The sequence below is a fragment of the Vitis vinifera genome, chromosome 1 (assembly GCF_030704535.1).
Source record: "Vitis vinifera cultivar Pinot Noir 40024 chromosome 1, ASM3070453v1".
NCBI lineage: Eukaryota > Viridiplantae > Streptophyta > Magnoliopsida > Vitales > Vitaceae > Vitis > Vitis vinifera.
Window position 1 is genome coordinate 12,659,442 of NC_081805.1, and position 122,279 is coordinate 12,781,720.

The window sequence follows — 122,279 nt, forward strand, 5'->3', positions numbered from 1 at the left end:
CTAAATATTCTGAATTAATATCATGTCTTCTTGTTGCTAAAAAAAATAATGAGCTTTTGATGAGAAATCACCAATCTCGTCCAACTAGATCTAAACCATTCCCTTAAACTCATGGACGTGGATGAGAACAAGGACATGGTCATGGTTGTGGAAGAAATCCCCAATATCATAGTTCTTATAATAATAATTCATCAAATTCTCATAAAATGAAAGCCTTATTGCACCATAAAAAATGCAATAATACTAAGGGCAAAAACAAGAAAATAGGAAGTTTTTACAAGATAAACCTCATAAGAACCATGAAAATAATTGTTATAGATGTGGTATGAAGAGGCATTGATCGTGTACTTGTCGTACACCCAAACATTTGGTCGACCTTTACCAAGCATCAATAAAAGCAAAAAGAAAAGAGATAGAGATGAACTTTATCGGTGGTGATGGATTGGACCTAACTTAATTGATTTCTTTGGAGGTCCTAGTGAAAAAACAAACCATTTAATAAATGATGAGAAAATTAACATTGATTGATGTTACTTTATATATCAAATAATATATTATTATGTCTTATATTTACATCTGATTTTTCTTTTGTTATTTACATCATGCCTTGTTCTTTTAGTTATATATGAAATCCATGTGTTATTTGGTCTCAAGATGAATGAGGATGATGTATGTCTCGTAGACTATGCAACCACACACACAATTCTTCGAGATAAAATATATTTACTCAAATTGACATAAATGATGAGAAAATTAACATTGATTGATGTTACTTTATATATCAAATAATATATTATTATGTCTTATATTTACATTTGATTTTTCTTTTGTTATTTACATCATGCCTTGTTCTTTTAGTTATATATGAAATCCATGTGTTATTTGGTCTCAAGATGAATGAGGATGATGTATGTCTCGTAGACTATGCAGCCACACACACAATTCTTCGAGATAAAATATATTTACTCAAATTGACATTAATAAAAGCTAATATAAGTACCATATCTATTACTACAAACTTAGTTTAAGGCTCTAAAAGAGTAAACATAACACTACCAAATGGAACTAGATTCCATATAAATGACGCTTTATATTCTAGAAAATCCAGAAGAAATTTGCTCAGTTTTAAATATATCCACATAAATGGATATCATATTGAAACTATGAATGAAAATAATGTAGAATATCTTTATATTACTTCCATTATATCTGGCCAAAAGCTTATAATGGAAAAACTCCTGACTTTCTCATTTGGGTTGTATCATACAACTATGAAGCCTATTGAATCATATGTTGTCGTGAACTAGAAGTTCAAGAACCTAAAAGTTTTTGTCTTTTGGCATGACAGGCTAGGTCATCCAAGGTCTTCAATGATGCATCGAATAATCAAACACTCACATAGGCATCCACTAAAGAACCAGAAACTTCTTTCGCCCAATGAATACTCTTGTGCTACCTGCTCACAAGGTAAATTGATAGTCAAACTAACTTTTACTAAAGTCATATCTGAGTCACTAGTCTTTTTAGAAAGAATACATGGGGACATATGTGGGTCTATCCATTCACCATGTGGACCATTCCGTTATTTTATGATCTTAATAGACGTTTCTACTAGGTGGTCACATGTTTGTCTCTTTTCTACACGTAACATTACCTTTGCTAGACTCCTTACACAAATAATCAGATTACGAGCACAATTTCCAGATTATCCAATTAAGACAATACGTTTTGATAATGCTGACGAATTTACTTCTCAAACATTCATTGACTATTGCATATCAGTAGGGATAAATATTGAGCATCCTATTGCTTATACTCATACCCAAAATGGTTTAGCAGAATCCTTCATCAAACGTCTCCAATTAATAGCTCAACCATTACTAATGAAAACCAAATTACCTACTTCTGCCTGGAGACATGCTATTATGCATGCTGCAGCTTTAATCCGTATTCGACCTACAAGTTACCATGAATACTCCCCTTCACAACTTGTGCTTGGAAAACAACCAAATATTTCTCACTTACAAATTTTTGGTTGTGCAGTATATGTACCAATTGTACCTACACAACGCACTAAAATGGGTCCCCAATGAAGACTTGGGATCTATATATGTTTTGATTCTCCATCTATCATAAAATATCTCCTCCTTTTCTCCTCCTTTGACAAGTGATGTTTTTACAGCCCGCTTTGCGAATTTTCATTTTAATGAGAGTGTTTTCCCATCATTAGGAGGAGAAAAGTCGATTCCTAAAGAATGACGAGAAATTAGTTGGAAGGCATCTATTAGGACCCATCTTGATAATCGTACAAATTAATGTGAACTAGAAGTTCAAAGGTTCATTCATTTGCAAAATCTTGCAAATCAATTACCAGATGCATTCATTGATACAAAAAAAGTGACAAAGTCATATATCTCGGCCGCAAATACTCCAGCACGGATTAATGTCCCTGTAGGACAGTTAACAAATAAATCTAAGATATGCCTGAAACGTGGTAGACCTATCGGCTCGAATGATGTAACTCCCCAAAAGAGGAGAACCCAAAAAAAACTTGGCACTCTAGAAGTGGCCATCAAAATGACTTATTAATTTAAATTTGATAAATCTATAACCCTAGAAGAGGCAGAAATAATACAGAAAGCCCCTAAAGAAGTACATATTGAACAAGAAGCCCTTGAAGAGGCACATATTGAACGAGAAGCCCCTAAAGAGGCACAAGTGCCTAAAAATTGTGAGATCTCAATAAGTTATGTACACACGAGAAAAAAATGGGATCGAAATAATATTTTTATTAACAATATTTTCATTTTCCAAGTGGCCTTCAATATCATAAGAAATGATGAAAATTCTGAACCATGAAATGTGGAAGAATACCGACATAGAAATGATTGACCAAAATGGAAAGAAGTTATACAGGTAGAGTTAAACTCATTAACAAAATGAGAAGTTTTTGGACTTGTAGTCCAAACACCTGAAGATGTAAAGTCTGTTGGATACAAATGGGTATTTGTACGAAAGCACAACGAGAATAATGAGATCATAAGGTATAAAGTGTGATTAATAGCACAACGTTTCTCGTAGAGACTTGGTATTGACTACGAGGAAACATACTCTCCCGTCATAGATACAATCACATTTCATTTCTTAATTAGTTTGGCAGTCTCGAAAGGACTAGATATGTGTCTCGTGGATGTTATCACAAAATATTTATACGAATCCATGGATAATGATATATACATGAAAATCCCTGAATGATTTAAATTATCTTAAGCAAATAGTACAAAGCCTCGTACCATGTACTCAATCAAGTTACAACGATCCTTGTATGGATTAAAGCAATCTGGACGCATGTGGTACAATCGCCTTAGCGAATACTTGCTAAAAGAAGGGTATGTGAATAACCCTATATGCTCATACATCTTCATTAAGAAATCAGAAATTGGATTTGCAATTATTGCAGTGTATGTTGATGACTTAAATCTTGTTGGAACTCTTGAAGAGCTCACAAGAACAACAAATTACTTGAAAAAGGAATTTAAGATGAAAGATCTTGGAAAAACAAAATTGTCTCATCCTACGGATCGAACATTTTCCAAATGGAGTTTTAGTACATCAATCAACATACATTAAGAAAGTTTTGAAGCGTCTTTATATGGATAACACGCATCCTTTAAGTTCTCCAATGGTTGTTCGATCACTTGATGTAAAAAATGACCCATTTTGTCTTTGCAAAAAAAAAAAAAAAGAATTACTTAGTCCTGAAGTACCATATCTTAGTGTTATTGGTGCACTTATGTATCTTGTCAATTGTACACACCTAGACATTGCTTTTTCTGTCAATTTATTAGCAAGATACAGTTCCGCTCCAACTCGAAGACATTGGAATGGTATCAAACATATATTGCGTTATCTTTGCGGAACTACTAATATGGGTCTATTTTACTCAAGGGAATCAAAGCAACAATTGTTTGAACATGCAGATGCAGGATATATTTCAAATCCACATAAAGGTAGGTCACAAACAAGGTATGTCTTTAATTGCAATGGTACTGCTATTTCATGGAAATTTGTCAAACAAACAATGGTGGTCACATCATCAAATCATTAAGAAATACTAACAATTCATGAAGCAAGTCGTGAATGCATATGGCTATGATCTATGATCTAGCATATTCGGGAATCATGTGGACTCTTTTCTATCAAAGGTGACTCGACAGTATTATTTGAAAATAACGTTGCATGCATTGCACAAATAACAGGGGGTTATATTAAAAGGGATAGAACTAAACACATTTCACAAAAAAAAATTTATACACATGAACTTCAGAAGAGTGGTGAAATTGATGTGCAACAAATACACTCAAGTGATAATCTAGCAGATTTATTCACAAAATCATTGTCAACCTTAACATTCAAGAAGTTAATACACAGGATTGGAATGCGTCAACTCAAGGATATCGACATGAGGAGGAGTATGCTTGTAAAAGGGTGTTAGTGTATTGTACTTTTTTTTTCCGTCTAGGTTTTGTCTTACTGGGTTTTACTGGCAAGGTTTTTAATGAGGCAGTTCTAACATACCAAGAGCAACTTAAAGAATTATAAGAATATTGTACTATTTTTCCTTCGCTAGGTTTTTCCCATAGGGTTTTTTACTAGCAAGGTTTTAATAAGGCATATTCTTCAATGTGATGGACATCCAAGGGGGAGTGTTATAACTGAAGTAATGAATGTCACCATTAATTATAATAAATGTTAATTAAGTATTATTTATGACTTCCATTAATACTCATTAATGGAAACCATTAATGTTATTTATGAGTTCCATTAATATTCATTAATATGAATATTAATGGAAACCAATTGGAAAACCTATAAAAGGGCTTCCTATCCCCTACAATATGCATCCCCTAAGCAAGAAATAAATTTTTTTCTCTCATTCTCTCTGTCTTTCATTCTTTCAACTTTCTCAACTCTCTTCTTTGATTCTTTCTTCCCATTATATATATTGTTAAAGTAAGATATATTTTATCTCTACTACTTTATTTGTGTTCCATTTATCCTTATTTTACAACACAGATAAGTATTTTCTTTATTAGACTTAGGCATCTCATTAAGTGTAGGCTTTAATGTGTAGAGACTACTTGTTTTTTATTTTATTTGTATGATGGGTCAAAAATAATATATATATATATATAATGAGGTCCCATTCTATATAGATTTAGAGAATTTACTCATATATCATCATTGAGTGAAATAGGGTTTTTCTATTGGGAAAGGAAAAGTTTAAACATGGAAGGCTAAAACTCCATTCCACTACATCGTAATGCATCCATGTACGCTTCTCATTTATTTTTCTTGATGATTTAACTTGATCTTGATTTTGGATTATAACATAATCTTATTGTTTTTGGACTATTAATATGAGATCTGATGTTTGGGTATTCCTACAATACAATCCATAATTCTCTATGAAATTAACTAATATTAATACAAGGAAGCTAATTATTTATAATAATGTTGCGATTAATGCTTAAATGAAGTTTTATTTTATTGATTAATTATAATGTATTGGTATCTTAGATGTATAGTAATTTTGTATGGGTGAAGCATTTTAGTCCTATACTTTAAAATGATTTTCGTAACGTGCTCGTAATAGTGGGTGGATTATTGGTTATTTTATTTAGAAGTTTGTTTAGGTTTGGTTGCTATTATCCACCTTTAGTTTACTTTTTGCCTTTTATCTTACATATTTTTTAAGTACTCTTTCATTATTACTATTATTATTATTAATTCTCCTTTCTTAGCTATTCTTATCAAATAAATTATAAATATAAGGATAATTTTATTATATTTGTATTTATAAATAATAATCCAAAATAAATATCATCATGTTCATATATCTTATTTATCAAATAAAATTAATTAATTTTACAATATATAATAAAATAATATTCTTCTATTTTTTTTTTAATTTTTAATTTTGGATTTTAATATCTACAAGTCTTTTTTTTTTGTTGGCAAAATCATAATTTACAACTAATAGTATTTAAAAAAATATATATCAGATAAATTCAAATAAATAAAACACTATTCTATTTTTTACTTTTATTTTTGGATTTTAACAGTTTATTAATCATATCTTTTTACAAAAAAAAACAATTTACAACTAATATTATTTTAAATAAATTAAAAAAAATAGAATAACCTTCTATTTTATTTTTGGATTTTAATACTTACAAGAGCAGGGAGGGTGTGGAGAGAAGGACGCTGATAAAAGCTACCATGGGTACGAAGGAGGAGACAAGAGTGGAGAGAAGTTGTGGGTAAAGAGATATGTTAAAAGAGTGTGCCAATAACAAACTAAACTAAATGGAAACCCAAGGTTCAAGACATTTCAAACTCCAAGGATGGAAAGTCTTAATACATTGATCATAGGGTGCTGGTATTCTATTGTTAGTAAGATACAATGCTTTTAGGTTGGCATCCATGGCAAGCTCTAAAGTAGTTGAAGTAGGGTCAACATCATCCGTAAAATCAACCTCAGCCCTTGAAGTAAGGTCATATCCCAAATTGTTCATTTAGGGGACAACATTCCTCACAACCAGAAGTCATCAATATTTGTCAAAACACCCATCAAGACTGTTTGTAGATACTCAGTGGAATTCTCAAAATGGGCCCCAAATCAACACATACTGTTGGGCTGACCTCTATTTTTAAGCCCAGTCAAGATCTGCAATCCATGTTAAAAGTAACTCAACCACTACAATTACACTGGCATATAACCTTGCTTTCCTTTCCTTTTGGTGTTACTGTGATAGCCTATCCAACCTCAATTTACTTCCAGTGTTACTTACAAGCTATCCCATACACATGAGGGCTTGCAACAAAGGCATTACGCAACGAAGTTGAGCTAATGTTGACACCTGAAAACCCAGCTTCAAATATATGCTTGCCGGTTTCCCTGGTCAAGTGACACCCGTCAGAAACTGTCTGTTGCAATGGATCAAGAACATTCTGTAGGAATCTGAGGACTGTTCCATCTGCACCACAATATTCATAGACAAAACACATCCACTAAGCTCCACAAGAGCTACAATAAACATTATTCCTATTCAACAATGAATTAGACAATCTATTGATACCTCTTGCAGCAACATGCTCCACAAATAAGTAAAGCCCACCTGGTTTTAGCACCCGCTTCACCTCTGAATAACAATGGGTAAAGTTACACATTAGCAGCTTGGAAGTTGAAGATTCTATATTCCTAATGAAAATGATGTAAATTAAAAAGTGGTTAGACATCTCAATAAAAGAAGGGAAAGATGGCTTATAAAAATCAACTAAATTCACAAACCAATTTGGTTTGGGTAGTCCTAAGTTTGAACTGTTCAAGTTGTAAGCAACCACAATTAAGGGCATATGGAAGCTCTTTTCATTTGTGTCCATTTTATATATCACATAAGATTTTAAACAAGTTAACTTTATATTATTATCTATAAGATGTGTACTAGGAATTATTAAATAAATTCCTTTCAATTATTCAATTATTCACCATCCATGGTGATGGCTCTGTTTGCTATGCTCACCAGCATACAAAGTAGATTTCTACATTCAAATTCTACACACTAAATGGGACGGTTCCATCTACATGAGCAGTCAAGAGACAAATCACAAACAGCTTTTGTTTGTGTTTGTTCCTTGTATCTTTTCTTTCTTATGATTTTGGCCAACTTACTTTTCAGGAGCCATATACATTAAATTTTGGACAGTACGTAAATTGTTTCTTTGAATTACAGCTCATACATTATCTATCATTGTTGGTGTTTGCCTTCTGAAATCTAAACAGTCACTGAACTCCTAAAAGTTTGACTCATCCATAAAAGGGCACAAGTTGAGACGGACTTAATTATATAAAAGTCTAATACAATTCAATGAGCATATAATGATCAATTGAGTGACAGAAAGCTGATCCATTGCTTCACAACTAAAAACAAAAAAAAAAAATCATAGTTTACACCAAGTAGCTTGAAACTCAAAAAACTGAAGTAATGAGCCATGCTGATTTTCAACTGAATGGTTTCCATTAAATATGGTGTTTCTAGATTAAATTATAGTTGAACTGACGAAATTTAGAAGAAACTAGAACCCTATAAATACCTTTCAGTGCCGTATCAACATCTTTGACAGAGCATAGTACAAGTGTTCCAACAACTGCATCAACAGCAGCATCACTTAATGGCAAAGCCTCCCCAACCTGGAAAAAAATCAAAACCTTCAATTATCAAAGTTCTGAGTGTAACATAAAAGCTTCCTCATCAACAAGTATATATTACTAAGGAAACACAGTAAGTCCAAAATTTCAACAGACTAGAAAATATTACTAGACTCAACCTGAATCCTGAAATGGAACAGAACTGAAGACATTAATATCAATTAGCACTTTCATAATTCAATTTTCAAAGTGATAAAATACAAAGAATGGAGATGATCTCAATCTTGAAGCCTAAGTATAGGTTACCATGTTGCTAAATTAAATAGTGATTGAGGAACCTTCCCCAATCTGTGCCCAAAAGATCTAAATCTTAAAAACACAAATGAAATCACACCCACCAAGAATGTTTGCCAGTCATTCAGCTACTTTTCTCATACTGGAAGTATGGCAACAGTTTGCCAAGGGGACTAGTTAATGTGTTACTGAGTGTTCAAGTAAATTAAGGTAGTGAAGCTTGTCTATCTTCTCCTGATACAATAATTTCATGATTTTCATTTCATGGAGAAAAACCATTTTTTTTTTCTTCCTCACTGCATAATACAAACTGGAAATGTCAAAATCTCCTAATTTTGATTCATCTTACCAATAACATCTATGCACTAGAAACATCAATTTTAATTTCCACAAACTAAAATGTTATCATGTCATCCTAGACTCTCACCATTTTCAATTACTCTACCCCTACGGAGCAGCTGGTTGTGATATACTACTGCTGAATTTGAAGAGTGGAAGAAGCAACAGTGAGAAAACTATCGTCCAAGAGTATATAAGAATATAGAAGAAAGCATAATTACAGGACCATTCAATATAACAAGTCAAACAGATATAAACAGGAAATTAAATGGATAGCTCCAAAAAAGGGAAAATAACGCAACCTCCTCACACCCTGTGCCAGACCACTCCACTTCCAAAGCAAATACTCATTACAATGGACATTCTGACCCCTACCATATAAAAGCAAATTTATGGCTCCAGACATTGCTGAAACCATCATCCTGACACCTCAAATCTAAGAGCAGCCCAAGTGTGACTTCTTAATCTTTCAGATATTTAATCTGAACAAGAAAAAATAATAATAATTCAAAGACAACCAACACTTAAGATTATACATGGCATGACCGATAACATTACACTAGCAAACAGGAACTTGATCACTACCTAGTATGGACACACTTGATTCCTTGATTGCTATAGAAGCAGAAATATGTAAAAGGCAGAAACATTATCATATGCATGTATATAATTTCTTACAACCATTTCCTGACTACTAAATTCTGCTACAAAATATCACAGCATGTGTATAGGTGTGTTCATTTCATCAGCAAATAATGTTGTTTCTGGCTACAAAATTACTAGGTGGAGAATGCATCTTTGAAAGTTTGATTAACTGAGTACTTCCTTTTGTGTAGGTTACATACTGCATGTATAAATTTAAAATTTGTTGGAGGTAGTCCAGATGCAACTGCCGCTGCCTTGGCGTACTTCTCCATCTTCATGTTCGGATCTATGCCGAAAACCTCGATATCAGTACCATTGGCATAATATTTGAGATTAGGACCAGTCCCAATGCCAATCTCCAACACTTTCTTGGCTTTCCCCCTCAAATTAGAAAACAACTGTGATTTGTAGCCTGCAATCTTCTCACATAACAGACTTAGCATACAATAGAAGTCAAGAAATGCACACACTTAAAATGCTACTAACCTCTGCCTCATAAGCTTCCATGCCTTTGTCTAAGACCGCTGCATACAATTCCTCATACCAATCTGGCCTTGGAGGGTGAACCCTGTTCAACATTGCCTACATATAGAATGTGTCACTTCCAGAATCATGTCATTGCTAAAATGGAACATTTCCGAGCCTGCAATTCTTCTGAAGTAGCATCATAGGCAAATGCTACTCTTCTTGAAAATTATTTACAATGAAGAGGCTCATGGATTTAAAGAAGGCCCACTGGATAGCTCCCACCAATTTTCATATGATTCCACATTATGAATTTCCCCATTTATGCTCTCAGAATTGCAAATGGTGAATTTAACGTCACAATTAAAGACCACAATGGCAGACGGCCTTGCGAATGAAATGCAACAGAACCTGATGGAACTCTAAGCTAATAATACCCTTCTCATAACACTGTGAGGCAAGATTGATCTTCACATAGAATCCTATTTTAAAAAAAAAAAATCTGATTGAACTGATTTTCGGGAATCTGGCATTCATAATGGAATCCATAAAAAATTAGATATGAATACCAAAAATTTTGGCCAAGGATGCTGTTTTCATAGGTATGTTACCCCATTAAGAATCAAGTGAGCCAAAAAGGAATTTTTATTTTAGAGAAAATTTTGGCACTACAACCGACTTTGTGTAGTGGGTTATTAGTTCAGTTGTATAGAAAGAATCTTCCGAAGAAGATGATGCCGACCAATTCGATGGAGTTCATCAGTTCTCCAACTGTTGAGCGCAGCAATTCAAATAGAATACAGAGTGCTGAGTGTATTTAAATTCAATAAGTCTCAACAAATTAAACTTGCTGTTATTGAAATCAAAGACTTGGTGATTTGATTGGGAGAAAGTAAGGGAGTTAGAGATAATAAAAAAGAAAAGAAAAGAAAATAGCAGTTGTGGAGGAGTACCGTGGAATCAGAGAGTAAAGGAGTAGCGTGGGAAGGGGAAATTGGAAGCAGAGCAGTCGCACATGCTTGAATCAAGTGTCTTCTTCCACAAGAGCATAATAAGGAGGGAGTGAGGCTCTGGTATGGCACCGCCACCGGGGAGCTGGGGCGGGAGGGGGAGGAGTCGGACCTCACCACTGCAATGCTAAGGGATGTGATTTTAGCGGCAGAGGTGAGGGACAGCAGCGATGAATGGAGAATCATCGTAGCCATGTCAGATTCAAGCTCCTTTGGATATCTAACTTTGTTAATGGTTTCGCCTTCGTCTTCGGAGTAGCAGTGACACCTTTTTTTGCGGCAACAGCCCTCGCCTTTTTTTCTTAAGAAAAATAAATAAATAAATATATATATATATATATATATATATATATATATATATATATATATATATATATATATATATATATATATATATATATATATATATTAATTATGTACACATAAATATAAATATTCCCGAATTTTAAGAAATGTAGCCTCTATGGGTGGGTATTTGAAAAAAAAAATCTTATTTTCAATATGATAGTTAAAAAAATATTTTAAAAATTTATAATTTTTTAAGCATTAATAAGAAATTACTTTTTGAAAAGATGACATTAATTTTCAAATTGTTTTAAAGAAGGAACTTTACATTTGAAAATTGAAAATACAACTTCAATATAATATGATATACTATACTAAAAATGTCTTTAAAAACTAATTTCTTCATAAATTTTAAAGTTTAAAGTTATATCTTTAAAAGATAACTTCAATATTTTGTATGCAAACTTATTTAACTCATTTTAACTATAGTAAATTTGGAATATTTTTTAAAATGTCATATTTAAAAAATTAATTTTAAATTTTTTAAATCTCTCAAGTGCAACTTTAAATAGACCAAAATACCATTTATGTTATTTTATAAAATGATTTTTTGACATGAAATAGGTATAAAAAATTTGATAGAGTATTTTTTTTTTTTTTTCAAAAAGTCATTTTTCTTGTTCCAATAAAGTGGAAATCATTTTGGTCACATTTTAACCCTTTTAATTAAATATTGTTATAAAATAAGCGTACAAATTAAGAAAGAAGAAAATAAGAAAATAAGATGAGAGAAAAATATAGTTGTTTGGTCTCTTTATTAACTTATAAACCCTTAGTTAGAGGATAAGGGTAATATCAACATGATAAAGGTATAAACATGGTAATAGTATTATCATTCATAAACTACCATAAATAATATTTATAACACTAACTTTTGATGATGACCATTATTTAAATATGTCTTGTTAAAACTTTACTAAGAAAAAACCTATGGAAAAACCCTGGTAAAAGGGGAAAAAAGATATAATCTTCTTTTGAAATATTATGCCTCATTAAAAACATTGCTAATAAAATCCAGTAGGACAAAACTTTGCTAATAAAACCTAATAGGACAAAACCTAGACGAAAGGAAAAAGAGTATAATGTAGTGACATCTTTATCAACTTGTTCCTCATCATATTGACATTGTTATACTTTATCTAGTGACTCTACATAAAGATCTTTGAGTTGGTGCATTCCAACATTATAGATGAGTGTCTTAATTATTGTAATTGCTTTTATGATTAAGTTTGTTAACTTGTCACTTGATCTTTTCTATTAAATATTAATTTCATCACTCTTTTAGAACTCAAGGTATAAAAGAATTTGGGCCACAAATGTTTTGTTCCATCGCCCTTAAATTATCCTCCTTTTAATCTATGCAATGTATAAAACATTATCTTCATGCAGCATTGTCAAATTGTCTTTAATTGAAGATAGTCTATATGATTCTTGAATATATTATATTATAGATCTCAACCACACACATTTCTAACTTGTTTCTTGCTTCATGAATTGAAGAAGTAGTTACCATTGTTTATTTTAATAGAACTGATTTAGCAAGGCGACAACTTAGTAAACGAGCTAAAAGTAAATACTTACTCTTTTTCCTTAGAATCCAACATCTACAAGTTGGTGCAAAACTATATCTTTCTAGAAATTAATAGAAAATGATATATTGAATCTTGTACAGCTTTTCAAATACGTCAATGCACCAATTGCAATGAGATATGGTACTTCTAAATCAAATAGTTTTTCATTATCTTCTTTAGGACAAAACAAATCCTTGTTTCCTTCAATTAAATGAGCAATCATGGGGAACTTACTAAATGTGATTTATCCATATGAAAGTATTTCAAGACTTTTTTTTTGTATATGTTGACTGATAAACTAACACTTCATTTGAAAAAGTACTCGATCTATAAGCTAAGACAAAATTTTGTTTTTTCAAGATTTTTCATTTCAAAATCTCCTTTTCAAATAGTTAACTATTCTTATGAGCTATTCAAGTGTTCCAACAAGATTCAAATCGTTCACATATATTATAACAATTGCAAATCCAATAGTTGATTTCTTAATGAATATGCATAGACAAATAAGATAATACATATATCCTTCCATCAATAAATATTCATTGAGGTGATATGCATTTGGATTGCTTAATTCATATAAGGATCTTTGTAACTTATTGAATACATGCTAAGAGGTTTCAAATTATGTGCTTTAGGCATCTTATATCCTTTAAAAATTTATTTGCTTCAATATTTTAAATCCTTCAAGGACTTGGTTGTTTTATATTTGAAATCTTGCAATGATTTTATCATGTTTATGGATCCATATTATATAGTACATATTAAATCTTTCAAGGACAACTAATTTTGATAGTTAAGAATGTGATTGAGTCATTACAAAAGTTGATACACTATTTTTACAGGAAACCTTATGCATTATCTCAAATATACTTTTGTATAATAACTCAATGGTATACAATAATTTTAATGTCTTCAAATGTTAAACTTTAGATCTATATATATTCCACAAACATGATTTATTCTAACATCTAGACCACAGGTCCAAATACTTTTTATCTCATTAACAAGTCTAACTTGCCTATATTGCATATTCCATTTTGGCCATTTATTTTTATATTGGCATTCTTTCATGATTTGGAATCTATCATACCTCATTATGTTAACAACTATTTGAAAATAAGATAGATGCATTGTTAATGACAAAACATTATTTTGATATCATTTTTCTCATGTCAGATATATAACTAATAGTGATATCTTTAGGTATTTATGTCTCTTTGAAATCTATTCCTTCACTTTGTGTCTCTTTAGGGTATACTCATCCAATATATGCCTTTTGGAGGGCTACTTGTTCAATATATGTCATTTTAGGAACTACTTGTTTTAAGGAAATTTAGGTAACCATACATTAGAGGGCAAAAAATTTTCTTTTTGGGAATTTTACTTTTTGTCTTTCAAGTTCAGTGGAATTTAGGGAAAAAAATGTCTTTCCATACATTATAATAGTGATTTTAAGAGCCTTCCAAAAATGTCGTCAACACTTTAACAACACTTCCAATTGGATCAACCACTTGGAAAAGCCACATGAGCAAGCTCCTATTCAGTTGTCCACTTAAACTAAAGACATGGCTCATGTACATGTCACCATCCAACTAGACAATTCACATGGATAAGTTTTTTTTAAAAATAATTTCCAAAAAAGAACAAAACAAATATTGAGATTAACATTCAAATCCTTCTTTTCTATTTAGCCAAATCCTAACTCCAAAAACCCATTTTCTTTCTCCTTTGTTTGTAGCCATAACCCATCACAGCCCTAGACAATCCATAAAAAATCTATTAGCTCCTCAATTCGCTATAATCCATCAACCCCAAACAAACCTCCAAACATGATCCCTTATTTTCTTTCTCCTCATTCATCATAAGGAATACGATATCCTCATTCCTTCACCAAACATCAACCCTAAAACAACAATCCAAGTATCAACCCCAAATAAACCCTAATTGGACAAAGAACCTCTTTTTTTCTCCTTCTTTCACAATCAACAAAGTGATTTCTCTCATTCATTTACTTCCTCTTTTGTTTTTACCTTTAAAAATGAGAAAGAAAGCAACTAAGAAAAAGAGAGAACAAAACATATAAATATTGTAGTTGCATTTCACTTTTGAAGTAAGAGTTTTTCTAGGTGATATATGTATTTTATTAAATTTTGTAATAATTTTTTATTTTGATTTGTAATTTTTATTCTTTGAGATTTGAAAATTGTCATAGTTATATGATTTGTGTTTTTTTTATTATTTAAACTTGATTACATTGCATATCTCTATATGTTGAATGTTCATTAATATTGTATTTAATTTTATATTTTAATTTATTTAGGATTTATTTATAATGAAATATGGTTTAAAATTTGATAAATGACGGCAAAATGAGATGGTGGTAACCTTTATCGATTTTGTTTTATTTTTTGAATTGTCATATTTGTGATATATATGGTTGTTGCGGAGAATGACGAAAAAAGAAGAAAAATCTTACTATTGAATGAGCAGGAATACATTTTTTTTATGAAAGTTTGAACAATTTGTTTCGTTTAATGTTGTTTATATGGGATTCGAGATGTTTTGTTGTTTAGGTTTGTTAATTGGATGCATTTTGAAATTTATAGGAAATGAAAAATGTGGGAAAGTTCTGGAAATCAAGAACATTGGAAAATTAATGACAAAAGAAGATAATGGAAGGTAGTTTGTTTTTAGGATTTATCTATTTTTTATATCTGTGCATGTTGTTCTATCACAATTACTCTAGGTTGGTTTTTGGTTGAGTTAAGTGGGAACAAAGTGATGTTTGGGACCTATTAAATATGGTAAAGGCTCAAGGGTGGATGAAACAACTTAAATAAAGCTTGGGCTAAAAGGGAGTAGTTGGACTATGTAGGTTTTTATTTTGAGCAATGATTGTCTTCTAAATTGGAAAAAATGTGAAAAGTTGTGAAATAAAGCAATTTGACTAAGGATTTGAACAGACGGTTGAATGAAGCATCAATACCACATCCCCCTCACTAAAATGTAATATGGCATGGGCATTAAGGCATGTGAGATATCATAAATATATTAGGCTTATGTTGTCATTTGTCATAGACCTTTTGTTGGCCTCTTTACATCCATGAATAACATGTATTGCAATTTAACTAATAAACAATGTTTCCAACTCTAACTTGATTCAACTATTTAGTGTTGCCTGGATTTTGTGTTGATTTTCTACTATTTAAGTTGTATTTATATGTTTATTTAATGGGTTGATGTTAATCCAAATGAGTAGGTTGAGTAATTTTTATAGTTGTTAATTGGTTACTTTAATGCATGGGAAAGCAATTCATGTCTAGTCATGAGTAAATGACTATAAATTTTAAAAAAATATTATTGTTCTCTTGATTGGGAGTAAAGTTTGAATCATTTTCTTCATAAATGTTTTGAATTTGTAATGAATGAGAGTTGAATTGAAGAAGAAAATAAAACAATTATAGTAAAGCAGGCTTGAATTTATGCTGGAATTAGGCAAAATAGTAGTTGACCTTTAGGTATAATAATTGGCCCACAAACATGAATTTTGTTTTGTTTATATGTGGCTAGTGGTCATAATAAGGGTCTATCCTTAGATGAAAAGGCTGGCCGTAATTCAAGTAATTACATTTGGACAAAATAATCTATTTTTTTGTGGAAAGTTGCAATAGGTGACTTAGAGGCTAACCTATTTGTTTAAAGGTAGGCCTTTAGTTCTAAAAATTGTTGTGGTTTGATGTAAACTATAGGCAAAATAAAGAAACGCCCATTGTTTTAGTGGTTGACCTGCAGACGGATATTAGCACAATTTGGCTTGAACAATGACAAAAACAGTGGTCGAACCATGAATTGAGAGGTTCACTCCCCAACTTATGTAACATAGCAAGTTACTACCAAATAAAATAGCATAATTACATTGTTTAATGTTAAGTATACATTATATATGCCCATATTTATAACATTAATTTTAGACCATGAAGTGTTAATGAAGCTCGCGTGTAATGTTCCAAAGGTAAATGATGTATTAATAAATAATGATTATAGGCGTGAGCATCCAATTTATTATAAATAATTTGGTTTAGGCAATGTTATCGAGAAATTAGTTAATTGTTTCAACCTTACTAAAGGTTCGTGTATCTAAACAAGGGCTACATAAAATTTAGTACTATTTAAATGGATTCAAGTAATTCAATTTATTGTTATCTGCACATAGGAGATGAGCTAGTAAGGGGTAAACATTGTAATGTAGAATATAGGGGTAGGAGACGAGACGGTATAAGATTAGAATGATCAATGACATATAATGATTTTGTTTCAAGGGTTTGTAGGAAAATGAGCATCAATATAGTAGGACTAACATTTTCGTACACTCTTCTATTTGAGCTATATGCACTTCAACTAATGAAAAATTGTGAAGACTTGACAAACATGTTTCAATTTAGTGATCAATTCGCACATGTATATATATGCTTAGTAATAATAGTTGAAGGAGATAAAACAATTGAGAATGAAAAACAAGAGTAAGTTATATGAAAAGAATATGTAATTTTAAATGAGCGTTTATTAATTTTTTTTATATTTATGTTAATTCATTATATGATAAGTTGATAAATAAACATATTTATAATACAGATTAAATGAAACAATTGTTGGGTCTAACTCACTAGTCTCATATTCAACAAGGGATGATATTAGAATGCAATCATAAGGATTTTATCAAATATGTGTTGAATCACATGTTGGTCCACTAGAGTCAAGTCATTTGAGAGTGCAATATTAGGTAATGGGCATACTTTCTCTACTACAAATGAATTTTGGGATGTAATATATCTCATGTCAATAAGAGACTATCTTAGATATAAGTTCAAAAGGAATTGTACTAAACATATAACTGTAATATTTGTTATTGAAGAATGCCCTTGGAAACTAACTGCTCATGTTGTTGGGACAACAAAAATAGTTCAGGTGCATATATTTAGAAATCAACATAACCACTCTTTAGAAGATGTGTTAGTTTTTGAATCAATAGTTTGTTGTAACTGAGTCATACTTATGATTGATGATGTTATTCGTTCAAGTCCAAATTACTTACCCTGACAAATATGTAAAGACTTTCATCGACAATATGGAAAGTAATTTTCTTCGACATATGTGATAACATGGGGTCCCAATAGCATGAGGATTGGATGTACCAAATTTTATAAAGAATGTACCAAATTTTCTAAATGATGTACCAAATTTTGTTAAGGATGTATCAAGAGTTCCAAAGTCCATTCGAGGGTGGGAAACAACCTTCAATCACTTCTCAGTGGGTTCTTTAAGGAAATAATGAGACATCGAGAATAATATAAAAGTCTTGGTAGGCTAAGGATTAGATGTACCAAATTTTGTAAATGATGTATTAAATTTTGTAAAGGATGTGCCAAAGACTCAAAAGTTCGTTCAAGAGTGGGAAATATCCTCTTATCACTTCCCGGTGGCCCTCAAAGGAAATAATGGACCATAGGTGATAATGTGGAGAAAAAGTGTCCACGAGAAGGATTCCCTTCTTTTGCATTCATGTATCGGCATAACATGGAAATCACCTAAATAATGTCTTTTCATTTGTTAGAATGATGAATGCAAAATTGAGGGTTTTTTTTTCTTTATTTTATCATAAACCTTACCGAAATATCAATGAATCTTTCTCTGCTAAGCACTAAAGTTGTTCTCATGTCATGCCATAGCCACCATATGCACAAAGCACCTCGCTATTAATTACATTAAACACAAGCAATGAGAATTAAATTTTTTTTTGGGAAACAAATCCATAATTATCATATTGTAATAACAATGCTTGCTAAACTTTTGATTTCATACTCATCTAGGATCTCTCGACTCATCAAACACATAGTCAGCAACATGTATCTCTTCCTCATTCAACCTTTTGTATTTTGATACACAATATTGTACAAAATATGACTTGCACACATCTGCTTGTTGCCTATGACAACATGCTTTGATTTTAATTCTTCGTGGTCTTATTTCTTTTACGGCTTGTGGCTCTACATTTACATTATTGTACACCCACGATTGCATTGACACCAACATATTGTGTGTTCCAAGGTGAAAGTCATCTTTGATTGCAAAGAACACACATTCTTCTACAGAGGGTGTTTCTAACACTCCTTCATGAGTACATCAAATGTCACCTTCAACAGATGTTCTTTGACCACTAGAATGAACAGGTGATTGTTGTGTATTATTTGTATCAACTGGTGCATCACCTTTATTTACATCTTCGTGCCAACTTGACGGTTGTCCTTCATCAATATCATAGTATAAGGACATAAAATGAATCCTCAACACATTCATATCACGATGGTAGGATGCAATAAGTCTATTCACATGACTTTGTGCATCCTGTATCTAACATCGAGTCGTCTCCATGCAAGCAAAAACAACATAAGTCAAACATAATAAAGAGACATTAAATTACATATATTTGGACCTAGAACTTAGTTAACTACACATTAATATTTATAGTTATTAGGTATGAAGGATTGCATCAAAGTCTTCAATCTCAACTATGTCAATCAACTCACCAACTAGAAAACCCTCATTTTTTTCTATCTTATCTTGTTCCATTAATGTGTTAACCAACTATCATTGTAAAACATGTAAATTATCATCTCAATTAATCCAATTGCAATGCTCATTAACTATCTGAACATAGCCAACATCCAATTATACCTCAACTTTTCCAAATCCTCCAAGCATTTCTAACTCCAACTTTAATCGTTGTTTCACCAACAAATTGGTCCATGTAGTACAATATGGCGTGGTAAGTTCCACAAACATAGTTGAAAAATTAGATATTGAAACGTAAAATATTTGTTGCATTATATAAGACATAATTAGTGTTAACCTCACAACCAAATATTCTACTATCATTATTAAATGTCAAATACTTCATCATATACTTATAAATAAGACAAATAGTTACCTGTAGAAACACCAAACACCCTTTAACCCAAATAGTTTCCTTCTTCCTATGTTCATGTATAGATTAAATAAGAAATTGTAATACATATTCTCCATAATTTATGTTTCCAAGTAACTATTTTCAGGATGCATACCATAACGCGTGACTACCTTCCAAACTAGATGTGGGCACCAATAAGGTTGCACACGAAAATATCTATAAAAAAAATCGCTTAAATTCATCAATGGCTCTATATCCTTCAAACTCAACACTAGACTAAGTTTAACAATTCCATCTTCAACAATTAACTTCCTTATAGTATGTGGAACTCTCATCATGATCCCAACATTATGAGATGTCAAAGGGACCATCTTCCCCTTAGGTAACTCGAGTTGGGAATAAGCAATGTTCATGTTTCTCAACAACCAAGAACACAAATCTAAATTCAACTCTTTGCAACTTAATTGCAATAGCCCCTTAAACCAAGTTTTCTTATCACATCCTTCTTCACTTTAGAGAACAATTGTATTCCATAAAGGAATCTACTCCCAGAACAATGAGAACGTCTCATCATAATATCCCTGCATAAAACAACCATAATTCATTATTAAAAGAATTAAATGTTATAGACATGTGAATGTGAATATAATATTCTAATATGCAATCATCATAATTATTATACAAATAAAACATATATTAATAAAAAAAATGGGAAACATTTTGTCACATTCTTTAAATGAAAATCATTGAGATAGGTTAGCCCTAGCCTCTCAATTATATGGTTGTCATGGGGGTCAACTTGTTAAATATAAGTATCATCCACTATGATGCCCACTGCCCAAATAACAACACACAATATGCATTTCAGAGGGTCAACCTCTGAATCATACGGTACGCCTCAATTGTACGTGCTCACCAAACCAAATCAATGTAGTTTACATTGTTACAATTTAGAAATTATAAGATTTTTTTTATATATAATTTAACACAAATTAGACAAGATTCATTAATACTACACTTAATATAATACTTAAAAATATATCCCACCAAATTAATTTTGCCTAAAGTTTAATAAATTTTTAAATACATATGATAACTTTTATTTTCATAATTAATCTTTAGCATTAATTTGTACTATTATGTACAATAAAATAAAATCAAAATGTTTGAATAGCAGGTCACAGACCCGAGCACTTGGTGTTTCGTTGTTATTTTCATAGGATATTGGAGTTCAGTTGATTCTCTATAGTGGGATGTTGAATCAACTTTAGAATCAAATTCTAAAGGAACTAGTATTCCCATGGGTCCCAATGGTCCCCGCTCTGAGCTCATATACATTGTTGGCATGGGTTATGAGGGTCGGATTGGTTGTACTTTCACTTTTGTGCATAAAGGTGTTTTGGCAATTATGCAAGGTTGCATAGGGCAGTCCCTTGCTGGAAAAGAGAAAAGAAGGCTTCTTGAAGTTTCTTTCATGAGGTCCTATGGTGATTTAAGGGAAAAGAAAAATTTTTGGAAGTTCTTGATTTGAAATCCTTGGTAGCATAGTTTCGTCATTTTAAACTTAAAATAGGGATGACTTTCTTTGAGTTTCCTGGAGCAAAACACCTATGGCTTTGAATCTTAGGAATTCATGAATCCAAGGTTTCAAACGGATTGCAATTCAAAGTTAAAACGAGAGAGTTATAGCTGATTGAATCAAGATTGCGCAAAGAGCATTGCAACACAGTGATGTTGAATTCAACTCAAAATTGGGGCTATCTTCTGTAAGCTTTTTGGGGCAAACCTAATATGGTTTTGAATCTTAGGAAGTCAGGAATCCAATGCTTTAAACGGATTTCAATTCGGAGTTGAAACGAATGAGATATGGTTGATTGAAGCAAGGTTGCACAAAGGGCATGCAATTAGGATATTGAGTTTGGGCCAACTTGTTTTTCGTTGTTTAGGCTCAATTTTTGGGCCTCTTTTTGGGCTATTTTTGTGGCAATTGGGTCCATTGGTTTTTTTTTTTTTTTTTCACTAGCCCTATCTTTGGTTGTATGGTTATTTTGGTAATTTGGATTTTATCCAAATTTTAGTTACCAAATTTGCAACAAGATCCCTAAGGCCATGAGAATTATTTATTTAATTTCCTTTTATGTCTTTTATGTTTTTTTATTTTAGGCATATAATATATTTTGGTATTCTTAAGTTAATGAACTTTCATATTTTTTTTCCTTATTTTATATAATTTATTAAATTGGAATGTGCTGTGAATTAGGAAATTTTTATTTTAGGTAAAAACAAGTTGGAAAGAAATAAGGAACCTACTTCATTTTCAAAATTAAACTCTTACGAATTTTTTTTTTCAAAACTAATCTTTTTAGATTTTAGATCTCTAAAAATCTTTTTATTTTAAGGAATAAGTTTTATTTTTCCAAATCTTTATGAAATAAAAATTTTCCTATTTAGCACAAGATTCAAATTTAAAGAAATAAATTATTTTTGGAAAAATATATAATAGATAATTCATGGCTAAGATAGCTTACCAAGATATTTTTTCAAATAAAATGAATTAAAATGGTAATTTGGATTTTCTTAAAATAATAAATTTTCATGAGTTTTATTTCCATTATTATTTATTTAAGAAATTGGTTGTTGTCATTTGAAATTTCAAATTCTTTATGGGACTTTCCTTTATTTGGATTGGGTGGTTCTCCATCCTCTCCCCCCTCCTCCACACCCCCCCTTTGAGAGAATGAGGAAATCGTTTAGTTTGAAAAGGAAAGTTCAAGGATAAGGAATATGAAAGGTATTCCTATTTGGCACAAGAGTCCTAGTTCGAGTAATAAATAAAAGTTTTAGAAATTCTCATAATAGATAATTCATTTTAAGATAGTTATCAAAATTATCTTAAAGTCTCTTTTCCAAAATATTAAGTAGGAGCGGGCCATAGGCAAGCCCATAGCCTCCAAGATCGAGCCCATCTTGATTTTGGGCCCATCACCATACTAAAGATGGGATGGCCCAAGGAATCAAGGGATATGGACTATCTTTTATGGATAAGACTATATATGTCTGTAGTGGGAGTGACCAATCCTAAAGATGGAACTCGTCACTTGGTAACATTGATGTCAAAGATCTTGGTTACATACTTAACTTAGACATGAAGTGATAAAATCACCAAAAGTGGTCTCACTTTCAGTGGCTAAGGGCTAAACATAAAGGTATGTTGATTAATGCCTTAGGATAACATTTGGAGGTTTAAGACAAATTGATTAATTAGAGATGGTCTCTACCTAATAATAAGAGTCATGACCTGCCTAAAGTAGGCTTGATTCTTATGATACTAAGATACCTTGCATGGATATATGTAGTTTGAGAGCACTATATTTTTACTAAATTAATTACCAACTTGCCTTGAATGCTCAGTTTTTTTTTTTATTAATGCATGGAATTATTATATTTTTTTACAGATATCATGTCTTTAATTTGTCACCTATTATCTTTTGTTTAAATTGGACCTAATATAGTATTAATTGCATAGAAGCCGATTTTGGTAGAGTTTGTTATTTTCTTTGAATAATCCTATCATAAAGTAAGAGAAACATATCAAATGTGGCATAAGACGGATCAAAAGACTAAGTCTCTCAAGGATCTTTAGATAATGTGTTGCGAAAGCAACACATATCTTTTGCCATAGTCTATGATATTCTCTTTAAAGTTGCAAGGGTTATTTGGTGATAAAGGCAAGTCAACTAGGCAAGTTGCCCTTAAGACTATTATGAACACTAGGATTCAAGTTATCTTAAAGATCTTACCAAATTCTTTTGGGATGGGTAAGAAGATTCTCAAAAGATAAAATAGTGTACAAATGGAAGTCAAGGTTCTTTAGGTTTTTTTACCAAGAAAAAGAATAACAACACCAAATAAGGGAAGTTCAAGAAAATGAATGAGAGAAAAAAGTCACGGGCATTGATTCCTTTGTGACCTTTTAAGACATTGGAAAGGAATGCTCAGAGTGCCTAAGGATAGGCAAATACACATCATATTCTCATTGTTAAATAAATAATAGTGGATTTCATCAATTGTGGTTGATAGATTCCAACCCCACTATCTGTAGTTTTTTTTATAGGGTTTTCAACAAGTGAGAAGGTCACATGATGGGTTTATACTTACCTTAACTTCAGTTGCAAGGTTAGTTGTGCAAGCAAGTGGGAGGTATTACCTTTTTTATGTGAGACTCTATTATCATTTTTCTAAGTAATGAGAATAGGCATATCTCACTAAAAGAAAGAACCTAGCACTAATAAAACATTTGGCTTCTAATGCCTAGGTCATATTAATCTATATAGGATCCAAAGACTAATTAAGTTTGGACTTTTTTAATCCAAAAGATCTTTCAGTCTATGAATCCTATATAAATGGTAAAATGACTAAGAGGCTCCTTTATTTTTAAAAGACTTGGAACCAAGGAATGTTTGGAGTTAGTGCATACTCTCATATATGAACCTTTTTTTTTTGTTATATATAGAAAGTATGGGTATTTGATCATTTTATTAATAAATACTCTAGTTTTGGATATATAGATAGAAATCTGATATCTTTGATAAATTCATTGAATTTAAGGTGGAATCAAATAACATATTGGATAAACATATCAAGACACTTCAATTAGATTGACATAATGTGTCTAGTAGGTTTGATCCTTTCCATATGGAGCATGAGATGATATCCTATTTGTGTGCACCAAGGACTCCATTGCAAAATGGAATAATGGAATAATGGAAAAAAGATATTGAACTTTGATAGACATAGTGAGATTGGTGATTGGTTTCTCATTACTTCCCATATTCTTTGGGAATATATCTTAAAGGATGTATAATACCTTTTTTTTTTTCTAAAAAGGTGTATCACTTTATAAGATCTACAAGAGGATTTAGTTATATTGTCAGGATTATCAGAAGGTGTTTGTTGTTACAAATACCATATTTATGATGAAGACTATGTGATATGTAATAAGGTAAACAATGATATAAATTGGAGAATACTGGAAGATAGTCCCACTATACACAACATACTATGGATCTAGTACCAAACATTCTCATTTCTCGTACACCAATGCCTTGTCGTAATAGGAAAGTTGTTAAACAGCCAAACTAATTCATGTATTTGGGAAAGTCTTTTGAAGCCATTCTAAAGGAACATGAGATCGATCCCATAAATTACGATAAAACAATGAGCAATGTGGATGCACATCTTTAGCAAAAAGCTATGGAAATAGAGTTAGAATCCTTGTGACTCTAATGTAGTCTAGGTTCCTATAGAAGCACCTGAAAGAATAAAACCCATAGGTATAAGTTGTTCTACAAGAGGAACAAATGAGTAGATGGAAAAAGTTGAGATTTATGTGACTAGGTTGTAGATAAAGGTTATAGTTCAAAACATTGTTTCGAATATAGGAAACATTTTCACCAATAGTCATATTCAGATCCATCAGAGTACTCTTACCTATTTTGGTGTATCTTATTTATGAGATATTGCAATAAGATGTCAAGATAGTGTTCTTAAACGATTATCTTGATATTAACATCTATATGATGTAACCAAATATTTTCATAGCAAAGGGCCTTGTGTGTACAAAAAGATGTAGGGAAACATGGTGGTCTTTATAATCTTGTATGTTGATGACATTCTACTCATTGGTAATGATGTAGAGTTATTGTCATCAGTCAAGATCAGGTTGTCTGCTTAGTTCCAGATGAAGGATATGGGAAAAGTGTAGTATATTCTTGGGATTAAGCTCTTTAGGGACCGCAAAAATAAGAAACTAGCGTTATCTCAAACTACCTACATAAATAAGCTTTTAGTCAAGTATGTGATGCAGGATTCCAAGAAAGGTTTATTACCTTTTAGGCATGGAATTCCTCTTTCTCAAGATTAGTGTCCTAAAACACCTAAAGAGAAAGAACGCATGCAGTCAATACCTTATGCCTCTACAGTGGGTAGTCTTATGTATGTGATGCTATGTACTAAGCCAAATATTTGCTTTGAAGTGGGTATGGTGATTAGATATTAGTCCAATACAGGTCCAAAACATTGGACAACTATTAAGCATATACTCAAGTACCTTAAGAGAACGAAGGATTATGTATTTGTGTTCCAAAGTGTTGAGATAGTTTAGAGGGTGACATGATGGTTGACAAGATACCTTATGTGGAGAACTTGGCGAATCCTTTTACCAAGACATTGACAAGAAGTGTCTTTGTTGGTCACAAGGATAACATGGGTTTCAGATGAGTATCTGTCATGCTTTATAGGCATGATGCTTTGAGGGCTAATGGAAGAATGTTAGGATAGAACCCTTAAAATCATGACATGATGTAATAAATTTGGAATTCATTATTTATTTAATAATTTTCCAGTTTCACTTTTATCTATCCTTAGTCTATGTATTATACTTTATGAGCATTCTTGTTTGCATCTTTTGCATTGTACGTGACTTAGGTGCATTAGGAGTTGCACAAAAGATCCAAGTCATGGGTTCTTTTCAAATAAATGAATTGTTCACAATCAATTCATGGGTTTAGGCAACCCATTAGAGGTTGTAGTGCACTACCTCCTAAATGGAAGGATAACTAGTTTTAGCTATCGGGACAGGATAACCATGGTGAGTGCACTAGTGTGTATGGTTACATATTTGACAAGATCTACAATGAGTCATGACTTAAGGCTATCAAGTAGTCATGACCTCACTAAGCTGTTTCATTGTGTTGTCTCTCAACCTTGAAAGAATATTAATCTTGTGCTAAAGTTAGTCATGATTTTGACCTATGGGTGAAATCATAAGTTGTTCATATATTCCTTATGGATTGGGTCACTGTTGATGGAAATCGGTAGTAATAGGTATTCTCAATAAAGGCACCATGATATCTCTAGGGATTGAGACAGTGTATTCTCTTGGGTGATCCTAATGAGGTGTGTTCATGGAAATTATAGCCATAGTAGTTCCTTAAGTGGAACTTGACATAGGCTCTTTGAGACCTAAAACATGTTAATTGAACAAACGATATGAGGATCTGTAACTCAAGAATAGTAGAGGTAGTCTTGAAAAGTTGATAACTTTCACCTTATTAGACTACGAACACTAGTTCATGGGAAAATTGAACACAATGGATAACAAGTGACGGATCCGAACACTTGGTGTTTCATTGTTATTTACAAAGGATATTGGAGTTCAATTGATTCTCTATAGTGGGATGTTGAATCAAATTTAAAATTGGATTCTAAGGGAGCTAGTATTCCTATGGATCTCAATGGTCCCCGCTTTGAGCTCATATACTTTGTTGGCATGGGTTATGAAGGTCATATTGACTGTACGTTCACTTTTGTGTATGAAACCATTTTGGTAATTATGCAAGGTTGCATAGGGGTAAGCGAACAAAGTCTCTGGATTGGGCTAATTGATTAATTAGTAAACCCTATTGGGTTATTAATCAATTAGAACCCATTTTGGGTTAGATTAAGTGACCTAAACTCATGTGGGCTTAAGTCACTTAAGCCCAATTAGGAATCCTATAAATACCCCGTAGGGGTTAAGGTTTCCATAACTTTTGTCTTCCACCATCTAGAGAGATTGAGAGCCATAACCTCCACTTTCTTTTACTTTTCATCGAAAGTGTGCCAAGATCAAGGTTCGAGTCATCGGGCGGAAGACTTTGGGTTTACGAGGCTTCCACGATTTCGATCTTCATTTTTACCATGTAGATTTGATTCAGGAACATCCAAATCTAAGCTATGGTTTTCGTTAGCACTTTCTAAATTCTTTTAAAATATAAAAATGTTATTTTTCTATTGTGCATAGGATTTAGAAAAAGCCTTGGATAGTTATGCACGTTTCTAACCTGATCTGGACCTGGAAAATGGAGATATTCGGGTTTTTCCCTTCATATAAATGGGTCAAAGGCATGATGCATGCAACCAAATTAGTAAAAGGAGTTGGAGGAATAAATGAACTAGCAAGGCCTCTAAATGACTACTTCTATCCAGCACAAGTGAGGTAGTGGTGCTTATGAAACCAAGCAAACTCTTCATCCAAAAATATGTTTTTCAAAGCATTTTCTTTAACCAAATCTAGCCAAAACAAATCCAACCCACTCATATTTCACTCATACAACTAACTAATATATCATCGAGGTCATAAAAAAATATAGCTTTAAAAACATTTTCCCTTTCCAAACCATCGAAGAAAAAAAAATTAAAATAACCCAATTTCGTCTTTCTACTCATTCAAAAATACTTGTTTAAATAGTTGTGGAAATGAACACTTTCACATTGGAAATTCCAAAAAATAAAATAAGGATATTCAATTGAAATGAACACATTTTACTTGTGAAAATGACACCAAAAAACAAGAATAAAGACAGAAAATAAAATCACAAAAAAAAACAGACAAATCTTTCTCTATTCCACCGATCACCACCTTTCTATACACATTCAAGTCCGATAGTCGGAATCCAACTTTGAAATGCTAGTTGCTGGTAGTCTCCGGCTCTGAAACTACTTTGCTGTCGAAAATCTCCTCTTTCCTACCAATCACGGTTTCTCCCTTGTTAAGGTTTTGTTTGGGTTCATATTTGGTCACTTGTTTCAGGTTGATAGATTATGTCGAAATTAGGAAATTGCAAATTTTTTATGCTTTCTTTGGGGTTGTAAAGATTGATGGGTTGTGGCCTTGAACGAAGGAGAACGCAAAATGGGTTTTTAAAGTTAGGGTTTGGTTGAAGAGAAAAGAAGGATTTGAGGGTAAATCACAATATCTATTTTGTTATTTTTTGGAAAATATTTTTAAAAAAAACCAGTCCATGTGGATTGTCTAGTTGGATGGTGACATGTACATGTGTCATGTCATTAGTTTAAGTGAACAACTAACTAGAAACTTGCTCACGTGGCTTTTCCAAGTAGATAATCCAACTAGAAGTGTTGAGGGCATTTTTGGAAGGCTCTCAAAATAACTATTATAGTGTATGGAAAGACAATTTTTCCTCCCAAATTCCACTGATCTTGAAAAGTAAAAAGTAAAATTCCTAAGAGGGAATTTTTTGCCCCTGATGTATGGTTACATAAATTTCCCTTTGTTTTATTTATGCTTTCCTAAGGGTTACTTAGGTCTAAGAAGTCATTTTATGGTCTCTTCGAGAGTGTGAAGTTTTTAATTGTTTTCTTTATGTTTTCATCCTCTAGGGAATTATATCATTCAAGTCAACAAGTCTACCATACTTCAGGTTTATAATAGTTGCTTATCCTATGAGAATTTAAATTTACCATACTTTAAGTGTGATTTACATTTGTTTGTTGTAGTACTAATTAGTTAGCAACTAGTTACTTATCCTTTAGGGATATCAAATCATATTTGTTTATATCATAACAAAAAGAAAAAAATTTAAGAAATTTCAAGTCATTCTTCTAAAACCACCTTTTCTTCCCCTGATGATAAGAAAATTATCTCATCTGAATGATCATTTGTACAACATGTCATACTATCTTTCAAGTATATGGATAGACTAGTTACTAGGTAAAAACTACTTATTTTATAATATAAGTTCATATGACTTTATAATGAGCTAATGAATCATTGTTTGTCTCGAGGGATCAAGTTGCTCTTATAAGATTCTTCTAAATCTAGCATAACATAAAATTTCATTAGCATAGAATCAAATGCTACTAGTAACATAGTGTGAGCTTTTTTGGGGTATTTTATCATATTTTCATTACCTAATATAGTATTATCATCATTTGTTATCAATGTTGTGCAGTTGATGAAACAAAAGTTTCATCAAAATGACAACCCATAAAACATGTCATAAAAATCTTACCGTATAAGGTTGAAGAAATCTTATCATAGAAGAAAAGTTATAATATAAGTTGATGCATTATAATTTCATATGACTTTACAATGAATTGAAGCATCATTGTTTACCCTAGGGGATCAAATTGGTCTTGCAAGATTTTTCTAAATTTAGCATAATATAAAATGTCACTACATAGAATCAAATGCTATTAGCAATTTAACGTGAGTTTTTTAGGAGTCTTTAATAAGGTTTTCATTACCTGATATAATATTAACATTGTTTGTTATTAATGTTATATAATTGATGAGACAAGAGTATCATCAAAATTACAACCTATAAAACATGTCATAAAAATCTCACACTTATAGGGTTAAAAAAAATCTTATCATGGAGGAAAAATTAAAATCAATTAAAAAACACTAGTAATCAATGATGACTCAATAAGTTGTGTAATAACAATGACAATAAATATAACACAACAAAAAAATATGTAAGAGAGGATTTAAAGTTATATATCTCTCAAAACTTTCACATATTTGATTTCATAAGTGTGGAGTAATTACATGAAATAGTTAAAAATTATTCCATAATTGAACTATTTGTAAATATTGGCTTAATAATTTCTATTCAAATATTATTATGATCTAAATTAATGTGTAAAAAATAATTCAAAGATCAAAATTTAAAGGGAACAGGTCATGATCTTTACATCTTACAATTTGTCCATGCCCCAAAACATTTAATCGAAACACCACAAATCTTTCTAAAAATATATATGCAAAGATATAATAAAATATATTTAAAACAATAATTGAACCTAATGTGATATTAAAATTATTCTTAGATAATAAAATTAATGCATTAATAAGAATATTATACGTGGCAACATGTAATAATTTATATTATTTTATGTAACTCAAAGTTTTCCAAATATGAAAAAAATCCGCATTAGAAGCAAGTTAACGTATAAAATAAAATATGTTAATTATATGATCTCATATATTTCACATATATTCAAATAAAAAAATTATGTAATAAAAAATTTGAAAAATATTTTTAAAAAATTCAATCATAAATCAAATATTTATTTTATAAATGTTTATACTAGTTTCCATATATATAAAAACAAATTCTCTATTTTTTCATCAAATATAATATTAAAATATGCAAAATAGAATTATTATTTTTCTCATATTCATGTCATAAAATCAAAATAAAATTGTTCTATCAATCTCAAATTTCCAAAAGTTTTAAAATATGTAAACATAGATATTCATGTACAAAATCTTATGAAATGTCACATATATTCCCAAGATTTATAAACAATAATACATATTATCAATATTTCAATATTCAAGAAATCTTTCCATATCCCATTAAGTATTTGCAATATTCAACTAAGGAATAACAATTATGTTAATATGTATCTAAAAGGAGATTAGATTTTAAAATCTCTACATATAGATATAATATTTATATTCATTCTTGATAAGCAAGACCCATAAAAAAATAAAAATTAAAAATTAAAAATCAAAATAAATGATATGTTAGAAAAACTAATTTTATCATAGATTTTAAATTTTCAGCACATAAGCTAAACTCTTTTTACATTAGAAGAATCCTTACACATGCTTCTTAGAATATTTACAAATTGAAATTATATACAAACAAATAAAAAAATATTATCCAAAATTTCCATAATATGAATATACATGCTACCCAAATATCAATTTTTTATATAAATAAGAAGCATATTTTAGTCTTATATATCACTCTCAAATATTGGAAAACAAAGATTTTAACTAATCTCAATTGTTATATCATATGGGAAGACTCTCTTGTACATTAAAGATTTAGAATATAAAATATTCCTAAATATCACTTCTAACACAAGAATATTAAGTATAAAAATCATGTCTTCATGTAATCCAAAATTTCATTTCTATATGTAGATATTTCTACTAATTACTTTGTGTAACTTTAAATTATAAGAGTTAAAAAAATTATCAATCACTTGCCTATTTTGTATAACTTGATATGCATAGTATTATATTATAGCTTAGGACAATAAAATATTTTTATATAATTTTATCACAATAGAATGTAAAAATAGTGGTTGCATAACTTTTAGACTATAAAATATTTTTCTTATGACTTGTGATTACATAAATTTTATAAAGTTGTACAAAATTGTTAATTAACAATTTTGTTCTTTATAACTTATGGTTATAAGAAAATACATATTAACAATTTTGACATATCATTTAACTAGTACAAAGAATATTAATATTCTCATTTTATGAATAATAATAATTACATAACTTCTACCTATCTATCATTTAAGTTTATAATAAAATATTTTTTGTATAGTTTCTAGGTATATGAGGTTTAACATTTCTAAATTTACTAATTTTTTTTCTATATAACTTCATGCCATAAATAATTAAAATTTAAGTGATGTAAACATAAAATAATTAGTAAATTATAACAATTATAGAAAAATAAAAATCATATTATAATACACCTTCACCTTTTGGTTATATAACATAGTTCAAAACTATCTTTATAGTTTTTTATTATAAAGTTCTTACTTGATAATTTTGTTTTGTATAACTTTTGGCTATATAATAGAATCGAAAATTATGTCCATAGATTCTGGTAATGAAGTAATTATTAATAGAGATTGTGTCCACAAACTTCTGTTTATAAAAAATTCTCTATACATAGCTTTGGGTTATTAGAAAATTAAAATATTTATGATTATAAATTTTTAAGTTGATTATATAAAATATGACTTACATAACTTCTTAATAAGCAATAAAGTAAATAAAAATTATTATAATAAAAGTGAAATACAATGACATACTACCCTTTATATATTTTTCAAAATAAAAGTGTTTGAAGAAAATAAAATTACACATGTAGAATTTCGTAAAACTCTTGCAAAGTTAGTAAAACAATAGGAAGATAATGCAAACAAAATATTTATTAAAATTGAAATATTATGAGGTACAATCTTTTATTGTAAAGTCTCTTTTTCTAAAATTTTTTTTTTTTATCATTTTCTTGAAAGAAATCACTTCTATTTATAGGTGAAGATATATAATTTGAATTTCAAATTCCTAGATTTTTGTTGCTGATTTAGTTCATTTTTTGTCTATGAGGTTTTACCAACAAGATAATAATAATAATAATATTTTTCTTATTATTATTTATTTTATATTTAGAGATTAATTCTTTTTCAGTAAACTTATCTATAAGAGGACATTATTTTTATTTATTCACTTATCCATTTATTTATAAATTTTGAAAACCAAATTAATGGTAATTTAATCAGCTAAAATTTTTATATCTACAAGATACATATAAAATTTTTTATAGATAAATTCTTTTCTTTTTTCTAAATTAAGAGAGAAGAAAAAAAAAATGATACCCTTAGTTGTTAGGTTTGCTAAGGGTAATATCAACATGGTGGAAGTATAAATATAGTAACAACGGTGTGCAATTATAAATATTTATAACAAATTTACTTTTATTAAATTAAATATATAACAAAAAAATATTTTCAATTTAAAAACATGGGTGGATACACATTGCATATTTAGTTTTTATAATTAGTAATAAAGGGTAAGGAGAAAACAAATTTAGGAAGTGGCGGATTTTATAGCAGGGATATATTAGTAATTTAACGGCATTTGGATATTAGAGAATGAAACCCTAGAATCGAAGGCATAACCGTCTCAAGCAAAGATATATAGGGCCGCACCCCAAACTCAATTTTTGCTGAAGAGGCTTCCCACTACTCAACTCAACAATACAAGAGCTCCTAATAATCATCCCAGGTAAATCTACTCAGATCCATCTCCCACCACACCATCTCGCTTTCACAAATTTCTCAAAGTTTGTTGCTTTCCTCGCAATTTATGCGTAATGTTTAGCTACTTGTATGAGCGTCCATTAGGGGTTTTCTCTTTCCTGTATGCAAAATTTTGTGTCTTTTGCCCCCTTTTCTGACTTTGGGTGTTTTCTTGATGTGGGTTTTCTCGGAAGATTTGGGTGTTTCTAAATTTCAATGCTAATGCAATCAATTTTGTATTTATGGTTTTGGATTAATTTTATGGTGGTCTTCAATATGGATAAACTATGAGTGTACGGGGAATCTGTGATCTAGCAATCAGATACTATGAAGTACCCACTAATTTAATGCTAGAAAGGGTTTCATGAACAATGGTATATTTTCCAACCTCTAATATATTTTATTCTGTCTGAGGAATCATATGAGCATCATTGAATTTGATTTCAATCAAGTATTAATAATTCCTTTGGCTTCAGACTCTGTTTGGACTGCAGAATGCACCAGCGAAAGAGGAAAAAAAATAGAGCAGGAATGGAGCCAATGTCTTTTATTTGGTTTACCATGGAAAATATGACGAAGTCAAAGTCAATAAAAATCACTTTATTATGAATAAATTCTTCATTATTTGTGTCAGAGTGCAAAGAAGACAAATAAATTTGGAGAAGCATGTGAGAAAGTTTTAATAATTAATTAAATTTTTTGTATTCTCTTTGAATTTTCTTTCATCCTCTTTCTTCTTTATTTTCTTTACTTGATGAACCCTAAGTAGCAGATGGTAATAGTATGATACGCAACAGACCACCTCATTGTTTGACATCCTCACTTATTTCCAATATTTCATTGTTTGATGTCATAACTTATTTCCAATGGTGATTTTTAATGTCTAATGATAGTTTAGGATATTTTGAAGTTGCAATAGAATTTTCTGCTTTGCAGTAACTGCAATTGCTTATTACTTTGAGGTGCAGATACTCAACAAGGGAAAAGATATCCTTACTAATGGCGGGCCAGAGAAATGACTATGGCAAGAGATCCCATTCTCAGTCTGACTATGGTGGTAATGGCGGAAGTAAGAGAAGAAACCCTGGAGATGACAAGGAGCAGCATGGTATTGGGGTAGAAGATACTGTATACCGTTACCTGTGCCCTGTGAGAAAGATTGGAAGCATCATTGGTAGGGGTGGAGACATTGCAAAACAACTAAGATCTGAAACTAAATCAAACATTAGGATTGGGGAAACTATGCCAGGCTGTGAGGAACGTGTTGTCACCATCTATAGTTCAAGTGAGGAAACTAATCCATTTGGTGATACCGGTGAGCTTGTTTCACCTGCACAAGATGCTCTCTTCAGGGTGCATGATAGGATTGTTGCTGGTGAGCTGCCTGCTGATGAGGAACCTGAAGAGGCACAGCAAGTTACTGTTCGGATGCTTGTGCCTTCTGATCAGATTGGTTGTGTTATTGGGAAAGGTGGGCAAGTGATTCAGAATATACGCAGTGAAACTCGTGCTCAGATTCGCATTCTAAAAGATGAACATCTGCCACCTTGTGCCCTTAGTTCTGATGAGCTTCTGCAGGTAAGATACAACATTTTTTTATTTATTTCATTTGAACTTTTTTCTGTTCATATTTTAGTTCTGTATTTATTTATATATTTCTTTACATATGTTACTAAAGGATTAATATCTTTCACATATTAAAGCTTTTTCCGAAGAAAAATGTTGAATGTTTAGACTAGCCAAAAGGATTCTGTTGCTCTTTTTAGCATTTTTCTTTTTGGATTAAAAAAAAAGCAATCTGTTATGCAATAACCTTTGCTTATTACTACTTGTTATCAAGTGACAAATTTAAGGTGTCTTTTTTTTTTTTTTTTGCTTTTTAATTTACATTGATATTATATTTGCATACCTTGATGTAGTTGGAGCTTAACTGGCTTGCTTAGCTTCTAAGATTTTGGTGCTGTAATGGCCCTTTTGGCATAACTTTCCAGTGGTTTGGAAGTGCTTAATGACTGTCAAAGTGCTTTGCACTGTTTGATTGACCATTAAAACACTTTTAATCAAAATTTTGGGGCTTAAAATTTTTTTCCAGCAAATCTTTTGAGATGCTTTTGTAGAAGAAGTTAGATGGAGGTTCTTCTATATTACTGCTACTGCTATTACTATTACATATGGAATAAAAGCCTCTTCTCTGAATAATGATTTTTCTAGAAGCTATGGCTGTACCAAATGGCTGAGTCCGTCAAACAATATCAGTTTAATACTGAACCATCCATTTTTCTCGCATTATTTGGATTACAAGTACAGGTTTTGATATCTCATAATATATTAAAGAGTGTCTAGTTGTACATCAGTCAGTTGAGCATAATGAAGCGTTTAGAATATTTTTCATTTCTCAACTTGTGTTAGTTGAGTTCTGTCCTTCCACATTTATCTATCTTTCTTGAGAGTCCATCAACAGATTTTGAATTGCCTATATATATTAGAGGGCTTTTTTCATGTATATTTTTGCTGCTATGAAATGTCAATTGGTTCTAATAGGCCTTTGGAAATGTTTTTTGGGCTCTCACTTCTCAGATAATTGGGGACGCATCAGTTGTGAGAAAGGCTCTTCATCAACTAGCATCTCGCCTTCATGAGAATCCATCACGATCCCAGCACCTGCTGTTGTCTTCTTCCCCCAACATGTATCAATCTGGTGGTACGTTCATGACTCCAAATATTGATGCCCCACTTGTGGGTGTTGCTCCATTGATGGGTTCTTATGGGGGTTACAAAGGTGATACAGGAGATTGGTCGCACTCTTATTACTCTGCTCGGAGGGATGAATCTTCTGCAAAGGAATTCTCTCTTCGTTTGGTTTGTCCAACTGGAAATATTGGAGGTGTGATTGGCAAAGGTGGCGGTATTATCAAACAAATCAGACAGGAATCTGGGGCTTCCATTAAAGTTGATAGTTCAAGTGCTGAAGGAGATGATTGTATTATTTTTATATCAGCAAAGGAGGTGAGCATCTGTTCTTCTTCTTCTTCTTTGTCCCTTTTTTAAAATTGATTTTTGTATGTATAAAGCAATGCAGATGAAATGCTGTGATGCATATGAATTCCTAAACTAAAGTGCAATTTCAGTTCTTCGAAGATCCATCTCCAACCATTGATGCAGCACTGCGGTTGCAACCACGATGCAGTGAGAAAGCTGAAAGGGAATCTAGTGATTCTGTGGTCACTACCCGTCTACTCGTTCCAAGCTCACGGATTGGATGCCTTATTGGTAAAGGTGGGGCCATCATTTCTGAGATGAGGAGTGTTACAAGAGCAAACATCCGCATTCTATCAAAGGAAAATCTTCCCAAGGTTGCATCTGAAGATGATGAGATGGTGCAGGTAAGATTACAATCTTGGATTCTATATGTTAGCTCCAGGAATACATTTGTTTTCTTGTCTATTGCATCTTATTTTATAACTTTTATGTGTTTTCAAGTTGATCCAAACTATTCCTTGTACCTTTTGATGCTGACCAGATCACTGGAGAGCTAAATGTTGCTAGCAATGCCCTTTTACAAGTGACATTGCGGTTAAAAGCTAATTTATTTGAAAGGGAGGGTGCAATAGCTGCAATTCCACCAACCCTTCCCTACCTTCCCATGTCAGACATGTCAGATGGTTCAAAATATGGAAGCCGTGATAGTCAACCGCGTGAACGTGGGTTTTCTTCTTATTCAGGTGGATATGGTTCTAGTGATTTGGCCCCAAGTGACAGATATGGGAGCTATGGTGGTTCACAGGTGATCTTATACATATAGATTCAAATTTTCTCCTATTGCAATTGGAAGTGATGACTATTGTTCCAGTCATTTTTTCTCTTCTTGATGGATGTCATTTAACACATTTAGTGGTCCATGCAACTTGTGGAGGACTATCCAATGCTTATTTAATTAAATCAGCTACCATTTCACTTTGTTCCTTATTTTTTCTCCTTCTAAGTGAAGCTTCTGTCATTTTCATTTTGCAGAGTGGTGGTGGGAATGGTTATGGAGCATATAGTGGCTATTCTTCCAGTCGATCGGGTAGCACTGGGTAATATTCTCTTTTCTTGTTGGAGCTGGAAACTTTTCCTTCCAACTTTCTTTTTTTAATTTTTTAATTTTTTATTGTAGACATCTATCACATGATCTTTGTCTTGTTTTGTTTTGTTTTTCCCCTTCTCTTTTTTATTTTCGCATTTGTTAATCACATCCGGGTCCTGATTTTAGCTTCTGTCACCAGGTTATCTAGTCAGGGCCGTGTTTCCCATGGGAAACATCATGGTTATTAGAGTCACAGATCCTAGGGCCTGCAGGTAGATAATCATCTTAATTTTCATTCTTGTCCTTTTGATTTTAATAAAAAAGTTGCCTTGGATTATGTTAGTCATTATAAGGTTGCGATAATTTGCTGTAGGTATCTCAACCTAGGCAGCCATCCTATATAAGAATGCTAATGCACCTTTTTCCCTTTGTTGCCTTCCCCCTCCCATCAAAACAGCTGTGATCTACGAAGCCTGAAGCCAGCCTATTGCCCAGTGCCCTTTTTCGATGAAGCCTCCTGCCTAGACCAGAAGATCAGATGAACAGGGTTTGACAAATTTATGATCCACCTTGGCCCACCTTTGAAGCTTTGTTTAGGGTGACCAACATTATCTGGCAATGCAATTTTCAATTCAATGATATATGGCCTTTACACCAAGTATACCAAGTTCTATATTGTGTGCTCCCAATGCTTTTATGTAGCCAGCATTATTAATGTGTCATCATAATAATATTTCCTATTTGTAAAACTTGAGATATGTGTCCATGACTATTTCGGCCTTGCTTACTTTATGAGGATATTGAAGTGTCAGTTTTGTCTTTCCTTTTGTGAGCTGGTCAATCTCCTGGATTTTGTTCCATTGTATGTTCTGTTGCATGCTTGCTTGCAGTTATTGCAGCTTGTTAAGCTTTCATTCAATTGGGACTGCACAAGCTTTATCATGTTCCCCTTTAGACTTTGTATTGTGTTTGGATATGGCTAATATTGGTGTTTAGTTAGTAAATATGGACATGGGTTGCAATTAATAATGCAAAAAGTCCTAAAATTGCAAATTGCTTTAAAGGCAGGTATATTGGTCTTATGGTGTATGTTCAGGTTAGTTTTGGAGGCCATGCATTGAAGGCAAAATCATAGTTGGTGCCAGGAATTACCTAGTAGGAGGTTACCATGTGCAAATCATTTTCAAGGGTGATTCTTTGTGCTCAAGATCACTGTTGGATATCATTGAGAGATTATTGACATGGTAAAGAATCTGAAGATGCTATCAATTCAAGTGGTAGGTTTGACCTCAGTACCAAAACTTCATATTCCTGTTCATGTATTGCCTTGAGTGAATGCAATTTTCAGTCCTTTATGCAATGATGGCAGGTCTTTTGAATCCTTGCTTCCCTTGGCATTAGAAGCAGGTGAGTTTTTCTATGGCTGGTTATGTCTGAAGTTGAGTAAGGTTTCAAAACCTGAAATGGTCATTGACCAAGAAATGTGGATCTTTTTGGCAACTAAGAGAGAAGGCAACCAAAAGAAAAAAAAAGCATGAAAAAGGAAAAATGAGAAGAATATCTGGAGGTATGTCCCAAAAGGGAACTTGTAAGGAGAAATAAAACTCAGCACTGATGCAATATACCACCTGCAAGGTAAGATAAAAAGCAAAGGAGAAAAAGGAAGGAAAATTTAGAGGTGTGTCCAAAAATGAAACTTACATAGAGAAGGAAATTTGATGGTTTCAGACCCAATGAGTTAAAAACAACAAATTGCAGATGGTTAATTATTTTTTTCTTTTACCTAATTTTCTTAATATTGGTACAGAAACCGGGAAGAGTGACCATTTTTTTTTTCATGGAACAAACCAAAACAAAGAACTAAAATACAAACTAGCAAAATCAGTATAGCATTTGATGTTTGCTTGCATGAATGTGAACCTCAAATTAAGTGTTATAATAATCTCAAAACTGGGAAAAATAATGAGGAAAAATGTTTTTAAATGTGATCTCTTCGAATAATGTTTATATAAAAGTTGTTCTGATATTTCTGTATTTGTAACCTTGTAATAGTTTGTTATTTTTTCTTCTGAAACTTGGTTTTCTTGGCACCTGTTGGCCGTGCCAATTCATAGTTGAATGGACTTTCAAAAGTGACATTACAGTCTAGAAAAACAAGAATCTCTGGATCAAATGGTTCCTTAGTAGAGTTTCCCAGAAAAGGATGATGTATATGCAATTTTCAACTGGAAAAGAAAAAGAGAAAGGAAATAGTAGATTATGGGTAGTGCAATCCTTGGTTGTGAGGGGAGGGAAGACCTTACCTTTGAAGAGGGATTAAAACTCCATGGTGCATTATGGAGTTCAGATTTGGCAGTTAAAGTGTAAAATGTGTCAGCCAAATAACTGCATCTGCTTCGGTCGTTATTGTTGTCACGATCATCCTCATCATCCGGCAATGGAGCAGGACTGGTTGAAGTTCTGTATTTTGTGTGGTTTCAACCATCTGATTTCTTGGTTTGTCATTTGGCCTAGTGTTAATTGACCTATTGCATGGGTTTTGATCTGATCCATTGTAGAGAAGCGGCATTCGGCTGACTGGTTTAATCAGACACTGTTAATGATTCAAACATTGATGTAATTGGGATTGGGATGAACATGATCGACTATCTTATCTGCTAAGTATTTGTTCTTGGTGTTATTAATATTGTTTTCATTATTAATTTTTTTAATCAGACATTATTTATTTTCTCCTCTTTTCTTTATATGACTGTTCTTTTATTTGTTTATCTTATTTTTGGTTCTGTGTATGCACTCCTCTCTACTTTTCTCATATTTCCTCTGTTCCATTCCTGTTTGTGTTTTAGATAACAGTCCCCTCATGATATATATATTTTTTTGTTTTGGTAGTATATCTTTGTCTTTTTTCTCCCATTGCTTTTACCGTATGGCAGCTCATCTCCTTGAAATGCATTTTTTTTTTCCTGATATATTATGGTGATTTTGGGCTTAAAGAAACTGAGTGCTTCACAGCTTTAAGGGGGATCTATTGATTTTTGACCTTGGAGTGTAGGAACCATGAGACAATGTGTTTGACTGCTAGTTAAACCAGTTAATAGGAGTCCATTTGTGGTTGTATTCTTCAGTTTTTTGACTTTTTTGCTACAGTTAAATTTGGTTTGTCAGTGGGCATCATCCTTTTGCCTGTTTAATCAGCATCAGATGCTAGGTGGCCTGCACCAAATTTTAAATGTAATGGATAGTTGAATAAGTTTGAGTCCAACTTTTTGATATTTGGGAGATGCAATAAACTATTAGCTGCTGTTGTAAATTGTGCTCTGTCAAGAGTTCCTGTGGAAATAATGAGGTTCTAAAGGACTCCCTTGTTACATTCCCTTCTATCAGGATGGATTCCAACACTGTGACTAGCGGTACCTCCGTGGAATCTCATAACATGATTTATCTGCAGGGGAGCTGTTGTTTTGTCATCTAAGCCATGGAGAGGCTATTTACCAGTTGTTATCATTTGCTTTTTGTTGGCTTTTATGGTTTGGCATATTCCTTTTATTCAACAACCCCCTAATCCCCCTCCTAGCCTCAAATGGAAAAGCAACAGCTTTATTCCATGCTCTTTCCACCATGGAATGTAGCATCTTATGCATATTAGATGGGCTAGTGGGGGGGTGGTTGTGTGCGCAATCATCAGGAACCACTATTGTGTTTATTTGAGAACAATAGCGGTTTAAGGATGAAGACCGACTCTGCTGTCCTAACCATCCATTTTATAAAGGATGTCAAAGCATATATTGACAACACTGTTTGAAAAGTTGTAAATTTTCACTTGCCTCCCTCAGGTTTAAGCTAAGTAAGCTTACTCACAATGAATTTGAAATTTCTTCCAATGTTTTCTTATTTTAAATTAAATAAGGAGTGAGTGAAAATAGCAAATAAGACGAGAAAATGAGGTGTTTGATAAAATTTTAAATTTATGATAGTGAGGTGTATTTAGTTGGCATGTTGAGGAAAGAGAATGAAATTAATCATAAATTAATATTGAAACTTAAAATTTAAAATAACTTAAATAATAAATCAAAATAAATAAACTTTTCTAAATCCCCCTTAATATCCCTTTCCTCCATTGTTTTGTTTTGTTTTTATTTTTATTGAATGGTGGATAAATATATTAACTTAAGCATAATTTAGCTGAAAATCATCTTAAATTATAAACATTATATTTTACATACCACCACATTTGATAAAACTTGATATAGAAAACCTTAAATTAAGTCATGCTTAAGTTACGAGTCTTACGACTTAAAATTAGTTGTTTAATACTTGCTTTAAAAAACAAGTGACAACCACGGTGGATGAGTGACATGGAAATGAGGATACCTACCTGAAAAAGTTGTGCTCCGTCACCACCAAGCACGAAAAATGCCATTTGATCATCATATAAGGAAGAATAAAAAACACTTATTTGCAATCTAAGTTAGGAGTCATAACTTCCATTATGTATAATTATAAACGGCTTCTCCTTCCCTCTCTCTCTCTCGCAGGATTTGGTTAGTTATATTTGTTACATATTGTAGAAGCCCCATCTCTCAGCAGCTTTATAATTGGTTAATAGTTGTTATAACAGGTACAAAATTTGCTACATTTAGCTTATTCATGTGAGCATAGAATACAGGCCCCATCATTAAGTGCTCATCCAGTTGATTATATGATAATATGTCCTCACACACGCAGACTATTCATTGCACTTCTTGTCCCCAGAAGTTGTGCCATTCTCATTGCTGCCCTCTAATGCGCAGCTCTGATCCTCACAGCTTGGATCGTTATCATTGCCAGCATCTGCAGTGAGAACACAAAAAGGGGAAAAGCCTGATAACACACGAGAAAAATTAAATGATGCTTCTGGGAATATCAATTGCATGTACCTTCACCATCATCAGGTGGAGCATAAGCTGAGCGCCTTGATCGAACTTGTTGGTGAGGTGTGGGCTGACAATTATAATATGGGAAAGAAAAAGGAGAAATGAGATGTACAAAAATTAATATGCATGTAACATCTGTGTCTCCAGGAAATTAGTACTGTAGTTCTGGCTGTCTTGCCATATCCATTATCAAAGAGAAATGATTTCAGGTGAATCACTTTCATGCAAAGGCATTACGAAAAGCACTAAGAGGGGTGATTTGGTTTTATATACATACACTACTAACAGAGGCAGCACAGATGTCCTAAAAGATTCAGCATTATCAATTTGAGCATGCTGTTAAATTTGAAGCTTATTCAAAGGAAGCTCTCTCCTTGCCATAGTGAATCATTAGACAAAAAACTAACCTAGGGGCTCATGACCCCAATGTTATTACATACAAAAATTTGCTTAAGTGGGGACTCATCATTCAGCACTGGAGAGATTTCCAAACACCCACCCCTGCACCCCCAAAAAGGTAAAAAAAAAAAAAGAAGGAAGAACATATATAGGGCTATCTGACTCTGACTCACACAAAAATAGATTTCTTTGTGTTGTCACCAGTAATGAGTGAATATATTAATGATTATTCAGTTAGTAAGAGGAAGGATTCCAGCCAAGTGTACTTTGTGTAGGAGGAAGGGACAAGGAGTCGGTGAGTATCTTTTCACTCAGAAATTATGGTCTATGATTTTAGTTCTGTTTGCTGTTACTTGGGATCTGCTACACTTGAAAGATCTGCTATCAAGCTGCATGGAATGTTTGCAGGGAAAATGAGGAAAAGGGTTTTGCTGACTGCAACTCTTTGTGTGACTTGGTGATATCGCAAGAGGCTGGAAAAAGGGAATGTTTGATAGTATACTTCACGTCTTGAAGCTAAATGACACTAATTTGAGATCCTTGTTTGCATGGCCAGCAAGGCTATTACTCTAGGAGTTTGATGTTTGCAATTTTGTAAAATTTTGGCCTGTTCTTTATAAGTGTGGTTTGTCCTCCAAACGTGTTTAGGTTGTGTCTTCGATTCCTAGTTTAAAAAAGAAAAGGTTCACTACCCAATCCCAGCTTTTGTGCATAGGGTGAAAAATGAGCAAGACACAGAACACTGGCTTTTGCATGAGGTGGACTGCTTTTTATTTTAAAGAATCCAAGCTTTTGTTATAAGAGAACAATTAAAACTTATCATTTGAAAAACTCAAGTACCTGCAATTTTGGGCGGAGTGCCTCAAGTGGTCCTTTGGGCTTTGCTCCTTGCTGCAGGAAAATCAAGGCAGTAGGCCAAGGCATTAAGCATTTAAACTTGGGGTTGCCACTCCAGAACAGTCTTCAAAGAGTAATGAATGATGATCATCAACAGCTAGGTTAGAGTACATAGAAAATCAAATACATACCTTTCCCAATGCCCAATCAGCTGAATCAAAAAAGGCTCGTTCATGATCCTGTCAGTGAATGGAACTTGTTTTAGGTGAACTCTTCCTTGAAATAATTGAACTTAGATATTAGCATTGAGAAAAAGGGAAGATGTAGTTACCTTGGATATCAATGGAGGCTTCTTTGGTAATATTCCTCCATACTTTTTCTTGATCACCTCCTCCTGCAGAACACAAAATTGTACAAGATACTAGATCAGAACTGACAATATAACAACTATAATAGGATGGAACAATGTTCTCGGAAACTTCACTCTGCCAGATTTTTTGACATGTATGTAAGACATGTTGCTTATGAATGACTGATATTCTATGTAACCATCATTTAAGCCAACTTGGTAAATTCCATTTCAGGCTCTTCATATATAAAAACTAATGCTCTAACTCAAGGAATTTTCCTTTTTCCACCCATAAGTTGATGACAGATTTGCAATGAAGCGTATTCTGTTATATATATGTATATGGATAGATATATAGATAAATAGATAAATAAATAGATAGATATACCTCCTGCTGGGTTGAGGGCATGGGGTTTTCCTCATTTTCATCCAAATGCTTTGAGTCTTCAGCATGTAGGTCACTGTCAACTTGATCTTTGAGGATACCATCATTAAGATCTTGCTCTTTCACATCCTCGATATCAGTGCCTGACATGGGTGTTCCTTGAACACCTAACCTGCACAGAAGAATCAATCATTTCACATCAGTGATGGAAACTTTTATTACCACTTGGATATGGAAAACTAAGGTTTATTCTGTGGATGTATGTGTGTGTGTGTGTGTGCGTGTGTGTGGGGTGGGGGGAGGAGAGAGAGATTTATTACCACTCATGTATAAGAAACTAAGGTTTATAACAAGTGATTTCCTTTACAATCTTGTGTTAGAGATGGAGTATCCAAATTGGAGGCAAAGAATTTTTGGACTAAGTTATCATAAGGGAGAGAGACGGGAATCATCTGATCCAGATAATTTTTGCCGGACTAGATTATCAGAAGGGAGAGAAAATGGGGGAATTATCTAATCCCCATAATTCTTGGTAGACTAAATTATCAAAATCATTTCTGAAAATAACACGGATCTCTTTAAGGTTTGGTGCTAACACTCACCTCTATATATATTCTAAAAAGACAAAAAATTTAGAATTGTGATTACTAAGATATAGTTAACGAAGATGGCCCTGAATGACTTTGCCCAAAGCATCAGTGCAGTTGGATAAGTGGTTTACATCTACCGGAGAATAACTACCACCAATGTGTTCCATATAAGAGATCTTCAATTTTAAATCCTATCACGATTAAAAGAAATTGGACCATTGAATTTCAAACCTTTCCCGGCCACCTTCCTTCACCTCATATTTACAGGAAACAGACAAACTCAAACGGTCCAAAATCCTCCAACCATGCCCTTTCTTTCTCATGTGGTGCATAGACATCTGAGGTTAACCCGTTAATTTTTTGGAATGATCTTTGTGCAAGTGCACATACAACCATTACTCATAGTATTTTTCAAACATTACAGGAAAGATAGAAATACTATGTCTTTTATGGGGAAGTGAGCATGGTAAATATAAAACTTGGATAAAAGACAGATGTTTGCGGAAATCTACATGGAGGATTCAATTACGACCACATGGATCATCTATGTTCATGGTCATATTACATGCCTATTTATGGAGAGTGCTATGTCAACCATTTATATGCATTGAACACCAGCACCTCTCTACTCCCATACTAAATGTAAGCCATTTTGGGAAGACCTGAACCTTCTCGAAACAGTCCAAATTCTTTAGTTATATTTATGTGCGTGTTTGAAATCCATATGGGATGCAAACACGTAGATTGTAAAAAATTGAAACGGAAAGATGATATAGTGGCAATTAAGCATTGCTTGACATGATGACCCAATATAGGCTCCATTTGCCCTTCCCAAAGACATTCCAAATTCTTTAGTAATATGTGTTAGTGTGGGTGTACGAAGTGTGTATTTGTGAAATCCATATGTGGCACAACATAAAGATTGTAAAAAACCCAAAATAGGAATATGATATGGTGGAAATGGTGGTAATTAAGTATTGCCTGACATGATGACTTGTAGGAGGCTCCTTCTGCCTCTTCCAAAGACATTCCAAATTCTTTAGTTATATGCAAATGTGTGCGTGTGTATATTAGAGCAATCCATGTGTGATACAACATAGAGATTGTAAACAATTCAAAATGGGAAGATGATATAGTGGACGTTTAGTATTGGCTGGCATGAAGACCTTATTACAAGCTTCTAACTATAATTTTAAAATGAGCAAGGTGCACCTAAGGTGCAAAAGTCTCTTATGACTTAGGCACAATGTGCAACACAAGGCGCGCACTAGAGCAAGTGAAATGCTACTTATGATGCATATCAATTTTATAAAGTATGATCTAAAGTCTAATCCAATCAACAAAAAATTTAAGACATCAACATTTAAAAGAAGCATTCAACTAAAAAGTAATGAAATTGTATAAATTTCAATACATAGTTAGAAATGTCAAGAATAAAAGTGTTTTAAAAGGGACAAGTAAAGTAAACTACGTGTGGTTCTCCAACAAGGCGCACTCCTTGGCAAGTGAGATGCTACAATTTGGGAGTGGCTGTAACTTGAGCCTCAGCGCACTTAAAGCACGCCTTTCACAACTATGCTCCAAACAAAAACTTCCTAGGGAAAACTAAATCAATCTCTGGGAAGAGTAGTTCAGCCAAACAATAACATGTATCATGCATCACTTGTTGAGAAAAAAACAAACAATTCAGAGGACATATATAAACATCTAAAACTTCAAATTGCTGAAATCTATTCAGATTCCACCATATAATGATAAAAATCAGTTTATTAAGCTTTATAAGTAAAAATTTTATTACAATCTCAACTTCTCATAGTGAAATGGAGAGCAATCTTTGTAAACAGTTGACACCAAAGTGGAAAGATATATAAATTTCAAGCCGATACATCCAAAATTGATTAACTGCATGGTCCGAAGTCATTGTTTTATCATAGCAGGGTATCTAATAACCTTGTATAGTCCATGCTAGTCATATCTAATAACCTTGTATAGTCCATGCTTGTCATATCTATATCTGAAAATGTATTACTAAGTGCAATTGCTTCTTCTAATTAAAGAAAAGCACCCATTAGTAGATGGAAGTGGGGAGGCAAGCATCTTTAATTGCATCATTACTAAATGAAACTTTCATGTTTCCTCAAGATTAGACCAAGCTAATTAAACAACCATCTCCATCTCACTACCACAACCCATGTCCTTCCTGCCCTTACTTACTCATCCTAAACATTTCAACACACACCACTTCATCCCCACCATCTCAGTTGGGTTTCCTCACCACCACCACCTACACAAACATCCATCAATTTCCAACTATGTCAAACATGATATAGACACCAAAATATTCATTCCTAATTTTATCATTAGGGAAAAAAAAAGTAATTTTAGTGAAACAATTTCAGTTGAGCGCAAATGAAAACAATCATCATTATAACTTTTGTTTTTTTCAACTGAAAAAGTCATGAAATTACTAAAATTAAACTCAGATATTTCAGAAAACCAGAATTTTTAGTTTAATTTTTTTTTAAAAAAAACACTCGTTAAAATTTGGCCAAAAAAAAGGGATGAGTTGGGACCAAAATGGGCAAGAATACATCCAAGAATGCATCACTCATACAAATTCAGGTGTTCTCCATGCATGTCAATGTTCGATCGAAGTTCAAGAACGATAAGTGGTCCCACATCTACAACTAATTTTCATCTTGAATTTGATTATGAATTGGAGAAGAAGATGAAGTTGGAGCGGCTACCTGATCGTAGATCCGGCGACAAAGTGGCGGAGAAGTTGGGGATTCCGATACGTAGAGCAACGCCGACAGCGCTTAACCAAACGCCAGCTACCAATAAAAATTAAAGTAGTGGGCTCAATTCTGGCGGAATTTACGGCAGCCTTACAGAGATGGGCTAGTCCTTGTGCGATAGGCCCAAGATCTAGAAAATATTCTCATATGATAAAACTATTATACATATATTTAAATTATTTTATTTTTGCTATAATAGAGAGAAATAAATAAAATAAATTTGCAGAAACCTATAAAAATAATTTATTCAATTTAAATCTATTTTATTTTTTTATTTATTTTTTATTTTCTTCTATTTTTTCTCTCTATTTTTTTTTAGCATTTTCTCTCAAATTTTCCCCGAACTAAATATAACCTTAAAAAATCATTTATAATTAATTTAAAAATAATATGTTTTTTTTCTTCCAAAAGTCATTTTTTAGTTATATATCTAATGATGAAAAATATTTTTAATTTTTTTTGTTTATATTTAAAAACTGATTTTTGATGAAAACATTTTAATGGGAGAGTGAGATGACCCTAATTGAGATGGAACACCAATAAAATTGAGTGATTGATCAATTTTTTGTTTGGGGAAAAAAATTGATGTATCATACTTGCAATAGGAGGTGATAGCACAATCCACGGCCAAAGGGTGAAGGGAGGAATTATTTGCCATTCTTGAAAGAAGCAAAATAGAAAATGTGAAACCATATTGGAAAAGGAGGCAAGTGGGCTGCCTAATTTAGAATGCCTGAAAAGGACGCGAAGACAATGGGTGGATAAGATTAATTGAGTATTGACGAATGACGAAAGCTGTGGTGCAAAGGTATGGGCAGCCCAGTGAGTCCATAACCATAACCATACCCACCACGTCCCACTGTCTGATGGATTGATGCTCCAAAAGTGGCGAGCGTAGCCCTTATCCTCTTCTTCTCCACAAGTACAAGCATGGACATGGCATAAAAAGGGAGAGGGACGTGGATGAGGACACATCTGATGTAGGAAACCTAACCGCAAATTCATGCTCTGGTTGCTAATATCGACAAATCACGCAACCATAGGGGTCGGTTGCGTAGACTTGTAGGAGCGATGCAATTCTAAAATGTACGTCATATCCAATAATCATGATGCCCTCATCCCCCTAGCTCTTTTATTCCATTGGCGGAGGACACAGATGCATGAGATGAGTGCTCCGAACTCAATCCTCAGGCAAACATGGCATCAAGGAGGAAGTTGTAGACAATAATTCAACCCCAATAAATTATCTTCTTAAGTAAACAAAACTACAAATCCAACCGTCTCTTTCCTCATACCCTATTTTTACCTCCCTTACCTGCAAAAAAAAAAATATTTCTTTTGAGTCTCTTCTCGAGGACATTGGATACAGTTTGCTTTATACCTAACCCATCTACATATACATGGTTGGATAGACAGTTTTGCTTTAGCATTATTCATCTAAGACCTTGCATGTGGGGACGAGATATTATGGTGCAGCCAAGGATGACTTGCCGAAAATAATTTGCTCGATCGTTAATGTGCTTCTCCAGTTTCTATTGCAATTTATGCATAGGGCAATATATATATCCTTTATAGCTTGTTAATTCAGATATTGACTGAGGAATCAATAATGGGCAAGTTGTGTTTGGCTACATGTTTATCTCATATTCACATGTTAGATCTGTGGATGATGAGAATTAAAATGGAGGCAATGCTGAAGATGGTGGAGACTTGGCAATGCATGTGAGTCTTGTCTAATCACTTATTCTCTATTTTAAAGCATTCATGAGGCTCTAGCTAATATATTTTTTTTTTTGGTAAGGTTCAATAGGTAGGATTTGATAATGTGAAGCACTGTTTATGGCAGGATGTTTCTAGCTCTATACCAGGGTTCAAAATCTCGATCGAGACCGGTACGACTCGGCCGAGTCATATCCGCCTCGACCATGGCCGGTACCGGACCGATACCCGAGTTGGAGTAGAAATTGTGGAGAAGATCAGATGAGAGGATCAAAACCCACGAAAATGAAAAATAAATCCTGCATCTTGGAGTTGTCGGCGAGGTCGAAGAAGCACGCCTGCTTGTTCGGATCGCCCAAGTTCCTGCCGGAGATGGAACTGAGCAACATCAAGAGCAGAGTCGCCGGACTGCTGTTATCATCGATGTTCAGCAATGCCGCCACCGTCGCCCACCATTCAGGCCCAGCTTGGCCTTGCCGAACCCGTTCGCGGTGTTAGAGGCCTGGCGTCAGGCGTGACGCAGCCCCGGACCTCGTGCCTGCTCGCGCCCCAATCGCCTGCACCACCTGCGACTCACCCAGTCGCGCTAGGAGCTCAGCCATTGACGCCGCCCTCTCAATGAAATGGGTATCTTTGATGACCGAGGGTTATGGGTATCTGTGATGAGGATTTAGGTTTTAAATAATATGTTTTTATTTTTTAATTAGATTATGAGTATTTGGTGGGGATATGGGTATTAAATAATTTGATAAAAATTATAATGATGAAAAATAAATAATAAATAATAGACTTATATCAAATAAATAAGAAATACAAATTAAAATTAATGAATATATTTTATAAGAAAAATTATATTTATTTTTTTAAAGATGAATTATGGTTTTATTTTTTTTAATAATTGAAAATATTTTTTAAAAAATTCAAAATATTTAATTTAAATAATTTTTTATTAAAAAAATTTACTTTTTATTATTTTCATCTTCAATAAGAAATATTTATCATCAAGTGATTAAATTAAAATATTTTTAAAGATTTTTAATATTATTATAAATCATCCCAAAAATATGTTTTTATTATAATTTGAATAATTTTAATATAATAAAAGTTTATTTTATTAATTTTTTACTCTACTTATTTGTATTTAATTTTTTAATAATTTTCATAATTTTTTAAAATTATTTTGAGCTCTTAAATTAGAATTTTTTGCATATCGCCCGATACCGATCCGAGATACCGATACCGATGTGCCTCAGGACCTCCCGAGTCAATGACCGATACCGCGACTTTGAACTATGCTCTATACCTCTTGCCTTGGGTCTGTCCCTGGATCAGCTACTGAGAAGTTCCTACTAACAATACTTCAAGAGTGGCTGAATAATTCTTAATTCAAAATGCATTATCTTTGGCAACAATTTTCAAATTAGGACCTTACATTTTTATGGCATCAATTGCAACACTTTTAAGCTCCTTCCTTTGCAACACCAAAACCACTTCTGTGCTACACTGTTCATTACCACATTCGATCGGCTATCTTTACATACATATCTCACTAATTGCTGATTTTTGCTTTTAGAATTCTGTTGTCATTAGTACAAGTTTTTTTTTTCATCTACGACACTACCTTTTCTTCTAGACGTACGTGATTTAGATCAGAGGATGCGCTTTTGTTTTTTAATTTCTATTTTTAATTAAAACTGCTTGGCCAAGGAGAACCTGCAAAACAAAGGATGCCCGAGGAGGGTCTCGAGGATCTCCGACGGCACAGTCGGTATCCGTTTTATTGAAGAGAAAAGATTAGAGGGAGAGAAGAAGCCCCTTACCTGTCTTCGTTTTTTTTCTTTCATAATTCGAATGCCTCTCAATCCATGGGCCCTTTCCTTAGGGGCCTGCTTTTTTGCTGATGAAATGGGTTTGGTCCAAATGTTAGATTAGGGGCCTGCTTTTTTGCTGATGCACTGACCATGGGTTACAATGAGTCCCCAACGCTAGTGAAAACCATTAACGCAAGGATTAATTGGAGCAGGACCCATATATGAGTGTATGGCAATTGAAGTGGTTTGACACAAATAAGAGAAGAAACATCAGAAGGTAATCGTGGCTCTTATTGCAACTGCATGAATTATATGTGATTGAAAATTGGAAGGATGATACCAATTTTGGAGACTTGACTTTGTGGAGTGGTATTGGAAGCAGTAGTCATTATTTAAATGAAAGTTAGAGATAGAAATAAGGTCAATTGTTTTTAAAGGGCATACAAAGAACATTATGCAAGACAAGGAATTTAGATTGAGTGGAGAGAGAAGTTGAACCCGCATGAATAATTGGAAGACTAGTAGCATCAGCAATTTTAATGCCATCGATTACATTATACTCAAGAGTGAATAGCTAGATTATTGAGATGATCAGAAGTAATATTAAGGGATGCAGCAGACTCAACCAACCAATTTTTGAGGAAGAGCCACTCCAGCTTGGACAGTCGCCCGGTTGTCACAAAATTGGTAGATCACTGATCGCATTGGGCTTTTTCTGGTTGAAATTGTTATTGGAAGAAAAACCTTGCCCACGGTTGCAATTGTTGCTTTGGCCAGACTTGTTAGCATAATGGGCAATGAAAGATAGTTTTTCCTTGAGTTGCTTTGTTCTGGTTCTGGAACCATTTGCATACAACAAAGCTTTCCTGTACTGTAGTGGCCTGAGAAATGAGAGGCATCACTCGTTCAAATAGTGGTTGACTTAGTTTCTTGAATAAGAGCATACCCTAGACTTGGCGGTTGACTTAATTTCTTAGCTTATATAGGCAAGAGGGCTCCAGAAATGTGAAGCTTCCGGGATTAATTTCAACATCTAGACGAGGAGGGGTCTTATTCTGGACCTCATCCTTCCACTGCTGGCAGTTGGGAGAATGGTTCCCTGGGGACGACAGATGAAAGGTTTCCTTTTTCAACACAGTTGGTTCAACAATACAGGGCTGAGTATGATGATTTATTGGTATAGCCATGTTCTCATACCGTCATACGGTCCCCTCAATCTGGTGTGTTTCTGCTGAAAATTTATCTGTTGAAGGCGTAACAGTTTTGTGTGTGTGTGTGTGTACCGAACAGGATCTTTGTGATTGTAAACATGACAGGGTAAATGCATATCCATCCATCTTCCACATGGTTGGACAAGGTAAGCTAACATGTAGATGCTAGTAAACGGGTGTTCTTATGCAACTTCAAGTAATAATGACTTCCAAAATCATATACAGGATTTCATTTCAACAAGTCCATTCTAAGGTAGTGACCTTTTTTTCTTCCTAAACTGCTCCTCCTACTTGTAAGATTGCCTAGTAAGTATAATAAAAGATAAAAGTTGGTCCTAAGGAGGGTAAATCACCTCTTTCTGGAATGACTTCAGGAATGTCCAAGGAAAAATAAATAAAAAAAACATTAAAGAGTTGTACTGGTATTGTCCACCTACGCCGTTTGGTTGTCAAGAAGACCAAGGAAAACAAGCGGAAACAGGGGAAAATCAAAAGGTGAAATAGTTGGTTTACTCTTCCAATTATTAATTAAGTGAAACCAGAAGCACTGGGAGTTTCACACTTCCTCCAAAGCTATTTGCTTTGTAGTGTTAGATTAACGGAAGTTTTCAGACAGTCATGTTAATGGAAGAATATATGAATAAAACCAACCATATATTAATGAAAGAATATATAGATGAAATCAAACACACAAAATATACACAATTTTAATGTGATCCGACTAACCACTATGCTATAAAAAATATTATAGAAAACAAAAATTAGATATTACTATCGTTTATCAAAACACCTTATATTTTTCATTCTTTGTATCTACACCTTGAATTGCGAGCCTCTTCGCTTCATTTGGGTATTTCCCGTAATAACTTTTCTTCTTTTATAAGAAAATATAATATTAAAATGACATAAATATAAGAAATGTTTTATACAATATATTTTACAAAAAGGAACAAATGCCAATTACAAATTTGAGAGAATATGCAAATTAGGAAATTTGAGACAATTTCCAACATGAAGTTGCGTCAGAAAGCACTAAATACAAGTAGCCAACACTTCGACCAATGCATATGTTTCTTTAATGGATGCAAGATTACAAAATTATGCATTAAATATGTAATTTAACAACAATCTAACTAAGTATAGTTCAACCTGACGAAGGCAATGCTGTCTCTCCCCACTGCTAGTGCTTCTGCTCAGCAGCCACTCTATACTTTGCATGCAAAGGAGACTCTCAAACAAATTGGTTTGCACTATGCCAAAAGTTCAACTTCTGTGAGAGCATTTCTGGATATTTAATTGGCTCTTTTGGGGAATCTTTGCGTTTATATTGCTGATCATTTGGGGAATCTTAGTGTTTATATTGCTGATCATTTTATCAGCAGTGGGAATTGAGTGGTGCATTGCATTCCTCTGTGCCAGTTGATTTGGGTTTGGGCATTTTATTGGCGCTTGCTCTAAGCTTTAATAAGGCTTTGAAGAACTGGTGGGACTTGCTCTGTGCCTATCAACTTAATTTCAATACCAAGAATCTTTCTCATCACAGCTTCAGCATACTAGTTTGACTATAGAAAAGCAAAAATCAAGCTATATTATCAACAACAACATGCACCAACCTTGAATTTGCTGGCAAGCAAGCACACCATTATTCCAAATTGAAAAGGAACTGAAAGAATGCACAAGGAGAACTTCTGGAATATTGAATTCCATTTGACATAATATATGTGAAGCTGTTGTATTCCTTCCATGCTTCTTACAGTAAATCAACAGATATTGCAAATAATGCCTCTCTGGTTTTCAGGCGATCAAGAAGTGAAGTCCCATGGAAGCATCAAAACAACTACTCAGCTCCATCATGCAAAAGCCTCTTCCTTATGCCAACATTGCCACAAGATCATCTATGGATTTCAAGGTCTTCTCGTAATATAGATACGATTCGTACACTTTTGGGGTGCGGACATAATAATCAAACTGGAAGAAAAAAGTATGTACCATGACTTGTCAATTGCAGCCAACCTTCACCAACATTTCTATTCCTTAAATTTTATTTGAAATTTCAGGAATAAAACCAATTTTAAATTGTGGACCCAACAATTTAAATAGCAAAAGGGTTACTAAAATGGGCAGATAAAGAGCTTACCTCGGCCATGTTGTCTACCAACTCATTAGCCTTATTCGCGTAAGACCTCCGGCGACTCTCCGGCAACGTCGTCATCGCATTTTTCAAGTCCTGGGAGAGATACGCCGACTTGAGGCGAATGTAAAATATGACATACCTCCAAGACATCGTCTCCAGCATGTGCCTAATGCTGTGGAGTCCTTCAGCTGTTTGGCGGATCCTCGCCACCGCATCCTCCGGCGACAGCCCCGGCTCAAAGAACCGTTCCTTGAGAAACGAGCGCGTGCCCCAGTTCTCTGCTAGTGCCAGGGGGGTGCCATGAAGTGCGAGTGACGTTGCCAGCAATGTGGAGACAATTCTGCGGCGGAGAATTGGAGTTTCTTCACCGGATAATGATGCCCGGGTGGCCGGAAGTGAGGGGCTGCGACCGTGTTGGGCGGTGGTCAGCTGAGCACAAGACAGAGAGGTGGGGCTCGTGAAGCTGCTCATCGTTTTGGTCCTTTCGGATAAATGTATGTGTTTCTGGGAAAATTAGAAAGAAGATTGTGGATTTTTCCGGGCAGTTTTTGCTGCTGACCGCTTTGCCCGCTACTCTACCTTGGGCCTCAACTTTTTGCCACTTCGGCAGTTGCTATCCTGTTGAGAGAGTGGAGCTTCTTTACACAAACTTTTGTTTGCCACTCAATACTTCAAAATTTAAATAAGAATTAGAAGAGGGAATCTATATCTAGGCCTTAGTGCAGAGTTGAGATTTGAAAAAACCTAATCCTTTTTTTTTAAAAAAAAAAAAAAAAATCCATAAACTCAACGGAGTAGCAAAATAATTCCTAATTTAGTCCGTTTCATCCACATGAGCATTCACATCACAAGATCATAATTGATAATTACAATTTAATTTTTTTTTAAATAATCAAAATCATAATTATCAAATACCATGATAAATTTAAACTTAAAACCATAATTGGTGACTATAACTTTGAACTTGATTTTAAAATTGTAGTCATCAATTTTGGTTTCAAGTTTAAATTTAAAGTCATAATTGGTAACTAAAGTTTTGAATTTGATTTTAAAATCATAATCATTAACTATGGTTTCAAACTTAAATTTAAAGTCGTAGTTGTTAATTATGATTTTGAACTTGACTTAATTTTTTTTTATAGTATAAAATTATGCTGTTTCATTTGAAATATTTTAGTTTATTTTTTAAAATGAGTTTAATATAATAAATTATTCATACTATTTTCTATTTATTAATATGTAAGTGGTTAATAGACTTATATGATTATTTTATAAAAACAATACATGAAATTAACTAATTGGTTTTTTAATTTGATATAATTTTATCAAAAAAATGGAATTATAAAATATTATATATATATATACAAATCCAATTTAAGTTTAAAAAAATTATCATATTTTTATTTAAATATGTAATTTTTTTTTCTTAATAAAAAAGTAAACAACATAAAACAGATAAAAATAAACACAAAAAAATGGTTCTCAATATCTGTCATATGATGGGGTTTTCCTTTTTTTCTATGAAGCCTATAATACAAAGACATATTTATCAAATCTATTTGTGTAATTTGGAATGTCTCCATATGTGTAGGCTGGGATGGAGTTAATAGAAGCAAGGCCCAATGCTTGCATGGACCATGATGTCACCTAAGTGGGCATACATTTAACTGTGTAACATGTGTGAGGATATGATGCATGGTAGTCTCTATAAGAAGAGGTATAGGTGATGATAGGTTGGTAGATGGTGGGGTGATCTCTAGTACCATGATATCTGATATGATGACTTCTCATATAGGTGATATAGGAAATGGTAGAATGACATTTGGTGTAGTGGTCTCCGGTGCAATGATACTTAATATGTTTACCTCTAGGAAATGAGATATAGGTGGTAATGGTGAGGTGGCATGTGGTGTAGTGGTCTTTAGGAGAAAAGGTAGAGGTGATGGTAGATTAATAGATGGTGTTAGGATAAAGTCCTTAAAAGGCATGACATGATGTAACAAATTTAGAATTGATTATTTATTTAATGATGTTCTAGTTCCACTTTTATCTATCCTTATTTTATACATTGTACTTTATATACATTTTTACCTAACATCTCTTGCATTATACATGACTTGAGTACATTAGGAGTTGCATGAAAGATTCAAGTCATACATTCATTGCAAGTAGATAACTTGTTCTTAACCAATGCATGGACTTAAACAATCCATTTGAGATTGTAGTCATTACTTCCTTATTGGAGGAATGGTTGATCTTGGCTATCAAGATGAGTTTCTAATGGTGAGTGTACTAGTGTGTGCATTATATATTGGACATGACTTATGGTGAGTCATGCCATAAGGCTATTGGGTAGTAGTGACTTTACCAGTTGTTATATTGTATTGTTCCTCAACCTTGAGAGAATATTAAGCTTGCACCAAAGTTAGTAGTGATGTTGACTTATGAGTGAGATGCTAAAGTGATGATATATTCCCTATGGATTAGGTCTTGTTAATGGAAGCTAATAGCAACAGGTATTGTTAATGTAGGTACATGATATCTCATGGACCTCAATATAGGCACCATGATATTTCATAGACTTTGAGACAATGTATCCCTTTAAATGATCCTAAGGAGGTGTGATTATGAAATCTGTGGCACTGTAGCAATTCGTTTGGTCCATATGCTCTTTTTAAGCTAGAGTATGTCATTTTATCACATAATATGAAAATTTGTAACTCAAGAATAGTAGAAGAAATCTTTATAGGTTGATAGCTTTCATTTTATTAGATTAGAAACAGTAGTTTATATAATGGATAGTAGATTATGGATGTGAACACTTAGTGTCTCATTATTATATACATAAGGTACTAGAGTGTAGTTGACTCTCTATAACGAAGTGTTCAATTTACTTCAAAATTGGATTTTGCAGGAGCCAATATTTTTTTATGTGTCCCAATGGTCCTTGCTAGAGCTCATATACCTTGATGATAGTTTATGAGGGTTGGATTGGTTCTTAGTTTACTTATGTACATAAGAGCATTTTGACAATTACGTAAGATTGCACAAGATTTAGTAAATGGCATATTTGGATTTGGTTCATTGATTAATTAAAATCCTGTTAGGTTAATTAATCAATTACGACCTTTTTTGAGTTAGATTAAGTGACCCAAAACCAAAGTAGGCTTAAGTTGTAAGAAATCCTATATCACTCTGTTCCTTATCCCAGTTCAAGTTAGGCGCATGAATAACTTCTGAGGGCTCTAAATTTTAGCAATGGAAACAAATATATATATACAATTAATATTAAGATCTAGAAAAATAGTGTTTTAGAAAACTTTACTTGTGATTTGAAAATTCCCATATCAATTCCGCATAGTAAAGAAAATACTTGAAGTATTTGGAAGTCTCATACACCCAAGATCTTTCGTCCGATGGCTCTAACCATGATCTTTGCATTCCAAAGGATGGGTCTTTGGAAGAGAGGAAACTTTGACTCTTTGTTTCTCTCTAGTGGTGAAAGACGACAGTCACTAAAAGTGTTGGAAACTCTAACCCTTAAAAGGTATTTATAGGGTTCTTTAACTAGGCTTAAGTGACTTAAGCCCACTAAGGGTTTGAGTCACCTAAAATTAATCTTAATTGATTAGTTAACCACATAGGGTCGTCTAATTAATCAATTAGTCTAATCCAAAGACATTATTTATCATCTCTTATGGAATCTCATGTAATTACCAAAATGCCCTTATATACAAAAGTGAACCTAGAGTTAATTCAATCTTTATAAACCATGTTATTAAAGTATATAAGCTCGAGAGGGGACCATTAGGACCCATAAGAGTATTGGCTCTCTCAAAATCCAATTCTGAAGTTGGTTCAACATCCTACTATAAAAAATCAATTGCATTGATGTAAATAATGAGATAAAGCTTAGGTCCATGACCTACTATTTACTGTATGCAAACTCTCCACAAACTAGTGTCTATAATCTAACAAGGTAGTGTTATCACTTATTAAGATTACCTCTCAAATCCTTAAGTTACAGATCCCACTTGTTATGTGATCAATTGACATATTGTAACTATAATGACCTACACCCAATTGTGTAGATATTGTCCATTCTAGGCTTAAAGGGGTCCTCACAACTTTAAAATGCATCTACAGGTTTAAGAGGAGCCCATACTTATATAGCACTAAGAACTTTCTCTCTTATCCGATGTGAGATATCATAAACACCCCCATATAAACATAACGTCTTAATTATGTCTCATGTGATTGTGGGGCCAAACAGATAAACATATTTCACAAGCCCAAACAAACTCCTACACTGGGGTTAGGGATATGCATTGATACCATTCGTAACAATCTATACCAAATTGTGTAGATATTGTCTGTTTTTTGTCCTAAAATGACCCTTATGGTTTTAAAACACGTTTATAGGGTTAAGAGGAACTTATACTTATATAACGTCAATAAATGTCTCTTCTATTCACACTAACTCTAAAAGGCATATGTCAAATTTCCACTAAATGAAATACTGTGGTTATAGTATTTTAGATCACATGTTCTTTAAATCACCTAAGGGAACACACTATCTCAAACCCCTAAGATATCAGGATGCCTTTATTGAGAATACTTGTTGTCTCTAGCTTCCATCAACAATTATCTAATCTATGGAGATATGTGACTACTTTAGGATCTCACCCATAGGTCCACTACAAGAAATAGGACTTTCGATCACGGTCACCAACCATCACCAAATCTTATAACTCTATGACCAAAACCAATTTTCACGGTCATATGAAAACCATGACCGAGTGTCATAATAGCAGGCACAAGCAAAGGTGTTGGTCATGGTTTCCTAAGTGATTATGACCATATGGTTCCATTTTTTGTGACGGGTGCTAAAAAACCATGACAATAAATAAGAAACACTCCTAAAGTTTTCCAACTAATTTGGTCACGATCATGTAATCGACCATAACTAAATATAGACTTATGGTCATGATAAATGATCATGACTAAATGTATGCATATGGTCACGGTCATGTAGGATATTATGATTAAATGTAAACTTATGGTCATGGCCACGTAGGTGACTATGACTAATGCATACTTATGGTCACGAATTTTAATGACCATGACTAAAATTTATTATATTTAAACAAATAGTCTTTTATAGATTCACATTTCTTAAACCTATTGTAAACCTGAATAAACTCATTTAGATTTGTATATACATGTAGACATAAAAAATTTTAGTGGATTAAATTACCACTAATTTGGTCTTCAAAATGAATAATAATAAAAAAAAAATCCTCTTATGGATAAGTTTTCCTAATCTCCAACTATAAAAAGGATAATAATAATAATAATAATAATAAAATTATTATTATTATTATTATCTTGTTGGTAAAAACCTCCTGGGAGTAGAAAATATGCTAAAATCAAGGAATTAAATCCTTTGAATTAAGCTACTAAACTTCGGGAATTCAAAATTCAAAATCCCTATCTTCATCTATAAATAGATATCTCTTCTTTCAAGAAGGAAAGAGAAATTCATAAATCAGAAAAATCCAGGAAGAAAAATCTTAGGGAGAAATCCAAAGGCGACTTTGTACGGGAAAAGAGACTTAACAACAAAAGAAAAAACTTCATCAATCTCTCTGCAAGTTCGGTAAACGGCAAAATAATTGCTACATGTGTTCTTCACTATTCAACAAGTTCATTCAGGAATAAGCCACTTGTGGTCCTTGATTGATATTTGAAATCAAGAAAACGTCATTGTTGTTCTTCATGTTATGGTCAAAGCGAAAGAATCAAAGGGAAAATATTTTTTTGTAAAGAATATTGTTTTTAAGATTATACTCATAATTTTTTTTTAATTTCAATAAATATTTTGTTCGCATTATTTTTGTTATTGTTTTGCTTACATCATAGGACCATTTACGAAATTTGTGCGTACAAATTTCTGGCACACCTGGTAGGACTTCCCTGTCTTTCATCTCTTTTGTTAGAAGATTGATCTTTATTTCTTCTATGGCACCCAAAAGAACTCAAGTTGTGCATATCAATAAGGGAAATGGTAAGATCGTCATTGCGTAATCGACACATGACAATGTTACAGGTCTCATGACTCGTAACAAAGCAAAATCAACATCTTCACTCTCAATAAAACAAACAAGTGAGTTTGCTTGTTTGTTAAAACCAGTAAGAACGCGTGATGAGCACCAACCACTCATCACCTTGGTCTCTCTGGAGGCAAGGATCCATGATCCTCGTAGCAGGGGAAAACTCCCTTCAACGCTAAAGGACTTTAGGTATAAATCTCCTTGCTCTGTTACCAATGTCAACTCCAGCACCGGCTCACACTCTGAATCACCAACTAGAATGTCAAAGGAGGAAAACTACTCCAATTGTTTTGATTCTTTTACTTCTCCCTTCTCGATGACTATGTCGATAATGGCAACCAACACTACATCCGTAAATGAACAATTAGCAGAGATGACTCGTGCCATCACTAAACTCACCAAGACGATCGAGAAGAAGGATATACAGATAGCCTCCCTCATAAACAAGGTTGAGCCATAAGTACAAAATACGGGTGAGTCAAGTTAATGACTCAACCACTTTCCAAATGTTGCCCATTTCGTTGAAACTTGTAACCATGTAGGTACAAATGGTGACTTATTAGTTAAACAATTCATTTGTTCTCTCCAAGAGAATGCTTTTGATTGGTACATAGACCTTGCACTTGAGTATATCGATAGTTGGGACTAAATGGAACGTGAATTCCTCAACCGTTTCTATAGCACCCAACAAACTGTAAGCATGATGGAGCTTACTAACACTAAGCAATGGAAAGACGAGCCGATTGTAGACTATATCAATTATTGGCGTTCCTTAAGCCTTAACTACAAATATAGATTATTTGAGGTATCAACCATGGAGATGTGCATACAAGGAATGCATTAGGGTCTCCTATACATCATCTAAGGGATACAACCCCATACCTTTGAAGAATTAGCTACTCAACCACATGACATGGAGCTCAGCATAGTTAACCATGGTTCTATGAAAAACCTTATCGTTGACCGAAAAAGAGAGAGACATGATAGGAAAATGAGTGACAAAACCTCGAAGAAACCTATCCAAGAGTCAATGACGATAAATACGGCTCCCGTCAAAATCTCAACAAGAGATAAAAAGAGGGAAGTAAAAGAGGCTAGACCAACCCAAGAAAATGAGAGGCATCAGTTCACCTTGAATGAATTAGAGGAGAAGATATATCTTTTTCCTAACTCTAATGTGCCTAACATGTTGGAAGACTTGCTAAAAATAAGGTTATTGAGCTAGCTGAATGAAAACGTCCAAAAGAAATGGGTCGTGTTAATGATCCAAACTACTGTCATTACCATTGAATTGTCAGCCATCCTGTGGAGAAATGTTTCATTTTAAAAGATTTCATAATGAAACTTGCAAAGCAAGGAAAAATTCATTTGGATCTAGATGAAGTAGTAGAGTTAAATCATGCTATGGTCACATTTGGGTCATTTGATCCTGTTCCATTACATGTTCCACTTAAGAAATTGGGGACATATGCCAGTATTATTCAATGCAAACCACCAAAACCAAAGTGAACACAAGTGTCATGTCAAGATAGACTTTTTCACTTTTGCTCTGATAATAAATCAAAGTCATATGACGAAAAAGGTTGTACAATGGTGACATGAAGAAGACCTCACAAGAAGCAAGTATCTCATTCATACCCTAACCTTCCTAGGAGGTGACGACATGAGTGGAATACTCGTCAACATCTGAAGAAGAAAGAAAAAAAAAAGAATCCTGAAATAAAACAAGCGATTGTACAAATAGGCGACCTTTTGGTCTAGAAACTCATCATTCCCATCACCCTAGGGGAATACTTCCCCCTAGGATTCTTTGATAAAAAAGTGACAGTATCAACTCATATGGTCTTTTGTAACGAGACTTCAAAAGAAGAGAGGTTAAATGATGATGATGAAAACATTCTTGGTGTTGAGTCGAGAAAAACTAAGGAAGAAGATGGAGTAGTAGCAAGCCTATAACACCTACCCTCACTGTTTAGTAGCCATGAAATGCTATAACTTCCTAATGAGATGCAAAATGTGTTGATTCAAGTACTTAAGAATCCAACACTCTATGCCACCAAAATAAAGGAGACAAAAAGACTTGAGGATGAAAGCCACAATTGTGTCATATGTTGTGCAGCAATCACCTTTATTGATGAAGACCTTCAATTAGGGTTAAAACCACATAATCAACTCCTATTTGTTATCAGGTACATACAGGAACAAAATATCACTCGCATCTTAATTGATGGATGGTCTACATTAAATATCATACCTAAAGCAATAATGAAATGACTCGGGATAGCTACGAAAGAACTAACTCAAAGTTGCCTAATGATCCAAGGCTTTAATCAAGGGGGACAACAAGCTATTAGTATGATTCACCTAGAGCTTGTTACGAGTGAATTGAGTTCGAACACATTGTTTTATGTAATCGATGTAAAAATATCTTACAACGTATTACTTGGGCGACCACGACTTCATGAGAATGGGATAATTCCTTCAACACTACACCAATGTTTCAAATTCTATAGAGGAGGGGTAAAAAAAGTAGAGGTTGATACTAAGTCATTTACAGAAGTCGAGTCTTATTTTGCTGATGCTAAATTTTACATAGAAAATGATGTTATGTAGGAAGTCCTTCCTACAATCATTCTCTCCACTAGGAAGGCTAAACTTAATAGACAAGTTGAGTAGTGTAAGTCAACATTAGTAGGGGAAATCTCACAACCAGTGATGACTCGAATCGAAGAAAAAGAGAAATCCTAAAAAAAATCGACACTAGACTTGATGAGTGTCACTACTTTCCTAGTTTTTAGGTACATGATTCGTCCCCAATTGGTATACCTTTGATTCAGTCCTCAAACGGGAGTTATCAACAAAATTTATAAACCTAATTCACCATATACTAGGGTAGCATAGCTAGCATAGCATAGTGGTTCTAAGATCATCCACAGGGATGAGTTTTCATTTCACACATGATATTAGTTTAAAGAATTGGATTGATGCTTTTTCTTTTATAAGTTAGCTTTAAAAGAAAACATAATGATGGTTGAAAAAGGTTTGGTTTTAAGCTAACCAAAAATAGTAACTGAGTTTAATTATAAAGAAAAGGTTTCTTGGAGTTTTAGGTCACTAGTTTCAGGTTCTTTATACAAAATGGGAGATTCTGGATCTTTTCCTCGCATTGGGGATTTAACCTATAGTTATCCTCCCAACCGGTGTGTTACAGCTGCTTCCCATTAATGGTTTCAAACACTAAATCCCTTTTACTGAATCATCTTGCAATGGCTCGTACCTCTCACCTAGTATTTACCATTCAAGGTGATTCTTAACCTTCGATTACCCTTCAAAAGCTCGCAGGAGATAACTAATGAATGTCTCCAAGGAGTCCAAAAGCTTACCAATTGTTGGCTATTCTAGGTAATCCTACCTTTAAACCACCTCCCAAAGGCTCGCAAGAGATAACTAATGGATCTCTATTGATTGAGTTCGAAAAGCTTACCAAGTGTTGACCTAGGTGATTATAAAGGATTTTAAGTTAACTAAAAATATAAAAACCATTAACGGATTAAAACTTTCTCTTCATTAAAAACTGAAACAAGGAAAACTCCCACTTTTGTATCCGGACCCTTTACCTAGCTTCCTTCAATCTAAGAAACAAAAAGCCTAGTCACTCATCCTTTGAGAAAACATCCTCAGAGATTGTTTGGCTAGAAAGAAAATACAATAAAAAATGAATAGGTAAAGCAGAGCAAGGCTCTGTATATTTCTTACTAAAAATGTACAAGTGATCCCCGAGAATTTCTTCCGAGATTCTGAGATAGATTTACAAAAAGAGATATCTTAAGACATATATAGAGATATTTTCAACCCCTCAATTAGATATCCTAAATATCTAAAAAGATCTTTAACTGATTACAAGGAGAAAATAGGTAATTACACAAAATATCTTGAGATAAAAATCTAACTAAGTCGGTGCGCAAATATCTAAAGATTACACAGGAAGATTTCGTAAGCTTGCGAAAATTTTGCAAGGCTGAAAAGGGGTTGCGAAATTTCCTTCTGGCTTGCTAAAATTTCGCAAGGGTCTTTTGGGGTTGCGAAATTCTTCATTTTCGCAAGCCTTGCGAAATTCCTTCTAGCTTGCGAAAATTTCGCAAGGGGTTGTGAAATTCACGAATGTTAGATTCCTTCTCTGATTCTCATCCTTGCATACTTGATTGATTTGGCAAAGGCTTCGAAGCTCTCCAAAACTTGGATTCCTCATGTAATTTGGCTTCAATCTTGTTTTGCCATGGACTATACCAAGTTCTCCCTCATTCTTGACTTGTTTTAAATGATAAAAAAAACTACCAAAAACACCAAAACTAGCCACTTGCAAAGGTCCTTAATGTGTCAATTGAGTTAAAAGGTATTAATTACTACTCAAAAGTGTTTCAAATAAGTTAATTTCAAGTTATAAAAGTGCACTTTTTGAGTAGTAATCAGTACATCCCAAGATCTCGACGAAGTGAGGGTCAACCACCTTTCATAGAAGACAAAAACAAAGGACAACCTCGAAGATTGGAAAATAGGGACCTTCAGGTCTTGAAAGAAGATGCGACCATTCCCCTTTCAAACTTACAACTTATCTTGGGATGAGACATAAAAATTCATCAAATCCTCAAGAGATCAAACAAAGCAATAATTCATCTCTGGTAAAAGAATCAATAAGGGGTTCAACCCTAAGGCTTACAAGTTATTAGCCAAGGCAGGGTATGACTTCACTTTGTCATCACGATTAAAAGAACTTAGCCCAGAGACTATAGGTGAAAAGATGCATGGCCTTAACAAAGCTCAAAAGAAGTTGAAATAACAAGGGTATGCATTCAAACCTTCTAGAGCAAGTTTAGGGTTTGTACCTTTCAATCCTATCAAAATTTTAGCTAAGACTAAAAAGACTAAGGCAAGTACACAACATATCACTATGGAAGACATTGAGGAGAGTAGTGGGTCAAATTTTCCTTCTCGAATTTCATTATTTGATTTAATTAAAGCTCTAATTACACAAGCTTCAATGTTCACTAAGTTGGGCAATATTAACCAAGTAAAATGTAATTTAGCACATATTCCACAAAAATCAATACAACAAAGGATTAGGACTTTACCCCAAAAGTCATGGTGATGAAATCCAAATAAGAAGCAGTGTATTGAATTAAAGAAGGATGCAAATACAAAGAGTTTAATCCCATCAAGGATGAAACACCATTCAACTTGGGAAATCTTTACTAATGGTTCATTAAAAGTAAAACGATGTACCATCATGATCACCAAGCAGTCAGACGAGGGATGCTCTAAAAATGTTAAAGAAAGTTCGAAGCACACTAGCTACTATGTTATAGTAGAAGTTTACTGTAATTCAGAATCTTCAGAAGATGAACCAGGGGAAGCTCCTCAAGAATTTGAGGATAGGAGGCAAGCCACTATAGATGAGTTAAAAGAGCTCAATTTAGGTACAAATGAAGACCCAAGGCCAATCTATGTGAGTATGCTTTTAAGTCCATCTGAAGAGAAAAGTTATTTGAGTTGTTACTCAATTATAAAGATGTCTTTTCATGGTCGCATAAAGAAATGCTAGGTCTTGATCCAAAAGTTGCAGTACATCAACTCATGGTGAAGCATGATGTCCGACTGATTAAGCAAGCCCAAAGATAATTTCGACCAGAACTTGTTTTGCAGATAGAAATAGAATTTGACAAATTGATTGAAGCTGGTTTCATTAGGGAGGTAAAGTACCTAACATGGATTGAGAACATCGTTCCAATTAAGAAAAAGAATGGGCATATCCGTGTTTGTGTGGATTTTAGAGATTTAAACAATGTTTGCCCAAAAGATGACTTTTCATTACCAATCATTGAGCTTATTTCAAACACCTTATTTCAAACATATTCCCTTTTTTTTCTTAGGTGCCTATTAAAGGAAGAAGATGATGACTTCAAAGAGAAAGATTTAGAAATAAGAGATTTGAATGAAATGGTTGGTTGCTGCCACAATATTCATTTTCCTTGATATTGTGAACTACTAAGTAACATAAAAAAAGCTTGGAAACTATCACGGTTCCAAAGCAAGTGAAACAAAAAATATAGTGATGATTGGTTAAAGATGTAGGTAAATACATGTACCAATTTGTTTGTTTTGATATCTGATAACCAGCTAGATCTAAGCTAATGCTCTTTCATGATCAAGTAGTCAATGTAGGTTTTTTTTTCCCTCTTTTTAATTGAGATGCATTTGCACAAGTCATTTCTTTTACTCACTTTCTAACGGTGCATCTTCAACACTATTTCATGGGTTATCACATCACTTTAAACCCCTGTTTGTCCTTGAATTATGTTGCAATATGTTTTCATTTTTTGTATCATAATTTTGGGATTTTTTTTTTTTTTTTTACAGGTAGGAATGTCATCTGGTGATGCTAAAACAACAACAAGAAAGATAGCAAAAAGACTAGAAAATGCAGGAAGTACCAAAAATTTATTGATCTTTGTTTCATCAACCTGCTCTAGAAAAAATCCTTGTTTCATCAACCTTTTCCTTCATTTCTCAATTGGCTTAACTTGAAAAAATATTAGAAATTTAGAGAGGTTATAAACTCAAACACTTTAAAATTATTTAATATATATAGATATATATATATATTATGAAATTAAAATGAGTTGAAATAAGTATAAAATTAATTTATTGACTTTAATTCTATTGTATTTATTTCTAGTTGTTCTTTTCTTATACTTTTCCCCTCTAAATTCTTCTCTTCCCATCAATTTAAGGCAACCCTAAAGCAAAACTGCAGATAGCATATCCAAACATCTCCTAAATAACAACGTCATGTTGTTTTCCATCTACAAGCACCACCAAAATTGGACAAAAAACTTTCACACATAATATCAATTTCTCTCATTTCATCCTAGCATAAAAATTAAGTCAAATCACAATTGTGGCCCATGATAGGAGGGAGAATATTAAGTCTCTTCCTCTTATGATTCAAAACAAGAAGGAATATTTTGAGCATAACAACAAATTTTTTTTAAAAAAAAATTCACTTAGGTCATTGCTAGGCCATTGTCATGAAACTAAGAATCTTCAGTTATGTAATAAAAATAAGAAGTAGCTCCAGTTCTTTTCCCTTTTTCAACCTCATAAGGTGTTAGGCCCCATTGTTGTAGGTTCATCCTATTAAAGCTGCAAAGAGAAATAATTTGCGAAAAAACATTATAAACAATAATAAATTAGTAGAAATTCATATGTCAAGACTCTATCAAAGGCTTACCCAAAGTAAATGATTTTGATGAGTTGGATGGATGATTGAGATTTGGGGCCCATTCAAATGTGCCAATTTATGTGACTAGGTACTGACACATCTTTTTTCCCCCCTTTTAATGTTCCAAAACTATAAAATTCAATGGCTTAGATTTAAATATTAGGACTGTACAAAATCGACAATGTAAAAAACATCATATTGAATGGTTCTTGTGTGTTTGTGTGTTGAAACTTTTACATCATACTAAAATACATAACAACTTTGTTTACAATAAACTAAAAGAAGTTATTTTTTCATATTTAAATTTACCAACACAATTTTATTTGTACAAATAATTGAGGTCAATTCTTTAAAGAACTAGTCTCTAAAAATTGATTGTTGAAAGCTTCTATTTACATGCTTCTATTCAGTCTCAAATATATCGATTATTTTTTAAAAGTAGCAGGCCTACATCATCAAAGTAGGGAAAATATGAGTTTTGAATTGTAGTTGCAAGGCTATGATAGAGTGAAATATTAGCATTAAAGAAAATTAGAAGTGAAAGACCATTGGATTTAAGGGAAAAAGTGCAAGGGTAGGAGTTTTAACTCCACATGAGGCCCCACAAGATTTTTGCAATCTTTTATCTTCATATTTTAAACTATAATGATAGTAAGGGGGGGAAAGAGTGAATAATAGGTAGGATTATAAAGAAATCTTTGTTTTACATTTACTTAAATAAATAAATGGTTGAATAAAATTTGGAAGAAATATGAGTTTAAAAAAAAATTGAAATTCATTAAATTATATTATTATTGTTTATGAAGTTGAAAATAATATTGGGTAGTAATAATATTAGCATGAAAAATTAATTAGGATCCCTAATACTAAATAAAATATTTTTAAGATTGTCAAATTTTTACCCTTAGATAATTGTGTATGATATTATGTTAGGTGAGGAGTAAATTCGTCAAGCTAAATACTTCAAGTTTTTGAGCGCTTCTTCAAGGTAAGGGAAATTAATGAAGATTTTTATAAAAGAAAATAATTTTCTTTTGTATTTTGAAATGAGTAAAAATATTATTTTTATTTTTTTGCATGGATCAAATATGTGTTTTGTATAAAAAGTATATTTGAGAATTTTCTTTGTTTATGAAAAGTGAAAAATTGAAGAGATATGATATTTTGTTTTGTAAGTTTGAATTAATGAAATAAAGTATTTGACTTTGGATTATATGGCCCTAGTCAATGGGTTATAATTGTTGACATTTTTGGCCCTAATCAATGGGTTATAATAGTTGATATTATATGACCCTAGTCAATAGGTTATAATAGTTAACCTTATAGCCCTAGTCAACGGGTTATAATTGTTGACATTTGGTTTTGTTCACCTTAACTAGAACAAATTTGAAACTAGCCACTCATTTGTGAAGTCCCACCTAACTGGGCACCATTTGTTATTTGATAACCAGAGTAAAGATATTTTGAATGCATTCAATTTGGTTTTGATGAGAAATTGTTTTGAAATGGATATGAGAAAGTTTTGTTGAACAGTTTTAATGTATTAGTATTTTGAACTCAAAAGTTTTTATGAAAATATGAAAATAAGTATATGTTATATCTCCTATTTACAAGCATGATTGAAAATGTTTGATCCATGAAACTGTATTGATATTCCTTATTGAGTTTTAAGCTCATGCCCTTTCATTGATAATTTTTCAGGTACTCTCAATTCGGGCAAGAAGTGATGGCTAGGCTGGGGAATTTTTCTTTGTTAGAATTTTGGTTCAAACTTTATTTTGGACATTGTTTAGAAGTTAAAATTTAATTTCCCATTTAAATTATTTGAATTTGGAGTTATTTTGACAATAACACTCTAGTTGATATGTTAGTTTTTTTCTAAGTTGATACTTAGAGATTTTATAATTTTGTCCTACTACTCTGAGGTAATTGGTAAATTTCCAGTTACAATATGAATGTTTGTATCATTTCCACTTTAAGCCTTTGGGCTTGAGGTGTGAAATGACTGTTATGCCCTTGGAGTGGGTTTTGGGGCGTGATAGAGTGGTATCAGAGCACTAGGTTATGATCTTGTTAGGAACATGTTTTAGTTTACTTTGGGGATAGATGAGTGAAACATTAGTTTAAGTTTCAGTTTCGTCTTGTATAAATTCTTATTCTTCCTTATGAATCTAAAATGTCTAATTGGTTTTCTAGTGACTAATTTAGTTATACCTAATGCTTTATAGGACAACATCCTACCAAGAAGACCAGCATCCTCCCAAAATAGTCAAGCTAATAATGATGTACCTCCTCCACTTGAGGGTTTGCCTCCCATGAATGCAGAAGGGCTTTATAGGTATCTTGAGACTTTAGTTGGTTTGGTTGAGAGTCAAGCTAGAGCTATTGAGACTCAAGCTCTTGGACAACCCTCGTCTTCTAAGGGTAGCTCATTTGATGACTTTAAGAAGTTAGGTTCTTCTTACTTTTCTAGTACTTCAGACCTAACAGAAGCAGAAGCTTGGATTCTTAAGATAGAGAAATTCTTTGATGTTATAGATTGCTTTGAGAAGCAAAAGGCCTCTTATGCAGCATTTATGTTAGATAAAGAAGTAGATCATTGGTGACGTATGACCAAAAGGCTTTTAGAGGATCATAAACCTATAGTTTGGAGACAGTTTAAGGAGGCATTTTACAAAAAATACTTTCCCGGTAGTGTTAGACGAAAAAAAGTAGGAGAGTTTGTTCATTTGGAACAAAAGGATATGACGGTGGCCCAGTATGAAGCTAAATTTACATAATTGTCACGATTTGCTCCACAATTGATTGCTATAGAGGAGGGAAAGACATTAAAATTTCAGGATGGATTGAAACCCTATCTGAAGAACAAAATATCTATTTTGAAGCTTAGTGTCTATTCAGAGATTGTAGATAGAGCCCTTATAGCGGGAAAGGATAATAAGGAGCTTCAATAATACAGGAAGCAACAAAGGAAGAGAAGTAAGAGTGATAGTACCCATGATAACCAAGCACCAAAAAGGTTTGTTTCAACTGAGAGTCAAATTAAAGAGGAAGTAGTGCAAAATTTAGATGTGACTTGTTCTATTTGTGGTAAGAAACATTGGGGTAAACCTTGCTATAAAGAGTCTGGAGCTTGCTTTGGTTGTGGGAAGCATAACCATATGATTCGGGATTGTTCAAGGAATAAGAAGTTTATAATTGGGAAGTCTAAGGAGGATAAACAGAAACCTAGAGTCTAAGGGCGGATGTTTGCTATGACTCATCAAGATGCTCAAGCCACTTCTAATGTGGCGATAGGTACTATTCGAATTTGCAATTTATTGCTAGAGCCTTGATGGACCTAAACTCAACACACTCTTTGTTTCAATATCTTTTGTTGGTTTGTTGGGTATGCTCGTTGGTATTCTTAACTTTGATTTGACTGTTTCTTTTCCTATGGGACATTCTATTGTGAAAAATATTATGTTTAGAGGTTATCTTATGATGACTAGTTATATGGAGATGTTAGTTGACTTAGTACTTCTTGACCATTAGGATTTGGATGTGATTTTGGAGATGGATTGATTAGTTTCTTTCTATGTCTATATTAATTATTTTGGTACAAAGGATGACTATCCACGTTCCTAGCAACATGTGTTTAGTTTTGAGGAAAAACATGTAATTAGACCATTGTGTATGATCTTAGCTTTATGGGCTAGTTCCTTGCTTAGAAAGGGTTGTTAAGGGTTATATGCTTATGTGGTGCATGATAAAAAAAAAAAATCAATCTATTATTGCCAAGTTGATAAAGGTTAAGTGATGCAATCTTAGTATTCAAAAGGTCACTTAGGAATTAGAAAAGGAAATAAAAGAAAAGCATCCTCATTATTTGAATAATTATGTACGTCAAGTTTAGAGAACTAAACTTTTGTTAAGGAGGGGAGGATGTAACACCCCAAAATAAACTTTAGGGGCAAAATAGTAAATTAAAAATTAATTAATTAATTAATTAAACTCATTAAAGGTAAAAGAATCTTTTTACAATTAAAAATCCTAGGTATAAATTAGATTTTCCTCTTATCTTCTTTATTCAAAAAACTCTATTAACAAAAAAACAGAGAATTGGAGAACGTAGGGCTAAAGGTTTAGAGGTCAAGAGTTTGAAGTTTAGATTTTTCCAATTAAGATTCTAACCCTAGTTAATATATTATATTCGTTAGTTAGTTTTGAACACATTAAATATTTTTTAGAAAATTTTAATTTAGATTAGGGTTAGTTTAGTTAATTTATTTTAAGATCAAAGTATTGAAATTATAAATATAAGTTGTTTCATTGATGAAAATAGGGAAATATGAATTTTTTTTTTTTAGATGAATAGATCTAAACAATGAAATTTTAAAAATTAAATGAGTAAATAAATCTATGATTATATGTGGCTTAAGGGATTGGAAAATAATAAGAAAAAGAATTGCATGTTTCTAGATTTTGGATTTGAGGCACTAAAGAAAGAAAGAAAAAATTAATATGTAATTGTGAGAGGTAAAGAGTGGTAGTGGAATAAATTAAAATAATAATAATGAGTAAAATTGGTGGGGTTGTTGGAGTTGTTAAAAGTACATGGGGTATTTTGTTAAGTAAGAGGGGGCATTAGGATTAATAAGAATAATGATAATAATAATAATAATAATAATAATAATAATAATAATAATAATAATAATAATAATAATAATAGTAAGAATTGTGTGATTTGGATGCTTGTGAGTACTTACAGTAGGGCTGTTTAGATGTTACAGGGTATCGAAAAAATATAGTAATAATAATAGTAATTGTTTTTAATAAAAGTTTTAATTTAGTTTAAGTATACAAAAGAAATAAATGGTTTAATAAGATTTGGAAGAAATATGAGTTTATAAAAAAATTGGAAATTCATTAAATTATATTATTATTGTTTATAAAGTTGAAAATAATATTGGGTAGTAATAATATTAGCAATATTTTTAGGATTGTCAAATTTTTACCTTTAGATAATTGTGTATAATATTATGGTAGGTGATGAGTAAATTTATCAAGCTAAATACTTCAAGTTTTTGAGCGCTTCTTCAAGGTAAGGGAAATTAATGCATATTTTTATAAAAGAAAATAGTTTTCTTTTGTGTTTTGAAATGCGTAAAAATATTATTTTTATCTTTTCGCATGGATCAAATATGTGTTTTGTATGGAAAGTATATTGGAGAATTTTCTTTGTTTATGAAAAATGAAAAATGGAGGATATATGATATTTTGTTTTGTAAGTTTGAATTAATGAAATAAAGTGTTTGACTTTGGATTATATAGCCCTGATCAACGAGTTATAATTGTTGACATTTTCGGTCATAATCAACAGGTTATAATAGTTGATATTATATGGCCCTAGTCAACGAGTTATAATAGTTGACCTTATGGCCCTAATCAACATGTTATAATTATTGATATTTGGTTTTTTAACCTTAACTAGAACAAATTTGAAACTAGCCACTCATTTATGAAATCTCACCTAATTGAGCACTATTTGTTATTTGATAACCAGAGTAAAGATATTTTCAATGCATTCGATTTGGTTTTGATGAGAAATTGTTTTGAAATGGATATGAGAAAGTTTTGTTGAATAGTTTTAATGTATTAGTATTTTGAACTCAAAAGTTTTTATGAAAATAAGTATATGTTATATCTTCTATTTACAAGTATGATTAAAAATGTTTGATCCATGAAATTGAATTGATATTCCTTATTGAGTTTTAAGTTCATGCCCCTTCGTTGATAATTTTTCAGGTACTCTCAGTTCGGGCGAGGGGTGATGGCTAGGCTGGGGAATTTTTCTTTGTTAGAATTTTGGTTCAAACTTTATTTTGGATATTGTTTAGATATTAAAATTTAATTCCCATTTAAATTATTTGAATTTGGAGTTATTTGGACAATAACACTAGTTGATGTGTTAGTTTTTTTAAAAATTGATACTTGAAGATTTTAGAATTTTGTCCTACTACTCTGAGGTAATTGGTAAATTCCTAGTTACAATATGAATGTTTGTGTCGTTTTCACTTTGAACATTTGTGCTTGAGGTGTAAAATGATTGTCATGCCCTTAGAGTGAGTTTTGGAATGTGACATAAAATGCACAAAAACCATATTATTTTTCACATTAACAGTTGCATCTCATATTTTCAATTCTTAGGTTTCGAAAACCCAATTATTCCCAAATGGCCGACCCAAAACACAAGTTTCCCATTGTAAAATGAGTCTTTCAACTTTAATGAGTTTAATTAATTTATAATTTATTGTTTTACCCCTAAAGTTAATTTTAGGGTGTTACACTCAATATCAATGATTAATTAATCAATTTTCATAATTTCCCACATTCATTTAATAAAGACCTATTTAGGATTAAAAGGGATGTCACGAGTCATCATCATACATTCCCGATAAATAACTTAATCATTGAATTTGTTTTTTGTTCATAGACTTATTATTTTTCCAAATAAAAAGTTATACATGATTTTTATATTTTTTAAAAGTAAATAAAAATAAGTGATAACTCTAACTTTGTCAAAAAAAAAAAATTCTTTTTTTTTTTTTGGTTAAATAGCGAGCCTCGCCATAAAGTCGGAATATGTGTGAAAAACGTAGGTCTATAGAAGGGTTGACAAAGGGGATTACACTTGAGTTGCTGAATGTACCGAATGGTAGAAGCAAAATCCGTGGCCTAAAAGTGAGTAATATATTTCTTTTATTTGGAGTGTTTATATTTTTATATTTTATTGCTGCATATGACATGCAGTTTCTGTGGTCAAGATTTATTCGTTATTCTTTATTCTATAATTTTAAATCCCATTGTTTTATAATTGATTAATTAAAAATATTTTCAAATATGATATTTTTGCAAATTTTTTGTATTTCCCAAAAAAAAATTCTAAAAATTGTTAAGTAGTTTAAAGAATTAAAATAAATATAATGTTTTATTTAAGGTCATGCATTTTAATGAGATTACATAATTTTTTATTTTTTAATATGGAAAACAATAATAAATGTGGTGTAATTCACCTTAAATAAAATAAATTTATAAAATAAATTTATAATTTTCATGAGCTTGTAAAATTATTTTATAAAAGGATATATATATATTTTTTTTTTACTTTTCTAGCATTAATATTAATATAAAAATTAATTTAATACATCAACTAAAATATTTGATTCAACTCATATACTCTCACAAAATTAATTTAATTAAAAAAATGATTCAATTGATATAATCTTATGAAATTAATTGAAAAGGCATGTACCATAAAAATCCTCTCAATTCTTCACTTTCTTCTTGCTTCTAAAATATCTACTTTCCTCTTTCCTCTTTCCTCTTTCTAATTATGAAGCCTGTTTTCATATGCTCACTTGATAATATGCCTTCAAGTTTGGTTTCCTCCGTCCTCATCTCATCATCCAAATTTTCCCTTAATAATCTAAATTTGGACTTACGTTCAAATTTACAATTGATTCTAAATTCTCTACTTCACGGCTCTCTCCTAGAGAGAGCAAAGGTTTTGCCCAATTGGTCCCAAATCCAAAATCCAACCAACCCAAACCAGGCCTAAAAAAAAATAAAAGATAAAAAATTAGAGCCTAAATCAAATAAAACCATGATTAAAATCCAAGACCCAAAGCAAATACTAAAATTAAAGTACAAAGCTTACATTAATAACAGGACAAGCCCAATTGGTCCTAAAAGGCCCAAAGCGCACTATAGGATATCAATTCATATGTATACTTTCTTAATGAACAATCAAATCATTAAGGCTATGTTTGGTTCCCGGAAAGTACAAAGGAAGGAAAAAAAATATTAAGGAAAATGATTTTCTCATGTTTGATTGTCCTATGAAAAATATCAAAGAAAATAAAATATAATTAAAACTAATTAAAAACTTATGTATTTTTAAATTATTTAATCTTTATATTGATGAGTTAAAATGAATAAAATGAGTTTGAAGTAACAAAAAAAATAATTTATCAACTTTTAATCTATTTTTTTATTTTCCTTCACTTTTTCTTTCTTTCTACTTTTCCTTTGTATTTTCTTTCCCTCGCATTTTCCCTCAAATTTTCCGGGAACCAAACATAGCCTAAAGCTTTTATATGAGGTCCTCATCTTCTCCAGCTTTTGCCTCTTTCTTCAATAATAACTTCTTAATTCTTAGTCATTAATTCATATGATATCAAAGCTTTTATCAATTCATATTTCCCAAAAGGCACCGTTCATATGTATACTTTGATGGTGTGAGTTATTATTGAAGATACTCAAAATCTCCATGCAAAATATTCAAGAAAAAGTGGAAGATTTCGTCATTTTCCGGATGCAAAGAGAAATTTTTTGTAGCTTTTTGGAGATGCGAAGAGTTATTTTTTATTGAAAAGGAGGAGTCCCTCGGTTATGTGTTTTATAGTCTTTTCTTCATGTGAAGAAGCAATTAACTTTTCTACAGGCTTTTGCAGGTTGTTTGTAGGCTTTTTGCTAAATGCCAAAGTAGTTAGGTCGCTGGTGGTCAAGTCATATACTTGGCTTGACTTGAAGGTAGTGGATCATGGGGGTACCTCTTATCGGTATTATATGGTGACGGACTAACCCCCTTTTTAGGGTATGTCATGACAAACTAACCCCTTTTAGGGTTTTTGTTTTTTTAATAGCACCAATTATTATTCTCTTCTACTCCTCAATGGAGATCTAAAACCATAAAATGTGCTCATAGATCCTCATAACTACAATATGAATTAAGATCACAAACTTTAGGCTAGTAGGAGTCTATTATGCAAGTATCTCTTACAAAATGTATGGTGTATGCACAACTTATGAGGTATTTAAGATGATTTCTACTTCTCCTTTGTGGTATTTAAGAAGAATGCTCTATATTATGAACTCTCAAAGAATCCTAAGATCCTACATGCAATAGTTGTTGGAATTATTGTGACCTTCATGATCACATGAAGTTAATTCTCATATTCTTAGGATTCATGATTAAATTTATGAATGTAATGTATTTACATTTCTCGTATGTGGAAAGATTAAATGTATAAGGTATATAGAAAATACAAGGTATAATGACCAAATTCATAATCATACTAAAATGTGTACAAAGTATAATGACCAAAGTTCTGTACCTACATTAAAGTTTTCTACATTGAATTAGAAAATGTGAATTCATATCATCTAATAGGTGTTAGATTGTGAAGTATGAATTAGTTTTATTGAATTTCGCTCAAAATGTTTGGGATTGCCTACTAAGCTTACGAGGATCGAGTTATCCGATTAACTTGCAAATGTTGAAGGGTAGCATCCAATGGAGAAATTTTTTTATGTGATGAATGATGGTTTTCCCTCTTTATATAATTAACCATGTTTTGTTTTTTTAGTATCTTTTTTTAGAAAGCATGATTGTAATTAAGAATCACATTAATCGCTAAACTACATTAAAAATCTCATATTTTTCTTTATTTTTTACTTATAATTTTGGTTAATAATAGTAAATGTTCATCCATAATGCTTAATATAAAATCACTTAAGATGATATAAAATGACTCTTGTACCCTCTCTTCATTTATCTTAAATTTATAAGGTTTTTCATCATTTGGATAAATATTTAGTAAGAAAGCAAGAAGAGAGAAAATATAAGAAAGATGTTACCAAAATCACACAATTTTGTCAACCCTCGTGGTTTTGCTTCCATGAGGGTAAGTAGTTACTTTTAGTTCACAGAAAAGCGTCGGGACACACCTTTCTTATAGTTCGGAATTTGCCCTCATTCCCCTCCCATCCCATGATTTTTTCTTTTAGATACCTTTTTATTTTCATTTAAATTGCACTACCTATAATTTATTATATTTTCTTGAGTAGTAAATCCATACATTAGGCACCTACCATAATATCATTCATAATTCATGCTTTATATTTGGTTATAAGAAAATTCGAAAGAAAAAAAATATAAAAAAATAAAATTTAATAGATTATTTTTATTTATTATTTTAAATTTAGTTTATTTATTTTAACTCAATATAATAATTAAATAATTTCTATTGAATTTGTTTGAAAGGATTGAATAGATGTTTTAAAAAAAAAATTGACAAATTTACAAATTTGTTATAAATTTGGGTCTTAAAAGAGTTGGTGAGGGTGGAGATGTGAATGATTGTGATTTCTTTTTCAAAAAGAAATTCAGTTAGGCTAAAACTGAAGTGATCTGAAATGTTCAACTTTCGTCCTGCCAAATGTCAAGTCAAAGTGCAGTTTTGCGGAATAAAATTCAGATACGTGTACAAAAAGCACGGATGAGAAGCCAAACATATCCTTTGAGGGGTTGGTCACAAGTCTCAATCACATTATTAATAAAGCAACTTATACGCCATTTTTGGCTCTTAATTAAACCCTACCACAACCTTCATTTTCTAATCATAATTTTCCTACTTAATACTCCAATTAATTTTTTCCTTACTCATATTTTTAATCCATTTTTCTTTTTTTAACTTTCATCACTTTTTTTTAATATTAATATTTTAAATAATAAAAATATCTACTTTTGAATTTGCAACAATGAATCATATTTCAATATAAAATAGTTTACAATATAGTACATGAATTCATCATTTAATTCCATCCATAAATACATAATAATCTAACATTGAAAAAAATTTGACTAAATAAAATATTATTGTAGTAATAGATTGAATTGTTTTTAATAATATAATTATAATTGAGTAATCCAAATTAAATTTATTTTAAAAAAAAGCAATAATGCGAAATAAATAAAAATAACACAACTTGTTATAAATTTTGTTATTTTATGGTATCGATTTTTTTGGGATAATTATGCTTTATCCCTCAAAGTTGATGTATTTTATATTGTAGCATTCATATTCAAAATTCTAACATTTTACTCTCTAATTTCTTAAAGAGTAACACTTTTAACCCTCAATTATAAAATTTCAATTTAATTTGAATGCTAATTTGAATTCAAGTTGAACCAACTTTGAATTGTTAATTTTGAAATGAAATTGCCCAGATATATTCAAAATAAATAATTATTAGTTTTGATTTTTTTTATTTTAGAAAAATATTTGTAGGATTATTCATGATTTTTTTCTTGGGACCGTGAAATGTGGTAATTTCAAATTTGAACATGTATTTTTATGCAAAATACTGATTTTTGAATATAAGGAAGTAAAGTAGAAAACACGTCAAGATTGGCAAATAAAGTGTTTTCAACTCTATTTTGTTTTTATAATAACCCATTATAATTTTCAAAAGGAAACAATTTTTAATAATATTTTTCTTACATGTATCATTATTCTTTATATATAATAAAATTTAATATAATGTGTTTTAAGCAGAAAGGAGAATTATTTTTCAATTACTCAAATATCACCTACCAAAAGAGGACGGGCATTGCCTCACCAACTCCTCCGAGCTGAATTAATTCGAGGGCAAAAGGTTTCAGTTATTAGTTAGTTGAAAATTTTGAAAAAGTTGACTGGTATGGTACTCCGTACTCGTCCTTTCCATGGATATTGTTCAAAGCGAGACTTCTCAATTTGGAAACCTTTTTTTATGTTAGAATTTTCCTACTTCTCAAACACCCTTCGCCTTCCATAATTTTCTCGAGCGAGGAAATCCAGAGGAAATTCATTCGATTTTCCTTGCGTAATTTCCGAAAATTTTATGATGAAGAGGATTGGATTTTTTGATCTTGAGAATCATTTTGCGTTCTATGGGGCTTATCATAGCAATCGAATCAACATAGCCATACACATGATGTGTGTTTGGCCTATCTTATTCACTGCCCTTCTTCTTCTCTACTTCACGCCTTCTCTGTTCAACCTCCCACCCTTTGAGCTTTCCCTATCAGGATACAAAGTTGTCCTGCTTTTTAATATTGGGTTTCTGTTGACCCTGATCTATTCCGTGTTTTACGTCCGTTTTGATCCGAGAGCTGGCTCCTTGGCCGCTTTCCTCTGTTTAATTTGTTGGGTCTCTAGCAGTTTCATTGCAAGTCGACTTGGGTTTCTTCTGGCCTATAAGGTGAGTTTAGATGTAACTTTTGTTTCTTTATTTCTATTCAGGAAATTCGATGTGGGGTTTCTTCATTTTTCTGCAAATCGGATGTTCTTTCGACATTCTTCATTTTGAATTATGGGTATATGTTTGCTTGTTTGTTAGGTTATCTGTGAATCGAATATCGGTTTTGTTTCTGTATTTGTAATTTTGTGAATTGTTTTTGTAAAACAGGAATTTTGGTTTGGATGTTCCATGGGAGTCGAATTGGTGCACTGTGTTTTGTATAGTATTTAAAAATGAATCCAATTTGTGTTTTCTTGGGCACCATTTCAGCATTTTGAATTAGTGATCAAATCTTCTATTTGTTTTGGTGATTATGTTGATATCTTCCTCTTGCCCACCCAATCATGCATATTCAAATTCTGGAAATGCAGCATACTAAGAAGATGCTTGTGTTACTTTTATGGCTGGAAAGAATAATGTGACTTGTCCTTTCCTTCTATCATAATGAATTTTTGTTGGCTTCTTCAAATTTCAATACTTTTACAGTCATTCCTTTTGAATTATGATCACTGGAAATCCTTTATTATCAAGTTATTCTACTTATTCAAATCTATATTCCTGAACAGTATTTGTTGTAGGATGGAGTTCTGGTTCTTCAGATTGCTAGAAATACTGATATTTGCCTCTTCATTCTTTGCGGTTTTTGCTGTCTTTTCTACTCCCTGCAATCTGTTTCATTTTGCTCCCGTTCAATATTTGGATGAGTGGTTCTGGTTCTGCATAGCTGGCATTGTAATAGAAATCTCCCAGCGTTATTGAAGATTTGAAATGTCAATATTTAGCCCTTTATTTTCTTTCCTTCTTGCTTATTCTTTTAACCTTTCTTGTTCCATCTGTTTCCCCTTTGTCCCTCACTGTGACTGGTTTTTGATAAGCTCCCTTTTTGTGCCATCTTGGCAAATAACAATATTTGAATCCATCTGATTTGTTGTGGAAGTATGTATCAATGCAGTTGGATAAGACTTTCGGCATTAGCGTCTTAATGTGGTTTGAGATGAATGGAAACAAATGGGTTTGGGTCAATTGGTAGTTCAACAATGTGTTTGCTGTGTGTGTAGTAATATGAAGCCAGTTTTCGTCAGGTTTAGAGATACGAAGTCTTGGATAAAGACGGGAGTTTCTAGGACTACAAGCACACAGTTTCGCTCATATTCTACACTGAACTGTAGAATTAGCTGCTCATTTGTTACTGTGGCTGCTATGAATATAAGGCCATCTATCAGTGTGATATTGAGTAGAAAGAGATGTACCTAAAACTTACAGATTTGGTTCTCAGAAAATTTGAGGGAAAATGTGAGGGAAAGAAAATAAAGAGGAAAAGTGGAAGGAAAGAAAAAATTAAGGAAAATAAAAAATAAATTTAAAATTAATAAATTATTTTCATATGTTTTATCAAACTCATTTCCTACATTATATAAAGATTAAATAATTTTAAAATATATGAATTTCTAACTAATTTTAATTATATTTAATTTTTTCAAAAAAAAAAATTATAGTGAAACTAAATATGAGAAAACCATTTTTCTTTACATTTTTTTTCTTTTCTTGGTACTTTTCAGGAACCAAACATAACCTTAGTCATTTACAGAACATAAGTTCATGTAATGGGATACTCAGGAGCACATTAACACCTACCTCCTCCATTGTTTCATTTGTGTTTGTTCTTCTTTATTGCTTGCTGAGGTCACCTATGTTTTTCCCTCCTGATTATTGTGTGAACTATGGTTTGTTAGTGACCATCTCTTCTTTATTGAAACTTTGTGCTGACAAACTTATTTTCAGGTTGTTCTAGTGGTTCAATTATTATGTTGGACGGGACAGTTTATTGGCCATGGGATCTTTGAGGTAACCATTTATCATTTTCGACTTGTGAGTCATTTTTTGTCATTTCACACACTTAAATTCAGTTAATTTTCTGCAGAAACGAGCACCGGCTCTTTTGGACAACCTCGCTCAAGCATTTTTAATGGCTCCCTTCTTTGTACTTCTGGAGGTAATTTCCATAGGATCTTGACATGATCTCCTTGATGGTTTTCTAATTTTAAAACTGCTGTTGATTTCTTACTGTTGTTGATTTTCTAGGCTCTTCAGGCCTCAGGTTATGAGCCTTACCCAGGATTTCATGCAAGAGTGCAAGCAAAGATAGAAGCTGAAATCAATGAATGGCAAGACAAAAGGCAGACATTGATTTCCTAGTTTGTGCTGGTATCTCTGTTCCGTTGATATTACTGTTCACAATAAAATCTGTAAATGGACAAAAAGCAATACTAAAGGTTGTGGTTTGCATGTAACCTTACACATTATATACAAATTGTGACTAAGCAGCTTGAAGATTGTCTTGGGATTATGGAAAAAGCTATATACATACCAGCCAAGCTCCAAGATAAACAACATAAAATTTTGCATTTTTGGAGGAAAAAAGGTCTGCATAGGAGTCTAATTGAGCAAGAGAATGCATAAACTGTAGGTATTTTGCTCAGCTTTCTGTTATCATTCAACCTTCCTATTTACATACCTATAGGAAAATGTCGACCTTCCTTTTTCTTCAGCACCCTAGTCACCTTTTAAGCCTTATATATGCTTAGGCAAGCAGAGTACACGTCTGCGAACACACACATACACAGATCTCCATTCACTTTGTTTTGAATCAAATAATTCTGCATTAGCTCCTTAACACAACTACTTCAATCCATTTTTTCCTAATCAAGTTCCCTGAATGGCATATAAATTATGTTTCCCTTCAGTCTGCATGAATAAAAGTAGTAGGAAGTTTCGCATCATCAAGTGAGCATCTTTTCATATCCTTAGCAATGAGACGTTGGTTCCCCCTTTTCCCCCCTGAGGTTGAAGTTGAAAAGCATGCTCCGGTTTCATTATTAAAAATATTCTCATCTATTGTTGATAGTTTTATTGTAATTGCATTTTTTTTTAAACTCTCGTTTTTACTAGTATAGGTCAATTTATCGGATATCATCTCTTGGAGCCAATGGGCAAGTACATACGATAACACCCATGGACATTTTCACCTTATTGATAGCAACAACCTAATGGCCACCCCAAGGCATCTTAAGATCTTCTGGAGACGGTAACCTTTAATCCATTGGCCATAGATAAAATTGTCATCATCCTGTACTTCACTATGTGCCCTTGTACTAAATTGAATTTGAAAAACCTACACAATAAAGCTATTGCCATCTTCATTTGGAGATATGCCGAGTCCTTCCCAAGGCATATCCTTGGACCAGCCTGCAATCACAGAAACAAGAACCATCAACAACCTTGGTGCCTATCCATTTCATAATTTTAGCCTCCACCATTTGCTGCAAAATGAAGTCTTAAAACCTGGGGAATTCTCAACCTTCCAAGCATACCTGGAATGCAGTGAACTTGAAAGGAGATGCATTTTGGAAGAACCCCTCTTTAAGCCATCTCTCAGGCTTGAATAACGTTGCATCAGGACCCCAGTTGTACTCCATTCTACCCATTGAGTAGGGGACGTAAGTCACCATGCCTCCTGCTTTTACTCTGGTTCCATCTGGCAAAACATCGTCCTCCAATATGCCCTTGGGGTCCTATACAATCAGACAAGTCTCTTATTTTTATTTTTTGGCTAGCATTTTTCAACACTGTCCACCAACTGATCCGTGGAAGTTGCATACCTGAGGGACTGCAGGGTACAAGCGTAGTGTTTCTGTGATCACTGCATGTAAGTAATGTAATCTCCCCAATGAATCATAGGTCAAGAGTCTTGCAAATTGGGTCACTCTTTGATTGAATGACTTGGAGTCCTCTATGTCATAATGGAGCAGTGAAATTTTATCTTCTTTTGCTCGATCTTCTTCAAAAGTTTTGAGCTCTGAGTAAAGCTTGTCAGCTACATGGGCATGAGCCATCATCATGTACACAGCCCATGAGAGAGTTGTTGCTGTTGTATCACGGCCAGCTATCACAAAGTTGAGCACTACATCTCGGAGGCTTTTGTCGGTTAAATTGCTTTCTGGGTTTTCACCTAACTCGATGAATCTTGATAATATATCATGCTTTATCTGAGAATGGTCAGGATGGGATGCCTTTTAGATGAAGGATTAATTTATTTCATTTCATTCCACATAAGAGAAAACCTGGATTAAAAAAAAAAAAAAAAAAAAACAGAGACACCAATGGACGAGGTTTTTTATGGTTACCTTATCGTCATGCGATTTACGAGCTTGATCTATCTCTGCTTTCCTTGTACGAATAACAGAGTATGTGAAATCATCGATGACTTTAATGCTCTTATCAAGCAGAGATTCTGAACCTACATTAAGAAATTTCTTTATTTTCCATAGTGGGTCGATGAAGCGAAGTGTGACAATGATGTTTGCAGTGTCAAAAGCACGAGCAAAGCAGTTTTCTGGTAGATTAGGAGCCAAAGTCCCAATTTCTACACCAAATCCCACCTTACATATGGAGTCCAACGTCATCCTCATAAGCAAATCCTATAAAATAGAATTTTCAGAAGCCAAATGATAATGATAATTGTTCCATTTTGTCTCCACCAAGCCCCCACCATCCCAACATGTAGTCATTTTAAGTTAGCTCTAAAACTAAAGCAGAATATTGGAATGTTGTGAGATGCTTAAATGCTTTCTAAGATCCATGTTTAGCTAAAAGATAGTGCATGGACAAAGGCTTTGTAAGTAACCTGCATGTCTACTTCTCGGTTGTGGAAAGAGGCTTCACTAAGAATAGCAGAGAGCTTGAGGCTATACTCTCTGAATACAATAGTGCTGAAATCCCTCAAGTTCTTGGATGCAAACTCGAAGCTTGCAGTCTTCCTCTGCCTCCTCCAGAGCTCACCATCTACATTGAAAATCCCATCTCCAAGCAGTACTTCCATGTATGAATGATACACTTCACCCTTAAGTGACAGTAACAAAAGTACACTTGTTTTCATCAAATACAGACCGTAATAGAAACAAGAGGTGCAAGTTCTCCTATGAGATCATGAGTAAAAGAAAATGAAGCTCTTGAACTCAATGTCAAAATTAAAGAAAAATGAAGCTGAAGGAGCTTTCATGTGTGCATGAGACGTGTCACCTTGGGATAATTGGCAAAGTTGGTCTTGAGGACATGTTCTACATTGGCAGGATCTGCAATGTAGGTATAAGTAGTGAAAGGCATGGGGACCGCAACAGTTCTTGACTTGGACAAGTATTTGACAAGCCAGTCATGCATTCTGTCATAGTTTATTAGCTGCTCAATTGCTGCCCCTACTAGTGGCCACGTTTTGGGGCCTTTTGTATGCCTCTGACTCCACCTATGGATGGCAATCCACGTCAAGACAGTGCAAGCTAGCATCAATATCCCCATGTTGTATCCAGCTGTTCCAATGCTCCTCTCTTCTTCCATTTCAGGTGACTGAAAAATGAAGGAAACCAAAATTAAATTTGTTGACGGGAGACACTTTGTGGGGTATATCTTATAAAGAATAGTCAAAATGAGGTGGTTGAGATGTTGATAAGTGGTGAAGCTGATGAACTAGCTACATTTGTCAACAATCTTTGCATGCTGTAAGATTAAAAAATACTTCAGCTCTTTTGTGCCCTTTACCTAATCTAACTATTTTGACATGTACCTCAGCACTCCTGCTGAGTTTCATTCCCGCATGAGACTCATTCAAAGCATCAAGATAATAGACTCAAAAGTCTCTAACTTATTCCAGTACGTTTCACCTTCCTAGCGGCTACTGCGGCGATAAATTAATTAGATGAATAATCCATTACGTCCAAAATGTCCTCTTCATTGTAGCTGCATTTCAACCTATGCATGCATGGGCCACACTTTTAGGCACATCACCCAAATCTCTATCTTTAATTCTCCACACATGCATCGCCTTTTGACCAGAGGGTATCATATGTGATGAGTAGCATCTTTTAGTCAAGGCCAATAAATATCTTGATATTTTGTAATATCCCATTACGAATAAAGGAGAAAGTGTTTAATGCTATATATGTATGAACTATTTTTAATTTTATAGACGTATTTTAATATCATAAGTCCTATTGAATCCAAAGCGGATAATGTCTGCACGGTTGGATAGGAGAGTTTAATTTTATAGTGTAATTTTATAGACGTATTTTAATATCGTAAGTCCTTTTGAATCCAAAATGGAAAATGTCTACACAGTTGGATAGAGATCGTTATAAATGGTATTAGCTCCATAAGGGGTATTTGTTAGTTCAGCCCCACAATCCCCATGGGATACAACGAGGATATTGTATTTACACTGGGAAGGTCGGGTCTAGAGAGCCCTTTTGGTCCAATGGTACATGAATATATTCCTTCTCTAGGAAGAAATCAACAGTTTAACATATTCCCAGAACATACTTGCAAAATAATATATGTATAAGAGAAAGTTTTTAATGCTATATATGTATAAACTCTTTTTAATTTTATAGTTGTATTTTAATATCATAAGTCCTTTTGAATCCAAAGCAGATAATGTTTGCACGATTGGATAGGAGAGTTTAATTTTATAAACATATTTTAATTTTAAATGGTATTAGTTTCATAAGGGGTATTTGTTAGTTTAGCCCCACAATCCTCATGGGATACAACGAGGATGTTGTATTTACACTGTGAAGATCCTTTGGAGTCTAGAGAGCCCTTTTGGTCCAATGGTATATGAATATCTTCCTTCTCTAGGAAGAAATCAACAGTTTAACATATTCCCCATAACATACTTGCAAAATAATATCTGAATAGATTGGTTGAGCTTGATCTATTATTGAAATTTGAAGATATGCCTTGAATTATTGCTGCGATAATCATCTGATTAAGAGGGTTGAGTTTATTCCGTGATATGCATAAAAATAAAAACTAATTGAGATATTGATGTGCTGATATTCAATTTAGAAGGTATATTTCATGGTTAACTCATTTTTCCTTTTTTACAATTTTTGGACAGGCCATGCCCATCATGTCTAACCCAATCAACCCTCCCCTCCTTTAAAGATTAAACCAAGCCTAATCACTGAAATTCATACACTGGGTTCACAAATAGAGGCTGGTTCGGAATGTGATTCTGATTCACTTGGAACTTGGTTGAATCGTTGTATTGGCATGGCAGTTGGAATAACTCGAATTTGTCCACGCCAGGGGGGTCGGTTCCGGCAATATTGCTTATGGTGCCTTGGAAATCAAAGGCTGAATGGTATGAATTGTCACCTAGAAGTTGTGAAATTGGACCCAAGTATTCCATGTCCAATAAATGAGCAAGGGAAAAAGTCCTTGGAAATTTCACTTGGTGCTGCTCACCGCCATCATCTGAATTTGTAACGGGTATTTGGGGACCTAAATTTTCTTCTTTCTCTTCCAAAATTCTCCCCACATGCTTCTTCTTATAGATCCTACATAGCACCCAATCATCCAACTGAAACACAAAACACGAGCAGTTACTGGTCAGATCACCATTATATATAATCTATACTCTAAAGAAAATAGTAGAAAATTTGATTCTAAAAGTGATAAGAACCTACTCTCATGGAACCATTGTGCTTCTTGGGGCGTGGCCTTGAATCACTAAGGCGATATTCATGCATAATCCAATCGGTCTTAATGCCCTTAGGAGGCCTACCCTTGTAGAACACAAGAGCCTTTTTCACCCCCACATACTTAGCCCCACTGTAGATTGCCTTGTCTGTCCCTGTGGCTTTCCAGTAGCCGGACACTGTAGCTCGGTTGGGTCTAGCCCCATTGGGATACTTACGGTCACGCGGGCTAAAGAAATACCACTCATTTTCTCCAAATTCCGCCTTCTCTGCACAGCCCATATAGTAAAAATTAAAGGTTAAACACGAGTTACATGAGCATGAGCATAGTTGAGATATGTACTCCTACCAATGAAATGAAACTCACCAGGCAATTCCCAAGGCTCGAATTTGTAGATATCCACTTCGGGGATAATGGATACGGGGCATGGCTTGGAAGTGGCTTGGTTTTTGAGGTAATACATGATGAGTTCCTCGTCGGTGGGGTGGAATCTAAAACCGGGAGGAAGTTGAGAGCTGCCTTTTCCATCCATCGCAGCAGGTTTTCCTTTTGCCTGTTTGGGCAGTTGGAAAGGGTGAGGAAAGGGTAACAGGTGTTGAAGAGAAGGGAGAGTGTTTGAAATGTTTGAATGGAGAGCGCTAGCCGTTTTATTGGTGAGGGTTATTTGTCGTGTTGTGGAATTTCCTTGTCTCAGAGTTATTTTATTGATTGGTTTTTTATTGACTTAGCTTACCTCGTTCCATACTCGCAGGATAACACTTTCTTTATTGGTATAGGGATTCTTGGGATCACGCTGGAATTGGTCAATAGAAATTGGAAAAGAAAGCGAAGGGGATTGGGTGGGAGAGAGTGTGCTTCATTTCATACTCGAGCCGGTGTGACAAGGCCTCATCTTCAGCATGGAGAACGGGTCATCCGAGGTAGCCATCACAGCCAGCTTCGAAACATGACACGTGTCCGTACCGAAAAGAGTAAAGTAGGATAAGCACGAGAGAAAACGTATGCGCTTTTACTCGTGGTTCTTATCCACCCACCTCACTCATTGTGGCATTTCTTTTTTATTTGTCACGTGGTCACATCTCCTCCTTGGCGTCAAGATCAATGCACCACGTGGCAAATGCAACTGTTGGACAGAATATTCCAAGGATCTGAGCCGTTGAAAGGAGGGCCTACCCATCCTAAAAAAAAAATTAGGACAGCATGCGGAGTAGGTGAGGTGTCTGGCTTTGGATAATTGGATGAGCTAGGGATGACTCCATACACATTTCTATAGATGGAAAATTGAAGATTCATGTGGAAATGGAGGCGGGAAGCGAGCAGTGAGCAGTAATCCTCGAAATGATTGGGGTGTTGAACGTGGGAATGAGAGCTGGATTTTTCAACCAATAATTGGCCTACATTTTAAGGGTAAATGGAGACGGTTGGTTGGTGGAAGGCTGGAACTTGAAGGAAGTCTCATGAACGATTGCTAATTACACAATTATTATATTAATTTGTGGTTATGATTCTTATGAATGACAAGATTCCGTGAGGATGGCACTGACAGGATTCCGGACAGACAGCAGTTGCAATAAACAGTGCATAGCTTGTCCTTGGCTCGCTCAGTAGCTTGCCTAATTTCCAATCCCCACTAATTAAAAAATTATTAAAAAACTTCAAATTTTATAAATCAATTTTATTTTTACCTTTTTAAAAATAATTTTAAATACATACACTTTTTATAAATTAAATAATTATTTCCTTGAAATGATAATTTTATTTGTAATGTTAATAATATCACTTGATTAGGATGAGAATTGATTTCAAAGTAATAAATAAAAAATTTTAAAATTTAAAGATACAATTAAATCTTTAAAATTAAAAATATAAAAATAAATGTTAACTTTACTTTGTTAAAATACGTTAATAGAAAATATAAATATTCAGAAAGAGTCGAAAATATTATAAGAGTCAATATTTTATTTTTAAAATTTTTTATTTTAATTGTATTTAATTTTTAAGTATATTAGTTTTAATTGTATTTTCAATTTTTAAGATTTCTTATTTTATTGTTGATGTCAACTAATAAAATTTTTATTCAATTTTATTAAAAACAAAATCATAGGATGGATGGATTTATATAATATAGGATATAAAATCATTATTATTAAAAAAAATTATAATATTTTATTTGTAATATATTTTAATCAAATTAAAATGATAAATTAATTTTTTTGATAATTTTATTTAATATCCTCAAGTAAAAGAATATTTTAAAAAATAATTATCTTATTTATAAAAAAAGTATATGTATTTTAAAATATTGTTAAATGAATGAAGATTTTTTTTTGTTCTTTTCCTTGTCTCATAAAATAACTTTTTTTGAAGAATCAAAAGATTTATAACTTGTGTTTTATTATATTATTTTTAAGATAATTCTATTTTAATAAAAATAAAATAAAATTAAATATAAAACCAAATTTATTTTTATTTTAATGAAAAGTATCTTCTCTTTTTCTCTTGAACCTTTAAACTAAAGAAAAAATAAAATCACATTCATTCCAGAAATTTTTAATTAAATATACTGTGAAGCATGTTTTTTACCTGCACAGTAGGTAAGTTTTCTTCCACCAACACTCCTGGAAAACGAGTGTGTAAAAGATGATTTACTTTTTAAATAATAATTTTTTAATATATGGAAGAGGTGCATATGGTAGTATGACACGTGTACTGAGAAAGGAAGTTGAAAATATGAGAACGAGTTATAACCGTTTTCGAAAACTGAAAAGCAATTTTTAAAAACTATTCTCCGAATATTATTATTAAAAATAATTTTTATATCTAATATTTTATTTTTAATCATTCTACATGTTTTTGTAATTATTTTTTAAAACAATGCTAAGAAAATAAATGAAAATGATATAAAATAATTAAAAAATATTATCTGAAAATATAATATTTTATGTTCTTAAGAATAAATAATAGAAAATAGTTTTTAGTTGTCAAATATAATTTTTTATGTTTTTGGTTTTAGAAAATAGAAAATTATTTTTAAAAGCATTTCTCAAACAGACCCTTAATTATTTTTTATTTTCTCGTACATATGCGGTAAGAATTAACGCGAACTAAGGCCTTAATTAAGCCGAGATGAGAGCATAAGCACGTGATCATGACTTGCCCAACTTTAAAACAAGATAATCTCAATTATAAATCTTGTTTTAGTCTAAAGAAAAAAATAAATGAATTGTCCAATACTGAAATCTTGTTTGAGGTCAAGGGATAACAACGAGCATGCGCATGAATGAAATAAAATATGCACAACTTTGACAATCCTCAAGGTGGGGAAGTGCTCAAAAAGGAATCCAAATTGGATTCACGTGAAAGAACAAAAAAGAAAGAAGGCCATTTGTGAACCTTTCTTACAAGTTATACAACAGATAAGGGTGTAGGAAAGGTTCACAATTGGCCTCGCCTTCTTTATATATATCTATGGGCCCTGGGCCCATTTTAACACATTCACACACCATTTCCACTTAGGCCATTTAACTCTGAGAACCCATGTGTCAAGTGTTAGCTTATTGGCGGATTGAATGTGTGAGGTTCGTTTTGATAACTTTCAAAACAAAAATCAAAACTATGTCAAAGTCTCATACTCAGTACTCATCACTCATCCCCCACTATTATTTGTTTGACAACCCAACTATTATTTGTTTAAGGTTATATTTGATTGTCGGATAAAAAAAATATTAATGACAATACTTTTTTTATATTTGGTTTTATTATAGATAATGTGAAAGAAAATCAAATGTAATTAAAATTATTTAGAAATTTATATATTTTAAATTATTTAATTTTTATATAATAAAGTAAAATAAGTAAAATGAGTTTGAAGAAACATGTGTAAAATTGATAATCTATTCTACCCCAAAATTCTCAAATGCTTAATTAATGTAGAAAAATTATATTATTCCTGAAAGATAAATGAGAAATAGAAAGGATAGTTTAGGGCTACGTTTGGTTCTTGAAAAATATTTTAAAAATAAAAAAAAATACTAAAAAAAAATAGTTCTCTCATATTGGGTTTCACAATAGGAAATATTAAAGAAAAATCTATAATTTATTATATATTTATATATTTTTAAATTAATTTATCTTTATATACCAGATAGAAATAAAAGATCATATAGGTTTGAAGGATATAAAAATAACTTATTGACTTTAAACCTATTTTTTATTTTCTTTTAGTGTTTTTTTTTTATTTTCTTTCCTTCATATTTTACTTTAAATTTTTTGAAAATCAAATATAACGTAGATCAATAAAATAATAAAATGAAAGAAGATAAAGTTGAAAATATATTTAATTTATGAATCCTAGGACTTCTCTTATTTAAACTTTTTTTCTACCTTTGTTAACCTTCCCCTTTCTATCCATGGCGTTAGTCAAATCTTCCCATTATCTAACTTAAAGAAGCTTGCTAATTCATCCTTGGCGTTTGTTTTCCTTTGCCTCCACCTCATTAAGCACATACCACCCACCTACTGCTATCCGCATCACCAAATTTTGGTCCAAATACATTGGAATATTTGCATGCTTATTGAAAGCATTAATAAATTTTTGAATTTTTTAATACCCCATTGGGAAACCAGATAAGCCCATCTTAGAAAAAGATACATTCAGTCGTCAATGTAGAAATAAGTAATAATCCTACAATCATCACATGCCCTATTATTAAAAAGAAAAGAAAAAAAGAAAAAAAAAATGCAACGTGCAATAACCCTTTTAAAAGGCTATGTGAAACTTACACCGACAGCCCATTAGATTATTAACAATTATATTTTTAAATGTTCCCCTTTGTTTTTGGACATTATACTAATACTTCTTTATGGCACATAGATCAACATTGATCATTAACCATTGACATTAGTTGATTCATGACATCATGTTGAAAAATGTAAAAAACAAAATACTGTCGTGCCTTCGTACCTATGTTACTGTTTGGTTGCTATTTTTGAAAATTGTTTTCAGAAACAGTTTTTAATAATAGTTTTTGTGTTTTTAGAAGCAAAATTGTGTTTAAGAAATGACAAATTTTGTTCTAAATATATATATGTGTGTGTGTGTTTGGTTGAGTTAATAATTTTAAAAAAAAAAATGAGTGTTTTTTTTCTATTAACTTAATATTATAACATATAAATATTAAATTCATACTTCATTTAAATTAAAAAATGTATATTCAATTTTAAAATTTATTTATACCAGCTATAATTTTTTTAAACAAATGATTACTTTTTAAATATGTATAACTCTATATTTGATTTCAATAAAATTTTTATTCGTACATATGGTAAACTCCTTAATAAATGCATCATACTAATACATGTTTTCATTTAAAAAAAAGAATTACTTAAATTACATATATGCTAATACAATCAATATTAACACAAATAAATATTATAAGTATTAAGACATCAACATCATATTTTAATATAATATATTAAATTTTTATAGTTTATAGATGATATTTTTTTAGACAATATATACATTCACTTATTAATAATTAAAATAAAAATAAAAAAATGATAAATAATAAAAAAAATAGAACGATGCTATACTTACAACAACCAATAAGTAAAAGATAATTTTGATGATTTGTTGTAGGCATTAGGCGCCGTAAGTTGGCTTATGGATCATACTCATCAACCCATATAAAGTAGTAAGGATATTCCTACAATACAAAAATTGTTATAAATAAATAAAAATACGATGCGTGTATTTCATTAATATCAATATATTTTCATGTGATAGTTAAATATACTTACACGATATAATGGACAACGATAAAACCAATTACTATTGTTCTTCTATGTTTTCGACATGAAAATACATATATGTCTACACCCACAATAACATATGAGTTTTTTGTCCATCCTACTTTTACAATTATAAAGCAAATTTATAAACAGTATTTAATCATTAGAAATTACAACATATATCACATAATACTAATGACAACTAGTTAAAAGTATATATAAATTCTAACATATAATTGAAGTATTGACAAATATTTAGAATTAAAAATGGTACAAGTCATGGATTGAAATTGATATAATTTGCCCACATCATTTGAGCAATTTGATTACTACAAGTTGTTATAGTTATTGCACTCTCATTTGATAAATCAATTGAGTGGCTTATACTACTGTGCTCTCTTCTTCACCTTGGATTGAAAGGTTTTCCACCTTATATACTCTAAAGAATTGATCATTTCGGATTGATAGACGAATCCAATTATGAAGGGTACAACATACTACAATAATCGATAATTCTCAACTTGGCTTATAATAAGACATCATCCTTAATATTGGAAACTGTGTCTTCAAAACACCAAAACATCTTTCAATAATATTTCGAAGGGATGAATATCTATAATTAAAAAGTTTTTTTATACCTAATGAGTTTCTTACATCTACCTCGATATTCTTGTAAATAATATCACTCACCTTGATATGGTAGTAGAAATCCAGATATACAAGGACAACCAAAATCAACTAAATAACATTTTCCTTCACTTAGCTAAGGAAAATGGACTTTTGGTCTAGTCAATGCATATACAAAGACACATTCACCATTATTTGTTTCTTCCCAATTAGCATAAACAAATATGAACGTCATGTCAAAATCACATGCACATATAACATTTTGTATTATAATTGTTTTTCTATCCCTAATACTAGTTTGTCTATAAGTTGAAACTCATGCTCTAATATGGGTACCATCAATTGCACTGTCCTACAACAAAAAAAAATATATATATATATATATATATATATATTATTATTAAGGAAATAAAACAATGGTCATGAAAACTTATGTACATGAGATTCACATTTATAATTTTTTTTTTTTTTATAAATTATTACCTTCAACCATGGAAAATATTTAGGATTACCAATAACCTATGAAGACACCTCACTAGCCATATTGCTAAGACACATAATAATTTTGACTAGTCGACATAATGCTCATCCAACTTCTTTAAAGTGTAGAGTGACAGTCTCTGTGGAGTGTTGAAAACGATTTGCTACCACCTTCATTCTCACATTATGCCTTACTATTAGTAAAAACATTGTAACTGTCTCTTCGACTATCATTAATAGTGTATCTTGCAAGTTTTCATGTCTCTTAAGATGATCGTAAAGGTTCAAAAATGTTTCTTTATCCATTCAAAATAGTTCATAGCATGTTTGAGGTTGACCATTTATCATATTTCTTACTAATTGTGCCACTTAACATTAATGTCCTTTGAGGTGTCTTTTATAAAAATATTTCTCCAAACTCATTTATTGTGTGAGTAATGAAAAATTCATCTACATCATCGTCCCCTTTAGAAGATGAAGTTGAATCATATAGTAAACCGCTACTTGTGTTGTTACTTTCTATTAGTTACTACACAAAAAAATTAATTCACAATATAAAATAACATCAAATGAATATTCAAATACATATAATATAAGTCTCATAACTATAATTAACATTCACAATGAAAAGGTAAACGATGTGGTAAAAGAGTCTACACAAAAGATAAATAGTACATATTACAATGTTATCATAATGTAGTCATATTTAAAGCCTATCAAGTCACGCTCTATTTATCTCATCATACATATTCATAAAAATCTCTCTCCAATCTAGAGAAGTGAACTTCTCAATAGCCTTTAAATATTTGTCATTATCCAACAAGTAAATGGTTTGTAAGGTTTTCATGTACTTTGTTATGTTAAAATCATTAGTACCTACACTAATATCTTCACTACTAGTTCCCCTCTTATATCTCTCCACTTTAGCCAACAATGCTTTAGTTCTAACTCTAGATGTCTCAATTTCAAGCCTTAGATGCCTCAACCTAAGTTTTCAAAGCTTCACTCATTTGATTGAATTTCAACTCTTTCTTACCTCTACGATCTAATAGAGAATCAATTGTACACTTTCCAAAATGGGTGGTCACTCCTTCCACAAGATCTAGTTGTGGAGGATCATCAAGAATCCCACAGTCTACATCCATATGCACTCCATGTTCATCTATCATCTATCTCATCCTCATTATCAGTGTTTGGTAGATCTTGGGTGAAAGAGTAGTAGAGGACACTAGTTGTTGTTGACAAATTAAATATCAATCCTAACAACTTATAGTGTAGACATCATTTCGAGAGAAATTTTTTACATTTAGGTGTGCCTAATAGAGAAAAAAACTTTACCTTTAGTGTATACCAAATATTTGAAATAAAAAAAGATTAGTTTAAAAGTTGTTTTTACAATGTTTTCTCTAAAGCATGCACTATATTGGTTTTCATATCCTAACCAAATCCAGTATGCTTTAAATGATCAGAGAATTCATGATACATTGCACATAGTTTGTTAAACTTTTTTTTTTAAGTTATTTCAAATTGAAATTTCTTTTCCCTTAGCTATTAACTTCAAGTAACATCCTTCTCCATGTGTTGTTACTAAATGTACCACTATCCATGTTACCTTTATTTTCCATTATGTCAATAAATATCTTCTTCATATTACTTTTCCACTTTTTTTGTATCCTCAACATTTGTTATCTCAATTACCATTTATACAACCCCAACACAAATTTTGGATATTTTTATTTTATTCAAATATTTTAAGAAGTGGATGCAGTAGTTATGATCAATAATATCATATCATGCACACATCATGCTTTTTAAGCAAGTAGAAGAAATTCTCAAAGCTCATTAATAAACAAATAAGACAGAAATTGAAACATGTTAAAAGGATTTAAGATATTTCCTATCCAAACAAATTAGCAATAAGTTTGGATAAAAAATGAGTTTTGAAATAAATTTACAAATTTAATTTCAAGATTGAAATATATATCTAACCATGTTCGATCACTATTTTTATTTCACAACTAATATTATTTTCAAAGAAATTAATAATCTTATTAAATTTCTATAGATTCATAATTCAAAAAAAGAAAAAAAAACACAAAAAAATGATATATAATTTGGATGAAAAATGAATTGAGATAGTTTCAAGTTGACGATGTGATTTATGAATGGATCAATGTCGCATATGAGTTTTGACTAGGTTAATGGTTCAAATAAAATTTTGGGAGGGTGACTATCATGCAAAAAAAAGAAAAGGAAAATTTTCATTTAATTATGATCATCTACCTATGAATGTCCACTCATTCATTCATCTTCCATATGTTTGAATGGAGAGTTGAGAGAGATTTCTTTATGATGTATACATACCCAAATAGAAGCTTAGAGGGATTTTCCTCACACGTGTATGTTGAAATCAAACAACAATCAATTTTGCAAATAAGAATAAATAAAAAATGTAGAAAAGAAAAATTATCAAAAGGGAACAAAAAAAATCTTCTAACTTTGACATTAATATTGATTATTACATCACAATTTCTATTTTCATTCATTAGTGTAATCTATAGAGTTTGGTTGTGAATTGAAAATAATTAATTGTTTACTTAATAGCATTAATTATTAGGTGGTCACATATGAATGTATAGTGTATGAATTGGAATAATTAATTAATTATTTACTTACTAGTATTATTAATAATCATATTTAAATATTGAACAAGTCTCATGAGTCATTTTTAAATGAATAGTCATAATCTAATAGAAGTTTGGATTGAATGTGGATATTATTTAATTATTTATTCCGTATCATATTTATCAATAAGTCATACGACTTATAGAAATTATAAATTGATACATGTCAATTTAATATATTAATGTTAAGATACCTTAATAACATGGAAAACGTATTCATTACCAATCTCAACTTCATTATTTCTAATACATCTAAAATACCAAGGTAAACTACTATGCTTAAACAAGAAATGACTAAAAGTCAATCTTCAAACAATCATAAGCAATAACTTAATCAACTTAGTATGATTGTTACACCATAAGGATAAATTTTCCCATAAATCTTAAAAAATACAACCTACCCTAGATTTTGTTTCTTTTGTGCTCAAGACATCTCAAAATTCGTTTTGAAGCTTAAAATAAACAAAGAGAAATTTACACAACAAATTGACCAATTTCACTTATAGAATGAGAATTACATCTATCATAATCTTAATTGAATAGTCTCATAAATTTGTCATAAATGTGTAAAACTATCATCATCTTGCATTCAAATGAATGTATGATCCTCACTTTTGAGTTGCTTATGTATTAACAAGAGAATGCATTTCATAGGAAGCATTCATCTAATGTCCATCCACAAAGCCAACCTAACAAGTATACATTTTTATTGTTACACAACCTATTCCTATTTCAAGTCACTTATTTTTTCATAATAAATCTATTTAATGTTGTCAAGGGAAGATTTAGATTGTCAGCAATTTTTAAATTTGACAAGTGACTCTAAGAAACCTTTGCCATGATTATGTGTTACCAATAGAAAAACAACTACAATCCTTTGAGTCTAAGAATACTAAGAATAAAATGTAGAAAAACTGATTTAGATTTTGATACACCTTTCTGATACATCAGGACCTTTATTGTAACTAAAATGACTCTATTTAAGGAAGCAGATGTTAATTTTAGGGGACTTCCTTGAATCAACTGCATTTAGTTATATTGAAACTTCAACAAGTCTTCAATTCCTAATCTCTCTAATCCCTTAATGAATATTTTAAATACTAAGTTATTATCTAGATTTTCACTATCACTACACATTCCTTTCCTCTTAAAGGTCATTATGTGAAAGTGTATTACCAAGCACTTCTCTAAATGAAAGTTGGGGAAACTTAACATAATAGAATTTGTATATTTGATGGAAATTAGGAAGACTTAATGGAATGGTCTTGAATTTAGTCCTAGGGTTCCTAAGAAGTTAGACCTTGCAAACAAAAGCTAATAGCAAATAGTAACAACACCAGCTATAAATTGTTTTTGGTTCTCTCAATGGGTGGGCAACAAAGAAAAATGACACAGTTCATAGATATATGCCACATTACCTTGCAACCTATAAAAACCAACTTCTTAGGTTGAACAAACTTACATGGATGATTGATAAGCTCAACAAAGAAGAAAAAGAACTCTCATCACATTAGTTTCAAGAATATACAACTTTCCTAAAATCAACTCAATGTTTTTAACAGCTTCTCGCAAGGTTAATTGAAATAAGTGCTCACAAATCATATACTTTGACCCAATTGAACACTAGGGCCTACATAAGCTAAAAGTAGCGAATAACTTGACCTAAATTCTACTGAAATGAGTCCCACACAGCCTCCCTCAATAGGTTTGGGCTTAAGTCACAACCTAAAACACATAACCAAGTAACATGGTTTATTATTATTAATCATCGGGATCACAATCCATGTAAACTAGGTCCTAATTACCTATATACAAGGTTGAACAAATTGTATTTGCATATTGAGAAAATAAAGGCTAAATAAGAAAAACACCCAAGAGGGGAGTGAATTGGTTTTTTTTTTTTAAAAAAAAAAAAATCTTTTTAAACACAACAAATTCAAGCACAAGAGAAGTAAATATAAAAAGATAGAGTTAGAGAAATCAAAATCAGATTTTAAAGTGGTTCAACACTTTCTTGTCTACATCCACTCTCCTCAAGCTTCTAACCGAGTGATGGTTCCACTAACTTAAAGTTTCAACCAAACTTCTAATCACCTTTACACTTAGATTCCGACTCCAATGGGCTCTTACACAATCTCTTCAAGATTCAACTCACTTGAAGGCTTTAACACTCAATTAACAAGAATGAACTTCTCTCAACCTAGCTCAATAATAGGTCAAATACAAATCAAAGCTAGGATGAATCACAAAGGTACACTAGAAGATATGCAAGTGAAGATTTAATGCACCAAGAAAGAAATGAGAGCTTTTAAGACAAGAACAAGTGGGTAGACAAATAAATGTAGGTGTTCTCTTGCTCATAAATGAAGTGGAGCTCTCTATTTATAGGTTTCTAAACTCAAGAGCCAAGAAAATAAAAAAGTAACCTCAACCGATTGAGTTAGGGGTCAACCACTTCACTAGCCGTTGGAACATTTAATGTTTTGGCAGGTTATTGTTGCTTCAACCGAACCTCGACCAGAGGTCGATCGGAAAAGGAAAGCTACTGGAAAAAAAAAATAGTGTTTTTTGCACTCCTTGATTGGACCTCAACCGAGCAAAGGAAATCGGTCAACTGGTACCCTAGTCGGTTGAGCCGGTTGGCTAATGCCTTGGTTGGTTCACCATTTTGGGCCCAAAAACCTATATTTTTCTGTTCTTTTCTCTTCTAATACTTAGGCAAGGTCTTTAGGTAAATTAATATATCAATTTTGAAACGTTTTGCCTAAGTTACATTTGATAAAACTCGGGTTTTAATGAAACTGAACTTTAAAGAATAAACCAAGTTTTTCAAATATGCATGAAATGATATGTAAAACCTAAATGCACTCATGCATTCATCTTACATTTGTTTCTTATGATTAAAGGGCTTCCAAAAGTCTTGATCTTGCATCCAGTAGGTCATTTGATGAATTTCCAAATTAATACCTAAAATTCTTTATAATTCAAACCAATTAGTAACTTAACCATGGTTTGTTATCATCAAAACTTGATTAGGAGAACCCTTGGGCTAACACATATATATAATCCTGATCAATTAGAAACACCCAGTTTGTTTATCTTTTTCTTTAACTTCCTTTATCACATTTTTTGTTTCCTACTTTTGTCAATTACTTTTTTTTCCTTTCCCCAAAAAAATGAATATCTTATTTTTCATTCTTGCTTAACCAAAAATGCAATAAGACAACAAAGAATTAGGTGTCATTATTGGGGAAGCTATCAAATGCACCATTTTCTTTTATTCTTAGGTTTGTTTTTAGAAGGAGCCTAACCACAATGCTTTGTCATTCTTTTAATCTCTGATCTTAGACCCTTATTTCAAAGTAAAATAGATACAACAATAAAAACTATGACCTCTTTAGTGCCCTATTCACATTCAATGTCTTTATTTCTTTCTTTGACCCAATCATTGTTGGACATAAAGATGAATAATGCTAGTAACTAAGCCTTTTATTATACTCAATTAAGTTGACAATGTTAGTGTGCAATGATGAGGCATAGTACACATTCAACTAGAGTGATTCGTGCCCAATTGGTGTCTCAGCTGATTCATGTCCAGCTGGTGCTCCTTGGATGAAGAAGTAATCAACAAAATTTATAACCTATTACACCATATACTAGGGTAGCAAAGAAAAAGCTACTATAGTATAGCGGCTCTAGGATCGTTCACTGGGAAGGATTAGCAAATTATCAATCATACCAATTCAAATTGAATTGGTCTTGTTTCATTTCAAGGTTAGCTTAAGAAATAAAACACAAACTTTAATTGGTAAAGATTTAGATTTAAACTAACTACAAAACAAGTAATGGGAATAACTTAAGAAGAAAAACATTCCTTGGAAGGCCAGGTTCACTAGGGTGGTTCCTCATGCAAAAGACATGGCTCCGGTCAGATGGTTCATTTCCTCGCATTAGAGATTCAACATATAGTCAATTCTCTAACCAATGTTGTACAGATACATCCTTTAATTAGATTTCAGCTTTAATTCTCTCATTGATGCAACTTGCAATGGTTCGAGCCTCTCACTACGCCTTTGCCATTCAAGGTGATCTTTAACCTTGGACTTCCCTTCTCAAGCTCGCAAGAGATAACTAATGGATGTCTCCTTGGAGTCCAAAAGCTTACCAAGTGTTGGCAATTCCAGAAAAATCCTACCTTAAAGTCACCTCCCAGAGGCTCGCAAGGGGTAAACTAGTGCATCTCCTTGGTTGGAGATCACTTGCCTTACCAAGTGTTGGCCCAGGTGACTTTAAGGTGTTTTAAGTTAACTACAAACATAGAAATCACTAAAGGATTTCACTTCCTCTTCATTAATGGCTGAAACCACAAAGCTTTGCATTCTTGCACTTGGAACCTTCCCCAGCAACCTTAGCTCCAAGGAACTAAAGGTTTAGTTACTCATTCTCTGGGGAAAATTCCTCAGAGAGTGCATAACTTAGTAAGAAATAAAAAAATACAAAGTGAGAAGGTAAGGCAAAACAAAGGACCTGAACTTTACTTGTTTTCCCAAAACTTTACAAAGGGTCTCCTCCTCTTTTTTTTTTAGAACAAGCTCTCGAGGGGTATTTATATATGAACATAATACAAAACTAATTATTACATGGATATTTATTCTTTTTACTAACTTAAAAGCTAAGGAATCTTGTAATTGGTGGCTTACAAGGAGAATTTTGGGATTTAGACAACAAAAATCTGATGGAAAATATCTCCCAATGTTGGTAGCAAATATCGGGACGCACTAAGGACCATTTCGCAAGAGAAAATGATGTCTGCGAGATTTCGCAGACATACAAAAAGGGCTGCGAAATCACTTCGCAGCAAAAGGTTATTCTCGCAAGGCTGCGAAGTTGGCTTTCATCTTGAGGTTCTCAGCTTCCAACTTGTCGCATATATCGGGCAACTTCAGGAGGAAATCCACCACACTGTACAAAAAGGCTGCGAAATCACTTCGCAACAAAAGGGTGATTTCGCAACACTTTTGCAAAATGCTTTCTTCAGCTTAGAGTGATTGACTTGCAGTGGCTGTAACTTCTTCGTTTCAACTCCGAATTGTGCACCGTTTGAAGCATTGGATTGTTGACTTCCTGAGCTTTGAAATGACATATAGCATGCATCAATTGGACTTTAGAAAGTGCTCCAAAAGTGGCTGACACGACTGTCATCAAGAATATGCTTCATGGCAGATTCTCTTTACTTCTTCTCCTTGCATTCCGGATTTACTCTTGGCAAAGGACTTCAAAGCTTTAGTTCTTCATGTTCTGAGCTTCCAATTGCTTTTCCCAAGATTCCATATAACTCTCCTCAATCTCGGATTGCTTTGGTGATCAAAAGCTATCAAAACATCAAAACTTAACACAATTTGATTAAAATTGATTGCAAGGATCCTTAACATGTTAATTGGGTAAAAAGGCAATAACTACTACTCAAAAGTGTTTAAAAGAGTTTATTACAAGCTATCAAATAGCACTTTTTGAGTAGTAATCATAGAGCATACACCAAAAGAAAAACAATCCTGATTCTTAGTGAGAAGAAAATAAAGACATTAATAGATAGAACTTGAGATTTCTAATTATCAAAATACAGATTCAAAACAATTGAAGAAACTTGATTTTGTTGACTTATGACAATTCCAATGTTAGCAAGAAAATAGTTGACTGATAAAAAAGGCGTATGATGAAAATGTTAAGTCTGAAATGGGGTTTTGAAAAACACATATAGGAAACAAAACATAAAAGAACACAAAAACCCAATGACAGAGAAAAAACCCTAGTGAGTTTAAGATAACCTTTCAATCATCACTCTTTATCTCTTTATGTTTAAGATAGCCACAAGGTTCACACTCAGCTCAAACATGAGCCTTGAATAATCTGAAAAAGAAAAACCTAGAAATAATCAAATCAATTAAAATAAAAAAGTTTTACGGGATTATAATTACCTATCTAACAACAAATAAATTAGAGATCAAAAGTTGTTTGTTTCGTGAGAAAATAAAAAATAAAAAATAAAAAATAAAAAAATAAATAAAAAAGAAATCTCGGATAAGAGAAAGAATCTGCACAATGTGAACAAGAATAGAGGAGTAGAGAACTAGATTTAGCAAAAACAACTTCAAATATTTGGAAATAATAGAAATCAGAGATGTGTTGATGGAGATAGAGCTCAACCTAGTCTTGTATTACTGGAGAAGACACGTTGGAAATGTGAGAACAAGGAGAACATGGATTGAAAACATAAAGAGCATAATGATTTTTCTTGTTCTCTAAATAGTATAAAAAACAATGAGAACACATTTTTGTTGTTCTTTGAAAAGAGCCCATTTTGAAAACACGGGGAATAATGAGAACAATTAGTATCTCTCTTCCCAAAAGTGTTTTTTGTTCTTAAAAACAAAAAACAATTTCCAAAAACAACAACCAAATAGGCTCAATGTTTTATTATGTTTCTCGTTTTTTACTCAATATTGAACCTACACAATTGGGTATTAATAATATTTTTGTTTAAACAATACTTTATTGCATTATGTGATTCAACATAATAACAAATCTATTTATAATAAACTAATCATACTTGCATCATGACTTCAATTTTTATTAGATTAAGAGTCCTAATTAACATAAGAAACCTAAATAAATAATGATTCCTAATTTTTCTCAAATTCTTAAAATTCTTCTAATTTGACTTTAAGTCGAATTATAATTTCAACCGTCTCCCTTAAGTTGAGTTGTAAATTCAATCACATACATCAAACATCATCTTCAATTTCTTAAACACATCCATTTTTAGTGGCTTTATAAAAAAAAATTGTCACTTGATCTTCTGGTTTATTTGGTTATTTTTCACTAGTTTTCTAACATAACGAAATTTAATGCTTATGTATTTGTTTCTACCATGAAACTTTAAATTCTTTTTCAATACAATAGTAGACTTATTATCACACAAAATCTTTGTAGAACCCTTTTGTTCATACTTTAATTCACTAAGCATCCTACAAAGCCTAACTATTTGACATGTTGTGAAAGTAATTACCATGTACTTAGCTTTTGCAGTTGATAACTTGTTGCTTCTTTGATGACCATGAAAATGCTCCTATTCAAAAAAAAAAAATGTATCCATCAATATTCTTTCTAGTCTCCACATCACCTCCTTAGTCACTATCTTTTAACCTACTAAACTGAAGTTGTTTAAGAGTAGAAAATTCCATGATCACGAGGACCACTTACATACCTCAAAATTTGTTTTGTTGCCTACAAGTATCATTAAGAAAAGTTGACTTTACATTCATTTGGTGAATTTTCTACATTTTCTAATTTGCAAGTGCAATTATCATGTGAATGGTATCTAGTATAGCAACTGGGGTAAAAACTTCAAAATAATTAATACCTAACTTCTATTTATAACCTTTTACGACCAATCTTGCCTTGAATTGATCAACTTTACCACTAGGCTTATACTTTGTCTCATAATTTAACACCTATAGGTTTCTTTCCAATCGATATAAGAGTTAACTCCCATGTATTGTTCTTCTTTATTGATTGAATGTCTTCATTCATTGCTTGAATTCACTTCACATCATTTGCTACTTCTTCCTATAAAATTGGATCACTATTTGAAAATGGACAAAAAATAATTAAACCTTCATCAGTAGTTTTGGTATCTTTCATGACATCATAATCCTTTAGATGTGCAAACATAATATGAAAACGTTTTAGGCGACCTTGTAAGTCAAACACTTGCCTTATTTCTATTCACATAGGAGTACTTCAAACAAAAGAAGGTGTGTTTGAAATAGAAATATCTACTATAGAATCCTCGTCATGCTCGTTATTTCCATAAAGTATTCTTCGATGACAACTTGTTTTTCCTTACTTTGTTTTTTAGTCTATATCCAATTCTTATTCTCTAGGAATTATGCATCTTTACTCACAATCAACTTCCCTGTTTCTAGATTATATAGTTTGCAACCTTTAATTACATCACTATAAGCAATGAAAATACTTGTCTTGCTTTCATCATCAAACTTTTTCCTATGCTCTTTTGATATATGAGAATATGCAATACACTAAAAAAACTCACAAAAAAAAAAAAAAAAAACTTCTAGCTTGTGACTACTCCAAGCTTCCTTAGGTGTTCTTCCAAATACTACTTTAGTAGGAGACCTATTCAATAAGAACACTACACATGTAATAGTTTCTGCCCAAAAGTTTTTTGAAAGAGACTTGTCTTTCAACATACTTCTTGCCAATTCAACAATAGTTTTGTTATTCCTTTCAACTATATCATTTTACTAAGGTGTATAACTAATTGCCAACTATTGTCGAATACCCCAACTTTTGCAATAATTATAAAATTCATTGGAGGTGAACTCCTTTCCTTTGTCAATTCTCAATATTTTAATATTACAACCACTTTGTCTTTCAACAAGAATTTTGAATTCTCTAAACTTATTAAAAATCTTAAAAACTTTATATATATATATATATATATATATATATAATCATCTATAAAAGTCAAAATATATTTGTTGTGACCAAGAGATCTTACCTTACTAGCATTATATATATCTATGTGCACCAACTCTAAAGGTTGTTTAGTTTTTCTAGTTCTTATAATTGAAAAAAGAATTCATGTATTGTTTCACAAGGAGATAGATAATCTTTCACAAGCACGATCTGAAATATCTATAATTGGTAATCCTATTAATATGTTTTTCTATACCAATAACTTCAACCCACGAAAATTGAGATAATCAAAGTGAAAATGTCAAAACTAGTTACCATTTTCCACTATTGCTTTCAAACTAAATAAAGTTTCTACTTGAAGAAACATAGGAAACATCATATTATTTGTTATTTGCACATTTGTAATCATCTTCTTATTTTTTATCACTAAGGGTGCAAACTGCATTGAAAATAATAACGATTTGCCATTTTTCTATTAATTGTATCATGCTCAACAAATTCCAAAAAAATAATATGGAACAAAAAATACATCTACTATGGTAAAATCAGTACCATTTTTAGAATGTATCTTAACATTACCTTTGTCCATGATCGAAACTTAGGATTTGTTTCCAAAATTAACTTCACCTTGAACTAATTTATCTAATTATGAAAACATTTTTTTCTTACCACATATGCGATTACTGCATTTTGTATCAAGACACCAAACATCTTCGTGGTTTATACCAAATTATGTTTTACCTTGATGATGTTTGCCTACTTGATTTGTTCATTTTGCAATTTTGTTCAACGTTTTGATTTATAGTGTTCATACCTTTTACGTATAAAACATTGTATGTGTGATTTGTCTTTAGGCCTAGGAGTGTTGCCCCTTCTTTTAGAATAATTTTTTTCACCATCTCAATATATATATATATATATTATTGAAGTTATTGTGTCATTCTCAACCATTGCCACTACCACAATCTCTACCACCTTGTTGGCCACTATGACCTCCTATAGATGTTCTACTCTATAAAACTTGCTTGAAATTATTAGAGTTGATTCTATGATTAATTTTTTGTTCATATGAATACAATGAACTCATTAACCCTTCAACTATGAGAGTAAAGATATCATTTCCTTCTTCAATCCTTGCAACAACATAGTCAAATTTTGCACTTAAAGATTGCATAATTTTCTTCACTATTTGTTGATCATCAAACTTTTCACTATTAACCTACATCTAAATACAATAGTTTGTATTCGATCAAAATAATCGGAGATCAATTTAAAGTCATTTATGTGAAGAAACTCAAATTCATGTTTGTAACTTCATTAACTTGACACAATTATCACCTTTGTATAATTTTTATAAAGTAACCCATGCCTCTTTTGTTGTTTCTAACTCTATATTTTGTCAAATATGTTTCCATTTACTGCTTGGAATATTGCATAGAATGCTTTTTTATCTTTCTTTCGAGAATCTTTCAATGAATCTTTCTATTTCTTTGACAATGCCTCAAATTCTTTTGAATTGGTCACTTTGATGTAACTACTATTCATTGGATCCCCTAAATCATGAGATTTAAACAAAACACACATTTGAATATACTAATTATCGAAATTCTTACCTATGAATTTTTGGAGTTGAGGATGAATTCAGTTATTATTTGTAGCCATAATTTAACTAATAAAATTGCAACAACTTTCTTGTGATTCCGTACATTCTTTGGCATTCTAGCTCTGAATATCGTATTTCACTTTCCCTGATCTTTTGGCTTTGATATCATTTGTTGGAACCTACACAATTAGGTATTGATAATATTTTTACTAAAATAATACGCTATTGCATTTTGTGATTTAACATAATAACAAACCTATTTATAATAAACTAATCATACTTATACTAAAACTCTAATTCCTATTATACCAATGTCTTAATTAACATAGGAAACCTAAATAAATAACAATTCTCAATTTTCTCAAATTCCTAAAATTCTTGTAATTTCACTTTAAGTCAAATTATAATTTTAATAATCAATTTTAGGTGTTATTTTTTATTATTTATTATTTATTTTTTTAACTTTTTACTAAAAACAACTTACTTTAAAACTTAAGATCGCTTCTTTTTAAATTTTTGTTAACTTATTACTTATTTCTTAATTTTTTTTTCAAGGCCAAAATATTTGAGTTTTTCTAAATGCTAAAAGTAACATATTGGTTTTTTCTCACTTCCTAATACTTAATAAAAATAAAATATTTATAAAAACAACAACTTAATATTTAACATTATTGAGCACCATTTAATTTTAAATTCTATTTAGAATTAAGTAAAATAACAAAAACCACCTTAGTTAAATCTTTAAATCTATTTATATATAAAACTTAATTAAATTTTTAAGTAGATACACTCATAATTAACCTCAAGTTTATTACTAATTAAAATAAAAAATAATATTTATATCATATAATAAAAGCATTCTTGTACTAAATAAAAGGAATTTCATATTTAAAATTTTACATTAAATAGACTAAAACGAATTAAACTAAAATTATTACTAAAAAAAATTAATGAGCATACCCAAATATGAAATAAAAATCATTTCCTAAATTTATCTTAATTAATTTTATATGAAATAGAGATCATATTTAGCCTCAAATTATTATGAAATAAATTATCAAATGATATTAAAATAAAAACTAGAAACGATATAAAATCTTTTTCCTTGCTCGATCCTAATTAATTTTTGTTCAATAGAGTAATCCTAATTAATCTCAAAATTGTTGTGGATTAAAATCATAAAAAAAATATAAATAAAAATAATTTCCCATACTTATAGGCAATTCTTTTTAATTTAATTTAAATTTTTTCTTCTTTATCCTCTTCATCCTATTGTCCTTATCATTAAAATAAATAAATAAACTCTAAATTTATCATGATTCATTTGCCTGTAGTTAAATTACTTAAACTTCAAATTTGGCTCTATTCTAAACCAATTTGTAAGCCCAAAATTTGTACCAACCCATCCTGACACTTTTGCTTTTATATTTTTATTATTATTTCATTTTTATTTTTAGTTTTAATTTAATTTTTTTAGGAGTCACTTTCTTTTCCCTTTGTTTTCACCTAGTAGCTACCAGTTCTCATTTCCTCCTTCCTTTTCTTTTTCTTTCCTTTTCCTTTTTCTTTTTCCTTTTCTCTATTTTTCTTTCCCATCAAATTGGTTCACATCATTGCCCACTACCACATCATTGTCGACATGCTAGTCACTAACAACCGCCCAATGCCTTATCTGCCCATTCTTTCTTTTTTTTTTTTAATGGTTGATGAAAAATGTAAAGTGTTGAGTAAGATTGAATAAGACTTATCTTAGGATTTATCATTTATTTAGATTAATTATCTCTCTCATCTTATCATTATTGTTTATTTTTTTATTATTATTAAATATTTCGAAGAATAAGGTGACTGCAAATATCTTTTAATAAATTGATATTTTTTTCAATATATGAATTTGTAGCTTAGTCTTTTTTATAAAAAAAAATGTAGCATTTTTTTAAATAAATAAAGCTAAAGCTTTTTTTTTAATAAATTTATAGCCTTTCTTCTCTCTTTTTTTTTTTTTAATAAATTCCAAAACTATGTTTTTTTTTTCTAATTTGAAATCTTTTTTTAGTCATCTAAAATAATTGTTTTAAAATAATAAACTTGGAAGATAAATCCAAAAACCTTTTCTATAAAATCGATTTCTTCTTATTATTTTTTTAATCATGAACATTTTTTATAAAAATAAAAATAAAAAACCTATTATTTTAATAAAATTGAAAATAATTCTGTTTTTTTTTACTAAATATAAGTAAAATCATTTAATAGATTTCCTAACAAAATAAAATAAAATCACCTTGGTGAATAAAAGCTGAGTTTGAATATTTTTTTAAAAAATAAATTTGTAAAGATTCTCTCTCTATAAAATTGAGCTTGAATATCTTTTTTTTTTTTTTTTTTAAATTGAGTTTGAATACCTTTCTAAATAATTTGTAATTTTTTTTCAAATAATTTGTGTAGATAATTTTCCTTAAATAAAATTAGGATTGGAATTTTTTTTTCTCAATAAAATGTAAAAATCTACTTTTAAATAAGGGATAAGCAAAATTATTTTTTCATAAACTTGTAAGTTTTCTTATTTATTTTTTTAAAAATATCAAAATTATTTTTCCTTGTAAAATTGTTAGAATATATTCTTTTAATAAAAGTTAAACAAAAATTCTTTTTAGATAAACTTGTCATTTTTTTTAAAGGAAAACGAAAACTCTTTTTCTAATTTAAAAAAAGAAAAAAAAATCTTTGTTAATAAAGGTAAAGTAAAACTTAAAGTCATTTTTTTCATAAATAAAATTGAATTGAGATCTTATTGTACATAAAATGTGTGAAATTTTAGATAAAATTTTGAAAATACAAAATTATTTTTTAAACATAATTTTAAAGTTCCCTTTTTTTAAATCAAAAAATCAAATTGGAATTTTTTTGTGAATAAAATAATGAAAAACCGTTTTTTTTTTTTAATAAAATTGGAGAAACAATATTTTTTAAATAATTTGGAATCCTTTTTTAATAATAATGAGTAAGAATATTTTTCTTTGAAAATAAAACTTGAATACAAAAATAAAATTGAATCGAATCATTTGTTGAAAATAAATTGAAACTTTTGTTTGTAAATGAATAAATAAATTAAACTTATTAATTTGAAGTTGCTTTTAATATAAAGAAAATCTTTTTAAAATTTGTTAAAAATGTTATAATCTTTAAACTAATCAAATCATTTTTTTAATCAATTTAATGAAGCACTTTGTACCCATTTTTTTATTATTCCGTTTGTATTCTTTTAATCTACTTTTGTCGTTAACTTATATTTATTTATGACATTTTTTTTTGTATTTATGATTAATTAATTAATTAATTATCGCAATTTTACTTGCTTGCTTAGTAGAACCCTTTTTAGGGCTTAAAAAGGTACTCATGGTACATTTCCAATAAGTAACCCGATTATCGAGTTTAATCTCGGTTTTTTTGAAAGCATGTCTTTTCATTCAAAAAGGAGTCACAATAGGGTTTTATTTTTTATTTTGTTTTTCTTTTTTAAAATACACAAAAATAAGTGGCAACTTTAAAATTTCAAAAAATAAGTTTTTCACAATAAAAAAATGACTCTGGACAATAAATGGGAACGCACATGAAAAATACAGGTCTATACCATTGTTGTGGGTTTTGTTGATTTTCCTATTTGATTTTTTAGGAACATTTAGGAATCCAACATAGATAAGGAAGGACACATGCACCCCTTGAAAAATTTAAAACAATTGTGATTGTAATAAATAAATTAATTAATAAAAAACAATTATGATTATTAGAAAGAAAAAAAAACAAGTATACTTACCATTGTGGAGGGCTTCCCTCCATGTGTCCTCCCCCAAATCAAAAACCCTTGGTCCGTCCAAGGTAACCAGATTATCCGGCTAGAGTCATCCATTTGAACCAAAACAAACTCCGTCTGGCACAAGAGGAAAGAGATTCTTTCTTTATGAGAACTAGACAAAATGGACAGACCATGTCAACTGAGACTCCAGACGGATTAACCAACACAGCCGAAGACTCCAAACATTCAGTAAATGGATAATCATATCTAATGCCCGAGCAAAAACCCAGACAACATTTACGCCCAACACCTAAAGTGAGCATACAACATGAAGCTGAATCCAACTAAGTGTGCCTTTAGCATTAGCGTGGGGAAGTTTCTAGGGTTTATGGTAACCCAAAGAGGAATTGAAGTTAATCCGGCTCAAGTGAAAGTCGTCCTCGAAACCTCGCTCTAAACAGTAAGAAAGAGTTACAACGCCTCACGAGTCAGCTTGCAACTTTGGGACATTTCATAGCCCATTTCACAGACAAGCTGAGACCTTTCTTCCTCACATTTAGGGAGGTAAGCACATTCATCTGGATGAACAAAGGTGAGCAGGCATTTGGAGCAATTAAGCGCTACCTCACTGAACTACCCATCCTAAGCAGCCCCAAGTCTGGCGAAGAGCTCTATGTGTATTTAGTTGTATCAGACTATGCCGTCAGTGTCGTCCTATTTCGTTAGATACGAGACAAAGAGCAAAGGCTTGTCTACTATGTGAGTAAGGCAATGGTAGGCGCTAAGACTCGGTATTCCTAGGTGGAACAAACCGCTCTAGCATTGAAGGATGCCGCTCAAAAGCTCCGTCCATACTTCCAAGCTCATCAAGTGATCGTACTCACAAACCAACCACTCTGAGTTACCCTACACAAACTAGATCTATTCGGACGAATGTTGAAATGGGTCATCGAGTTGAGTGAGTACGAAATCAAGTATCAACCAAGGTTATGAACCAGTTATGGCTGACTTTATATTTAAACTCCCTAAAAAACAAGTACATCCGGTTGATCGCCCTGGAGAGCAATGGTGGACACTTCATGTAGACGGAGTGTCCAGATCCGAAGTTGTTCTGATCCTACAATCACCAATTAGTGAACTAATGGAGCAAGTTATCCATCTTAGTTTTTTTGCTTCCAACAACGAAGCATAATATAAAGTTGTCCTAGTCGGGCTAGATCTTGCCCTAACGCTAATTGCAACCAAGTTGGAAATCAAGAGTGACTCTCAGCTAATTGTCGGACAGATTCAACGAGAGTATGAAGCAAAGGATGAATGCATGGCTCACTACCTCACCATGATGGAAGATCACTTGAAAAAACTAAACGAGTGGGTCATTAGATGGGTGCCATGAAAAGAGAATGAAAAGACAGATGCACTGGCTAGAATAACTGCCACTCTCCCCATAAAAGAGGTAGTAATGCTACCAATCTACCTCAAAGTCACGCCCTCAATCACACCTGAACCAATGTGCAGCACTAGTGAAGCAAACTCCGGCTGGATGCATGACATCATGAGATACCTCCAGATTGAGGAATTATCATAAGACGAGAAACAAGTATACAAACTCCGCATATAAGCAACATGCTTCATTTTTATTAATGACCGACTTTATAGACGATCATTTAGAGGTTCATACCCAAAGTGTTTGAGCAAGTCGAAAGCCAAATATGTCATGGACGAACTCCATGAAGGCGTATGAGACAATCATCTAGGCGGACGAACTTTAACACACCGCATCTACACATAAGGGTATTACTGGCCCACCATGAAGTGAATGCTGAAAATTATGTTAAGAGGTGTGATCGATACCAATGACACACTCTCATTCCCCATGTACCTTCAAAAATTCTCAACCCCGTCATTAGTCCATGGTCGTTTACACAGTGGGAGATGGACATAGTCAGCCCCTTGCCCATTGCAGCAACGCAAAATAAGTTTTTGCTCGTGACAATTGACTATTTCAACAAATGGGTGGAAGTAGAAGTCTATGCCAGCATCAAAGATAAGGATGTCACCAAGTTCGTTTGAAAAAACATCGTATGTCGATTTGGAGTTCCACAAGCAATTGTTACGGACAATGAGCCATAGTTTGACAGTATTGTCTTCTGAACATTCTGCTTGGAGTTAAACATCCAGAACCTATATTCAATGTCTTGTTATCCACAAAGCAACAGACAAACGGAGGCAACAAACAAAACCTATTGAATGCACAGAAGAAAAAGTTGGAGGGCGCAAAAGGAAAATGAGTGGACGAACTGCCCGAGGTCTTATAGGCTTATCGAATAACATCCAGATGGCCAACAGAAACCACTCTTTTTGTCCTTGCTTATGGTATGAAGGTTGTTATTCCAATTGAAATTGACATGCCTACTACCAAAACAACCGTGTAAGATCAGAGGGATAATGATGAACTCATAAGACAATTGGATTGGGCAGACAAAATGCGAGGAGTTGTGACTATCCGAATAGCTTCTTACCATCAAAGGGCGATCGCTCAGTATAATAAAAAGGCACGACCATGGTTTTTCCGGTCAGGAACTTTAGTCCTTAGAAGAATCTTCGAGAACACAATCGAAATAGGGGCTGGAAAACTTCAAGCAAATTGGGAAGGGTCATATGTTGTAACTAAGGTTGGAGACTCATGGACGTACCATCTTCAAACACTAGACGACGAACCCTTGCTCTGCCCATGGAATGTAGTCAATTTAAAGCAGTACTATCAATAAAGTTTTCTTACGAAAATAATATATTAGAGACAAACAACTAAAGTAAGCATATTTATATTTTAAATTAGTAAAGACATTCATTGTATTTACAAATTTAGCACTTTAGGCTACAACCGGCCAAAATGAACAAATATAAAAAAATCAATCTCTCTCGCCAGAGAAACCACCTCCTGAAGCATGTCCCCTTCCCTAGGTAGGGCCGCCTAGAAACTCGTTCTCGTCATCGAAGGGGAAGTTGGGAGTGTCATGGGTGATGTCATGCTTCTTCATACAACATCGGTAGTCTTAGAAAAACATGTCATCCATCTATTTTTGGTAGTCTACCTTGACCGAAATTTCTCTATTGTACCAAAATACTTAGCCTTTTTACGTAGTAACTCTGGTCAAGAAAAACTAGAGAAAGAGTCACTACGGCTTTTGTAGTATTCCGGGTATCGTTCTCAAGGACTGGCTTATGAAAATTGTCAATACTAGAATAAATGAATTGTTTTTGTTTAAATCACTAAGTGAAAAACAATATGTGAATAATGTGAAACTAAGTAAAAGAAATTAAATTAATAAGAGAAAATGAATATTGATTTTAAATTCAATTGATTCAAGTTTGGGGTTTTCCACAATCCAACCTAGGGTATAGAAATTATAGAAAACAAGGGTATTTTAAGTAATATGATCTTAAGGTTTTGGGATCCTTGGCCACTTGCGATCAAGTTGAGTTCTATAACTCAAAATTGCATCCGAAACCTAATTTTTCATTTTTTAAAACAGATTCCTAAAACCATCAAATGAATGAGATTGATTATCAATTTAAGATTTGGCTTTTTACTATTCCTACTCCTTATAGCTTTGTTTAGGGGCAAATAACGGTAGGTAAGATGAGGATAACTAATGATCAAGAATTACCAAGAATCACTAGTATCAAGTAATAACCTACCGTATCATTCCCTAAACGAACTCACAAGGATAGGATAAAAAAATTGATAAATTGTCACTCAACCAATAATTAATCTCATTGTTATAATAATTTACCCATTGTCCCTATAGGTTTCCTAGCCCTTAGGTTTTCATGCTTCAAGCCCCAAGTTGGCTCTTAGCCTCTCATGGGGGTGATGTCACATTCACAATCCATAGTAGGGTAAAAATCCATAATTTGAATCAAAAGAAACTAAAAACAATATATTCAATAAAGAAGAAAAAGAAAACAAACCAAAGTTCTCGTCTTCTTCCTCCTTCAATGTCAAAAACTCCAGAAAAAATCCAAGATTCAAGATCCTAAAACCTAGAATTGAGAGAGTTTATATAATATCCTCAATTACCTCACATGTGGCACACTCTCATTGGCCACTTATTACAAAATAATTTCCTAAAAATGATTAAAAAATAATAAAATGGTGATTTCTAGTCGTGTGGGGTCCACCTAGGGCGGATGGAGTGCTTTAGATGCAATTCCCGAGGTAGAGGAAGCGGAACATCAAAGTGGCAGTGGGTGAATGCGAAATTGGTGTCATTTCGAAGTGGATTTCGAATTCGTAAGTTGAATTTCGAAATCATAAGTTGAATTTCGAAATCATTTCGAAATGACCCTCCAGCTTGGTGCAGTTGTCTTCAAATGGCCATAACTTCTTCATTTCAGCTCCGATTTGCAAACTGTTTGAAGTGTTGGACTCCTGACTTCCCGAGCTTCGAAACGATGTATAGTATGTATATAATGGACTCCAGAAAGTGCTCCAAATTTGTCCTCAAAGTCAGAGTATATAATGCCATTAGATTTTTGAGTTCTAAATTTCCATGCAGCTAAATCTTGCTTCATGCCTCATTTCCCATTCTTTCTTGCCTTCTTTCTTACTCCATAATGGTCATTTATCATCCTCCAACCTCATGATATCCTTGTTTTGCTTTCCCTTACATTCGATGAGTCTTGACTCATCTATTTCCTCATTTAGCCCTTTCTTGATCTTTCAAAATCTAAAGTCATTCAATTTGCACAATTTTCTTCCCTTGAACCTGAGATAAATCTCCAAAGTATAGATTAAACTCATGGCTAGGGCCTTAGCATTGATTTAGGTCAAGTTGGGTGATTTGAATGTCCTTTGGTGCACAAATTATATCGATATGTGCCATTAGAGCACATATTTTGGCTCCAATCATACCTCCAACTATTCTTTCTGTGCGACAAACATTGCCCGAAGATCTTGTAACTCCTGCCTCAGCTAGGCAACCTCTTCTTCAGTCTTCTTCTTGTCTGCCACCATAACTTCTTTCTTTTCAGCCAACTGACGAGCTTCAACCTAGACTACCTCCTTCTCTTCCTCAACCTTTTTCAATAGATTGACTCCTTCTTCAGCAAACTTCCAAGCAACAGCAGCCTCACTCTTCGTCGTCTTTAAGCTAGCGAGGAGATCCTCATTCCAGTCCATGTTATGGGAAACATATGCCCTCATGGTTTTGGCTACTTTCAACTGATAGAAAAGGTGAGTGCGTTGTCGCATGAGGTTTCAAACCCCGACTATCACCTAGGGGGCAGCAGAGAAATCGTTGTAAAACAAGAGGCTAAGGCAAAATAAGTAAAAAATGGGGAGACGACTTACCACTTTTGCCATCTCAAAAGCCGTGTAGTTTTGCATACGGGTAGTAGCGATGTCCGGAGTACTGTACGGAAGTCGTGCCTTGAAGAACCGACTTGGATTGTTGTCTATCTCAATTGGGATTCGCTGAGTAGCCGAAAAGAGCAACCCCATATTTTGTACTAGGGGCTCTCTTTTAGTGAATGAAGGGATTCGCTTCAGAAGCTTAGATACCTCCTCCCGGCTAAGGACATAGGTTGACTTTGGACGGGGATGAGAAGAAGTCATGTACTCAAACGATTCTTTGTTGAGGTTGTCTAGGATGACAAAGGGTTTCCTCATCTCGTGATAAGCAGTATCATCAGTGGAGGAAATTTTCTCATCCGGCTTAGGAGTGACGATCGCAGCAATAGCCAGAGGTATTGGCACGGGCAGAGGAACTAAAGCAGGTTTCGAACAAACTTTCTTGGAAGGAGTAGGATTGACAGCAATGGATTTGGACAGGCGCTTATGCTGCCTCTCACGAAATCTGACCCTCAAGTTGGAAGTCATATCCTCTTCTTCTTTTTCTTCTTCTTTATAAATGATAGGGGACACTACCCAATCAACCTCTACTTTTGGTTCGTCGCTAGAAGATGAAAAAAAATGAAAAAGAAAGAGAAGATGAAGCTAATAAAGAAGACGGGGATGCAGGAGGCAGATTCCTCGTCCTCCGGATAAGACGAGCAGTAGGTTTCTTCCTTTTTTGATTGGGAGGACGGACAACAGAACTAGAAGACGGATGACCAATAGCCGAAGCTTGCCTCAATGTTTCCTTTTAACGCTTTATCTCCCGTTCCTCTAGATGGGCCTGACGTGCCTCAGAATCTACCAGACGAGCAACCTCGTAGAAGGGCAAATCCTTCAGCACAAAGTGTTCACCAAACACCAAAGACAGTGGAGCTAGACGAGGGAATACAGGCATGATGAACGGCTTGGGATTGTCGATTAGCGCTAGCAAGTTCTTGTCCGAAAAAGAACTTTGTAAGCTCGTTTGGTCTCATCTATCTCTAATAGCTTGTTGAGTCGAGTGAAGGAATCCTTTTCCACTCATTCTACAAGGCGTCCCCTCCTTTTCTTGCCGGTTATACACAAACGGAGAGGTCATTAGTAAATTTACAGTAAGGAAGAAAAAACTGCAAGATACAAAGAAAGTGACAGAAGTGTATCCTACTCAGAATCTCCAACAAACATTGTGGAGAAAAAACCTTGTCCGGTCTCTCAGACGAACCACTCTAAGGACCAAAAACTAGGACATGCCCCTTTGCCTAGCCTTTGCATGAATATGGAAAACCGATCACCAATTGGAGGAAATAAATATGAACAAACAAGCTGAACCTTTCCTTCTGGCTCATCTTAACGGTATAAAACAAGACTTCTAGCAAGGGGATATCCAGCTGGAAGAGCATGTCTAACACACTACACCTCATCAACATTTAGATAACGTTCGGATGAAGAAAAACTGGAGATATTTGTGTGAAATAAAGAAACTGTTTGAAAAGATAAAGGATAGGTAGATGAAGCCCAGCAACAAATTGTTCCTTGGTAAAATACATCATGTTGTTGGGAAAGTCAGCTGAGGACAGATCCTCGATGTCTGTTAGTTGGATCGGGATACTGTCCGAGATATGAAAACGAGCTTGAAATTCTCATTCAGATAGGACACTATCTGGATGCTTTGGTCTGAGGCGTCCGACTCTAGTGTTTTTCTGTCCACTTTGCTAAGGTCTTCCGCTGGTTAAAATGATTCATCCTCTTACCATTATGCTAAGTGGATCTAGGCTGTGTGGAAACTTGCACGGGACAACGTAGTTATCGAAACCGATCACCCGACCTATCCGTCGTTCAACATTACCTCAATAATATACCAAGAAACCTAGATGGACCAAAAGTTAAAGTTTAGACTGATTGGCTATCAAAGCTTGCAAAGCAAGTCTTTTAGCCAATAAATAGAGAAATGATCACTCCTATCATCCCAGTGCACCGGCGGTAGGACAAAAAACATGAATTGACAAAGAATGCATTAACAACATAGAAGCAAAAGAGAAAACCTAAAAAACCCTAAGTTCGACCATCAACAAAGTCATCCTCTCCAAAGCAAAAACATCGCAAAACCCTAGAATCTAGATGCCAAGGTGTCAATTTTCTCTCTAACCAAACAACCGTCGACACGGTTCGGAGAAGAATAGTAAACGAAATGAAAAATGAGTGGTGAAAAGCTTACCGGAGTTAGGAATGAGCACTCTCTAATGGGGAAGAAATCATCGAAAGCAAGCTTAAGGACGACGACGAGGAAGATGAAGAGTGACCGGTGGCAGATGCAACGACGGTGGAGGTGCAACGCGGGTAGAGAAAGTCCAAAGTGGGAAAAGGCCAAAAGATGATCCAAAAAGTGTGGAACCCTTCTATTTATAGGGATCCAAAACCCTAAGTATTCCAAGGGATAAGCTGCTTGGAAACACATCCCAAAGCTAATTGAAGAGGTGCACCACCTAACAACCAACCTTGATTAATGTGACACATCATTACTACCCCAAATGACACGTGTTCTTAAGTGCCCAAATAAGCTAAAAAGACAATTAATTCATTCTGCCTCAACCCACCATCTACTCGACCAGATAGAAGCAGACGGATTAAAGAGGCATTGTGGGGGGCTTTTCTCGCCATGTGTCCTTCCCCAAATAAAAAACCTTTGGTCCATTTAAGGTAAGCAAATTATCCGGTTATAGTCATATGTTTGAACCAAAACAAATTCCATTTAGCGCAAGAGGAAAGAGATTTCCTTTTTTTTAGAGCCAGACGGAATGAACAGACCATGTCAACTGAGATCTCTAGACGGATTAACCAACGCAGTTGGAGACTCCAGGCATTGAGCAAATAGATAATCACATCCAGTACCTAAGCAACAACCTATAAGACATTTACGCTTGAAAGTCAATGTCTATTAATTGCTACGCGCAATCTACGACATGGACAAACGTAAATGCATAGTCAACTACATGGTCCGAGACTCTTACTCGACAACCAACTAATGGCACCAGTCAGCGAATTTTATTTGGTATGATTGCCCAATCCAAGCAAAGATGATAGTGTTAACCCTCTTGCTAAGGCTTGACTTTCGCCCTAATGGCAATCATCATCACTGAAAAAGTATGAAGGCACCATCAACGTTATGACGATGGTGTCATCTGCTCTATAAAAGCCCCATGAGAAGCATTAAAAAGATACGTGTGATCAGAGCCATTCGAAAGAATTAGATCTTTCCTATTTCTTTTTTGACTTAAGCTTCGAAGGGGCGTACCTAGACCACGTATCTGGAGATCCTTTTATGTAGGGAAGAAGCCCGTTTGACTTTAGAGAAGTTAGACGGACTCAACCTGGTTGACACTACACCAACAACCATCACACTAGTTTTGTGTTATTACGATTTCTACCCCTTTGAATAAATATTATGTATTTTGCCCGATGTTTACTTTCTAACTCTACCAATGAATCATGCAAGTTTTGGAGTTTTTAGGTTGGTGAAATCTTACGTTTCTAATTTAAGTGTTTGAACGAAGTTCAAATTGTGACCTTTTGCTTACTTTCCACATAATTTCTTGAGAATCAAACATGGTATAGATTATAAGAATCTTACAAATACTTTCAAGTTCTAGAAAAGAGACGGGAAGAAGAGAAAAGAAAGAAGAAGAAAAATTAAGGAAAACGGGAGAAAAAAAAAAGGAAGATGATTGATGTTAAGGTAAAAAAAAAAAATGGAAAACAATGATGGAATGAGAAAAGATAAAAGAATATAGGAAGATGAACATGAATGGAAATGGGAAAGAAAAACAAAGGAAAAATAAGAGCTTGTGTGGTTTGGAAAACATTAAAAATGTAAAAATTAAATAAGAAGAAAATAGGAAATTTTTTGTAAGAAAGCAAAAAAGGAGAAATGACAAAAGAGAAAGGAGAAAAAAGAAAACGAATTAAGATGGGTTGGGAAAAATTTTAAAAATAAAAAATAGGAAACAAAAAATGAATAGTGGTGAAAAGAAAAAAATGATAAAAAGGAAAAGAAGACAAGAAGAGAAAAAAAAAAATGAATGGTCACAAAAAGAAAAGAAAAAAAAAAGAAGAAAAGAAAAAAAAGAAGAAAAGAAGATGGACAAATGGTGTCATTTTGTATTTCAATAAGTCATTTTCATATCTCATATTTATGGTAAAAGCGATTGAGGTTGAGAGACTATATGTAATTGTCAAGAATGTTGGTGTATTTCTTTAAAGGCTATGATGTGCTGTCCTATTTTTTGTTGATAAAAAGTCATAAAAATATATTATCCATTTCATTTTTTAATTATATAAAAATTAATATAAATAAAAATAAAGTAGATTAAAACATATTAAAAATGTTTCCTTGATTCAAGAAACTACCATGGAGGAGGTGAATAGATATTATGTTTTTTATAGCCCCAAACTCAATTTCCTTAAATCACATATCTTCCCAATTTTGACAATTCTAAAGGTAAAGGAAGATAAGTATTGAATCAAAGAAAGTTTGACCTCATAAACTTTTGCTTATTTTCTACTTGGTTTCTTGAGAACCAAATATGGGGTATAGATTGGTTTTGTAGAGAGAGTATTTGAGAATCCTACAAGTATTTTGTAAATGCTTATTCCTTCTCATATAGATATCATCCACTTTTGACCCAATGAGCTCGCATGACTTTAAATCACATATGCATGGTTAATTACATACATGGTACTAAAAATTTCTTCTCCTATCCAAAGAAAGATATTACAACCTCCATGCATACACAACCTTCTTGTTGTGCCCTAAAGTATTTTGAAATCAAACAAATAAATACCCCTTATAGAATTAGACAAACCAAGTTTCACATCAAAAGTATGATATTGACTTTGATACTGCTTGTAGTAACCTGACCAATAATCATTTTAGCCCTATTGATTAGGAAGCTAGAGAGAAAACTATTGGAAGTCCTAAGGGAATAAAAACACCTATAGGGTAGTCCATTTAAGATCTAACATGGATCATTCCTTTGATGTGCACGTTGCATTTATCTAGAAGAGAATGCTAAGCTTATGAGGTAACATCATGAAGATTGAATCTACTAATGCAAATATATTAAAGCCGTTAGATGAGGGAATCATCTATCCCATATCATATAGTAGTTAGGTGATGTTGGGTTGGGTTATTTCCTTCTTGTGGACGAAAACCCAAAGCCCAAACATTTAAGGCTTCTTAGGCCTTAATGTATAAAAGGAAAAAAGAAAATCCTTTTCTCTTCTTCTTCTTCATCTTTGCAGCCCTAGGAGGAGAGTAAGAAGAAAAAAGAAGAGAAAGTTAGAGAGAAAAAGAAAAAGAGCCACTGATTTTTGAAGTTAAAGAGAAGAAAAACGTTGATTTCTTTTCTTCTCTTTACTGTCCAGATTTCATCAAACGGCCGATCCCGCTTCGTGTGTGGTCCGATCGACCTGAAATTTGAAGGAGAGATTCTCAACTCATTGATCTCTAATCTGAACGGTGGAGATCGGATTTGGAGTTCCGGAAGGTTGTTGTTTCAGTCTGTGAACAGTGCGTCTTTGTCGCTGATTTCTTCTCACCCGGGCAGTTCTGATATTCAGCCTTGATCGAGATTAATCCGTGGTCTGATCGAGATGA

At 32.6% G+C, this 122,279-nt stretch overlaps 7 protein-coding genes, 1 long non-coding RNA gene and 1 other non-coding gene across 16 annotated transcripts; 4 read left to right on the forward strand and 5 right to left on the reverse strand.

Annotated features, from left to right (window-relative positions):
- Positions 1–6,336: 6,336 nt before the first annotated feature.
- Positions 6,337–11,263, reverse strand: LOC100256916 (uncharacterized). The gene is made up of 6 exons (XM_002272521.4): positions 10,909–11,263; positions 9,977–10,072; positions 9,691–9,909; positions 8,158–8,254; positions 7,143–7,205; positions 6,337–7,040 (listed from the first exon to the last, which is right to left on the reverse strand). The coding sequence occupies exons 1-6, from the start codon at positions 11,158–11,160 to the stop codon at positions 6,847–6,849; spliced, it is 921 nt and encodes a 306-aa protein (XP_002272557.1). The 5' UTR covers positions 11,161–11,263; the 3' UTR covers positions 6,337–6,846.
- A 22,107-nt stretch (positions 11,264–33,370) lies between these two features.
- LOC100265365 (KH domain-containing protein HEN4) lies at positions 33,371–40,341 on the forward strand. 8 transcript variants are annotated; one of them, XM_002272251.5, is made up of 9 exons: positions 33,371–33,517; positions 34,500–35,109; positions 36,109–36,232; positions 36,320–36,537; positions 36,660–36,914; positions 37,052–37,315; positions 37,543–37,607; positions 37,797–37,869; positions 38,055–38,420. In XM_002272251.5, exons 2-8 carry the CDS (start codon positions 34,531–34,533, stop codon positions 37,843–37,845), a joined length of 1,554 nt encoding a protein of 517 aa, XP_002272287.2. In that variant the 5' UTR covers positions 33,371–33,517; positions 34,500–34,530; the 3' UTR covers positions 37,846–37,869; positions 38,055–38,420. The 8 variants fall into 8 exon arrangements, 6 of the variants coding, with proteins under 6 accessions (XP_002272287.2, XP_010651896.1, XP_059596748.1 ...); XR_009466925.1 differs by lacking the exons at positions 37,797–37,869; positions 38,055–38,420 and adding exons at positions 38,694–38,874; positions 38,967–40,341 and having other exon boundaries at positions 33,375–33,517; XM_059740765.1 differs by having other exon boundaries at positions 33,375–33,517; positions 37,971–38,420.
- Positions 40,342–42,159: 1,818 nt separating this feature from the next.
- On the reverse strand, positions 42,160–48,002 carry LOC100262011 (uncharacterized). Its single transcript, XM_002272097.4, has 8 exons — positions 47,818–48,002; positions 46,542–46,613; positions 44,484–44,652; positions 44,078–44,140; positions 43,938–43,985; positions 43,750–43,800; positions 42,514–42,577; positions 42,160–42,427 (listed from the first exon to the last, which is right to left on the reverse strand). Exons 3-8 carry the CDS (start codon positions 44,628–44,630, stop codon positions 42,324–42,326), a joined length of 477 nt encoding a protein of 158 aa, XP_002272133.1. The 5' UTR covers positions 44,631–44,652; positions 46,542–46,613; positions 47,818–48,002; the 3' UTR covers positions 42,160–42,323.
- A 766-nt stretch (positions 48,003–48,768) lies between these two features.
- LOC132254641 (uncharacterized) lies at positions 48,769–49,844 on the forward strand. The gene is made up of 2 exons (XR_009466926.1): positions 48,769–49,590; positions 49,715–49,844. It is a non-coding gene; the product is annotated as an uncharacterized LOC132254641 (long non-coding RNA).
- MIR169F (microRNA MIR169f) lies at positions 49,330–49,513 on the forward strand. The gene has a single exon (NR_127772.1). It is a non-coding gene; the product is annotated as a microRNA MIR169f (primary transcript).
- Positions 49,845–54,166: 4,322 nt separating the features above from the next.
- Positions 54,167–55,379, reverse strand: LOC100243071 (photosynthetic NDH subunit of lumenal location 2, chloroplastic). Its single transcript, XM_002272028.5, has 2 exons — positions 54,747–55,379; positions 54,167–54,577 (listed from the first exon to the last, which is right to left on the reverse strand). The coding sequence occupies exons 1-2, from the start codon at positions 55,212–55,214 to the stop codon at positions 54,479–54,481; spliced, it is 567 nt and encodes a 188-aa protein (XP_002272064.1). The 5' UTR covers positions 55,215–55,379; the 3' UTR covers positions 54,167–54,478.
- Positions 55,380–79,566: 24,187 nt separating this feature from the next.
- On the forward strand, positions 79,567–82,577 carry LOC100248185 (2-hydroxy-palmitic acid dioxygenase mpo1). The gene is made up of 4 exons (XM_002271980.5): positions 79,567–80,204; positions 82,026–82,088; positions 82,165–82,236; positions 82,326–82,577. The coding sequence occupies exons 1-4, from the start codon at positions 79,845–79,847 to the stop codon at positions 82,437–82,439; spliced, it is 609 nt and encodes a 202-aa protein (XP_002272016.1). The 5' UTR covers positions 79,567–79,844; the 3' UTR covers positions 82,440–82,577.
- Positions 82,578–83,182: 605 nt separating this feature from the next.
- LOC100258457 (cytochrome P450 704B1) lies at positions 83,183–85,687 on the reverse strand. Its single transcript, XM_010653570.3, has 6 exons — positions 85,323–85,687; positions 84,928–85,143; positions 84,428–84,721; positions 83,903–84,289; positions 83,615–83,815; positions 83,183–83,489 (listed from the first exon to the last, which is right to left on the reverse strand). The coding sequence occupies exons 1-6, from the start codon at positions 85,632–85,634 to the stop codon at positions 83,310–83,312; spliced, it is 1,590 nt and encodes a 529-aa protein (XP_010651872.1). The 5' UTR covers positions 85,635–85,687; the 3' UTR covers positions 83,183–83,309.
- A 1,568-nt stretch (positions 85,688–87,255) lies between these two features.
- LOC104879728 (NAC transcription factor 29) lies at positions 87,256–88,308 on the reverse strand. Its single transcript, NM_001317128.1, is given in 3 exon segments — positions 87,256–87,657; positions 87,764–88,044; positions 88,143–88,308. Coding segments are annotated over 3 exon segments (849 nt in total).
- Between the last annotated feature and the right edge of the window lie 33,971 nt (positions 88,309–122,279).

Excerpts from the sequence above, each read along its gene's own strand:
- LOC100256916 (XM_002272521.4), bottom strand. The coding sequence starts at position 11,160 with ATGGCTACGATGATTCTCCATTCATCGCTGCTGTCCCTCACCTCTGCC. Across the intron at positions 9,910-9,976 it reads TGGAAGCTTATGAGGCAGAG|ATTGCAGGCTACAAATCACA; the intron begins GTTAGTAGCATT and ends TTATGTGAGAAG. Across the intron at positions 7,041-7,142 it reads GGAGCATGTTGCTGCAAGAG|ATGGAACAGTCCTCAGATTC; the intron begins GTATCAATAGAT and ends ATTGTGGTGCAG.
- LOC100265365 (XM_010653594.3), top strand. The coding sequence starts at position 34,531 with ATGGCGGGCCAGAGAAATGACTATGGCAAGAGATCCCATTCTCAGTCT. Across the intron at positions 36,538-36,659 it reads TTTTTATATCAGCAAAGGAG|TTCTTCGAAGATCCATCTCC; the intron begins GTGAGCATCTGT and ends GTGCAATTTCAG. Across the intron at positions 37,608-37,796 it reads AGTCGATCGGGTAGCACTGG|GTTATCTAGTCAGGGCCGTG; the intron begins GTAATATTCTCT and ends TTCTGTCACCAG.
- LOC100262011 (XM_002272097.4), bottom strand. The coding sequence starts at position 44,630 with ATGTCAGGCACTGATATCGAGGATGTGAAAGAGCAAGATCTTAATGAT. Across the intron at positions 42,578-43,749 it reads CACTCCGCCCAAAATTGCAG|CCCACACCTCACCAACAAGT; the intron begins GTACTTGAGTTT and ends TATAATTGTCAG. Across the intron at positions 42,428-42,513 it reads TCCACCTGATGATGGTGAAG|ATGCTGGCAATGATAACGAT; the intron begins GTACATGCAATT and ends TTCTCACTGCAG.
- LOC100243071 (XM_002272028.5), bottom strand. The coding sequence starts at position 55,214 with ATGAGCAGCTTCACGAGCCCCACCTCTCTGTCTTGTGCTCAGCTGACC. Across the intron at positions 54,578-54,746 it reads TGGTAGACAACATGGCCGAG|TTTGATTATTATGTCCGCAC; the intron begins GTAAGCTCTTTA and ends TTTTTCTTCCAG.
- LOC100248185 (XM_002271980.5), top strand. The coding sequence starts at position 79,845 with ATGATGAAGAGGATTGGATTTTTTGATCTTGAGAATCATTTTGCGTTC. Across the intron at positions 80,205-82,025 it reads GGTTTCTTCTGGCCTATAAG|GTTGTTCTAGTGGTTCAATT; the intron begins GTGAGTTTAGAT and ends ACTTATTTTCAG. Across the intron at positions 82,237-82,325 it reads CCTTCTTTGTACTTCTGGAG|GCTCTTCAGGCCTCAGGTTA; the intron begins GTAATTTCCATA and ends TTGATTTTCTAG.
- LOC100258457 (XM_010653570.3), bottom strand. The coding sequence starts at position 85,634 with ATGGAAGAAGAGAGGAGCATTGGAACAGCTGGATACAACATGGGGATA. Across the intron at positions 85,144-85,322 it reads ACTTTGCCAATTATCCCAAG|GGTGAAGTGTATCATTCATA; the intron begins GTGACACGTCTC and ends CTGTCACTTAAG. Across the intron at positions 83,816-83,902 it reads TGTACCCTGCAGTCCCTCAG|GACCCCAAGGGCATATTGGA; the intron begins GTATGCAACTTC and ends CTGATTGTATAG.